Here is a 123,952-nt window from a genome sequence, read left to right as displayed (position 1 = left end):
CAAAAACTGTATAGTTAAATGCCATTTTATTGTAACTCAATAATTAGTTATAGTAAATAACAAATAGTTATTCTTTGTTAGTTATCGATTATTATAATAATAATAATTCGATTATTCTTTTCATCCGTTCATTTATTTACTGATTAGTTGAAATATTGGAAAATTACTGTTTTATTTTGAAAGGTACGGGTTTCCCGTAATGCTTAGAATAGAAACAGGGCGCGAAAGAAAGTGAATGCTGACTTCACCTCAGTTTAATCCGCTGTTAGTACGACCCCCAAAGCCATGGTTAGCAAGTCTGATTAATTGAAAACTGAAATATCGATCTAGCTAATTGGTTAATCATTATTTCTTTGCAAAGTTCACATTTATAAAATCGAAGAGAATCATGCAACACAGTTAAATAAAGTCATATTGTAGAATTAACAAAGTCATGCTATAAGAATAAACAAAACTTAAATTAATAATAAAAAATAACAAAAAGGAAAATGTACAATTAATCCACAATGATGTCATTGGTGAGATAATAATATCCTGGTAACGTTTGGATTTCATTCACTGTGAAAAACAATATCAAGCAGAGCTGTTAAATATGTAAAGTATATACTGCCACCTCCTGGCCAATATAGGCTGCTGCCTCTGCAGTTTTCGACGATAAATAGATTCGGTATTAAGTGGCATTATTATACAGAGACAGGAGGAATTACAGTCAGCAAAAGTTGTAAAAAATAAAACTATAGTGAGGTAAAATGTATAAGGTATATAAAATATCCAAGAATACACAGACGTATACACAAGCTATTAGAATATATACAGTGATATGTGACAATATAAAATGTATAATCTTGTGTACAATAAATTAGTTTAAAGACAGTATATCAGTATATGTATCAAACTATAAAAGATACATACATATCTGAGTTTTTTAAAATATGTAATTTGAACTAGTATAATTTAAGACTATCCAAAGATACGTTTCCAGTAACAAAATACCCTGAGGTTTGAGCCAATCATGACTGAAATGATTGCAATTAATGTATTTAACTATTTATTATTATTATTATTATTATTATTATTGTTGTTGTTGTTGTTGTTGTTGTTGTTGTTGTTGTTGTTGTCTAGCTATTGTTGCTGGCATTGTATTTTTTAAATTTTCACTTGTCTAATGTTCACTACAGAAGCACATTGACCGGAACAGACCAATATAATGAGATAAGTTTCACGTTGTAAGAATTTATTATTATTATTATTATTTTTAATTATTTTATGATTGATTTGCTCTAAAAGGGAAAGTACAACTATTGTTGGGAGGCAAAACTTCTGTGAAGAATATTTCTAAGACCATTTACTCACTGTTTACATTGTTATAGTAATATGTTCAATAAAGATTGTTTAAAAAAAAAGAAAAAGGAAAGTCTGAAAAAAAAATCAGCAAAAACTGTGAAGACGAAAACTCCCGTTAAAGTCCGAAGAAGGAGAATATAAATTTTATATACATTTTATGGAATAAAGCCCCCGTCTCATACTATGGAAATATATAATAATGTAACCTCCAGTAAATATATAATAATAAAAGTGCACCACACCAGTGGCGGCAGTAGGTAGTAAACCGCATGTTGAGTCAGACCGACGAGCCTCCGTCACAATAGCGCATGCGCGAGGTCAAGGTGAAGCAAGTAGCACGAAAGGAACCGGAGCAGTCCATGAACCGGAGCCGATTGGTTCCGTTGTGATCGCCCCTTTACGTTGCAGATGTTTACGTTGAAACAGTAGGTAAGTTCGTGTTCTGTTTTTTTGTCGTGTGCGTAGCTATATCTCTCCCTATGGCTTAAAACGTGATGAGATACTCGGAAATCCGAGACTCACAATTGAGCGACGCAGGTAAATAAAGAACTGAAGTTTATCAACTGAGTAGCTCACCTTTTACTTTATTTTACACCATACCATTATATATCTGTTTGAAAACGATTGTTCATCACACCATTATCTACTTTTACAGAAACTATACTGGACACAGCAAATTAACAGAGGAACGCCAGGATGATCAGTGTAAGTCATGTGGGACTGTGCCCCTCTCGTATGTAAATAGCGTTGACAAACACGCAGTAAAAACGCTATTTCGACAGAATATTTAACAAGTCCAACTACTACAAGTTGTATTATGCAGCAGTAATGAATTGTGCCTTTTATGAGGGTTATAATGTACCGATGCAATGCACGTATATTTTGCACAAACACTTGTTTTTCTGCAAACCTTAATTAACGTGTTACTTTCACGAGGTGCAAAGTCATTTAAAAGCATTGAGGTGATCCTCTAGTCTACACCACAGAAAATAACCAAGGCCCTTAGCGCCTGTTAGCTGTCCTCCAGCTGGTCAGTCCTCACAACCACACAGAGCTCAATTTTCCACATTCGAGTACAGTATGTACGAGTACTCCTCTGTAGTAGTGGTAGTAGTAGTAGTAGTACACTTTAATGTTGCTTCTCTAGGACTGTCACAACCAAAACTACTCAAACCCCTGGGTGGCAGCCATCGTCTCTTCCGCTCACACGGGAATGGATCATGCATGTTTTGTTTCTGGTATGCCAAACTAGATGAGAAGTATTGTTTTTCTAATCTTAAAGCTGGCCAGACAGCGAGTCGCCATTTTGGATGACGTCACAGCCAGTGTCTGCGTCATGGGGTCGCTTGGGCTTCAGAAGTCCGTGAAGCAATTCTTTACTCTTTAACAAACACTCACTTGTAAATTGATCAAGTTTATATTGAAAGTCACGTCCAGCCAGCTGTGGGTACATACAGTTCAGTGTGGTTTTGAACTGATACAACGTGGGACAAGTGGGACAGTCCCGGGGTGGAAGAAGTTCTTTGTTCTGCAGAATAATTACTCAAAACGTCAAAGGATTTTTCAAGGTCCTAAAAAGAGGGCAAAGAGAATCCAGTGCAATAAATACAATGGAAACATTATACCAGTGCATTTATTTAGTCAAGAAAATGAAAGTGAACCATTGTTTTCTCCAACTAAATGTTTCCAGTAATTGCTGATCCGTCATCCATGGTGGCTCAGAGTTTAGCTCATTCCTCTTAGAAAGACCCCAGTCATCCAGCAGTTTAGAAGCCAGAGCCCCACGCTCTTATGCAACACTAAAGGTTTCTTTTGCGGTCATAGACAAGACTAGTGGAATTTCTGCAACATTTTGTCAGCCTGAGCAAGAACGTTTCTTTGAGACTGCTTGTCTTAGCAAAAACAATTAACGCTGTTACTTCCAGGACAGGCTGCTGCAGCCTGCGTAGCATCAGAGGGAATTTAATGGGAATGGGAATTTAAACTCCGCCAGAGTCACTAGATTTATCTTGACTTGCAGGTGATGAAAGAATTAAGGAGGTTCTACCGGGTTATGGAAAATAAGACTGACCTCAGACTTCTGCAATAATATCATTTCAGGATTAGAGACTAATGATTTGAGTGATTGATTTTTGAGTTTAGGTATATGTTTGATTGGAAGCTAAAAATAAACACACTTGCTCCCAAACTTTGCCCAAGCTCCTTTTTGGCGAGACGGACATTTGCATGACAAATATTGCACTATTATTTGTACAGTTTTTATGTATGTACAGTATATTTATGATACTTTCACTACATGCATCTGACAGTTTGAACTCCTTAGCACTATAGTAAGCATGTACTTTTATATATTAATTTCACTTATATAAAGGAAATGTACGGGATGTTCTGACTCGTATTATTGCAAGGAGCCTTTTCAGGCAAAGATGCTGAACTGATAAATGCCAAACCGTCTACTTTGAATATTGTACAAATGCTCACTAAACACTATCTGGACTTGTGTCCAAATGAGAGAGGCCAACATTTGTATGTTTCATTTTGATTTTGTCTCCAGGTTCTCTGCAACAAGACCAGGCTGGTCAATTATCTCCCTGGACTCCACGTGTTGGTGAATCATGTAACTGGAGCCAAAGCCTTCTCTTCTGTTGGATCTTCTGTTGAGCCACAGGTGACCATCACTCCTTCCGAAATTGGTATGTCATTTATTTAGTTACTCTCTTCTTTTACATTGGAACATTATGGACATATGGACTGTTTGTTTTGAGCAGCAACACAAAGGTTGTAATGTGTTTAAAAAAGATTTTGGTGAAGACCCAATGTAAATGCATTTTTGAGAAACCTTCTTTTTAATGCTCTTTTCGCAGGGGCAGTTCTAGCTTGTTCATTGCCCTGGGCTAATTTCAGTAATACCTCCCCCACCACCTGCATATGACAATATGTCATTCATATCTAAATCCACCTCTGCTTTTCCTTTACATCTCCTTTTTAAGAACTACAGACAGTGTGTCCTCAGTGCACGGGGCCTTTTGGACCCCAAGACCAGCGATTCCAGCTGCCTGGCAATGTTGGTTTTGACTGCCATTTGCACGGACTTGCACATCAGAAGACGAACCTGCTACACAAGACGGTTCCTGATGCACTGTCAATTCAGTCGAGCAACGAAAAAGACAAGTTGTTGCTGAGCCAGTACATCAGAGAATTCTGTGTAAGTCTTAAAAATGTTAACATGTCGATATTTTTTCTGAGAACTTGGAGATTGTGAAAGGTCAATGAGGAAATTACTTCATTTACCATAAATGATGCTCATTTCTAATTTGTAAGAAGCAGAAACCACTAGTCTAGTGGTATCAATGGCGAAGGAACAGCGTATTGAGCCTGTACGCACTCTACCAGTATATCATTTTGTGTTAGGAGATGCATGTCACTGAAAGTTTGTTCCACTACATAGTGGAAAACAGAGTTAAATACTAAATACTAAATAAAACTCAAAGGAAAATTTGTAGTTTGACTGATAGCTCATTTTATCAAGAGGACATTTATAATAACATTCAAGCAGACACAGACTGTATCTACCCTCCGGTTTAATCACAAGAACAAGGTGTTCTTCGGTTACATTTATGTTTTTGTTTTCATGAATTTCTAGGTAACCATCCTTTCCATGCTCACAGTCATAGCGTAAATTACAAAGATTACTTCACTGTTGCATCAGGGGAAGTATATTTGCAAAGAACTCAACTTGCTAATAGTGACTGTGCTATTTTTACACCCACAGGAATACAATGTTCCACAGCACAGTAGCTAGGTTGTTTTCCAGAGCCCCTGCATGCTGTAGCCCATAAACTGTTGAGTTTCACCCTGTGCATAACACATTGGTGATGTCACCTATACGCCATCTAAGTTTACTAACAAATGCTCTTATGCAAATGTATCACCAACCTAGATACCTGAAAGTTAATATTTTATCCTGCAGAGGGCAGTAATACAATACAACAGTATACTGACCCTGCCAGAACCCAAAAGAAGATGACAAACGTGTCCGCACTTACTACAACTGTAGCTGACCAGCTGAATATTTGGACTATTACAGTGAATGTAGTCGGATGGTTGGTTGATGGTTGATTGATGGTCAGAGACTGGGGGTCGTTGCTGTGTCCTTATCTGTTGTTTCTGAGAAGGTAGAAGGCATTTACATCACATCTAGACCTGTTAACCTAAGCTATGTAAATTTCCATGAATCTTACTCTCTTAAGTGTGTGTGTCATCAACCTTTAGGAGTGGGTCCTAGTTGGCTTATTCCTCTGGGACTATTACATGACTTCATTTTGGCCAGCCACTTCTTTGGAGGGTAACAGTTGTCTTAAATCTCCTCCATTTGTACACAGTCCATGTCTGACTGTGGATTTGTCGGAGACATGTAATTTTGGCAAATTTTCTTAAATGTATAATGTTTCATAAGTGTGACTAGGTTTCCTTTTTCTACTTTCAAGACTAGTGTGAAGACTTGTGCAGTGAAGTGTAGAAAATTCTGAAAGGCGCGAAAGCTTCTAGGCGGCACTACATCTCTCTGTGTTTCTCTATTTCGCAGGGGAAAGATGACTCTGCATCTTCCCAGGACGTCAGTTCAGCCGAACAGGTCTTTAATTACAGCTCAACTGTAGAGTGCGCCATACAGCCTTGTCCCAAACGCTTAAGGAAAGGTACAGCACTGATGTCGGATTCTTCAAACATCATTCACAACATCCATCTTTGCCATTGTCTTTTTATTTTAGTGTATTTATTAAGAAAGACACAAAAGCATTTTTCATGTTGTCTTAGCAGTTGCGTTTTATAAAGGGACCCTGTGTTCGTTGCATTTATAATGTTTTTAATGAGTAGTGTCAGGTTATTGTGGATCAGAAGCAGTGTTTCCGTCTGATGTGTTTACTGATGATGTGATGAACAGATTTCCAGTCCATGTTTCCTGAGGCTCCGTCCTCTGGCATGATGGTCGCCACCGTGACACAAAAGACCCAGAATGACATGACGACGTGGAGCGCTAAGGTGGAGCAGGAGCGGGAGCTTTTGCAAGACAAGGTGAGTGGCTGTAGACGGCTCAGAAAGGCATATTGTGTTTGCAGAAAACATTTATCATATCAATCTAAAAAACATCAGTGTGTTTTAGTTATTTTACCTGTACACTGAATAGAGGTTTACTTGGGAGATTGTGATTGCTGAAACTGATGCGACATGATCAGCTGATGGTTTTTACGCAATTGTTAGAACTACATAAATACCCAGCCCACTCTAATTGTGCACTGGTTTTACAAAGTGTTGCAATTTATTTTCCCTATGCTGGATTAATAGCTCATATGATCTACAGTTTGTCAGCACTGGCTAAAAGGCTGCACGCAGTCGATTTTTTACATTGATCTCTACATAAGCTTAAACATGCAGCACTTTTTCTTTTTTTCTTTTTTTTTTTAACTATGTTCACAGGATGCAAAAGATACCAAATTGCACATGTAGATGTTTATGGTGAAAGGCAGTGTTTGCAATCAATGTAGGACGTACTTTTTTTTTGAAGTTCAAATGTTTGCAAAAGCGCTGTTACAGAAGAGAATGTAGTTAAATATGGGCACGTGGAAGGGAGCAAACTACTAAGTGAGTTCTTCTTCTGTTCAGTTTGTGGAGGGAGCAAAGGAGATCTGTAACGCCCTCCAGAAACAAGGATACTGGGCTGATTTCATCGACCCCTCGTCAGGCCAGCCGGTAAGATACAAAGCTCGCTCAGTACAGAATCTGAACATCAAATCTGAACACCTGTTTACATCTGTTGGCATTAAATAACAAGAAAAAGGAACGGCTACTTACATTTTTGGTGCAGAATTCAAAATTTAGATTGGTCCAACTTACCATAGTCAACCTGTAGACAGCTCTGTGTAACGGACACATTTAAACATCCATCTCGTGACTTTTAGTTTGATCTAAGCCAGAATCAGAGTGTGTCTTTGTAAGACTCTACCGAGGTGATGTGGATTACTCCCTGTTTATAGGAGCTCTCAAATTTAATTCTGAGGTCAGGGTTTCGTAGTCAGGTGCTTGGTCTCAAATGTAAAAGTAATTTTCCACTAATCTGTTCATTAAGGCTGAAAGGCTGATTTAACTGTAACTATGATGAATGTGTGTTCTTCCTCAGTTCTTTGGCTCGTACACCAACAACACGCTGTTTGAGACAGATGAAAGATACTGCCAGCTGGGCTTTCAGATCGAGGACCTGGGCTGCTGCAAAGTGATCCGACACTTCCTGTGGGGGACTCATGTTATGGTGGGGACTCTATTCACCAACGCACCGCCCAGCAGCCTCGTAACAAACAATTTGCTGGGAGACTCGGCATAAGTTTGACTGACTACAGCTGTGTAAATATTGGTGATTAATGTATTTGACTGTACTTTGATTGTACTTTGATTGTATTCTAGACTGTTAATAAAAATCTTTAAGAACAAGAACACTAAAATAAAACGTATTTCTCCAAGAGGTTTTAGTCTCCTACCACTGGATCATTGATCACTGATGTGTTTATTCTCAAGAGGGTGGATCCTATCACAGCTCTGATTGGTTGAGATGTGGGGCACACCCTGGACACGCTGCCAGTCTATGATGGGACTCGTACAGAAACGACACGACCAAGAAGAAGCCGGAGCACGTGACCAGGACATAGCAGAAGTGTGAATACATCTAGAACGCACTGAGATCACATATGTGTGCAAAATAGACGTCTCAAATACTGAAGTAGACATGTTGTGGTGAACGTGTCAGCCTGCAAACATACGACAGCGAGACTTCGCTTCCTTTGATGACATTGTCAGTCTGATTTAATCTGTCTAATGTAGAGGTGTCCAACTCCTTTTAGTTTAGTCTACTTCGATCTCAAATGGGTCAAACCATGTTTTAGTGCAATGATCATGAAAATGTTCACATTTAATAAGCATAATTTTACAAGACATTTTATGAATAACATGAAATTTCCTAGGAATATTAAGCACACTTTAAGCACATCGCTTCCATGTGGTGTTTAGTTCTGGGTCTTGTTATGTCCCCAACTCTCACTACAACAGTACGACCTGTAGGGGACAAATTAGGAACAGCAGTTACATTTATTGAAAAATTGCAGGTATTGTCTTCTATGTAATTTTTCTCACTTCCAGTGGTAGAGCTGTATAAAGTGGAAGGAACAGTAATTTTTAGGACATTTAACATTTCTTATTGTAAAAACTCGTCAGTTTAACTTATAAAGCACATTATAAAACATCAAACCTTGACCTGAACAAACTATACAGTGAAACATAATAAAACATCTCAGTTTTACAGCGTGACCAAACAGCTGATGTCAGCTACTCAGATAGATAGATAGTTTGTGTTTTAATGCATTATATATTATATTGTATCTTAAATTAGCCTCAGTGTTTTTATAATCCATGCCAAGTGTGATAGATTAGCAAGAATGCCAAATAGAAGAACTTTCAGTGTTCAGTTGAGACATAGTGTCCTGATTAGTAGCCAATATTACCACCTACTGGAATATTTATGGTAATGACACGACATGGAAAAACTCACGACAGGAAATTAAAGTGACTGTATGTTTAAACTGGTCCAAATGAGACTGATTTATCCAAAAGAAGTGAAAAATAATTAATATGGAATTAAATGGAATTAAATATACTGTTCACAGAAAGCACATGTCTGCCTACATATGCTTGGGTACTTTTGATGACGATTATTATTGGGACTGTGCAGATTTAGTTGAATTTAAGTTAGGCCCACTTCAGACTTTTCTTTATACCAATGAATTTTTAGTTTTAATTTAGTTTAATTTAGTTATAATTATATATTATATATCAATGATAGTTTTTGCTCTATGAAGATGTGGTTCATGGTAATGTGTATTTATATAAATTTAAATTTGTGAAGGAAAATAATTATATATATCTTTACAGACAAAGATTTTTGCCCCCTGCAGTACCTCCATGAACCCCCTAGGGGTCGCGAACCCCCGTTGAAGACCTATGGCCTAGAGTCATTCAGCGAAGGGTCCTCACAGGGTAAACAGAGGGCAGGTCTACGTATGTCTCACCCTTCAGGACACACAGCGTCAGTCGTAAGAGATCAATCTTTTCCTCCTCAAAATATTTTAGACAAATCTTGTGGTTGATTCATGGATGCAAAGATAAGCAGAGAGTACAGTCATGTCTTGACGTTAACCTTGGTAATGTGTCAACATGTTGTTCAGATAGTAGCTGAGAATCATTATTAAGTGTGTCTGAAGTGTTAAGATATCAGGGTGTGAAATGGATCAGTATGTTCCGGCCATAATACCACTGTCAACACACGTCAGTAGGGACTACCACTTCTGTATGTGTGTGGTTTGAGCTGTGTTTTAGTTTGTAAACTGCATTCTCTTCAAGTCTGTGGCAGGATTGGAAGAAATGACATGAGCTGCTGACATCTGGGCCTCGGGTGATAAGAACACGGCTGCATCTAGAAGGTAAGTTTTTATTTATTTATTTGCCTCAACCCCAGAACACTAACGTAGCAATTGTCCTCATGTGGTTTTCGTTGTGTTACTGCTGCTCGCTGACGTCATGGAAGGTAGGAGTGTTTCCCCACTTCAGTACCTGGTTTACATGTAATGGGTTCATTTAGTATAATGCTGAATAAATATCAGTTCAGGTGGACCGAATTTCAAGTTCGTATCTTCGTAATTTTTTTTAGGAGCTATTTCTTAAAGATTCTCCAAATTCTTTTGTAAGTTTTAGACATTTTTTATGAGTCTCCTGTGATACTTTGTTTTGTTTTTTGAGGCGTTTTATAGTCTAACATAAAATCAGTTAGTTCGTTAGTTCTTAAAATCAGAAGTTCTTCAGTACACCATGTATTTGTGTATTTATTTTGATGAGAAAGGTGAGGGTCTAAAGACAGTGAGCAGTGTCCAAAAGAAAGATCATGAAGCTACCCTTTAACTTTGTTAGAGAGATAACAGCTGTGAACTCATAGCAGACTCATGTGTGCAGCTGTTCGCACTGAGGCATGACAGGAACTGTGAGCATGTTGGTGTCTCAACATCATGAGACCTACCTCACATCACCACCACAGAGAAACGCAACGCAGAATTCGATGTAAACATGTTGGAGGCTCAAGCCTGTAATTGTTTCAAAGTATGAGCCTGGTCACCCAAACTGGACTAAAACGACCGACAACAACTCAGGGAACAAGGAACAGCGAGTAGTGGAACGGAAACAGTAGGAACACTAGGAAAAACAGGCCACATCAACATCAAGAGGCACCTTCAACAGGCATGACTCAACAAAAGGAACTCCATTGATAATTGACAATGGACAAACGGAAAGGGAGGATTACAAAAACACATGGGCTGAGGGGGTTGACGAGACACGCGTGAAACTGATGAGGTAGGAACACACGTATGATCAAAGGGGGAAAAAAGGCAGACGGGAAGGGAATCAGGACAAGGAAGAGCTTGCAAAATGAAAACAGGAAAGCCAGACAGAAAACATTCAAAACTTGATCTCATGAACAGAAAAACTCATCAACAGTCCGTGCCCTAACAGTGTCAGCAGATGGTCGGTCTGAAATGGTGAGTTCAGTAATAAGGAGAGAAACAGCAGGTGAGGAACGAGTATTTATTTAGGAATCATGACAAGGAAAATGAACAGCCTGTGGACAACTGAGTCCTTCCTTTGCATATCGTTCATGTCACTGCTGCATAATTCAGAATTCATTTGTCCATCAACAGGATGAGGTTCTGATGCTAGAATACAATGTAGATTTTCTTTTGTTATTCCCTGTTTTATTTGGGGTATTTACAACCCTTGTGTCTCTACTTGTTAGCACTTCTTCTCTTTGGATTTTTTCTTAACCTCGCTTGTTTCTTATTAACCAACGTGATTTGTGTATTTGTAGTCCAGTGACAGGGTGTGTACCTTACTGTGGCCCTTGTCCTTGGGGCTGCAGTATTCCTGTGGCCCCCACTGTGCCATTGTTTAGGCTGCCACATTCAGGTCCTACTCTGTGGCATCTGTCAGCCCAGCATTCAGTAACAAAGTGAATATTCTTCAATGAAACTACACTTCATCAGCTGCCCCATAGACTGTCTAGATAGATAGAGAGTGGTAAATTAGTCAGGTTTTAGCCTGCTCATGTAGTGTATAGGTACACTAAAGAATAATAATGATAATAATAATAATAATAATAATAATAATAATAAGATATATAACAAACAAACAAGGAAGCTTTCAAGTAAGGTAGGTAAGAAAATACAGGAAATGAGTATGCTTTAAGAAATTTATAAGAATAAGAAATTTTGAGTATTGGGTCATTTTGTTACCACTGATCCACTAATGAAGGCCGTGCTTTTTATTAAAAGACACATTTTTTCGTTGCCGTGTTTCGTGTCCATATAAAGCCAGTACATTTGAAAGTTCTTCAGAGACAAAAATGGCTAAAACAAGGCAGGAAACACACCTGAGGATGCAGGTTCTCAGCCAGGAAGGGTAGAGCTGCCACCAGATCTCAAGGAAGTGCAGATGCATTCCTTCATCTGTTGGATCCACTCTGCAGAAATACAGATGAAACAACAGCTTGGAAGACAAACAAAAATCTGGGCGTCTAAGGGTTTCTACAGCAAGAAATGACCTCATCCTGATCCACATGTGCAGGGAAAACCACCGAATGATACCACAGGAGCTCCAACAGCGGCGGTCAAACCAAACTGGTGTCCAGTGTTCCACCACTGTTTGTGGTAGACTTTTAGATCAGGGCTTAAGGTCCTACAAGGCTGTCAAGAAGGCCCTGATAGAGTTTAGCCCGGCGTCGTTGGGCCCAAGCACGCAAGAACTAGACATTCAGGAACTGGAAGATTCTGTGGTCAGATGAGTCCAGTTTCCAGCTTTATCTTCCTCCTGCTAATGTGAGAGTACACAAAAGGCCAGGCCAAGCATTATCTCAAGCATGTACAGCACCTACTGTCAAACATGGCAGTATCATGGCCAGTGTTAGTCATCTTACTGTCTGTGATGGCACATTGAACTCTGCCAAATATTGGGCCATTCTCCAAACCCACATGCTCCCTTCTACGCATGCTCTGTTCCATCGAGGTCAAAACTGAATGTTTCAACAAGATAATGCCCCTTGTCACAGTAGGACTTGGCTGTAGGAGCACAGTGTCCAGGTCTTAGAGTGGCCAGCTCAATCCCTCAATATGAGTCCCATTGAAAAATCAGTGGTGGATTATCAAAGGGTCTGTTTCAAAGCGCAAACCAAAGAATTGGTTAATTCGGTTAATTTAATCGTTAATTAAAAGTAGTAAATCGAGGAGAGTGGGACAAGATTAGCCCTCAACAGCTCGAAAGGCTCGTGGGGAACATGCCAGCCAGGATTACAGCTCTACTGCGTGCTAATGGCAGGTGTACTAAATGTTAATTTGTGATGGTTTATTTATTTTTTGTTCAGTTTTGAACACATTCTCTGTTATTTGTTGGCTTTGATACCGACAATGCAGAGAAGTGACATATTAAAACTGTCAAGAATTTAGTTGTGTTAAATAAATAAATATAATTTATATTTGTTTGTGTCTGTTTAATGCAGCCACATCTTTTGAAACAACAAAGATTTTTCCACAAATATTTCATGATGATATTTGAGATTGTGTAAAATTTTAAGGGTGTCCAAAAACTTTCTTCTACCGCTGTGTGTGTGTATTCAGACACACATATATATATATATCCAAATTTGGTGAGACAGGAACACTGCAGAATAAACACTGGCACGTTGTGCTCTTATAGCAGTAGCAAACCGTACCCTATGGCGATGTTACATTTGTTTGAACTAGCACATAGTGATACAGCGTCAAGGGACACCTCAGAGGGCGTATCGCGTGTTAATTTCCTGCCTAAGTAGGTGCTATGTTCATTTCAACTCTGAGGCCACATGAGAATGCAAGCAACGCTACCTCCTATGACACTGACAGGCCACCAGGACATCTCTAGTTCTCCAGTTCTTCAGAGATGGCCAAAAAGAAATTATGTCCTCAGCCAGGTAAATTTATTCAAGACTAAAATAATGAATGTTACCAGTTAGCATTCTCTTATGCCAGCTTTTAACATTAACTAACAGAAAGCTCATAAAGTTCAAAAGGGTTTTTGCTTTTCAAATTGCATGACCGGTACTCCGTGTTATCTTTTGTGTTTGTTGCAGAATATCATACGCAATGCTAGCTCAGAAAAGATATCATGAAGTCTACTATTGCTGTACTGTCAGACGAAGATAGCTACTCTCATGACATATGTGACACTTTTATTTTTTACAATTTGACACAACAGTAGTGTGTAACAGCCAGCTAGTTGAACGTAAGCGGAGGAAATAGTTTTGATCCCATTTCCTCAAGACTGTGATGTGAACTTTTCAAGAACTGAAGAAGCTACTTTGATTACCGCAACTTTCACAGCATGTCACACCAACCAGTAAAGGTAGTATTTTGAGAAGCCACTAAGTTGAATTTAGCTTTAAAGTTGCCCGTGAACCTGGGTCGCGGGTAAAATATAGGTTGAAACAAGTCAAAGTGGATGCAGGAAGGGCAGCGTTTTCTGCAGATTTATTCTTGCTACACTCCCCCAGTTCTCCTGAGTCATTGCTGCAGTCCAAACAAACACATGTAGGCGGAAGAAGGTTTAGTCATTACAGGACACCCTCGACAGACAGACAGCGGGTATCTGCAGGTCAAAGGGCTTACTGCTGCAAAAACAAAATCTGCATCCAGTCATGCATACCTAACCGGGAGGGGGGGTCAACGTCCAGGATCAATATGTTTGAATCTAGATTGACAGATGTGCAGAAAAAAATGATACCACACCATAATGGTGAAGCTGGAGCTTTATATTTGTACCCATCTGCACCCTGTCCTCTCCAAGTTATAAGACATAATATAGAAAATATATTAGAATAAATATTAGAAGCTTCCCAGAATCAAGTTTCATTACTTTAGTTGCTCAGTCTAAGTGCAATTTAAACATGCATTATCACACATTCTAGTCTTCATTATGTAGTTTCATCTAACTCTAACTTTCATCTAACCCAATTTGTGCAATATTTTGGCAATATTACCCTTCGGTGAATGAGGGGGTAAGACATTTACCTCTGCACAGGCCGACCTTTGATATCCATAAAAGTCCCTTGTGTAAGGCAGAGGGAAATGCTACTCCACTGTTAGCTTTAGGTTCAGTGTTGACCGGGCAGTGCGACTTTCCTGTCCTCCAGGCAGAGGTATGGTTGTGTTTGGTTGTTCTATTGAACAGGAAATGTTTCTGTCAGTTTCATTTAAACAAGTAACAGTTTTATGCATAGCATTATGCATAGTTTATCTTGGCTGCATGTTAGAATAATTCGCCTGACTTTTGTTGACTCATTTGTCTGAGATAATTTTTTCATACTTTAGGTGACAGGTTTTAACATTGCTGTAGGTCTAAAAGAAAAAAAAAGGTTTCACTATCTGCTTTAAATGTGTGTTTATAGACTCTCATGATTCTTACTCAGTGATGCCAGTAATGCGTTACTTAGTAACCACTTTTTTCAGTAATCTAAGGCGTTACTATTTCCAAACCAGTAATCAGATTAAAGGTAATTATCCGAGTGACTGTGCGTTACTATTTTTCCCATTTCCCTAAAATGAAAAAGATATATTTGGTGAGCGACGTGACTTATACAACAAGTCACGTTTTCAGCATGAGGACAACTCACAGGTAATACCACGTAGTGACACATGTAAACAACAATGGAGGGAGGCCAGAGATGCGCATTTTCAAACTGGAAATTTTATATTTTTTATACAAAATACTACCTCTGAAAGAAAGCAGCATTAATCTTCGCTGTGCACCCTGTGCTGACGATGCAGATCTATCTAGCTTCAAAAACACAACATTGAATTTAAAGAAACATTTGGAGTCACAGCACCACATGGTGATGTGAAGCAGAGAGCTGCACTTAAAGCAGGAGGTCCAACACCAGTCAAACAGCAAGAGCTGGACTTTGGTGCGGAACCAGTAAGCGTGGAAGAGTTGACAAAGTCGGCTGGACAGTCCTGTGTTGTAGAGGATCCACTTCCAATAAAGTGAATGTAACTAGTAAAGTAACTTGTAATCGGACTTAGTCACAAGAACACTGTTCTTTTTGCTGCGGTGCATCTCAGAAGTGCTGCAGACAACAAGCTCTTGATGTAGTTTACAGAACACTTTGAGCATCCAGTGATCACTGCCACAGCTGGGATGAATTTGGCAACTCCTTTTTATGACTTGTGGGAAAAATGCTGTGTCATGTAGCCACCTTGCTGGCTTGGTGGTGCTGCCTTGGTGATTTCTGTTGCAGCTGAGAATGTATCAAGTCCATCTGTTATCAACACGCTCTCATAATGTAACACAGGTATTTCACTGGACTACAGTTGGAATAAGCATTTATAGCTGTCTCAGCTATATATGAGGAGGACTCCTGTCATTCATTGACTCATTCTATTTAAAGACGTTAGTTATGAAGTGGGAAATAAATGTTGTACTCATGTTAATGTAAATGTGAGTTTTAAATGATTCCTGGGCTCTTCTCAGGTTTCTACTATGGTCAAGTTCAACATGTTAACACCAGGTGTTATTACTGAAACATGTGTGCCAGATTTGTAACTCATGTAACATTTCATATTATATTTCAGTGCTGTCAGTGACTCACACACCAATTCAGATTATAACACAGAATGATTACTTATCCTGTCTCTAGTTTCACACTGTAAAAAATGGATCCGTTTAGTTAGGCTCTGAAGTTGGTTGTTGTAACTTCGCTTGGTGACTTTGCTTCTTTGTTGCCCAAAAGACAAAATGAAGCCAGAGCAGTCTTTGGAGGAGAACGGTACTCGAAGAGTCACTTATGTAAGTACAGAACAAACAGCAGCTTCCACCAGAATGCTTTAGGTCTTTCTTTCGCTGTCTGAGGTCTTTCCCTTTCCTATTTGTTAAGCCTGCATCCTGTGATTTAGTTGTGGTGTTTGATGTACCGTACAAGAGCCAGCAGCTGGAAGACGGCTGAAAAGAAACTACACACACTCTGTGTTTCTTTCTCATTGAGGCTTCTGCCTGATACTTTAATGCTGTCTTCTTACACTTTAGGCAGAAGATGTTCACCAATGGAGGACTGGGTCCGAGGTCTCAGGTCCAGAGCATATTGATGAGGACCACAGTAAAATCAAATATCCTTCATTATTTGGGAAATACCACGAGAGCCTGCAGACCCTCAAGCCCTTCCGATGGTCCTCATCCGAGTCAGTTTCCCCGATTTCTAACACACTTTGATGATGAATGCGCTTGAATATGCACTTAAATATCTATCTATCTGTTCCTCCTCAGAACTTCACCCCACCCTTTGGACAATGCAGGCTTCCTGTCCTTCATGACCTTTGCTTGGATGACCCCTTTTATGTGGTCCATGTTCAGGAATAAACTGGACATGTCCTCTCATACCCTGTCTCCTTTGGACGTGGCTGACACGAGTGGAGAAAGGTCTGAAAACTCTTCTTGCTGATTCACATTTCTCGACTGTATGTTGATACAACCTCAATACATCTACATGTCAGTTTCCGGTAAACGAGTCACAAAACTGAGACAAAACTTCCAAAATTAAACGATGGACGTGTGGGAAATGTTTGGAATCAGTGGAACAACAAGATCTCTGTAAGTGGTGCCCAGTTTATTTATTTATTTATTTATTTATTTTCCAGGCTTCAGAGATTCTGGGCCAAAGAAGTGGAAATGAAGGGCCTAGAGAAAGCCTCTTTGGTTCGTGTGGTCGTTCGCTTTCAAAGAACCAGGCTCATTTTGTCCGTCTTAACTGGAGTCTTGGCCATGGTGGCAGCGTTCCTGGGCCCGGTGAGTAGTGTCAAAAGCTGTAGAGCTTCCTCTGTCGGTGGGAACGGCCCTCCGTGATATTTGTCCAAATATCACATTTACTGTAAATCATATTTGATTAAGAGCTGAAAGATACCACTGCAAGTTCTGTTTTAATGTATGAGGTACCATCAGCAAGATACCATTACAGTGAAGCCATTTCTTGCAAGAAGTGGTTGAATGAAAGAAGTGGTGAAGTAAGTAAAAGTTCTGTACAGCTCAGTGTATACATAGAAAAGAAGAAAAAGTCTCAGTACACCGCTTTTTTTCCATGCATAATCAAGTCTTCACAACCGTTTCTACTGGTTGAGAGAGAAATTATTACACTAGATTGACTAAGGATGGACTATTTTACTGTGATGATGAGTAAACCACACTAGTAGTAAAACTGGTTTGCATGGTCCGGTGTTAGCACTGCCTGCTGATGTGGAAAAAATACCGTTATTCGGTATGAACTGGTATACCGCCAGTTCTAAGTAAAATCTGAAATAGTAAGGTAAGTATTGGAAAAATATACAAAATAAAAGTTCACCAGGCTCTGAAATAATGGAGTAGTGCTGTAATTAAATACAGTACTGAAGTTACTTGAATAAGTTTTATGAATTTATGGCCACAGAGGTTTTGTGACTGAAAAAGAAGGGACAGAAAAAGTGGCACAAATGACCCAGAAACACACTGCGTGCGGCTAAATCCTTCAAATCTGCTACTATTGATTGAACTCATCAACTCATCCTAATCACATAATATTACTAACGATACTGTGTGAAGCTGCTTTAAAGCTTTAGTCCAAGAGTCACCTAAAGACTTGTGCTCTTTTCATTTGTCTCAAACCTCTCTTTCTCCCTGTCTCGTCAGGCTGTTCTCCTTAACATGATCTTGGTTTATGTTGAAATGTCTGAGATGTCAACGCTGTCCTACGGCATTGGGCTGGCCTTCGCTCTGTTCACCTCAGAGTGCTGCAAAGCTGTGTTAATTTCCTTGCTGTGGGCGTTAAACCTGCGCACAGCAGTCAGATTGAAAGGTGCCATCTGTTCCCTGGCCTTTGAGAAAGTCATCTCCCTTCGGACACAAGGCAACATTTCAATGGGAGAGGTAAAGGCTGTGCCTTAGATTTCTTGGGGAGTACAGTCTCTCTTGTGTTAGTTAAGGCAGTTTACTCTGGCAGTCCAGTCCCTCTGATTATTTCTCTCTCTCTGTTTGTACCTCTCTCATGTAGATGATTAATGTTTTGACCAACGATGGCCACAGATTATTTGAGGCAGTGCTGTTTGCAAGCTTCTTGTTTGCCAGCCCAGTGCTCTTAATTTTGTGTATTTTCTACTCCTGCTACATTTTGGGCTACACCGCACTGACTGGAGTCTTCATCTTCCTCATCTTTCTGCCCACACAGGTCTGTGCATGTTGCTCACAAAAGACACTTTTTTTTCCTTTTTTTTTTTACAAACAGTGCTGCTCAACCAATAAGTAGCTTCATCCATATTCAGACCTGAACTGATGCACTTTCATATATAGTAACAATGCAACACATTCATGGTGTAACTTAACATTTAGGTACATTTAGATATATTTTACAAGTAGATATGATGACATGATGACATGTCTTGGAGGCCAAAGGGAGACCTGCACAATACTAGGAAACTGGTAATGCCTGATGGGTGTATAGCTTGTGTTAACAATGACAAATGTTTGTATATCCATAGAACTCAGTGCTTTTACCTCAGGCAACAGGAATTACGAGTATTATTAGGAAATGACAGTACGTTCTGTGTTTGCCTTGATCAGTTCAGCGGCGTTGGTAACCTATATTTAAATGCATTTCCTCCTCACCTTTCTGAACTGGTTTCGTCTCTGTTTTCAGTTTTTCTTGGCCAAGCTCATTAACTTATTCAGGTGGAAGGCCATAGTGATCATGGACAGCCGTGTTCGCACAATGCATGAGATTCTCAACAGCATTAAGCTTATCAAGATGTACGCCTGGGAAGATTCTTTTGAGAAGAAGGTTGCAGGTAAGTCGGGCAGCTGCCTGTTGCCTCTTGATTCGTACCCCTTCCCCTTTGTGTAAACACAGAACCAGCATTAGCATAGTCAAGCTGCCAGAAGCACTAGAAGATGTTGACAACATTTTCTTAAGTACACTGGTGTCCCCATGCATTTGGTTTCATGTATAGCAGTGCTGCCCAATTCCGGTCCTCGGGGGCCACTGCCTTGCATGTTTTCGATGTTTCCCTCCTCCACCACACCTGATTGGACTGTGTAGGAGTGCAGGGCTCGTCCCTCTGCACAACTGGCAGATGCCAGGTTCTCAAGGCCTACAAGCGAAAAAGTGCATATAGTTTAATAATTATATGCACGTACTTTAACTAATCCTCTGGTAAAGATGCTTACTGTATGGCTGCAGGCTGAAATCTGGGTGCTCTTCGCAAAAGACAAAAACCCTTTCTTCTCTTGTAGATTTAAGAAAAAATGAAATGAAAAAACTCCGGCTGGTCAGCTACATCCAGAGCTCTAATGTCAGCTCTAGCAGCATCCTCCCCACCATCGCCATTGTTTGCACCTTACTGATACACACTTTCTTGGGCTTACCGCTAAACTCGTCTGATGTGAGTACCGTCAGCATTGTAACATGTAACATGAGTTTCATTGATTATCTTCATGTTTTGTCCACTGTTTTATCCTGCAAGGGTTCATCTGTGACTGTATGGTGTGGAGTTCTGTATATGTCTTTTATGGTGTCATTCCCTGCCATTACCAGGCCTTCAGCACTATTGCTAACTTCAACTGTATGAGGTTCTGCCTGGCTATTCTGCCCCTGAGTGTGAAGGCTCTGGCTGATGCTTCTGTGTCACTCAAGCGGTTAAGGGTAAACTCTTCTTTTTGGTTGCTCAACAGTCTTGGCAAATGCTGATTGGTAATAATGCAGCTTTTAAGGGTTGTTTTGCTCTTGCTCGTTGGTTGACCTTGGTTCATTTGCATCAATTTGCTTCTTGTGAGAAAACACTTTTCTTTCAGGGTTGTGTGGTGCAAGCAGCGCACCTGCAGGGGGGGTCGCAAAATATTTGGTTGATTAGACATTTTTATATACATGCCCCACCATGAATCCAACATATTTTAGTAAAGGGATAGCTTAATATTGAATGCAAAATGATAATATTAATTGTAGTAATAATGATAATAATAAACAGCACTAGGCCAAGTTTAATATAGAACACATATAAAAGATAGGGGGTCCCTACTTAATCTCTCTATCAGTTTGGGGATCCTCGGCCTGAAAAACGTTGAACACCCCTGCTTTAAACTGTTATTTTCTACACGTATATTCACATGTAGTGTACATGTTGTTCATATACAGAACGCTGGCACATGAACCACAGAGCAGCAATAAATACCGGTGCCGGCAGTCAATGCTGATGCTCCACCGTCGATTTGTTTATTCCCTGAAATCCAAATTTCCAATAAAATTGTGAACTGAGCCAAGGTTGAATGCAAAGTTGTAAAGTAATATAACAGTATAATATATATTCACCAAATCAGGACAAAATTATACAATTAATGATTTGAACATGTGAACCTTATGAAGTTTGTAAGGACAGTATGTTGATGTTTCAGAAAATATTGCTGGTCCAGAATCCTGAGCCCTACCTGATCCAAACGAAAGGCAGTGACTCAGCTATAGAGATGAAAAATGCTACACTTTCCTGGACCAAACCAGGCAACGAGGCAGAACCTCCGCCCCCCAGCTCACCCACAAGGTTGGAGGAGCCCAAGGTGGATGATACGTCTGAGAATTTAAAGACTGGAGACTTACCGACCTTGAGGAACATCTCCTTCACACTGCCTAAGGTGTGCTTTACCTCTGATAAGGAGAACTCTAGTTGTATGGACTCCCCTAAATGCCAGCCATTAATCACTCTGTTGTTTCCTGAAGGGCAACCTGCTTGGCGTCTGTGGGAACGTTGGAAGCGGAAAGACGTCTCTGATTTCCAGCATTTTGGAACAGGTTGGTTATCTGTTGAGTTGCCCGTCCTTATTTTCTGTGCCACTGTCTGCTTCTTGGCCATGAAAGTGATCGGGCTTCCGATCAGGCTTGATAAACTCAGAAACTTAACGTGTCCTTGCAGCTTTGCTCATCATTACTGTCTAATTTTTTATTGTGTAGATGCACCTTCACGAGGGATCCGTCACAGCTGATGGGACCTTTGCCTATGTCTCCCAGCAAGCCTGGATTTTCCACGGGACTGTTCAAGAAAATATCCTGCTGGGAGAACCTTTTGACCAGGCCAAGTAATTATTTACTCTTTAACACAGAAACACACACTTGTCTGCCCAACAAGGAATATAAAAACAAGGCCAAGACAACAGAAAAAAAAAATGTTTAACTCTGACATAGTTCTTCTTATCTCTATGAACCTGTCTGGCAAAGTAGTCAAACTAGAGCAGCAGCCACCTTACCTGTCAGACAGATGTCCAACGGCTGCCAAGGATGGACACAGGTCAGCAGTGCCACTCCTGACCTGTGTCCCAGTGTAGACATTTATAGACAGTGACTTTGGTCTCATATAAATCATGTGGGGATGTCTGCAGAGCAAAACAATTTGAATGTGCCTGTCCTACTTGGGAGTGACATAATTTGAAGATTTCTTTAGTAAGATAAGATAAGATAGGATATGTCTATATTCATCCCACAATGGATGAATGGATTGTTAACAGCAGAAGAGACATTCAGCAATCACACAGTGTACACAGGTCACATATGGGTGGACTAAAGAATAAAAATAAGAGTATAAAAAGTATAAAAAAGATGTTACAAACAAATAAGGCCGCATTCAAGTAACAAAATATAGAAAATGAGTATGCTTGTAAATATACACACATCTACAACTGGGAGGTATGCAGACAGTGTAAAATAGTAGGTATAAATATATATGCATTTACAGAACAGTGCAGTAGTGTATGAGGAGGAACATTGCACATAAAGTCAAGTATGTAAATGAAAAGTGGTTGTTTGTCCTTACAGCATGGGTTTATGATGGATTCATTATTATTGACTGTTTTTATTGTCAGCTAAATTAAATGATTAATGCACCGCAGGTATGACAGAGTTTTGGACGCGTGCAGTCTCAGGCCTGACCTGGATATCCTGCCATATCGGGATCAAACCGAGGTAGGCGCTCTCTCTTTCCCAAAATGGACAGTTCTAAAACTCCTCTGAATGATTGAAGTGTGGTGTAATTCATAAATCTCCCAACTACATCTAACAGAAGCACCATAAACACCCAGATTAACAGGGGAACTGAACAGGGACATGACTCGTCTGTCCTTCTATTGCTACACTGATGAATTAATCACTTAATATTTTATGAGTAACTACACTTATTAGTTTAAAAGTTACGTCTATTTTTTACAATTGAAATAACCACTTTGGGGGAGTTGTCTTTTTGAGGACAAATAAAATAATGCAAATCAAATTTCTTATAATTGTACAAGGTCTTTAACGTTGAGTCACAAACATTCCCTTCATATCCATAGGATTCTGTAGTGTAGGACTCAGTAAGCTTAAAAAAACTCCTGCCATAAATAAAATGTTATTCAGAACTGTTATACCCACCCCGCATTTGTCATGCACTATTTTTTATGTATTCTGTTTTAGAAGAAATTGTATTTTGACTTCACCTAATACGATGTGGTGTGTAGGAGGAAAGGAAATATAAAAGGGTCGACAAGAAACACTACAAAAAACTTTTTAAATAATAATAAAAAAAAAACTGTACATGCACATATGAGCCAGTGGGCTATTTGGTCATATAGCATTGTGCCAACCAATCACATGATGTGCATATGTATATTCCAGTCAGGAGACGCTGAATGTTTAGCAAAGGTCAATGGTAAAAAAAAAAACTCCCACAGTAATAAAAACAATAAAACAATAAAAACATGCACAGGAACAATACTAAAGTGTCCTTATGCATAGGAAAATTTAAAAAAAAAAAAAAAACTACATAAACTATGTAAAGTTATATACTTAATACAAATTTAACACTTTGTGTGTTTTGTGCCGTACTAGACCCTTTGCCTCATGGTCTCATGAGCTTTTTGCTGTTTTGCTGTGCAGATCGGAGAGCGGGGCCTGAACCTGTCAGGGGGGCAGAAGCAGAGGATCAGCCTGGCCAGAGCCGTCTATTCCAACAGGGACATCTTCCTTCTTGATGACCCGCTATCTGCTGTTGACGCCCACGTGGGGAAACACATTTTTGAAGAATGCTTGAAGAAGCAGCTCAAAGGGAAATCGATCATTCTGGTAACACACCAGCTCCAGGTAGGAAACTAAAACCCTGTGTTATTGTTCGGCAGAAACTGAATGTGAACTGAAATGTTTCAGAAAGAATACAGCTTGGGCAGACACTGTTATGATGTAGCTTCGCATAGCACAAAGAAAAAGAGTAATAAGAGGAAACACCTAACTTATTCTTTCCAAAGATTAACATGTGTCAGTTGTTTATTCAGTTAAAAGTCCACTACTTGTTAGTGTATGGGATGTTGCATGTTAGACTATATCTTGGCCAAGAGTGGCAACTGAAGGAGAATATGATCTATACTATCTTGTTGAAATGAAGTAAAAGTAAATGAGTCATCAGGAAGCCGTATCTGCTGTGTTATCTTAATCATTATTTGAGAAAGCTGTAAGCCACTCTACTGTAGATAAAAGAGTGTCCAAAGCCATGAATTCCACCGATGTGTAAATGCACGTGACTGCTGTTTACGCTGCACTGCAGAGCTCGGGACATGGTTGTCCTTGCTTTTGTCTCCTAGTATCTGGAGTTCTGTGACGACATCCTGGTTCTGGAGGACGGGGAGGCCCTGGAGAGTGGGAACCACCTGGCCCTGATGAATGCTAACGGACGCTACGCTCAGCTCATTAACAACTACCGGATGGAACAGTCTGAGGTGAGCCGCAGCACAAAATACATTGCAGCACTTTCCTTATTGTTTAACTGTCTGTTAACCCTTCACACCAACTCTTTGTCGTCATATAACAAGGGACAAAGTTCTCCATAAGCATGCATGTCTGGAGCTGTTATTGACTACACTAACACTGATTCTCTTGAGTCAGGCAGAGGAGAAAGAGGAGTCACCTCCAGAGCTTGCCCAGTTGAAAGAGGATGAGTGCAGACATCGTGCAGACAGTGGGATAGTGAACCCAGGTATGGAAACCAGAAAAGGACACAAGCTTGTAAAAGTGCCATTTTATAACCAGGAGTGTGTGAGAGGTTGATTCCTCTCACCGTATGACTCTTACGCATCATTGCTTGAGTAAGCCAAGTGGAACTAGATTTCTACATGTCTTATCTTATAAGATAAGAGATAAGATAATCCCTTTATTTATCTCACAGTGGGAAAATCATAGCGTATGCCAACTGTAATCAGCAAAATGACTGACACCTGTGCTTCCTTCCAGCGTTTGACATGTCAGATGAGGGTGACGAAGGACAGACAGCTGACCCAAAGTGTAAGTCTGCAAAATCGTTAAATTCTGATGTTGGTGTCCATGTACAGAACAGAGTAGTCAACTCTGTAAGAGCCGACCTGGGCTACCCGATCACGAGTGACCAGTTTTAGGTACATGAGTTCAGACCTGGTGTTAACATCCAAATTAGTTTTTCTTTTTCAGTCCACCATCTATAATAACGTGTATTTTTTCTGAATGAATGAGGCAAAACTCCACTGACATAGGTGTACTCCAGTGGAGTATAAGCGGCCTTTAATGCGACTCAGGACGCGTTGCGTTCACACTACAAATATAATTTGGACAAATGCGAGCCAGGCCGCATCCAAATGTGGTCAGAGATCTCGATGCATCCTGTCTTTTATGTGATCTGATCGCCTATATCGGATCTTAATGCAAGGCCTGAACAGACCGTAAGACTGGATCACTCATGGTGATCTATCTTTGCTGGTCTGTATACATTTTATTTTTTCAAAGTATTGTCCTAGTTTGGTGTGGTAATTAGCACTGATGTCTCTGATAGCAAGAAGGTTCGGGGTTCAAATCCGTCATCCAACTGCGGTTGGTTCTCTCTGGGTACTCCAGCTTCTTCCCACCCTCCAAAGACATGCTCATTAGGATTATTGGTGATTATTGGTGATTGGCGGTAGGTGTGAGCATGAATGGTTGTCTGTCTCTCTGTGTTAGCCCTGAGATAGACTGGAGACCTGTCCAGGGTGTACCCATCTTTTGCCCATTGATACCTGGAATAGGCTGCAACCCCCCTCAACCCTCCAGAGAACAAGCGGTTACAGAAAACGAATGAATGAATGAATGTTGTAGTGTACTGCAATCCAGTTCTTCAGGTTTAAGCCACGATGTATATAAATAGTTTTTCTTCATCTTAAGCTTCTGTGGAGACTGGTGATCAGCTGGTCAGTCAGGAGTCCTCCACAGAAGGCAGCGTCTCCTGGCGAGTCTACCAGCAGTACTGCAAGGCTGGAGGTATCATCCTACACACTCAGGCACAATGATTTGCATCATTTCGAGTAATAATAGACAGTCCACATTTGTACCACATGGTTGGTTAAGTTTGGGTAAATGTGTTCCTACAGGATACTTCATGACTTTCGTCACCCTGCTGAATTTTTGCCTGTTGATCGGATCATCAGCCTTCAGTAACTGGTGGCTCAGCAACTGGCTGGAACAAGGGGACGGGGTGAGAATTTCCCTCTCTCTCTTTAATCAGTTCTTATTTTGACTCTATTTTGGCCTTCTCTCCAACCCTGGCCTGCACCAACATCGTATACTGTCTTATTTTTGTCCCAGTCATCAAATAGCACATCTTCAGACCAGGGTGACATCTCAAAAAACCCAGACCTTCATTTCTACCAATTGGTTTATGGCCTGATGGTGATTGTGATGGTGACAGTTGCCGTCACCAAATGCATAGTATACACTCACATTACGCTGAAGGCCTCCAGCAAACTCCATGACAGCATGTTCAAGAAGGTACTTTGCAATGTCCTAACACCAGTAATCTACAACGTACCCTAGCAAACGTATCCGAAAGCATGTTTTTTCACTTCCCTCTTACAGATTGTTTCCAACCCAATGAGCTTCTTCGACACAACGCCGACAGGCCGCATTCTCAACCGCTTCTCTAAAGATCAAGACGAGGTGGACTCTGTGCTCCCCCTCCACATGGACCCTTTCTTACAGTTTACCCTACTCACCACGTCCACCCTCGTCATCATCTCTGCTGTGTTCCCTGTCATGCTGGTAGTGGTGGCTTTTGTGGGAGCTTTGTTTGCCCTCATTCTCTTGTGAGTTTACACCACTTAAGACTAAACGGGATCAAATTAAGAGTTACTTTGGTGCCATTTTCAAGACGTAAATAACTGCAGGTGATTGACCGTTAACCGTTGTTGAAAGTGCTGGATGGCTTTTGTGATTTGTCTGCAGTGTGTTCCAGAGGAGTATACGTTACATGAAGAAGATGGAGAACATCAGTCGCTCTCCGTGCATCTCACTTACCACCTCTACCCTGCAGGGCCTCAGCACCATCCACGCCTACAACATCAGAGAAAGCCATATAAAATTGTAAGATATCTGTGTTCCTTTACTGAAAGAGCTCTGACGTCACTCTGCGCAGTTAAACACAACGCCGCCGTATTGGCAGGAAAGTGCGCTTCTATAATGACTATTTGGTTGACAACTGCGAGCAATTATCTAATTAACCTGGGGCTGCTGTGCCCCAGGATGTCAGAATAGTCGGGGACAAGTAAAGTGGAAATACTTTTATGGGATTCTCAAATATTCTGCAAGACAGAAGACGTGGATTAATTAATATTTCCATTACAGCAAGTTAGGCTAATGTTTATAACATGGATCACAAAGGGATATTACACATTCAGCGCTAAAATTAAACATTTGGGATTAATAGTTAAAAGAATAATCTCGTGTATGTTGTGGTGCATTTAGACATTCATTTAAACTGTGTTAACGTCATAAAAGATAAGCATATAACAGACTATTTAGCTCAGTGATTAGCTTGTTACGTTATGTCGTTATGACAGCGTAGCAGTGACGAAGAGTCGCAATTTTTTGCCGACAAACTCCAAAACTGCATGTGTATCAGAGCCTGACTGTGTCACTTTCGACCCCTCCGGGCTCTTCTATAAATAGGACTAAAGAAAGTTAATGAGGTAGTTCTATATATCCGGATAACAGGTCAGAAACATGTCCCCGCTGGCTGTTTTAATGCTTAAAAAAGCACATATGGGGCATGATAAGAGTCCGTGACATGTAACCTGTCGAATTTTGACTTGTACTGGTTATCCGATGAAGATACCCAATAATCCGACTGGAATTTGGTTTTCTCTGCCATGTATATACCTAATCAGACTACAACGGAATAACGCGTGTACGCATGCTCCACAACCGCTGGGCTGACGTGTGACCCCAGAAGAAAACCTTCCAAAAAAGCTGGTTGCAGAAGTAGAAGGTAAACGGAGCTGGTAGAAAAACCGTCTGTGCGCGCACATTACGTATGAGATTAAAAAAGCTGAATTGTTATCCATCTGGTTGTTGTTTGAAATGCCGGTCTTCTGCATGAACAACACTTATTTATTATATGAATTGTCAACTCGAAAGCGGGTCGTATTACCATGGTATTAACCCACTGAAACGACACATATCGCCACCTAGTGTCCTCCAGGACAGGAGGACATGTTGTCGTCAGATATTCAATTTTCTCCGCTGCATATAAACCGGGACAAGGACTGTATTCATAAAGTCAAATATCGAACATAGCTTGATTAAGCTGTGCATGTAAATGCACTGTTGTCTATCCAGTGGAGCAGCATCATGTCATGTCAGTGTTTCTGATGCTGCTCTGCATTGTAAGCAACGTTTTATTCATCATTGTCCATACTGACTATATATATCCACATATTCATATTGGATTGTCTTCATCCACATTATAGGTTCAAGGAACTGAATGATATCAACTCCAATCAGTATTTACTGTTTCAATCTGGCACCCGTTGGCTTTCTTTCTGGCTGGACTTCATGGCTGCTGTCATGTCCTTGTCTGTGGCGCTGTTTGTAGTGCTCATCAGTAATGAGACCATCAGTCCATCCATGAAAGGCCTGGCCTTGTCCTACACCACACAGGTAAATCTGGATGGCCAGTGTTTGGTTTGTTCTTTCAAAACCATTAGCATCATGTGTACACAGTATCTTTCTATGTTTCCCAGTTGACAGGAATGCTACAGTACGTTGTGAGACAGTCAACAGAAGTGGAGGCGAGGTTCAACTCGGTGGAGCGAGTGCAGGAATACGCCACGGTTAGACTCCTCCCCTGTTACCAGTCCATCCGGCCACCCAGCCAAAAAGTTATACTGTTCAGATAATTTGTGTCTGAGATTCTTGGTGCCCTTTTGTGTCAAAGCTGCTACATGTCGTGTTTACAGGTTGGCACGTCTGAGGCCCCAAGAGACACAAAGGGCACTCAGATCCCAGAGGGCTGGCCCAAGGGGGGAGCCATCAAATTCCAGGACTATAAGATGAGGTACAGAGAGAATACACCTATTGTCCTGAACGGGCTTAATTTCGTCATCCTGGCTGGAGAGAAGCTGGGGATTGTGGGAAGGACAGGCTCCGGTAAGGCCCTGAATCCAGCAGATACTATTTATAACTTTGTTTTTCATTCAGATGGAGTACACTGTAAGTGACTCTAATGATCATACAGATGAATCCTGAATTGTCTAGACTTGTCTACTCCTCATCAAATAACAACTTTGTACTTTCTACTCTGTGCTTTGCCTCTGCAGGGAAATCCTCATTAGGTGTGGCTCTATTCAGACTAGTGGAACCAGCATCAGGAACCATCCTGATAGACGGAGTGGACATTACGACCATTGGTCTGCAGGACCTGCGCAGCAAATTGTCCATCATTCCCCAGGACCCTGTGCTTTTCTCTGGTACAGTCAGGTAACTTAAGCTACAGTCTACAAAGATTTATGTTCACACACATGCACACAGTGTTCTCACTGCCGGAGTTTGTCATTGGGGTGTTTGTCTCAAGGTACAACCTAGACCCCTTTGATAACTTCACTGATGAGGAGATCTGGACAGCGCTGGAGAAGACCTACATGAAAGACTCGGTATGTTATCATCACAACACAAATCACTTTACAGTAACAGTGAACTGCAGCTTTTTTCTCTTAGTTTGGATCATCTTGACTTTACGGACAATGCATACAACCACAGAGGCAGCTAACTGCGATATAAACCCATCAGGGATAACATTATGACCACCTTCCTAATATTGTCTAGGTCTCCCTTGATTCTCCAAAAAAGTTGTGACTCATCAAAGAATGGACATGGGCCTTCTGAGGGTGTCCTGTGGTGTCTGGTAACAGGATGTTGTTAGTGGGGGTCTTTGGGTCCTATGGGTTGAGGGGACAGGTCTCTGTGGATCAGACTTGTTGTGTGTGTGTCAGGCTGCATCCCACTGCCATCAAGGTGTGTCATTGCTGTGGTGTAGGGGTGCCTGCTCTGTTCTGGGTGGGTGGTACATGTCTAAGGAACATCCACACTAGTTGATGCCAGGTCCAAAGGTTTCCCAGCAGAACACTGAATTGTCACAAAATGGTCATTGTAATTTACTTCTCCTGTCAGTGGCCATAATGTTGTGGCTGATCAGTGTAAGTCTGAATAGAATTCTTATTACTAGAAGTTGTGCTAGTAGTAGTAATTTCTTTTTTGGGAGTTTCTTTTGGATCTGTATTCTATTCTTCTTCTTCCCCACATTTAAATAAACCAAGTTGGACTGGATTTCTGGATTCGTGTCTGTGTTAGTGCCTTAAGATGTGAATGTGTTTTCTCAGATCTTGAAGCTGGAGGGGAAGCTACAAGCGCACGTGATGCAGAATGGAGAGAACTTCTCTGTAGGCGAAAGACAACTGATGTGTATGGCTAGAGCGCTGCTCCGTAAATCCAAGGTCTGTGTACATACACCACATATAGTATGTGGCTGTGTCTGTAATGACTCTAATGCTACAACACAGTGAAATACTGTAGCTGGGACACTGATGCCACATAGTGCATCAGTATTATACTCTGCTACATTAATACGAGCCGCATGCTCGGGCTGTACGATTGCTCATCATGTTAAAATGATTCCTGTCGACCTGCAGATCATTATTTTGGATGAGGCCACAGCCTCCATCGATGCAGAGACAGATGCTCTGATCCAGAACACAATCAAAGAGTCCTTCCATGACTGCACTATGCTCACCATCGCACACCGCATCAACACCGTGGTCAACGCAGATCGCATTCTGGTCATGGAGAATGGAGAGGTAGCGAACGAACAGGAGTAATGCAAAAGATAACTCCAGCGCGAGCCTAAATCCTAATGCGTGTTCTGTCCAACAGGTGGCGGAGTTGGACGATCCAGATGTCCTGAAGCAAAGACCAGACTCTCTGTTCTCCTCACTCCTGACTGCTGCTAACACCATGAACACGTGAACCACAGAAGATCAGCTATACCCACGAGCCATTACGTTGTAATCACCGTCATGCGATAACATTTACATTGCCGTATTTAATCAGTATTGGTGCATTGTAAACTTGTGTGTGTTAAGTCCGCTGACACAAATGCACGTTCCTTCATATTTGTTTTTTTGTTTGTTTTTCATTATAGTGATCTGTCATATGTATATAAAATTCAATTATTTATTTTTTATGTCTTCGTTCTCTGCCTAATCACGCCGCTGCTTACACGTGACAAATTTGGTGCTGAAACAAAGACTAATAATAAATAACGTAAATTTGTAAGTTTGGGTCATAGTGTGTGGGATAAGCATTTTAAAGCTGTGTTAAAAGTCATTATTGGCTTTACTAGTTTTGCACGTAATAATTAGGTCTTAATATTGGACATAATAATGGCAAAGTCTGTGAACTTGAATCAGTTTATGGGCAAATTTTGCAACTGCAGAGAGAAATTGACAAGTACACTATGGGCATCTGATCCAGTCAGAGTCTTACTAGGAAGAGGGTTTTCTGCTGTGAAATCACGTTAAGGCATGGTACTCTCTCCAGCTGTGGCTATTGTATTTTATTGGTGGGGGCTCATCCCCAGCCTCTCTCAATCCCTCCTTTATCTCTCCCCACTCTCCATCCTCTCACATACTCCTCATACAAACCACGAGGGTATGCAATATACTGCATAGGACAAGATATATAATCTCCACACATTAAGATATACATAAAGGGAGGACTCTCTTTTGGAAAAGCACGTTAAGAGCTCATCTAATGAGTCACGCTCAGTCCTGCTTTTTACTGGGGGGGAGGGGGAAAGGTGCTTTATATTTCAGTTTGTCGCTGAGTTTAAAGTTCACACAGAAAAGGGAAAAAATATGAAGAAAAGGAAAAAAGGATGGGGTTAAAACAAATGACAGTCATTAGAGATTATCATAAAAATAGGGGCAAAAATAAATTAAAAAGAAAAAAAAAATGATTCATACACTCACTCTGGGAATATTATAGAAATCATTACTGTTACTCTCGAAACATGCTCGATCTGAGTCAGACTCCAGATTATACAGTTCCCCATTTATCCAGAACCAATAAAACGGAAGACCACCACACACACCAAATGTTTATTTATTCATTCATTTATTTTTTTAAATAAAACTTCCTTCTATAGACATTGACAAGATAATTTAAGTGTACCTTCAATTGAGTATTTCAGTTGTCATGTGGCTCCAGGACACACGATGGCAGCACAGGCTTGAAATCCAGCGTATGGTTACTGTTCATTGTGACTGACACATGCTCTCTAAGGAAACAAGGACGTATTTCATTTTATCTCCGGTGTTTTAAAAGTAACTTCAAGGATTAAAATTAACCCTATCCTTTGATTTGGTAATTATGCATAATATTCTTTAAAATCAATGATGCACGAATAAAATGTTGGAAACGACTGATAGATTGAGCCTCATTTATTTTGAATATGTTCAAAAGGAAAAAGATAAATAAAAAGATAGAAAGAAACAATATAGAAACAATATTTCAAATTTCAAATCTCTAACAAAAACACACGTGTTTAAAATAGTTTTTAATGTTTCAGCCTTTTGTGTTTTTAGTGTACTATTTTATATTATCTTGTTGATTTGATGTTCTTTTTTATGTAAAGTGTCTTTGAGTATTTAGAAAAGTTCTTCTTAAATAAAATGTATTATTATTATTATTATTATTATTATTATTATTTTCGAAAAGGAGCAGGAGGAAGTAAAACTTATCTAGTGGCAGCCCTTCTCTATCAGTTATTTAACTTGAATGCTTCCATATTTTACAAAAGGAAACAGTTTCAACACTTCTGTGATCTAAAAAAAAAAAAAAAAAAAAATGCAACATGGTGAGGCAGTAATTTTCTGTTCAGTGTGATACTTCCTGTTTCATCCATATGTCTGCTGAGTGTTATATTTTAATTTTTTCTAAAACCTTTCAGGTCCGAGCATTGCTTCAGATCTATCTGTAACCCGTTCCATAATTGAGCACCACACAAACACAAACACTTTTAATTCTTGTGTTCATGAGTTTGACCAGTTTTTTTAGTTGTTACCCCGTACGTCAACACATTAAGTTATATACTGTAGAACAAGTGCACATTAAAGAATATGTGATGATGAGATAGCATATATAGAGCTGATACATTAAGGGTGTATTTTCACCAGTTCAACACAGTGGTAATAATCTGTTGCAATGCAAAACTTGTTAAATAGATGTTTATCTAGCGCATGCAATTTGAAAACTGGGCTTCATCACGACACATTCACACGTTGTACCCTCGAAAACTTCTCTTTCCTCGTTAAACGGCATTCGGTTCAGCTCTGACACAAACAGGTGAGACGAATTACTGCAGCTTTTCACGAGAAATTTGATCGTTACCTCTACGCAGATAGCAAATAACAAAAAAACAAGAAGGAGAAGACAATAAACAGACATCGTCCTGTTTATGCGTGTGTTCTTAGGCAGGACTTCCCTTCTTTCCTCTGCTGCTTTATTGTCACTGGATCTGACCTCTGACCTTTGGAACAACAGCTAGAAGAGAGGAGGCCTTTGGGTGCAGTATGTTAAACATGTGTCTTTTGCTGCTTTTATCCCTTTGCTTAGGAGACGTGATTTGCTATTTGAGTGTTTCTGTTTATATTTTTAATTTATAATTATATTTTCATGTGCTGTCCAGACTGAACCACTGGAACGGTCAAGCTTTCGGTGACTGCTCACATCGGCGGCGCTGCAGAGGGAGGAATGCAGCACTGCGCGGTCTGCTCCGGGCAGATCTCCTCAGCTGCTTCACACAGTTGAACCTGTGACCTCGCAGTCACAAGCTTTCCTCCTCCTCCTCCTCCTCCTCCTTTAGGCAAAAGCTAAATAAAATATCAATGGATCAGTTATTATACTGGGCCTGTGTTTGGGAGGAAGGTGACTCACATGGTGAGCTTTATTTACCATCTGAAAGATTTGCCACTGATGTTTTTGGTAACGTGATGTTCCCTGCTTTTCATATTATCATATCCCAGGTACTGTTGTCACCACACTCACCCACCCGGATGAAATAATGATACAGGATACATCCAAACAAGGGCACCGGAAAATGGAAAAAGATATATAATGTTCTGTCGTCAGTTTTTGTCTCTTTTCACTTTATTTCTCATTTTTAGCATAACACAGATTTCCATCTCTATGTGACACATTTCTCTTTTTTTGTTTATTGATGTTTTATGTCTCTTTGTGTTCCCTTTGTCTCTCTACACCCTAAAAATGTGGATAGTTTTGACCCAGCTCCAGAGTAAATATTGGACTATCTATCCCAAATACTGGGTCGCATTTAACCACAATCCTGGCTCAATTCGACCCAATTCATATGCTGAATGTTTTTTTGTTTTTTTTTTTAATGGCTTAATTCTACCTCTTTATACTTATGATACATTACGGCAAATGTGCAAAAACAACCGACCTTTAACACCCTACTTTGATCTCCTGGTAGACGACTAAAACATTCCACTTTTGACTTTGTGATTGTCATTTATTTATGTTTCTCTTTTATCCCTTATCACAGTCGCTTTGCATTTGTAGTTTTGCATCTCTTTGGAGATGTTTGTCTGCGTCTATGTTTTTGTAAACAAACTTTCAATGGCCATGTTGTATCTGGTTGTGTGGTTGCGGTGGTTTTGCGCATCTTCATAGCCTGCTTTGGTCCACGTCTCGCTTCTTCATGCTTCTATTTTTTTTCTCTCTCTCTCTCTCTCTCTTCAAATGTTCTAGCTGGAGGAGCTTGAAGAGGGTGGGGGGCTGCCCTGATGCTTTTGTGCCCCTGGAGCCTGACAGGTCTCCTCACAAATCGCACGCACGGCCCGCACGGTCCGCTCGCACGCACGCACAGTAACATGCTGGTAAAGTCATGCTTACAACCTGGAAATACACACATGCACACACCCCACAGGACACACCACTAGACCCATAACTGTGTGTGTGTGTGTGATGATTCAAACACACACACACACACACACACACACTGTCTCTCTCCAGTGGAGGAGGAGCTAAACCTCTCCGCTCTGAGTTTGTCAGTTTCCCAAATATAGCGGACGAGGATCTGTCTGCGTCTTTGTGCCGGAGACACTTTGATTAAAAAAGCCCGAGTTTGCTGAAGCGCCGGCGGGGCCAGCGGGGGTAAGTGGAGCAAACACGTCCGTCTTTATTTATGTGTCGGGCTCTGTTTGCTGTCTGTCCTCGGGGAGGGAAGGAGGGAGGGAGGGAGAGTCGCTACACTTCATCCAGTGTCATATTCTAGCTGCGTTTGAACGCGTCTCCTGAATAGAGAGACACCCTGATCACTGACAGCGACTACTCTGTCCAGCTGACTTCAAGTGTATATTTACTCACCGCCTGGCGACGGTCATTAGTTTTTGTGTGTGTGTGTGTGTGTGTGTGTGTGTCTGTTGTCGTTTCGTGGCTTGGTGTGGTTGCATGTGAGTACGCGCTGTGTGCACGCCGTGATAACCAGAAGTGTCTTTAGAAAACTTCTTCAAAACACCAGCCTGTGTGTGTGTGTGTGTTTGTGTAGCCGCCTGTCTAGTTTCACCTCGTCCCTTTGAGTCAACTCTACTTTCACTGTACGTCCCGTCTCTCTCCGAGTGTATTCAGAATTAAAGCGTGGCATTTCTGCCACTGTTTTAAAAGGGATACCAGCAGCAGCAGCTGTGGTAAGCTAGAGCCATGAAGTCTTTCGGTTTTTCCCAGTAGGCTAGAGCACATGTGTCAAACGTAAGGCCCGCGGGCCGAAAACGACCCGCCGCAGAGTCCAATCTGGCCGGCGGGATGAATCTGCAAAGTGCAGTTTTTCCAAGAAAAGTTACGGCTGTTCTTGTGTTTCACTCAGATTTAGTGAGAGTTGTAAACATAACACAACAAGACCTAGAGCGAAACTGAAATTTCACTTCTTTTACTTTAGAAATGTAACCTGTTTTTAACAGTGCAGTTCATTAAATATTAACACTTTCATAATGTTTTTCTTTGCACTAAAACAAAAGGAGACATTTGGAGTTATAACTGTAACTGTACATAGTTTTACTACCACTACTCAGACAACTTTTGCACTGTTGCAGCTCTCTTGCAGACAGACTTGCATGTTAATACAGTCTTTTATATGTGTGTGTGTGTGTATAAATATATAGATGCTGTTATGCTATGTTGATGTCCTATTCTATTCTATTCTTTCTTATTTATAGGTTAATATGCTATTGAAGTACTGGTCCGCCCCCACTGAGATCAACCTGGGCTGAATGTGGCCCCTGAACTAAAATGAGTTCATAAACTCAATAAATACCGCAGTCTGTTTTGAGGTTTACGTTCTTAGTCACTTCAGAAATGTGTTAAGCGACCATGCTGAATGTGTACTCTGAGATGTTGGATGGAGGAAAACCATCACTGAGGCGTAGTAAAATGTTGAGTGACACCGTGAACGTCGGCTCCATGCCCTGCAGTGTATTCAGTGTGGAGGAGATGTAGTGGCTAGTTGATTAGGTACAGTGGTTAAAGCGAATGCATCCTGATGCAACAGCCCTCGGCTTCATGATGGCTGTCAATGTTCGGTTTAGTGAGGTAGTGATCTGACAGTTTTAGAGGATGTAGTTTGTGGTGCTATATTGAAACTATATTGAGTTAAACACTAAAATAAGATAGAATTGTCTATATTGCCGTCGTGTAGTCAACTGTACAGTGCAACTGGGATAACTGAACTGAACTGATGGTGCATTGTTATAAAGACACACTTAAAAAAAGAACAAATACACTAATCAGACATGAAAATATGACCACTGACATTAGAAATAAATAACATTGACCATCTTGCGACAATTCGATGTTCTACTGGGAAACTTTTGGCATTCATTCATTAGACACCTACCACCCACCTAAACCACCATAGCATTGACACTCCTTAAAGGCAGCAGGATGCACGCACAAAATAGGTTTAGAACCAACTCAGAAAACGTAAAAAACGGAACAAGGTGTTGACCTGGCCTCAAAATTCACCAAATCCCCAACTGATCAAGTATCTGTGGGAAGCCTGATCCACAGAGGCCCCTTCTCTCAACCCACAGGACCCAAAGGCCCCCACTCACAACATCCTGTTGCCGACACCACAGGACACCCTCAGAAAGCCCATGTCCTTTCTCAGATGAGTCACAGCTGTTTTGGAGGCACATGGGCGACCTACACAATCATAGATAGGAAGGTGGTCCTAATGTAATGCTTGATTTGTGTATTTGAAAGACACACTTCATAGTGTTTCTGATATGTAGCCTGGCCGACTAGATGACATGGGGTTGTTAAAATAATAAAAACATGTGTCCGCACAATACAGTTTGAAAGCACCACAAAACCACATGTCTACAAAGTGATTTGAAACAAATGCCGATTACCATCACCAAAGATTCAGTGCAGGAATGTTGCATGAGCATGTGTAAGATTTATCATTTGTCATTTTCACATGACCCACAAGATATGTCCAGCTCACACATCATGCCGATGCCTCACTTTAACGTCAGATGGCCTTTGTGATACACTTTCGAGAATGAGGAGTGTGGTGTCTTTGAGGAGCCACAGACCAATAATCCTTTCAAAACACATATGGCCACGCTTTGAAAAACAAATATTGAGAAATCACAATGTGCCTTTGTATCTCCTCAGACCCTGGCACATGTTCAAGTCCATTTTCTTTTTAAATTCCACAAGTAATAATTCAGGGTTAAATAGTAATGTTACAGTAATCAAACTCCAGTTCAAACGGCTAGGTGCTGTCATAAAATGTTTAATGACACTTTAAAGCAGACTAAATGTGGAGAAGACTGTTGAAGTCAGATGGGGCCTAGGTAACATGTTTTTGAAAAAAAATAACGGTCAAGATAGATTACTGCCAATTTATTTAAAACATTTGCCCGTTTTTGAGTTTTGAGCCACTGTCCATCCTCACATGAGGTAACAAAAGAATGATTGAGCCTATGACCCACTGATGAAATTATATGATATAAGACTTTGCATGACATTCGGGCTCAAAATCACCAACCGCCCACACATGATTCCTCTCCCTCAGTACTTATCTTTCTGCCTTACGATGTCAGACAGGTGACACTGACGTGAGGTTAAAAAACACCTGCAGTTACCTCTTACTGCCACAAGGGCTGCTAAAGAGAACAAAAATAGGACATTTTCAGGATTGACCCTTTAAACCTGTACGTACAGTGGGCAATGTAATAAACAATATCAAACCAACGTCTGGAACATCAGATTAATTCTGTGAAACTCATTGCCATTAAGCAAAGAAAAAACAAAATAAAACCAATGCTAACGTTTGGGATGTGACAATAGCCTGGCAGATTTTGTAGTCTTACATTGATTCATCATTCAAGATTCAAGATTGATTCCTTTCATTCACCAGGAAAAGAAAATATTTTAAAAAAAATAGTACACATGCTAACAAAATATTCAAATTTGAGTACAATTATTTACATATTATGTATGTGCTGTACATGAGGTTGTATGACACAGCATATACACTACATATTATCACACTAAATCTTATCTTATCTTATCTTATCTTATCTTACTTTATCTTGTCTTGTCTTGTCTTGTCTATTATCTATCTTATCTATTGAATCAGTAATAATAGCAATAACATTAATGAAAAATAATTTGTCTGTTGGACAAATGACGGCCCGTAAAGATTCAGACTGTTTCACCCTCTTTGATGTATTAATACTGCATGGCACCGACTCGCTTGCTCGGCGCGTGAGCCAAGAAAAGTTTTTTAGCTTCTGTGTTCGCCTCCAGCCCACAGCGCATACAGTATGCATTAGTGTTTCCCCTGCCGAGTCTGCCCACGTGTTCCCACATGGCCCACAGTCAAGTTTTAAAAGTCCCTTCAGGAAGTTACGGGTGACATCACCTATTCTAGTTTAATGTTGTTTTTTTTTTTAATATCCTTCCCTGTAACTGCGGTGCCACTGAGAAAGTGGATTAGCATTTAATCACTAATCTAATATTGCAACACGTATGTCAAGGAAGGGGAAAACCTGAGACATGATGTAAATGGTAAAAAGAAAAAAAAAATTGTGTGGGCTTGGGAAGAGTCTAAACCGCAGAACATCCTCCCGCTTTCAACAGTATTATAAACGCCTGATCGGTGGTTGAAATGATCAATAGATAACAGCAAACAGTCAATAGATGGAAAATATTCCCTCTGTGATTCAGGCGTTCGTCCTCATCCTTGCTCTTTGTTTTCATATTTCATTAGCGGGGCATGCGGCATGTACCATCAGCTTCAATTATCCTCCCTGTCAGTGGACCGGCAGGGCCTGTCTGCTGGCTTTAGTGATTACAGGCTTCAGGGAACAGGTAATCAGGTCATAGTTACATGTCACCCTGTCAGACTGCTGAGACCACAGGGAGCATATGGGATGAAAGAACTCCCCCCACCCCACCACCACCATCTTCAGTCGGTTATCTGTGACCAAGATATCCTGGATACTGTTTACTGTGGAGCGCATACACAGTTTTTCCATTTTCGCCGTATGAGAGTAGAGCAAAAGGAGTTTGTAGACACAGTCAGGGAGACCATTTACCTCACACAGCCGCCAGTGTGGCTCTAAACTCTTTGAAGTGTTGTATCATCTGGACCTTAACTGTTGTGGTTGAGCAGTGTAGTCTGTGGAGGCAATAGTCAATTGTTTTACATAAAAATACTCCTAAAACTCAAAGTAAACCACCTGCTAAGCACCTAGTGGGTATAGTCGAGTAATTAGCTGCTAAAGAGACAAACATTTATCTCTGGAGTTGGTGGAGACCAAAGGCAGAGCCAAAAACTTGCATTCCTTTACGGATCCAGACACATGACTCAGCCACACTGTTTGTATCATCTCGGCATAAATAATTCTGTTTGCGTAGTTCCCTCGGCTTGTTTGGTACCTCTGTATAGTTTATCTGGATAACGGCATAGTTGTAAGTTTGGAGGTTGTGTTTCTCCAACATCTACGAACCAACATTAACTCATAATATTCTTTATTGAATCACAACTTCTAAGAGACGTGGAGTGTTATTAAAACTGCGTCGTATGTTATCCGTTTGAACATATAATGGATTTTATTTAGGTTTGTGGCTCATTCGCTCTAATGCATTACACAGCGCACACAATGTTCTGATTACCGTAAATCTGATTAAGACATATGTTTGTACTGTTTGCATTTAAAGGAATATAATCTCCCTTATGTCGGCCCATTTAGAAACCCAGCCCCTGATCGTAGTTTCTGTTAAAATGTATTAGCTGTGTGAAAGCCATTAATAGAATTGTGAATATGTGGAGATGTGTAATGTACAAATGTCGATGTATTTCGATTGGGAAAAAAAAAAAATGAAACAGCCAAGTTTAGTGTTGTTTCAGGAGAGTGACGGCACGGCCGTTGTTGTAAACTTTCCGCACAGGCTCCTGAACGGCAAAAAGTTAAAGGGTAATTTATTTGTGTATAAAGCGGATTTTAGTACGTGCCAAAAAAAAAAAAAAAATGAAAGCGCTGCTTCATGAAGGACTTGGAAATTAATACTCACCCTCATCTGCTGTCTTGATCCAGATAGACTCTACTCTGTTTTCTGATGCAAAATGGCACATAGTGAAATATATTAATATATTAAAATAAGTGCCATTTGCTCAGAAAACAGTGTCCATTATACACGTATTAAATATGTGATACCAGTAGCTCGGGGATGTGGTTGAAGCAGGACTTTATTTGCATTGCCACCCAGAAAGGCTTGAACCAGTTTCCAGCCAAGGTAAATGTGCCAACCTTGCTATAAACAGTCCAATATGTCAGATGACAAAATGAAAGAGGTGAAAATAACTTTTCAGACCATAATTTATTTAGGGGGAAAAAAACACTTTTTGAACACAACTACAGTATGTATTGCAGGCTGCAGTTTTTTAAGACAGCGTTTGCCATCAGTTGCTCTGCATCTTCAAGCTTTCAATCCAGTAATGTGCCGCTCTGTTAATCTGTCATTGTGGCTCAATACCCAGTTCACTTTGCAGGTTATCCATAGAAAACTGATATCTTTCTTTTAAAGCTAAAATAGTAAGTTCAAATCTTGAATTAGACATAGGTTAGGTAAATGCTGAGTCAGCCACTGCTTTAAAAAAAAAGTGGTAAACGCTGAGGATTTCTCCCAAGAAATTACTTTGCCCTTTTAATGGACACGTGTCCTCCCCGTCAGCTAGGTTCCTTTGTGTTGTCTGTATGGAGTCCATGTGTTCACCAGTGGTATTTCCTTTCCATCCTAGTTTCTCTAATGATAGAATATTTGGAGCCTTGTGGTCACCAGAAATAGCAACACTTCTGAAGGACAGGCTTCTCTTTTTGCACCACACACTGAAGAAATAGAGGCTGCACTGTATATGTGTATGTGTGTGTGTTTTATTGAGAGGCTATTTTCAGTTCACTGTGACTGACTGACTTAGGTTTTTTCTTTTTTTCTTTTTTTTTTCTGCTCAATTACACACAGCCTGCTGTAACGGACCCAAGCTCGCGCAGGCTTCCCCACTGCGGACTAATGCATTTCTCTTTTGCTTTGAATAAGAAATGTGGTGCTGGCTGCGGTGGCGATGACTGGCTAAGCCTTAATCATGCTGTATCATAAACGGCGGAAAAGATTTAGGTTTTGCTGACGCTCGGCGCTGCAGACGCTTGTTGTGGGATTGTTTCCAGTCGGACAACATTTGGCCTGACGTGGTTGCGGAGCAGCATCGATTAATTAAGTTCTGTCTACTGCACTTAAATCTTGTTAAAAGTATCATCTTCCACCACTGATTTTATTACGCGCAAAAAATATAGTTTTGTACACGCGTCTATGAGAGCTTTGACCCATTTGAGAAGAAAAGCAGCATTGTGTTCAGTTAAAGCTAATTTTGATCAAACTCCTTTACCACTTGTCTTGATAACCAGTAAAACGTGAAGATGCTGACACTCTTCCATATTTCTTGTCTTTCAGACTCTAAGAGAAAGAATCTGTTTTATCTCTTCTGCATCTTCACTCCACGTCAGAGACTGAAGATCTTCCAGCGGTTCATACCAAACACGTCTAGGTAATGTTGGATACCTTCATCTTCTACCAGTGATTCCAGGGACAGCTGTGTTGATCTATTAATCCCCCAAATTTGAACCAGCTTTCCCGCATTTTTTTGTTTGCTCTTTGTCATGTTTCGATATTTTGAAAATGCTCCTCCATAATCCAAATGAATGAATCTGTTATTCACCGGTCACCAAAGCTGTTTTTACAGCGTGGTTAGTTTAAGTGGAGTGATTCGCTTTGTTGTACTTTTCTGCGGATGGCGTCACAGTTGAATAGCCCTGACAAACTGAAGCAACTTTCTTTTTGACGGATTTATGTTTAACTACTCTTGTTTTTACTCAATAAGTACAAGAATATATCAAACTGGGGGCTTGGCAGTAGCAAGACGGTAACCTCAAGAATGGTCAATTTTTTTCTCAGCCTAACATGTTGTAATTTGTGTGGTACGACGACATTGGAGCAACCGGTGTTCATGCTCAGTGTTGGGAGAAACGCATTACAAAAATGATGCAATTACTTTTTGTTGTAATGTAATAATTGGAATATTTTACTCGGTACAAATGTCAGTAAGGCACGTTACAATGGGTTTTAAACCCGAAATTAATTAAAATAATTAAGTTCCGTGTTTTTATACAAACTCGACGTTAGCAGAGGAGGAAAAAAAATCTGAGTCAATGTTAACTTCCTGTTAGTGCAGGAGAACAGCTGATTGGGGAGAAGATGACTGCAGAACATTACAGTTAAGTGCACTTCGAAACCAAAAGACCTCTGTAGTAGTAAAGACGGTAGTAGCTTCTAGCAACGTTAATTTCAATATGAATACACCTAAATTTACAGTTTTGAGCCTCAAGTGCCGCCATTACATTGTACTGTTAGCGTTGAGCCTAGCTTAGTCATTATGCCATTCCGCATCACCTTCTACTGGATGTATGAGCTACACTGAATGCAATAACATCTACTGAGAACGAAAAATCCACATTTCCAGCTGTTTTGGTGAAAGTAACCTAAAAGTAATGCAAACGTAATGTTTCGTGTGATGAGCTACATAATAAACTGAGCGATAGCGGTTTTCTGTGGGACCGTTTCCTGCACTGACTCATCTTATCTTGCTCACTGTTAGTCTGCAAAGGAAAGAGTTTGTCTGGTTGTACAAACTAGTCGACCCGTCGGTTTGACGACTTCACTGTCGTGCCATGGCGCTTCAAGCATCATGGCGACCAGTGAGAAAAGCAGCACAGGCGCCTCTGAGTAGAGAAGTGAGGAGCCCGAGACTAGCAGCGGTTCATACAGTGTAAAGATAAAGCCCACACTACGGTGACATGCAAAAGTCAGTCCAGAAATACAACAAATGTACTAATGCAGTGCGCACTCATCTTGTGATAGCAAGCAATATTGAGGCGTTGAGTTAAATATGAAACATGTATAATGTGTATCTACAGTATGTATGCATTGTGCTGAGTAATATCTTCTACTCTTCTTTCTTCTTCCTGTGGTTTATGGAGAGGTTCTTGACTAGACCTCTTCTCGCGGGGTCACCCCAGCGATACGGCCAGTCTTTCCAGATCAGCCAAACCTCTTAACTGGCTGCTATCTGACCACAGGGCCACACACCCACACCTGCGATGCTAAATGCGCTGCAGAGGAATCAGGAGTTACGCTCAATAAATACAGAAATCAAATAAAACAATTTCCAAATATTATCCTTGCAATCTACTTTGCTGCCATCGTTTAAATGTGCTTTTGTTGCACACGGCAAATATGTTTCCCTCGCCTCTGCCAATACAAACTGTAACGTCGGGTCAATGGCAACACGGCTTGGCGTAATTAAACTCGGTGTTGATTTGCTGGGACTGGGTTCAGACCAGAAAGTGGTTGGGGTTGCACAGAGTCCTGACACTATTCTTAACGGTGCCAACACTTCATTAATGTTGGCAGCACATGAAGGCACGCTCAGTGCAAGCTGATTTGAGGACAAGGGAATACCAGCAACTTCCACACGCTCTCTTCAGCAGTTCACAATGTTTTACTACAAGTGTTTTTTACAATATTGTAGTTTTCACCTGTGGGTTTTCAACAGGGGGTCCGTGGGGGTAATGCAGGGAGGTCGCAAAATCTTTGGTTGATTAGATATTTTTTCATTAAATTTTTTTAATTTCCCCCCCACTAATTTAAATTTCTTTAGATACACATTAACATGAATCCAACATATTTTAGTAAAGGGATAAAAGGAGGCAGAAGACGTTATCTTTCAGTCAGTACTTCACTCATTCAGTGACACGGGAGCTGTCTCAACAGTGCACCGTTTCACACAGAGAGCCACGCTAGATCTGTCAGTCTGAGCCTCCTGTACACAGCAGGACCCACCCCTGAGCCGCTGCACACATTACACGAACCCGTGTTTTATTTGAATAGTTTAATATTGAATGCAGAATGATAAAAATAATGCATATTTATAATATGCACTAGGCCAAGTTTAATATAGAGCATATATATATAGCAGGTAGGGGGTCCCTACTTAATATCTCCATCAGAGCTTATCAAGTTCTAAGCACTCGTTTTCCTGCAGTATGATGTCACTAAAACTCATATGCTACCATTTAGGGGTTGTGTTCAGACCACCCACTTCTCACTCTTCTTTTGAACAGAAGACACGGGTTGACCTTTGTGTCGGACTCTACAAGGTTGAATTTTAAAAAGTACACTAGCTTCATAGCGTCGGCAAGTGGAAATCGCACTTCACCTGAAACACGGACATGATGGATGTAGTAGCACACTTTCTGCATAGTTGTCCTGTGTGGAGTGCCACTTGTAAGCTGCACCTGTGTAGGATACGATGTGAGTATCTGTGGAAGGATTTTTAATGACTCCAGCTAAACTCTCCTACACTCTACCCTACACGCACCAACTTAAAAGTAGTCCACGATTTACCCACTAATCTCTAAAAGAGAGCAATGGCAATGTTGGAATATTCATGTATGAGTACGGGACGTTAGGCGTGGGGGGTTGTGGGTAGGAGATTGCCTTGGGGACCCTCAGGATTGAGAACTCAGATCTACTTACCATCGCTTCACAACATTAAAAGGAAGTTATTACTTTGCTGAAAGCACAGAATTTCAATAAGAGCAGGCGCCAACAACAAAAATGTTAAAGAATTCATTATAATATAATTTAGCAGATCAAAAGATTGGGCCGAGGCTACAGATGCTTCTTACTTAATGTGGAGTAATGTGGCTCTGAGAGTTCATCTGGAGTAGTGGAAATCACGTAAATGCGTGCGGTGTTGCGTTTGCACGGTGTGACTGTAGAGTGCCTTACATTCACGTTCCTTTGATATTATGCTACACATCTATCAGCTTCAAGCAACTGCTGTCAAGTCGTGGTGGTGGTGGAGGGGGGGGCATAGGAGACCATGCAGGGGGTGGAAAAATGTGGAAATCTGAAAGAATCTGTTTCATGTTGAAACAGAAAACAAACAAATAGGTATGCACCGACACCACTTCTTGTTAGTCCCAGTACAAATATATCTGGATGCTCTCCGATGTTGAGAACCAATACCAACACCACACTTGGCTTGAGTGTTTGAGAAGACTAAACCTTCCCCTGAAAAGTGAGGGCCAGGTTGTTTTTAAATGGAAACAACCTTCTCTGACACTGAGCCAAACTGCTTTTCACTTTTAACACCACTCAGTCCGATATTATCTCCAACTGACAGCGGCTGTTCATTGAGACGAGCTAACATTATGTTTCCATGGTTGTATTGGGCGTGGTAGTATTGGAGCTACAAGTACAAGCTTATGAGAGCAATACTGGATTGACACGTTATCCATATAAACATGAGCAAACACAAGGAAAAGAATAATTAAGTCGACAGTTTTGTTGGAAAGTGTCCCCACAGTATTTCATAGTTTTCTGTTACTGATGGCGTAGATTAATGTAAATGATGTGACGGCCCCCGTAGGTTCATTTACTGTTTTCCCACTTATTTCGGCTGTTTCCATGTAATTTGACATCCAGTCAGTTTTGCGTGCCAGTCACAGGCACAAATCCAAGCTGTTGTGAATTCAAATTAGAGGTGGAAAACACTTTGCATATTCAAATCAATTTGTTTATTTCTGTTCAAAAACTCATATTCACTGATAATGATGTTTGTCTCTTTGTTTTGCGTAAGCAAAGTGGTTGCAGAACCATTCAAAGGCATTTCAGTGAGCGCAGCAATAAGTGACCGTTTCTTTTCGTTTGACCATGCGTCACAACTTCCAGCGCTGCAGACAGTTAGCTAGTTGATTTGTGTACAACGCACAGAGCTGATTCAAACCGTCCAGAGGCTGTGGAATGCAATTCATTGTAACAAAAAAAAAAAAAAAAACTCAACTGAGACTACACGATGTACAACAAGCTGAAAGATTCCATTTAACCTCCTGAGACCCTGCGTCCTCATATGGGGACGTTAGGTTTGAGGTTTGTGGCAGCTCATTCTGCCCTATCAGTCTATCCTCATAACTAGATACTTGTTCAGCTGATGCATTCTACAGCCAGTCACATAACAAAAGTGGACAAGGTTCAAAACCTCATAAAATTTTACAGTTGAAACTTGTTGTTTTATAACTGAACTTTTCTAGTTTAATATGACGAGTAGCAAATTCTATCAATAGTAACAAGCTATAACTTTGCTAATTCTCAGTTGAAGATATTGGGACTTAACTGTTTACAATTCTGCTTTTGCACAGCCATGTTCAGACACGTAAATGAACAGTTTTATACTTTGCTACACATTGGCGACTTTTTATTATAATATTGAGTGAAATAATCCCCATGTCCACACGTGAGGACATAATTTTTTCCAAAAACGGTTTGCTGTTCAAAGACGATGCTTAGTTTTTCTGGTTGTTAGGTCCTATCAATCACGAATAAGGAGAAATTGAGAAATTGAAATGCGCAGCAAAGAAAAACCCAGGAGATTAAAAACAGGCACTTAACCAGTACATTGCCACTAAAGTTCAGGATCACCAGCCGACAGCTTTGCAAGGAAACATGACAATGGCAGACGGCAAAAAAAAAAAAAAACAACAAAAAATATATTGTGTCCGGATTGAACATTAAGTTTGAGAACAATTACTGTTTTTTATTTATTTATTTATTTATTTTATAAAGGAACAGAGGGTATGGGAAGCACAGCCATAGTTTACGGGGCAGCTTGTGTTTCAATCTCTTGTAGGCATGACATCAGTGTCTCTGTGTTGAGACAGGAAAATCTTAGCCCACTGCCATAAAACCAACACAATAATGAAATGACATCACAGTGGGCCAGTAATTAAATGAGCAGACTGCTGTCTTGGAGTTTTTACTAGGCTGGGAGATTGTGAATAACCCGCAGGAGAATAGGGTGTCAGTAAATGCAGCCCTGAAGCTGAACGGCCTTCTGAGTGTGAAATTCACAAATTTATTATCATGTTTTTCCATTATCTTGTCATCATGGTATGACAGACTTCACTCTTTTCTTAACTTTATGGCGAGTCGTACTTAACGGAGCTTCGCGGCGTGTTAGTTCGCTGAAAAGGCCGGGGGAGTGTGGTGGTGTGGCAGATGACAGTTTAAGCCGTCTAATCTGGCCTGGCTTTAAATGGCCCGGGCTGCTGCCACTGCTGCTGCTGCTGCTGCTGGAAGGAGGCGACTTTAATTATTACATTTCAGGCAAAAACTCATTAGCTTTGTGACCTGCAAAACAGCGGAGGCCTGCGTCAATACTCGGGCTGCCTGTACGCAGAGGCTAGCTCGTCTGACTGTTGGTGATGAATTAATCACATTGCGTGCTCCTGCCATGTCCGGCAGCAGACAACGGGCATCGCTTTAGCTCCCTCGCTCCTGACTTGACATGAAAGACATGCTCCTGTCTCAGTCAGCCACAGGAAAGGGTGAAGTGGAACATTTTAAGACAGTTTACTGGGTGTCAGGTTTTGTCATTGGATTTACAAGGAGACTCGCTCGCAGCTGTTGTGGCTTGCTGTGACGTATTTGTGTGCTTATTCAGAAATTAAGCGTTGTGCCAGAACGTCATTAGCATAAGAAAATGCTAATTTCATTCCCGCTCCTTTCAAGTAGCTGCAGCTCCATTATGTTTTAACATAACTTGTGACTGGCTTTACTTACATCAAAGAGCGCTCTTTCACAACTGGGCATGTGAGGAGGGTCGTAATATAAACAGGGAAGTGTTAAACACTTCAGCCAGTAAACAAGCCTGATCTCACTCCTCATCCCTCGGGGAACGGATCGACCACAGAGCCGGGCTGTTTACCATAGACAAGTTCCCCCAAGAACTTTTATAAAAAAAATAAAAAAACTCCATTTATCAGAACTTCAAAGAACGTCCAGGCCTGCCGAGGGAGGAGAAGCATCCTCTATCGGTCCGCCTCATTACGCCTTGAGCTAAAGAGCTTCCCTCTCCCTGCTGATGGACGCCATGCAAATAAGGTGCTCGAGAGACGAAGGATGACACCGAGCAGAACGGGAACCAGGGGAGAGCAAGGAGAAAGCTGCAGGGAAAGTAGAGATGTGAATACTTTGAGGAATGTAATCTCTGTCATCAGTTCCCAACACGTTAGCATAAAGTAATGGAACAGAAACTCTTTCATGTTCCAGCAAACAGCCACGAATCTCACCATGCTCCGAGAGCCAGAATCAGCTTCATAATAATGAACTAGAACAAAATGACGTTCACTCTTGCACATATCGGATAACACTGGTTTCTTTATTCTATTAGTTGCAGGAGGGTGTGTGTGTGTGTGAGAGGAGGTTACCTAGCGGTGCATGCTGGGAAGCAACAGCTTGAAGCCTCATTGATTCACTGTTGGAGTGAACGGAGCAGAGGTCATGGTGGGGTCAACACAATTAGAGATGGGCCCATGGTCTTTAATGAGGAGAGGCGATGAAAGGATTGCCAATTACTCTGTGCTGCTTTATACTGAAAACAACCTGGTGCTGTTAAGACCCGTCGTGATTAACCTTCAACAGCTCCAACTTTGTTTATCCGAGGAGCCATTAAATGGGAGCTATTAATTAGTGCTCACAATGTTTGAATGGTTTTTTAGAATTTTTACACGTTCAGAGTCGACCCCCTTTTTATTGGGGATTATTGGGGTTTATTGGGGTCAGCATATGCCAGTGTCAGAAGGGACCCATTATGTTCTTGTGCAGACTGGACGCTGAGCGATAAAATACAACTTTCGTGTTTAAACCATAGGTGTTCAACAGGGGGTCCACGACCCCTAGGGGGTCTGCTGGTGTGCTGTATTGGGGTCGCAAAATCTTTGGTTGATTAGACATATTTCATATCTTTTTTTGAATGATAAATTGAGGTTATATTTCAGTCAGCACTTCACTCATTCAGCGATACAGGAGCTGTCTCAACATCGCGCACTAGACCTGTCAATCTAAGTCTTCTGTACACAGTAGGCCCCCGCCCCTGTCGCTGCTGATCCAATCACGAGGCTGCATATTACACGGTGACTCTGTCCCCAAGTAAAATCCTAGACACATGCTACAGAAGAGAAGCTAACAGTGCAGCTCGCTCCCATTATGTTCACTGTCCCTGCTACATTTATCTGTGTTTAAAGGTAAAGCTATGCATGTTTATGGCAGTTGCACGGTCACTTTACTGCTGCATGTTTGGAATTTGAACCTGTACATTATTTGAATAGCTTAGCATTGAATGCAAAATGATGATAACAATAATGTATATTTATGAATAGCACTAGGCCGAGCTTAATGTAGAACACATATAGTAGGTAGGGGGTCCTTACTTAATCTCTCCATTAGTTTGGGGGTCCTTGGCCTGAAAAACATTGAAGACCCCTGATTTAAACTCTACGACGTGCAAATAGGTGCAGCTGGGCCACGCTGAGGTGTGCCATATCAGTTGGACAAATGCTCTACAGATAGGGTTGCCACGGCACCAGTCAGCGAGAGGAAAGCATTTTGTTTTTGTTCACTTCTGCTAAAAAGTCATAGCGATCAGTTCCACAAAACTCGAACTGCACTTCGCCAACACTTCTCTCAGACGTGAAAACGCGACACATCTGCTTTAGTCTTCTTCTTCTTTATTCAGGGCAGTGAGCAAACAAGTACACATTCCTCCATTAAACTAATTAAATGTTTATTTGCTACTGTGACCATAGAAATCCTGGCGTCTTGTTGCTTTAACTAGTCCTTGTGGACTGACACGGTGTTCACACTGACAGGTTTGAACACATACCTAGAGGTTGTTCTTCAGTTTAGAACAAATGGAAACAATGCTCACCATCTAAAATGCTTTATCTTGGCTGAATCAATATAAAATCCCCATGGTAATAAGCTGTGGTTTTACTGGGTTGTTCCGTAGGTGGATTCGTACCTCCACGTCTCTTTATCTTATCACGTTGCCTCTGCATTGCTCCATGTTGTCTATTTATAACAAATGTTGGTCTCGGCTGAAGAACTTATAGGTTATTTGCGGCTGAAACGCAACATTGTGACCTTTGGGAACTTCTGCTCTCTGCGTAAGTTAGTTCAAATGCAGTAAAACATTACCGCTCATCTAAATGAGAAAAAATGTTGGTGGTGGTGCATGTGTGGGTTGCAGTGGTTGCTCCCTCTGCGCCAGACAGACAGATCATGAAACAGGAAGTACTTTAGTCAACAGATCTGACAGGAAATTGGCAACGTGGAGGCGTTTTACTCAGTATGTCGTCACCATGTCATACTTAAATACTCATTTTCTTACCTGATTAGAGACGTGCGGTAAATGTTGTCAGAAGCAGAGCTGCCTGGTGTCTGTGATGATGATCACAAAATGTTACTGAGTGACTGGGATGCTGTTAGTTCTGTTAGTTTGCCAGTGTTTTGTTAAAATTGGTTTTGTTTCAGTTATTCCTAGAAAGTTTCGGTGAACTTGTGCACTTCACTTTTCATGAGAACTGTCCGTACACTCATGCGTCACAATCTTCCACTGTCGGCGGCTGGTCAGATCGCGGAGCTTTTTAAGGAATCCTCACTTAATCTGTTAATGTGATATAAAACAGGGATTCATTTTTAAAGGAGGATTATCAAGTACTAAGTTTGATACCATTCTCACAATGTGAGTCTACAACCATGAACTGGTTATCTTAGATTAGCAGAAAGACTAGAATGTAAGGGGTGGGGTTTAGTGGTGTATTTAAAATTAACTTACAAACCTTATAACTTGTTCGTTTCATATAAGTGTAGCAGCATCCATTTGTGGTTTTACAAGAATTTCCGTGCTGTTTTTTTTTCTTTCTTTTTTTCTTGGTTGGACACGTATTGGATTCTCTTTTTACTGTCTGGCTTTACCACAGTGATGACAAGATGGTTGTGGTTATCTTTGAAAAGGGCCAGTTAACCCTTTGTGTTCCTGTTTTTATCTTAGATTAAGCTACAACTCCAGCAGAATGCCTGTGTAGGGTTTCAGCTCGGTTCAGATTTATTGATGCATCGAGGGAGATTCATTTTGCAGCAGAGATCAGAGACGGAGAGGAGAAGGACAACATCAATAGAACACGATAAAATCACAATAAAAATAATAAAATGCATAAGGTGCATAATATTAAGAAATGAGAAGTAAAAACAGTGTATAAAATAAGTTCGAATAAGGGCATGCAGAGTGCAGACAAACCTATCCCAGAGACTTAAGCCTATCTATGGCGACAGGGATGAAAGAGACCCTGGCGCGCCGCGTCCTTGTTTTTGGCATCCTGAAGCAACGGCCAGATGGGAGGAGGTCAAACCCCTTAAAAAGTGTGCGGTTAGGACTGTCAATAATGAGTTCAGCCTTGTTCCTTTTATTAATTTCACGCTAGCAAATGTAAAAAGAAGTCAAGTTTGTGTTTGAGATCATTTCACAGACCCTGACTGCTTGTGTGCGACATCCCTCTGTCCAGTTGCACTATTAGAAGTAGACCTTCTGTTGTGTGGTCATGTGCTCCGAGCCCTTAGGCTCCATTTACCAAAGCGGCAATAAAAGAGATTCTGCTATCGTAGCGCCGTAACGGATACACAATCCCGCGCAGTCCAACCTTGGAAAAGTGCGTTTCATACCCTCACAAAGCGCGGTCACGCTTCGCGAAGATCCACAGGAATTGGATTTCATGGGTGAGATAAAGAGGAGGGTCTTTGGCTGCGAGGTTCGCTCCAGGGCTTAGCACGTCTTGTTAAGGATACATCGGGAGGAGGGGGTGTATTTTAAAGTTAAAGAGAGGTGTTGAAAAGGTCAGCGCAAGTATAATTTAGAAAATTAGGGTTGATTCACTGATGTTTGATCTGTGCCGGGAGGAATTTAAGTATATAAAAAAACCTGAAAAGACATATTAGATAAGTATGTATTAGTCGGGCACTGCTGTATGAAGCACGGTTTTTAATTGGGCCGCTCATTGTATTGGATTAGATGTGACTTTTCTTTTGGCTGTAATAATATTCTTGTTATTTCTGTGAGAAATGGGACCTTGAATCCTGAATGCCAAGAAAACACAAATTTACCAAATGTTTGTGGCCGTATTTCTCTCTCCGTGCGACAGTAAATCCATGCTACAGTCTGTGCAGCAACGGTGGAGACTGCTCGACATCTCTCGTGCATGTGCTTCCCAGACAACTTGTCCTGATCAATGCAGATGTAATATGTTACTCTATCTGGCCGACATGAAAATCAATAGGGCCCACAGGGATGAGCCAACAGGCTGCAGCAACCAGCACTCCTCACGTGCCCCCGGCCTCTGTCTACGACTGGGGTGTAGTAAAGTAAAAGTAAAATAAAATAAACGTTCACACACTAAAATAAAGTTCATTCTTTTTTCTATATGAGTATGGAAAAGTTATGTTCGACAAAAAAGATTAGCACATTTGAAAGTAACGATTCTAACTTTCGTATTTTTGACTAAGCGTGAATGTGAAAACTCATTTGTGGTACATATTGACAGGGCTAATGTTTTAATGTGACCAGCTTGCACAACTGCAGTTTTATTAAATTCACTCTGACAAATTGGCAGCCAGGTTCAAGAGTAATCGTTGAATTGATTTTCTAGAAAACATTTCATTTCAGTTATGACAAGACAAAGCGGTGTATTCATGAAATGAGCTCTGGCAATAAGGTGGAACTGCATAATCTCCTACAGAATAAAGCATAGAGATCAGTTTTTTTTTTTTTTTCTTACGTAAGCCACAATCATTGCATTGCATTTCATTAAAGTGACTTCACTAAATGTTAAAACGTAATGCCAAACAAGAAACGGTTCAGCTGGGAGATTAAAGATCTCACCATCTAAAGGTTAAATGTCTTTTACTGAGCCGTACTAGCTATAATATTTCATGGTGGCGTCAGTCCCATTTGTAACTTTCTGATCCTGGAAACCAAAACTCCAAGTGTTCATCGATCAAATTAAAACTCTAAAGTCAGTAATTATTACAAACCTAGAAAGGACCTGTTTCATGGACTGTCCTATGAGACCCACAGGGTGCTATAGAGTGAGTTTACACGTCACAAGAATTTAGCTGATTCAGATTCAGAAATATAACACAAATTAAACAGAATCGTCCCTCAAAAACACAGGTTGAAACCAAGACCCGCACAAACTGTTTGTGTAGTGGGAAAAGGATTTTTTTTTTTATCTTCCCTTTTAAAAAATTTGTGTCTTCCCATCAAATCATCCAGATTGTAAAACGGATAAATCCCAACAGTGACCTTTAAATCCCAAATATGCAAGGAGTCTTTGTCTGTTCCACTGTGTACTCAGAACTGATTTGTTGGGGTCAGCAGGGGTTGTGATTACATATAATTTAGCTTCAAATGACCAAGAACAAATAGAATGTAGGCTCCTAAATAATCACTTAAATGGAACGAAAACCAGAACATCCCGAGGAAGGCATCGGGAATATGGCAACTGCGGTAGATGCAATTGAAATTGACATTGGATTTATTTAGGTTCATGTTCAATATCCTCGGTTGTTTGTGGCGTTTAAGTCACTGCCACTCAATTGTATTATCTTTTAGAAGATATAGGCATTATTTAAATCAGCGAACGGCTCCAATTAATTTCCCTTGGAGATGGACAAATGCATTTGTTCCATCTCACAACCTTGTGAACTGGGTCGGCAGCGGGGGTTTCGGTGGCCCCGGCTCTGGGTTCCTCATGCTGCAATAATCCAGGGTGGGTTAGGATAAAGCCTGGCTTCGTCTCACTCTCTGCCTCCTCCCAGATCAGATGAGATTAGGGAAGAGCTAAGGAGCTCTGGGGGAAGGCAGGGCTCAGAAAAAGGCTAAAGAGAGGAGGGACGCTGCAAACGCAGGTGGACACACAGGGAAGCGGAGGCTGGTGCAGATGAGGGAGAGTTCATGGAGCCAGCGGTAGAAGGTTTGTGATGAAGCAGACGCGCCGTTTATTTCCACTCACTGCTTTGCATTCATCAGCCTGGGCTCCTGTGTTTTATTTTTGTGCATTTAACGTGAATCTGATGATCACAGGCTCGGTTTGAAAGAAGAAGCTGGAAAGACTTTGAAATGCAAATGTAATCTCAAGTGTAGTTCTTGGCTCGGACGTTCCTTCCAACCAGCAACATCTGGCAGTGAGTGGGAAGCCGGTGAAGGTTTGCGCCCTTGGTACTGGACTACGGAGTCCTGCTTCTCCTTGGTTTGTGAACGCTTGTGGTCTCTGTGTCCACGGTGCGGTTGAGCTCCTTGCTGTCAGCAGAAAAAGAGGCAGCGTGTTACTGTAACTGAACGCTGAGGAGAAAAGACTCTTTGCAAGAGTGACTCATTAATCCCAAAGGAGCTGACACATGTAACAACGTGCTATTTGAAATAGTTAAGAAAAGCGATGTTTGTGTCCCCGACAACATGTTGTGTTTACCGTTAGTCATTATCTTCATGCACTGAAGTGAGTTCCTGATATTAGCTTCAGCCTGTAGATAATCCTGACCGCGGAGGGGTCCGTGTCTCTCTGTTTAGCGATGCTCATTTTAACTTGCACTACATAATTCATGCAGGCATTTGAATCTGTCAGCGGCGCAAAAACAGAGTATGTCACTGTGCGTGCTGTGACAGCTGAATGACATTCAGATTCTGTCTGCCTCTCTGCCTTTCAGCAAGCCATGCCAAGCTGATGCTGGAGTAACGGTCACTCACAGCGGGACTATGTGTTAAGGACTGTCCGTTGAACTCTTAACTACGTGGAACCCACTGATACTCTTCTCCAGCCGTTAGTGGACGTCGCCTTGGCAATGGGGAGGAAGAAGATTCAGATCACCCGGATAGTGGACGAGAGGAACCGGCAGGTTAGTGTCTTCTACTTCTTCTTTTTCCCTTTTCTTCTTCTTGCCCGTTGTGATTGTACGATTATGTGTCGTTTTGTGTTTTTTTCCCTGTACAAATAACAGCGTATAAGGACCGTATGTGCACAAGGTGTTGGCCGCACTTTAGAAATTCCTAACTAGTACTTGCAAATACTGCGCATTTTTGCTTTAAGAAAACACAGCTGCAGTTTTGGGGATTGTTTGTTCGTGTTTAGTTTTCAAGATATCCAGTGAGTTGATGTCATCCCTGGATCCTGGTAAACACGCTCTCACAGCGTGCATTTATTCTAGCATCCCACTGGCTGGAACCGATACAGTCCTGCAGAGAGGCAAACTAGCATTTGCATGTGCGAGTGGTGTTGACGGGGTTCACGAACGCAGTTTACACCTCGCCCAAAAAAAACTTCAGGTTCCGATCTAAAGAGCTCCCTAAAGGTTCCTCCGAGCCTTTTTTTTTTTGCTTTTGAGAGTGCAGCGGTCACAGCCAGTGGCGAGGGCAGTAATTTGGGGTTAGCTGGGTTCGGACAGCACCCTATCATTAGCAGGGTGGGTCAGTGCAAGGGACACACAGTGGCCTTCTTTCCTCACGTCTCCTTACGCAGCCACACTGTTGCCCACTGGAATCCCTCTCTGTCTGTCTCCTCTATATATATCACCCCCAACAGCACAACAAATACCAGCCTGTCTGGAAAGAAGGCGCAAGCTCTGGAAATAGGGATGTGGCTGGAAAATAAATATCTAGGATGATGTTTATATTTGATGTTTGGTTGTCTTGGCCAAGCATTTTTTTTTTATATAGATAGACACTGCTTTAGTTGTCTTGTGTCCTCTATCACTGCCGTATATTTAGGTGCTCGTACTCTATTTTAGGAAGTTGGCTTGTGTCTTTATTTTATCTGTCAAGCACATCAAGAGTTTTTAGCAGTTGTTTTTTTTTTTATAACACGTTGTGAAGAATGTGGCGGTCGCATTACTATAGTGGAAAGATGCACCGCCTATCAGGAGCCGCACACAGTCTAAAAGAGGAACAGTGTGGACGTTTGTCATTTTCTTTTCACAGAAACGTATTTGCAAATCATGCTCAAAGAATAGCGAGTATAATTTCATTTCATACTTCAGTAAAGGACGTAATATTAAAACACCTGAAACAAAAGGCAGGCAGTGAATCATGGTTGACAGTTGTGGCGTTCATTTAGCCATTATTAAATCTCGTTATCGTAATGAGCATATAAGAGTTGCTACTGACCCAAATGTTTCGGCAATCTGTTCAAATGTTCTTGATTGAACTTGAACCTGGTTGCATCTGATTGCATTTAACTGGAGCGGTGATGAGCTTGGCTGAGTGCCCTACAGTGTGTGAGCTTTTCTTTACTTTTTCCATGAACTTGGTTGAGGCCTTCCCCGCCCCTCACACATTTAGAAACTAAATTAATGATGAGCTTCCCACCCGCTACGTACTCATGCAGAGCATGTAGGTGTCCAAGGGATCTGTCTGTACTACAAATTGAAAAGGCCTCAGTGCTGCCAGTGCACTGTACGTAACGGTTTTCTGAGTGAAAACATTCGAGGAAGCTGAAAGTGGGAAGCAGCTATAAGTCACCAGGCTGCACATGTTTAACTCAACATACTGTCTGGTTTTGACTTGTAGGCGGTGTTTAAGAACCAACACACTGTCCAGCAAAAACTGTTAATGTGATGAGGAAATCGGCCTTGTTTTAAAGTTGTAATGCTTAAGATTTCCACGACAGCAAGTTCAGTTTAATATTAAAAACCCTCTTTAGTTTGAATAGCCTTTATCTAGATCTTCAACAGGGGGGTCGCAAAACCTTCGATTGACTATACATTTTATGTATATATTTTTAATATCCCCCCACAAATTTAAATTTCTTTAAATACACGTTAATATATTTTAGTAAAGGGATGAAAGGAGGCAGAAGACGTTATCTGTATGTTTATGTCAGTTATGCCAGGTATGTTTACCGTAATATTTTGATGCAAAGTGCTAATAATAATAATAACGTATATTTATACGGCTGAGTTTAATATAGAACACATATAGTAGTTAGGGAGTCCCTACTTAATGTCTCATCAGTTTAGGGGTCCTTGGTCTGAAAAACATTGACGTCCCCTGATCTAGAAGCCTTACTAGACATGCTGTTTTTTTTTATAACTATAACTATAAAACTGCCCATAGTCTCTCTGAAATCCAATGGGGGAAACACTGTGTCTCCCACTTTGACCCTAGGACCTCCAGCCTCTAACGTGGTCATAACGTAATGTTCTCGTCCGGCCTGCTTGGATCTTACACCCCACTGGATTGTCTCTCCTGGCGTGGTAGACCCGGGCCTCTATTAATATTAGTCCCTGTTCATGCGCTGCCAAACACTAGGCACTACAGCGTAATAACATATACTCAATTTCTCACTTCTCACTCTTCTCATTATCACTTGTCACAGCTGTGATGCTGGGAGCGAGTTCCTCTAACTAGCAGCTCCCCCGTCAAAGCGTCCTGGCAGTCAGCAGTAGAAGCGTAGTAAAAACTACGCACTGTAAATGACAAAGTGTCGTCATATTCACCTGATCCTCAGCGTTGATGGAAAATGCTTAGGTGTGTGAGATTCTAAGTCCGCTTCTAGATAACTCATGGTGACGGAAGGAAGACAAACCCAGATGAATGCAGATGACTCACCGCAGGGAGTGAGCTACGCACCCAAAAAAAAAAGGATGAGGGAGTGTGATCCATGAGTGACCCGTGGGCTGAGTGGGATGTAAACAGCCCTTTCTAAACAATGCATTTAGCTTATTGTTTAGAGGACCGTGGTTTTGTCAGGGGTGACTCTTACCGTTTAAGATGCCTCAGTTGCATTTCTTTTGTGAAAGGTTCACTTTGAGGTGCACAAACCCCTCCCTTTACTGGTTAGCACCTTGGTCGCAGTCATTAAGGGAGGGGAAACATTACTCAGTGGCCCTCCCCACCCACATTTCCCATCCACTCAGTAATATTCCAGAAGGAGTAGATTTTCATGTTATTGCCACCCTCTTCTACTCTCACAGTGAGACCCCCCCACCCCCCTCGCCTCACCCTCTCTCCTTCCTGTGTGACATATTTTGATTCTGCTCTCTTAGAGCTCACTGTGTGTCAGTAGCCCGTCACGCCGCTGTGCTTACTGGCTCTTTATCAGTTGTTTTGATAAGAGCAGCTAAATGAAAGGAAATATTTATGATGCAAATGTGTGTCCTTATTACTGTTATTGCACCACGCAGCATGCCGACACTATTAAACATTACCAGCTCTACTACTTTTAGTTTATTTTTTGTTTTCGGAGGCATGGATAATAAATAAAAAATGGCACTGTTGTGTAATCAGGTGTTATGAGTTTCGTTCTGCCTCATTTCCTTTTTGCGAAATATGTGTCCTGCAAATATTAAGTTGTGAGATCATTTTCACCTTTCTTTACTATTTCCTCTTCACGTACAATGCTTCAGCCATATTATTGTACTGTACATCTTACTTGTATAAATAATGAATGTCTTCGTTTCAAATACTATCTCAGCATATTTGGGTAATAGAATGTAAAAAGAAAAATTATAAGAACACGCAACTTAGAATTAAGTCTAGAGTTTAGAAATGTAAACTATTGTTTGTTGGATGGTCACAGTTATCGTATCCGTGGTTGCGGCTGATCTGATTTCCGATTTCGTCTTCTCCAGGTGACTTTCATGAAGAGGAAGTTTGGCCTGATGAAGAAGGCCTATGAGCTGAGCGTTCTGTGTGACTGTGAAATCGCCCTCATCATCTTCAACGGCTCCAACAAACTGTTTCAGTACGCCAGCACCGACATGGACAAAGTCCTGCTGAAGTACACCGAGTACAACGAGCCCCACGAGAGCAGGACCAACTCTGACATTGTGGAGGTGAGTGCCAGAAAACCTGTTTTTGGTTTTGGTCTGACCGGTACCTGCATAGTATCATAGTGTCAAACAGGACGGCCTTTTTGTAGAGAGCCCTTTTTGTGGTTCATTCACCTGTTGTGAGTGCAATATGCAAATATGCAGCGCATGCAGCACCTTATTTTGCATTAACACTCATGAGATGGTAGAAAAGATAATATTTTATTGTTTTTGTCACTTGATATCACAGAAGAGCATTCAGGCACGAGGAAACAGTTTTTTGATGACCAGGCACTTTAGGTCCATTCATTTTCTGTAACCGATCGTCCTCTGGAGGGTTGTGGGTGGGAGGTGCTGTCATTGTGTGACAAGCAGGGCATATCCTGGACAGGTCCCCAGTCCATCAGAGAGACAAACAGCCATTCACACTCACACCTACAGTCAATTTAGAACCACCAGTCAACCTAACGAGCATGTCTTTGGACGGTGGGAGGACCCGGAGAGAACCCACACAGACACAGACAGAACAAAGTCTACGCGGAAAGACCCCAGTCGGAAGATGGAATCAAAACCAGAACCATTCGTGCCAACTACCACACCACTGTGCCACCGACTAGTTGTGTTTTAGAACGATGAATTATTAGAAAACAAAGACAAGTACACAAGGAAGGAAGGAAGGAAGGAAGGAAATTTTTTAGTGGGGGAGTATTCAAAATGAATTACACACGGCCAATCAACACTTTATGTGGTAATGGACAGAGGAGCAGCAGCCTTATAGTCATATGGTCCAAAAAGCAGGCACAGAAAACAGACAAGTGAGTTCTTGGCTACACTTGCCGTTAGCCAGTCCTTTTTTTCAAACCAAGAAACACAAAACTTACAGTTTTGTGGTTTGTCCCTTTGAGTTATTTGAACATCGTTTGGCTGATGTGATCCCACTTTTCCACAGACATTGAGGAAAATGGATTAGAAATGAAATAATCCACCTCGTTCATGCTAACGCCGCAATATAGCTAAAGTTCTTCTCCCTCCTCCCACTCTGGCACCAGCAGCATTTTAACTAATGACCAGCCTATTTAGAGATACTCTGTGTTTTTTTTTTTTTTTTGACCTTTTGGTACTGTTTCTACCATTGGTTTTGCCAAAACTTAAAACAAACAGTTGTAAATTATTTAGAAAAAAGAAATTTCTCATCCCATCTACACCAGCCGTCCCCCCTGGTTGTAGCACTATCCAGTTGAGGTTGTTTCCTCAGCTGAAACACGACCCAGTTTGTTCATTTGGTGGGAGCTCCCAATAACAATGAATTTATTAGCACAGTTTGACTGAAATATTGGTTCCAGATGGAGCTTTTTGTTATCTCTTCCTTTTGTGGCTATTTTATAGTTTATTTAATAGTTGAGATGAATTAACTGTTCACCCCTAAGTTTTACCTTCACAAATATAACAATGTAGCACGTTTGTTGTTGTAGTGTATTTCATTGCATTTCACATGTTTCACAAAAGCGTCCAAGAGTATTTATTACAGCATTTATTGATATGACCCTGAGATATCATGGTTAAACCCCTTATCTCCACTGGCCCTATGGATCTTTAATGGTGTTTTCTAGACTAGCATTGCTGGAAAAAATAAGTGAAAAGAAGTTTTAGTAAATGGTTAATGTTAATGTCTAGATATTTTTTAGGTTATTAATGGTTGGGAACATAAGAGTTTGGGTCTCATGAATTATTTAGTTAGAAATAGCTAAACCATCTTGTAGCATCTATAGTTTGCCCAAATCTGTAAGACTGTTCATGAAACTTTTAACACACACCTGCCGCAACTGGCCGTCTGGAGACATAGATGTTTTCAGCGTTAAGACCCAGTCGCCTACTCTCTCCGTGGGCTGCTGCAGCGTCATCCGTGTGGCGGTGGATGTCATTGTTGTGTCAGGGTCCCTGAGCAGCGCTGTCCTGTCTCTCACAGCACGTACTCATTTCCACTGCAGTTTAAAATGAATGGTCATCGTGACTCACGTTCTGACTGTTTATGTAAGCTCCTAATGTGTGTTTGGTTTCCTTAGAGCCAAACTCTCTGCTTTCATTCTCACACACACACACACACACACACACACGCAGCCGTGTTCTACCAAACGCTAACAGTTATTAGCAGTAAAGGAAGCTACACTTCCCAAACTGACTGTGTTTGTTTTCAAAATGCCTCTTTTCCTTTCCTGCAAAAGTGAGGGGCTTCACTGCTCTTGTTTATTTCAGGGGAGTCCAGCCATGTTTTCCTTAATCTGAGTCCTAGAAATGTTTAACCTTCCAAGTAAATCTCTCGTTGTTTCTCAAGGGGAATTACAGTTACAGGACTGAAAAGAAAAATAAAGCCTGAAGCCCATACAGGGTAAGGCATGAGCAGGAAAATAAATGCGAATCTGCAAATCCTCTAACCACCAGCTGCTGAATGCTGAACCTATCCTCCGTGTAAATTCAGTATGTAGACATAGTAGTGGCGCAGTAATTGTCAGTGTCAGTTTACATTGCCCATAAGGTTTTTGGAGAGTAAACCTGTGTCTATTCTTTTGTGATGAACCACAGTAGACACCTGTGAAAGCTCTGTAAGCCATTAGCCAGAATTAATTTGCCTGTTTCAGGTGTGTTTATTTGTTTATTCCCACTAATGTCACGCAGACAGACAAACTGGTTTAAACCAAATCCTGAAAAGTGAGAGGTAGCTGTTTTACTTATCGGTCAGTCAATTTGCAACATTTAAGCATGAATTTGATTATGTGTACAGTACACCAGACACCCCCCAAGTCAGGAACAAACGGCCGGAAAGCTTCTTTGGATTCATTGTCTGATGGAACAGGATTTTGTTGAAAAGTATCTCTTGCACATGGTACCTTAAAAGTTGCAGTAAAATATGGTTTATTGGTTGGCCAGTGAAACGTAATTTTATCCACATTTCAACAGTCTTGCATACAGCTGTGGTTTGCTAGTAGTTTTCAGGACAACAACATACACATTCTAGCCAGAGGAGACAGATGTTTTGTGTTTGAAATAAGCCATCTTGGTACATATAGAAACCCCTCTCTGGACAGGGTGCATGGGTTGTTAAAGTACCACTCTGCGTGCATAACAGGACACCAGCATGGTTAATCCAAACAATTTCACTTTAATGTTTCTAATATGAAACAGAACTCCCCACCAGTCTTTTAGAACAGAAGAAGGAGCTACATTGAGGAACTTCTACTAGTCCTTTTTACCAGTTTCTGCTAAGGGATGCTAACTAGCACTGATACCCTCTACACCAGTCAGGCATAATGTTGTGTAGGACTCCCTTGAGCCTCCAAAATACATGTGACTTATAAGAGAATGGACGTGGACACTTCTGAGGGTGTCCTGCAGTGTCTGGCAACACAATGTTGTTAGTGGGGGTCTTTGGGTCCTATGGGTTGAGGGGAGGGGTCCTCTGTGGATAAGGCTTGTTCTGGTGCATCCCACTGATACTTGCAGGATCTATTTAATTTGGAGACCAGGTCAACACCTTGTGCTGTTTTTCATGTTTTTTGAGTTCTTGTTTACAGGCTGCATCCCGCTGGGGATGGCTGCTGGGAGTGTCATTGCTGTGGGGTGGGGGTGTCTGGTCTGGTCTAGATACATGGTACTTGTCTACGAACACCAGGTCCACACATTTCCCGGCAGAGCGCTGAGCTGTCACAAGATGATTGATGGTTATTTACTTCCCCTGTCAGTGGTCATAATGTTGTGGCTGATTGGCGCGTACTTCTCTTTACGCTCAAGTTTCATTGTAATTCAACTGCTGTTTGCTGTCGTTTGACTCGTGGTTATGTAAGTAGCCCTGTAACTTTATCGCTCCGTGTATTACAACATGATTTTAATATGACACGTACTAGTTCTGCCTTCAGATGGAACTTGTGACCTCACTGTAACAACATGACAAATGGAGTACACAACTTGTGAAGTCAGATCTGATAGAAGATTTCCACTTCTGCAAGGCCGAGGTATCGAAGATGGTGCTTACCGTTGCTTAACAGTGTTGAAATGAAATATTATGAGCTATTTTCGTGCTTTTAACAGAGGTAGTGATGCTGTAAGTGGTTACCAACAATATATGACCATGGATGTACTCTATGGTGATTTATTGCGCAGTGATTGTCTTTTGAAGTATACCAGGCAGGTCTTCTCCATATTTCAGTCTGTAGTGGAGGTGGAAACCAGGAGTGATGCCTGCCAGCTAAAACAGTCCGCGCTGATCAGCTAATCTCACTGACAGATTACCTTTGTCATAATAATTGAGACAGGTTTGTGTCCAGCAGAATTGAGTTTCAACAACAACACGGCGGCCGTCCAAGGTATGCGGTGGAGTCATGTCAGCCCGCGGAGCTCAGACGTAAATGAAAGCCGTAACAGAAAGAAAAAGCTACACTACAATGAAACCCGACTCTGTGGCATAGAGCGCAGAGTGTTTGGTTTTTGGTTCTGTGTGATAAGAAGCTTCACTAAAATCAGTGCGTGTTCGCAGGCTTTTTAAAGTGTCTGAGCCGAGCTCTTCTCTGCCAGAGATGTGTCAGCTCACGTCTCAAGCGTCGTGCCTTCTCTATTCTTAGTCGAAAGGGCAAACGCCCAACTAGAAAAGACTCACTCCAAGAAACTAGGCCCTTACTTTATCTTTGATGCAGCCCCAACAGCAACAAGACGTCGTCCTCACATGTTAAGATTCTTAGCAGTGCAGCTCGTGCCTCATGGTGGCAGTGATCCAGATGCCTCAGGAGATCCACTAAAGCCTGCTTTGACATTTGAGATGATAGGAGACATGCAGTCAATTCAGATCCACTAGCAGACGCTTTAAGATAGTCCTCGGTGCCCAGACATGATGTAGTGGTTTAAAGCAGAGCCCGTGGAGACGCATATATCCTGTGGATCTTGTACCAAATCCTTTGAGACCCTCCTCTCCTGAGTCCCCTCATAACGTCCACCGTTGGCTTACTAAAGAAAATAAACCTTTTTCTTAGGAGGCTATAGTTGAAGAAGGACTTTAAAGCTTCATTACCATGCTGTGGGACATTTAAAGACACACATAAAACCCTGTGATATGTAATGGCTGTCTTCCCTCTCCTTTTGTTATAAGGTCAAGCAGAGTACACAACTGAATGATTGTAAACTGATTCCTAAACTTTCCATCTGCCATAGTTTGGCTCACGTCTTCTCAGTTATTAATAACGACTGCTGACTCACTGTGTCATTGCCGGAAAGGTGTACTTGGAGTCGTGTCAGCATGTACGTATATACTCTATGTATAAACTGTATAATTAGGAAGTACTTGGCTCGCAGTGCGTATACCTGCACATGACAGGTATTTTGAACGGCATAATTGCAATCAGACAGTTGTGGCTGAATGGGCGTTAGTGAGATCATCTGGTCCAAATTAGCTGCTAAATAGCGGCTCTGTGCCTCAGTTTATTTTTACATGATGGACGTGAGATTTTAGCCCTTCAGCAGAGATTAATATCTAAACACAATTTCTGACCTCCCCTGTGCACACAGAAATATTCTGCTGTTCTTTCACGTGATCCTGCGTAAGAGGTTATCCATCACAGTAATACTCTGCATTAAGCTTGTTTTCATAAAGCAGATATGTGTCTTCAAGGGCGGGGCCTTAGCTCCTAATGCAAGAAATAGACTATTAATGTCTAATTCATAGGTGTTCAACAGGGCGTCTGAGGGGGCATTTATATATGTATATATATTTAATTTTCCCCCACATACCTAAATTTCTTTAAATACATAACATTTTAGCAAAGAGATAACTAGAGACAGAAGATTTTTTAGTCAACCTTACTGTTGCACATGTTTGAAATTAAAAAAAAAAAATTATATTTGTATCTGTGTATTATTTGAACTTAATATTGAATGCAAAATTATAATAATGTATATTTATAAAAAGAACTAGGCAGAGTTCAATACAGAACACATATAGTAGGCAGGTCGTCCCTACTTAACCTCTCTAACTACTCACCAGGCATCTGATTCACTGTAACATATTTGCAGGTGTTCTGCACATTTAGGTGAATTTTCCATTGTCTTTTGTCTTTTGCCTTTTGTGTGTCAGTTCTACATTTTATGTAATTTACTAAAAAGTAATTTTGTCTAATAACAAAGCATGCACCTTACGATATTTAGACAACATTTCAAACAAAAGGTCCAAATATTAAAAAGATTAATGCCAAGGATAGGTTAAGTTTGCCCTGAACTAAACAGCAACAAGGCTTTTTAGATTGTTGTTTGGCGTTTACTGGGGTCTGAAAACAAGCAAACCTTCGACTGAACGGGGACTGAGCGCGCGCCTTCGTGAGCGGTCACCGGTTGTGAAAGTGGAGTTTCAGGCCTGTGGTGAAAATAGACGTGCAAGCGTGTGTTTAAAGCTCGGAGTAACTGCTTGTGTCTGGGAATGCAGAGGCCATGTGGTGGACAGACAGTCAGCTGGCTGGCGTGCTGGCCTGTCAGTCTGTCCTTTTCACGCTATGATGTGTAATGTAATGAGGAGCAGGAGAGATGAGATGATGGATACCAGGCAGATGATGTCATCCTCGTGGCTCGCATGATGTTGGTATGATTTAATTTTTTTTCTTCTACCCAAGTCCAGGTGCTCTAAATGAACATCCATCAATTCGTCCGTCCGTATTCTAAAACGATTATCTAAACCTGCTCTTTCTAAACCTGCTGACTCTGCCAATTATGTGCTCAGCTTCGGTTTATTTACAGTGGGAGTAAATGTTTTCAACATAATGCATCACACATGTTGAATTAAAGTATTTCAAATTGTTCCTCGTGTATTTATGTGTTATGTGTATTCCACTCATCGAGTTGTAGTATCTTTTAGCTCATTGTTTTAGCGTTACCACACAAAGCTTATCTTATTAACCTTATTCCACAACACAATAATTATCAACAACTACAAAAGCTCTCAAGACTGAGAACCCGATGCCAGGGTTGAAAATGTGCCCATAAACTGTGTCTCCCGTTTTTCACGCAAACTGGATGAAAATGTCACAGCTCTGATTAAACAGAATGAGTCTGTTTCAACCACTGACTGTACATACGATGGACAAACCCATCGTGACGTCACCCTTTGGAGTCTGAACCTCAAAATGAAGCCCAAAGTGGGCGGGGCACGCAGTCACCATGTTGGATGTGCTTTGCTCCGCCCATGAGTTGTGTGGGGGTGGAGCTAAAGCCTCCTGGACGTCGAGACCCGCCCACCCAACTCTCACTCACAGCGTGAACGCCCATAATTATGCAGAATTTTAAACCTTAATAAAACATAAACAAATGAGTTAGAAAAAAACACATCATGAATAGTGAAAAAAACTATTGAGACCTAAATAGATTTTTGCACCAGGCTGTAAACAAAGCTTTTAAACATGGAGCTTGTTCCTTTTGGAGTCAGTCAGTGAACTACAGTTTTTTTGCTCTTCCTTATGGGCTTCATCTGTCAGACCTGGAGGCTGCCACCTGTTTTCAACAAGAGTTAGAAATTATGAAACCATAAACCCATGTTCATGCAGATGTAGAGATATTATAATGGGAAGTGGCAAAGGTTTTTTTTCTTTAAAATATATCTAATCCACTGTGGTTTGAGGTTCCACTTATATCTACTATTACCTAAATCTAATTATTAAGCATTTTAAATATCCCAGAAATCTGTTAATATTAATCACACAATAAGCATAATAATAATAGTAATAATAAACAATGTTTATGCTGATTCTTACCTTAAAAGATTTAATTTTTTATTCAAAGCCAAATTTTCCTGACCAGACCTGCCTTCCTGAGGTGCTGTAGATATTTGTCTAAGCTGTGCCACCCCCAGTAATACGACCCTCTGCGGGCAGAGGAGTTTGTGCTAATGAATCTAATTTGACGGCTTATCCTCCGCGGTGCTCAGGGATACATTAACGGCCGACTCTTTGCCCAGCCGAACCCAAAAGTCGTTTCAGGCTCTCTAAAATATTTGCTTACTCCAGTACATTGTGTTTAAAAGGCTTTTGTGAGTATATATATGATTAAATTTGTTATGTATGTGGAGCTGTGTCCCTCTAGGGGAAGGCTTCCCTCAACATCAGCACGACCAGCTCTTAGTCTGTCACATGGCTTCAGACCTCATTAAGTCAAACAAACTGTACAGAGACTCAAGAGTCTGTGTGGGCAGATGATATCTGGCTCATATTCAAAATCACATTAGTAACTTAAGGAGAATAATCAGGTATGTGTTTCTTAAGAGCACTTGACAGTTTACCTTATTCAGACTCATGCTAATTGTCTTTCATATGTGCAGATATAATCTCTGTTTTATTTTTTATGTGTAGCCGATCTGAAAGTCTGAAAATCTGAATCAAACAGATGTTTCACAGGGTTTAAATGAAGCCTGACGTGCTGTATCGGCTAATGCTGTGCTGCAGCGTTTTGTTTTATGAATTCTGAGGGACACCCCGGTAATTAAATACATAAATTAATTAAACCAACATCTCAACGGTAAAAAAAGGATTCTCCTGTAAATAGTCAGATAGAAACAGCTGGTGTATCACCTTGCCTGCGAAGTCGATGGTGATATTCCTCTTAATGGAAAAAAACAACAACACATGGGTGGATAAGGAGGCTAACACCAGCAACCGCAACCAACACATTCTACTAAAGGTGTTTTAGGACAAGAAAGTGAACCCACCAGGATTTAAATGTAAATATGACCATAATGGGAGGGAAGTAACTGTGTACTCTGAGCATTCTGAGACTCAAATCTGGTTTCTAGTGTTCAGTCAGTGGTTCGTTGTCCTTCTCGCTCATCCACCACACAACACGCGGGAAGAAACCAGATCTACGCGCATCCTGTTTTTGACAGTACGCCAGCTTGAATTATTAATGTCACTTGCTCAAACTAATCACAAAAATGCTCGCTCATTTTACCCCCTTTTTTTGTTTGGAGAGTTCATGTACAATTAAACAGGATGTAAACGAGTTTACCAACACGCTAGCTAGCTTACGCCCTTGTTGTGGAGGTCAGCTTACAGGCTTGTGCCAAACAACAGGTGGAATTACTTTTTGGTTGTTTTACCGACACATGACCAATTTCAATCTCTTTCCTTCCTTTCCATTATTTCACACACAGGCCCTGAATAAGAAGGAGCACAGAGGCTGTGACAGCCCCGATGGGGAGGCTTCCTACACCCTCACCCCCAACACTGAGGAGAAATATAAGAAGATTAATGAGGAGTTTGACAATATGATGAAGACTCATAAAATTGTAAGTCGTGTTCTGATTTGGTGTTTTTCATCAGCTCCCATATTCCTCAAATACAGTTACAGTACTCGTTGCGTACGTCCAGTAGGGGCTGAACAGAGGTCACAGCTTAATATATTTAGACATTTGTTCAGGGACTGTGACTCACCGGTTTCTCCCACCCACGTTTTCTCTGTAGGGGCTTTACCTGAAACCCCTTTACTCATGTATCGGTTTCCCCGCCGGTCTTATAACCTGTGTATTTTAATTAACTGAATCTTTATGTTCCCACTGCACAAAATAAGGGTTTAATGCCAATGTAGAGATAACATATTAGACTGATTGCAGTGTGACAAGTTGTCTGGATGTAGATCAAGCACATATTCATTGTATTTTTCCGTCCCCAGTCCACAGTCCATCCACAGCAGCACTTCATGCATGCAGCACCAGGTAGCATGGCATACGGCCCCGCAGGGGGGGCCACCTCCCAGGCTCTAGCCGCAGCCACGGCGGCTCTGGCTGATAGCGGGATACTGTCCTCACCTCACACGCACCTCCACAGAAACCCTCCACAGAGACCTCCCAGCACTGGAAACACAGGTAGGTGTGCTGGGTGTGCATTGCCTTAATGTTCTAGGGAAAGGCGATGGGATTTTTCCATTTGTCTTTGGTAAGTAAAACTGCTCGCCGGGCTGAAAGTACCAACATTAAGAACGTTGTGCGCGGATTTTGGGATGGATGGACCTGCTGTCCAAACAAACAGCAACAGTGTTCAAATTAAACCGACGCAGCAGTGTTTTTGAGAAGCAGGAGAAAAAGCATAAATAATCATCAAGTTCTTATCTATGATGATGCTTTGTATATCTATAAGTAGTGTGTGTTCTTGCTTGTACTTGACAAAAGGCAATTTGGCTACGTTCAACGTTCGAAGGAACGTGGGAAAAAGGACGAGCTGCTGGCAGTGGTGCCATTTAAAATATTTCTAATAAAGTAAAAACACAGAAAGGACGCACAAACCAGAGCTGAATGTACGGCGTACGCTTAAATGATTAATGAACATACACTAAAAGCTCCTAACAAACAGCGCATGTGTGTGTGCTCATGCTCAGGTGGCCTGCAGGGAGGTTCTGATTTGACTCAGCAAAATGGATCTGGACCAGCTGGTATGTACCTTACAGCAGACAGTATACAAAAACACCTCCCTACACCTTTTTTTTTTTTTTTTTTTTTTTTTGAGAGATTACATACGCAGATCAGCCACAACATTATGACCACCAACGGGAGAAATAAATAACATTCGCCATCTTGTGACAACACAACGTCCTACTGGGAAACTTGCATTCGTGTGCATTCATGTCACCACCCACCTACACCAGACCCCATAGCGATGACACTCCTCGATGGTAGCAGCCATCCCCAGCAGGACGCAGCCCGACACAGGCACCACACACACACAAAAACGGTCCGACTCAACTCCTGTCCTCTTCGTGCTTTCCTTCTCAGAAACACTGCCATTACGTAACGTCAAGAGAGAGATAAGATCAATTATTCATTATTATCTCCTGTATAATATATAGCTGTACTTTCTCCATTCTGCATTCAGAGCTTAGCGGTGGACAGGTTGAATTAAGGGAGCGGGGAACGTAGCACTATAATACACCACTCTGTTGTCAAGCACCAGATATTTCATAAAAAGAAAATCTCCCCTGCAAAGTATTTACTTTTTACAGTGATGAGACACACACACACACACACACACACACACACACACACACTGCACAGTCAGTCCTTGTGTTGGAAGTTTCCTCACCATGACATTTGCGCACGCCTGTGTGCAGTGAACGGGTTTGTGGGTTCACCTGGTGGAAGCAGCTTGGGGAAGATCATAGCAGCGAAATCTCCTCCGCCCCATCCACATCCTGGGAACAGCCTCCCCGCCAGCCGCAAGACAGACCTGCGTGTGGTCATCCCTCACTCCAAAGGGATGATGCAAACACTGGTAAGACTCTGTTTGGTTTGAAAATTTGTGATTTCAACAAATTCCCTCGCAAAAGATAAATAATGATGATTTATACTCGAAGCTGCAGATGTTGATTTCGGGACCGTATGGAGCGCTGGTAAAGTCCATGACGGACAGCGGAATTAGAAATTGTTCTCTAGCATCTCAAGGACATCTATGTAAACACGTTGACTTTCGGGGCCTGCGTCCTATTAAGAACAACAACAGTACATGATGTTTTCCGAGCCTGAGGGATGCTGGGCTCAGACGTGGACATGGGTAAATAAATAAAGCATCTTCTCAGAACAATTGTTGAGACACAGTCTGGAGCAGAGGCCTGGTCTTTCTGCAGATGGTTCATGGTCCATCGCTGCTCCTTTAAAGTTGAGAAGACTTCCAATTCAGTACTGGCACAAATAACGGCAGAAAATCCACGGCTAGTTTAGAAAAGCATTTAATTCACTGAAAATGTTGACAGCGCCACAGCCACGAAACCACACAGACAGACGCTTCTAATAATCGTTGCACCAGATTTAATGAGGACGCTTATAAAGAGAAATGATGTCTTAACGTTTTGGAACCGAACTGGCTTTTCATACAATAAGACTGATGATGTTTTGAGTGGGCTGCCAACTCGTATGCTTCATTGGAAATGGGGAATCTTGAGTTTGATTTAAACCCAGTAAGACGAGGTTCAAATAATATCGAATTACCTTCTTGTCACGTCTCAGATTGTGGCGCAAATACTCAAAGTCTAAAACTAAGAAACTGCACAGTACAAGAAGTTCCAGTGATTAGCTGCATGAAATCCAACTCATGGTTCACGGTTGAGGTCATGGTTTGGTAAAGTGACTCCGAGGACTGAGACTGTTTCTCTTTCTTCAGCTTCTACGTCCAGCAGCTGGGCTCGGTCATTGAAGTTATTGATTTGGCCTCAGCTCTCCTACTGTTGCCCTTTCCCTCCCACGCGGGGCTCAAACATGATGTAACGGTTGGCGAACAAAGAAAACTGAGACTTTTTTTTTCTCGGTCTATTTCATGGTGACCAGGCCGCTGCATTACTCTGCTGGCTGAGGCATACAGGGGATTTTAACAGGTTTTCTGTTGAACAGTAGTTTTAGTAGCCAGGTTTACATGGAGACTTTTTTCTCATTGCGAGTGAAGGTTTCAGGACAGCTGTTTACATGTGAGGTGATCTATTCCGATCTGATGTTTTAAATGTACCTCTACTTTTAATCGAGCCGTTTTACAGACGCGTTACATGTGCAGATCGATGAAACCTTCACGTGACTGATCAAAGATGGAGGTCTCCCGTCTAGTCGGCTCAGTAGTTGCTATTGTCTTCACACTTTTAGTGTTGTAGCTTGATTTGGAAAGGTTGTGCGGTCGTATCGAGCCTTTTAGTAGCCGGTCTTCAAGGTTTTTCAGCGGTTCAGAATTTGTTCCACCCTTCGGTCTATCTCGGCTTCAATTAGTTTTTGATGGACCTTTTTAAACAGTTTAATATTTTTATATATATTTTTTCTGCCGTCTAAGCGTGCGATAAGGTCTAGTTCTTTCAGAGTTGTTATTAAAAACAGATCAGTTGAGGAAACGTCACTCGAACGTCACTGCATATTTACGTCAAGGCCGAGCGTGCACAGGCAGATCAGAGCCTGACTTCATTCCAATTCACCGATCGGTCGATCGGTTCGGGAAAGGGAATAGTCTACCCCTGTGAAACCTAATTTTGGGCCCGTTTATTCCGATTGAGGTGTTCATATGGAGCATTTTCATACGGTTTGGGCTTCTAAACCGATTGTAATCAGAATATCAGAAGTGTTTCACAAAAGGAACCAGTTCTAGGTAAATGTGAGTAGGTGTTGAGACATTCTCAGAACGGATTACATAACGCATTGTGGTAAAAAAGAAAATTAAGACTTATTGGCATTAGTCTTTAATGAAATACTATCCAATCCAATTTATTTACAAAGCATACTTCCAAATACACACCAATGTGTTGTACAGTAAAACAGACACAGTTTAAATATCATGAAAACGTTAAAAAAACATAAATACTAATATGACTACATTTCCGGTGAAGTCAACACCCACTTGAGACATTCAGTGTCATCATTTTATTATTTTTGAAGCGGTTGTTGGTGATGGCTTTTGCAGCTTGAAGAGGGACCGAGCCGCTCAGATGCTCTGCATGCCTTCTTGTCTCTGCTTTTTCATTCACTGTAGTAAAAGATGCTGCGGTCTGGATGGAAACATCTTGGTTGGATCATTTTGAAACTGCTTCTTCACTTCCTCATCTAAGCATGTGTGTACATGTGTGCTCTCATGTGTGTGTTTGTGCAAACAAAGATAGCCTCTTATGATTCAGCAAAGCAGTTTACATCCAGAACTGAGCAGGCGAGAAATTCTTCTGACAAGCGAGGGAAACAGGAAGGAAACGTCACGGTGTTCCAAGGAATGACATGTCCGTGTCGGTTTCAGACGTGTATTGATTCATCAGCCCACTGTTTGAGTGTGTGTGTGCTTGTGTGTGTGTGTGTGTGTGTGTGTGTGTGTGTGTGTGTGTGTGTGTGTGTGTGTGTGTGTGTGCAGTCGTAAATGACCTCGGTCTATGTGATATCACTGCTGATTTTGTCATGTTATTCTGAGAGGAATATTTTAAAACTTTTAAGTTATAAAGTTTAAATTAACTTAAGACATGTACTCATTAGAAATGAATTGACTTACTGCTGGAGATGTTGCAGTGGGTTGGATTAATTATGGTATTATTACCAGTTAAAATGAATCTAATCTCAGCACATATCTGAAGCTGGTAATTTAGAGCATAGATTTATACTAGAACTTTTTTTTTTTAACTGTGTGGTGACTTTGCAATAAAATGGAATTACAGGGGATTTTGAAACTAACCGCAGTCACTGTGGGTGGATTGATTGCTGGTAGACTTCTGTCATACAAAACACTGAGTTTTCCTGACAAGTTCAGGTGCGCTCTTTGGGAACTGGGTGCATTATGGGGAATGAAAAAAAAATATGTAAATGATGATTTCTATTATGAATATTTATAATAAGTTTAACTTTTTATTAAAAATGAAACGGTCTTGCCTCCTGTTGAAAGAACCTGTGCAGAAAGTTTGCTTATACTGACATCATGTGGTTAAAATAGAGCATTGCAGGTCCAGCTAAAAGCATCAGTATAACTGCAGTTTACGCAGAGGAAAGCAATAAATGCAGAGATGACTTTTTGAATAAACTTGACTATTTATTTATTTGTTTGTTTGTTTGTTTGTTTGTTTGTTTGTTTGTTTGTTTCAGAGCAACCAGAGGCTGAGCAGCAGTCAGTCCAGTCAGCCTCTCTCCACACCAGTCGTCTCCATCACGACACCCAGTCTGCATCAGAGTGTGGTCTACTCCAGCATCGGCTCTGCATACAACAATGGTACCTGATCGTCTCTAGTGTTTGTGCTGTGTTCTCTCGTTGTTAACAGAAAGGCACAGAAAGTTTGTCTTATATGATTTAATGGTTGGCTGCAAAAGGAAAATGGCACAAAAAAAATTCACAAGGTTATAAAACAAAAACTGTGAGTACCAGAGCCTTCTAGGTGTTTCCCCGGGTTGCGTGTAATGCAACATGGCCTTCGTGGTCAGAGCCGACCGGTTAGTGTGTGACGCATGGCTCGTCATACACCAACATGCGTTCACTACATTACAGTGCTACATGATGCCTCCTTGAAAAATATGCAACTCAGGATTTGCTATTTACAAAACAGAGCGGTACTTTCTGCTGACATGGCGAAGGAATATTCGACAAGGGGAAAAAAAGCTGTTTTTCCAAAGAAAATGAGAAGAAGACAGATTGAAGTTGGCAGCATAGCCGTTGATCAGATGAAACAAAAATAGATGTTCTCGGGCCAGATGCAGACAAGCGTGTGTGGTGTGGACCTGGCTGGGAACACCACAGAGACTGTGTGGTGACGACTGTGAAACATGGAGGAGGGAGTGTACCGACATGAATCAGCACGAGAACAGAATGTGTAGCAGGGATGACATTTACAGATGCACTCTCAATTCAAGTTTGAATCCCCCCCAAAATTGAGTAAAAGGAGCACATCCAGCCTCAAGAAGCTCTTAAGAGAGGTACTTGATCCAAAACACACTGCAGCAGCCACACAGTAATTAGAGAAGAACAAAGCTGTGAGGAGTGCGTACACAATGTCCCCTGAGTCGAAACCAACAGAAAATCTTTTTCATTAATTCCTGTTAAAGTGGAAAACAGCGTAACACGTCGCCCTCAGCAAAAAGCCACTAACATCTCTACAGTTTTGTGCATTTATACTAAGCCGTATCCAAAAATTTAATGAAACAAACTCTCTCTGTGTTGTGTTGTATATAAAAAACAAACCAGTGTTATATTGCAGTATTGCTATATACCAGAATTTGCTATGTGCTATAGATACACTGTATAATGACAGTGGGATGTCTTTTTTTTATCAGGTTTATGGACAATGTGCACATACATTAAACAGTGTCAAAGACATGAGTAGATGTGTGCATCAGACTTAACAGAAATGCTGTTATGAAATTTACATCTGTAAATAAAAATACAAAACAACATCCAACACAGACCCACAGGAACATAAAAACGCACAAACACAGCAAGACAATGTGCTCCTAATGTACTGTGTGAAGTAAAAAAGTGCCTAGTAATTTCAGATCCACATTCAATATCAACGGTGGTAAATCAGAAATTACAGGGTATATTTAAATAGTATTTAAATATTAGCATTAATCATTTATATTAATGAGGTCTTTGTCACCTCCTATTATGGTCATTTCTCAGGAACAGCAATGATGTTCCTGGTTCAGTTTAATTATCTAAAAGTGTCAGGAACAAAGCAAATCCCAAAAAACATAGTTTATATCTCATTATTGACTTAATTAATAACTAATTCATTAATAACATTTTTAATTTATATATGTATTACTTACTGAAAACCTACATATAAAAGACAATAGTTTTACTTGACATTCATTTTTTGTTTTTTTATTATTATTTTTTCATATTGACCCGCTGACTTGAATACTTTTTTTTTCTTTTTTAATCCAAGTCATCTCAGTTACATCTAGAAGAGCTTCTGTACATTATGATGACAAAAATGACTGATGGCAGTATAGTTACAGGTGTCACTCTCAATGGGAGCAAAGTTCCACGGTAGTTTCTCAGAACTTTAAAGTGAAGTTGGATCCAGAAAGGCTGATACTGACTGAGTGTATCGTTCTAATGCCTTTTGAGTGACATCGTGCTACATGTCACCTCTCTCTTCGTCAGATTACTCCCTGAGCAGCGCCGACCTGTCAGGCTTCAGCTCTGCTGCAGGCCCCTCTCTGAGCTCTATGTCAGCATGGGAGCAACACCAGCTGAGCTCCTTGGGGTAAGTACCTCACACAGTTAGCCTTTCTCTCTTCATGACTCACGCTTCACTGTTTGTTCACGCAGTTTGGTTTGTGAACGTAGTTTATTCGGGTTAGGGTAGAAACCATTTGACGCCTCAGACTAATATTGTGTCTTGGTAGTGAAGAGAGCTGCTGATTACTTGATTATAAAACTGGACAGGACGTATCCTGAGAGGGTCAATCGAGGTCTTGACGTCGTTGTCAGTGGTGAGAGGCAACAGGTCAACCATTTGCATCCATAGAGCCAATTTAGACTCACCAAAAATGCTGTGGGAGAAAACCCACCCAGCACAGGCAAAGAGGGAACAACCAGTGGAAAGAAATGTCCTAGACGTCTGGAAGTCCAAACCCTGAACCGTCTGGCAAAACCACGGCACCACTGTGCTGCTTGCACCTTTTGTCTAGTTTAGTCTGAGTGCTTTACAGATGATGATAAAAAAAAAGAACGTAAAGCCACCTGAGAGGAAATGCGCAGGAGAAATGGTGAAAATCATGTTAAAAAACATCAAACTGTTTTACCTGGAAGTAGAAACATAATCAATGAGAAGGAACAGAGCGTTTAAAAATATGGATACAACACAAATAAACTGTTTTAACAATTACTGGTAATTAAATAAAATGACTATTTTGCCATAAAACCCTCGAATCGAGATCCAGACAAACAAGGTGGAATTCGAATGTTACTAGTTTTAAAACCATTTACATTTACTTTCATAATACAAGTAAATGTCTTATGAGCAACATATACCAGAATTAAATAAAGTAAAAATGTAACTACATTCTGTTTATATAAATATTCCTGTATTGACGTGCAAATAGCTTTTTTATTACAATTACTTTTCTTTAGCTGATTAATGCACATTTGGGTGGTTTAACTATTTAAATTAAGTCCATGTTTTTAACTATATTTTCTCCATGTAACTCCAACTATCAAATGAATAGAGTTTAAAGTACAATATTTGTCTCCCAGATGTAGTGCAGTAAGAGTATAAAATGGAAATACTTCATGGTTTATGGTTTAGCAGAGTGGATGTGTAAATGCGCTCACTCACTTGCCATTTCTGTCTGGAAGCTACTTAGTTTGACCACCAGGTGGAGCCATCACTCTGCTGTCACAGGGTCCAACCAGCTCTTCCTCTCTCTGTCTCTGTCCATAGGTCATTAAGCTCCAACCTCTCCATCAGCGCCAACCACAACGTCAACGTCAAAGCCGAGCCCATCTCTCCACCCCGCGACCACCTCAGCCAATCCGGGTACATGACCCATCCTCATGCCCCACCTCATCCGCACTCCTCCGTCTCCTCGTCCATCCAAGCAGAGATGGGGAGGTCCCCCGCAGACAGCGTCAGCTCTTCCTGCAGCTCCCACGAGGGCAGCAGTGACCGGGAGGAGCAGCACCAGCAGCACCAGCAGCAGCAGCAGCGGCGGCGGCAGGACTTCCACTCGCTCCCCGTGAGTCGGTCGGAGGGCAGGGAGAGTCCCACCATGAAGCGAATGAGAATGGACAGCTGGGTGACATAGATCCTGGCGTCACATGACGACACGGCAACAGGGCAAACACAGGAAGGACACTGTTATGCAAATTACATGTGGATTTTATCGTTGTGTTCTGTTTATGTTTAATTACCTTTGTTTTTTTGTTTTTTTTTTGTTGTTTCTTTCTGTCAGATTTTAAAGAGGAGTTGAGTTACATTAGCCTGAACACTTTGTATCAGAGAAACACGTCACACTGTCAGAAAATATTGAGTCGTACTTCGTAAAATCACACTTTAAAAAAAAAAAAGAAAAAGAAAAGAAAGACATCATCCCAGGCTGACAATGTGGGTCCAACTTCAGTACAGTCGGTTGTTTTCTCACCCAGTGGGACGCAGTTCTGAACACACAAGAATGAAAAACCATGACGGGCCAAGTCTTATGAGTTCGTGATGAGGACATGCGAACCCCCGCCCCCTCCCACTGGGTGCCAAACAATTCATTTCTGATCTTCTCAGGGTTTGAAACATTCATTGAGTCCAACATGAAAGCAATACCCCTCATCATCATCATCATCATCATCATCATCGTCATCATCATCTCTTCTAACACTTATTTATATCAGCCAAAGCAGTATACTGTTTTTATGTTGTTGGGTGTGTTTTTATATTGTGCACAGAATAATTCAGATTCAAAACTGAAAGCCATGAACACTTGTTCCGTATGTACTACCGAATTTTTTTTTTCTTCTTGTTTTGTATATAGTATCTTTAATATATATCACTTTTGGTGTAACTGTAAAGCATTGTCAGTGTGTGTTTTTTTTCTTCCTGGGTGAATTATGACACCTCCACCAGAGTATATATATATGTGGATGATTGCCATGCGTGCTAGGCACTGTCCTTTCTGTTCTCATCAAGTGAGTTTTGTGACTAAGCTGCACTCTTGAAAATGTAGCGAAAGTTAAACCTGCTCACAAAGCGTTGTTAATGAACTAAGCAAGTAGAACTCGTTTGAATTTTGTTTACAAAGACGTGGCATAAGCAAAGTACGTAATTGCATTTGATGGCCTCAGCGGGACTAAATCTAGCTGAACTGATAAGGGTGAGAGGTGAGAATGCGTAAGATCAAAAGGGACAATGATAGAAAGACACAAACCTAAAACAGAACGCAGGCTTGAGAACACGTGCACAAAGTTGCATTGTGTTTTAAAGATTAAACTAAGCATGCAAAGAGAAATGATATGGATTAATAATTCAACTGACTTTTTACCCACCCTTTTAGTGTATTGTCCATAAAATTTGCACGTATAAAACCAATTCCTAAATCTCAACCCTCCATAGATGCAGATGGTTGAGTTAAATGTTGATCTACTCACTGAATGCATCTGGGAGCTGGTGGATACACTGAAATGTATTGAGACCCCCAGAGATTTGAATTTACTGAACAATTAAAGCTGAGAGCACGGGTAACTACAAAGTCGCACATGTGGTGAGGAGTGCAAAAGCAGCAAAGCAGTAAACCACAGCCTTTCCACTGAATGACGGCGTATGGGAAACGAATCAGCCATGAGTGCGAAGTGAACAACCGAAACAAAAAGAGGTCAGTGAAAGTTTCAAGACATTCCTGGTGTAGCTTTTTTTTTAACGGTGAATACTTTGGTTTAAGTCTAAAAGCAACGCTGAGTTATGAGAAAGGCACTGTGGTACATCTGATACTAGATACAGTAGGCGTCAGGTTTCAGATGTACCAGATTGATGACATGCCCATAAATGAGAGAACTTCTAGCTTCAAGGGGATGCAGTAACAACACAAAAGCATAGAGAATGAAAATCTGGCGAGAAGCAATTAAGCTCATCAAAGCCTGATAGCATCACTATGCACTGTTTTCAGAGTTGTTTAGAACTTTAGATTACAGCACCCTGCTAAACAAAGACAGGAACTATGTTCACTGGAGATAAATGCTATCAGTATAAACCAGACCATGCTACACCCTGTGTGTTATATGACAGAGAACTGAAACAAGAAGGATCCCACCGGAACGGGAGGTATGAAGTTGTGAATGAAATGGAGGACGTTGGGTATTCAGAACAGGAGGATGTGTGAGGCCTGTGGTGTGGTACCTATAACTGTATATCATTACTACTGAATATAGCAGAAGAAGAAGAAAAAAACACAATTGGTAGATGGATCTTATCACATTAATCATATGACAATATGTGCATGCTTGTAGAGAAAGGAGCAGCAGAATTAAGGTAGTTTGGAACAGAGAAAAATCCAAACAGGCCAAGGCCTCAGTCACTTAGTACACTGTGGTGATGGATAAATTGAGGGTTGCTGGATTAAACATGCCAAGGTTAATGGGCATGATAAAAGCAAAAAGCTGTTTGAGGAAAAGGATTAGGTTGATGTGTGCCACAATGAGTCCAGCAAATAAAAAAAAAAAATAAATAAAAAAAGTCATTTATTTTAGGTGCATGACGGACGTGTCAGCAGGGTTAATTGACTTATGCCTATCTTGAACACATCTCAGTCAGAGTAAAATTAGATTTCTACGGCTTGATGTAGCTTTTCCTTTTAGACAAAGGTGTACCACAGTGCACAGCTGCAGCTGTGGTGTTGCTCAAGATGTTGAAAAGATGAAGTCAAACCACTCAGGGCATGGTGTTAATGCCCTGAGTGGTTTGACTATCTATCACGCCAGTGACATTATTATCACTTCTGTCACGGTGGTCGCATTAGACAAGCTCCCGGAAAAACACGGATTTCTATTTAAAGAATAAAAGTTTTTAAATAGTCTAATGGAGCAATTTGCTATTTACAAACACTACGTATAACTAATATGTTATTAAAATTGATGTACAAAATACCTACTTCTGAGACTTGGGGTGCTAGAAGCCTAAAAAGTCTATAAGCCTACATGTTTGTTTGTTTTTTTAAACAGATCTAGAGTACAAATTTCGCCGCAGCCTTAACATGGACGTAAACTTCAGTTAGTATGAATTTTAGATCCTCGCTAAGTCTGTGCTAAAATGAATTTCAAGTTATTTATTTATTATTTATTTATTTATTTATTTATTTATCAATCATTTTCAATCTTTTCGTGTCCGGATCTTCACTGCGCGGCCTCACCGGAAAAGCTTTTATTGTGAAAACCTCCCATCTGCGGTTTCGTCGCGTGTTACTGATAGTTGTTGGTAAAAAGGCAGAGTAGGAAGTCTGACAGAGACGCGGACTACCGTCGATGTTAGGACTTGTTGCTGTTTGTGTTTCTGACCACAATGTTTGGCAGCAATGAGGTGAATGAGAAACACGCGTCGAAGGGTCCCAGCAGCAGGAGACGGTAAATGTTACTTTGTTTCTGTCTTTTCTAGACGGGGAGCGCAAAGTTACCTGAGAGGGTCTGTCGAGGTGAGGCTGTCCAGGTGACTCATGGTCCTGCCCGGAAACGGTTTCCCAGGTGCACTGGTGTCAAGTCCCGCGTGGACTCTCCTGGTTACACGGTGGGGATGAAACGTTTTCGCGGTGTTGATGGAGGTTAAGGGAGGACTCCGCTCAAACATTTTTTTTTTCATTTTCTCACTTACAACCTCGGTGTTACTCATTTTAAAAAAAGAAAAAAGAAACTTCTTGGCTGCTAGTTAGACTTTGATATCAAGCAGTTTTTTTCAAATCGCAATGCAGCGTCCTCTTGGAAGAGGTGAGGAGTAGACTCTCATATATATATTTTTTACAAGACAGATGCTTCTTGTTCCTTATAGTGCTACATGGCGATGAAAAGATTTGCCATTGATCGAATAAATCATTTCACTCACTTCGGTGGAGTGTCTCTGCAGGGCGACCTGCTGCAGCTGTAGGAAATCCAAACAGACAGACAGACATTCACCCAGGGTCATGTTTATATTATTGACAGCTATTTAAACGTGCAGCAATTATTATTAAAAAGCCTGGAAAACCTACAAATTTTATTTTACTGAAATTACACTTGGCCAGTGTTGGTTCTTCGGTGAGTCTTGCCACATATCAGAGTGCGAGAACCACAAACTGTGAAATAGTTACAGGAAACTGTTTCTCGTCTTGTTCTGACAAGACGAGGCTGTGATGCTGTTACTCAACGCTACCCACTGGTTGTAGGGGAGAGAACAAGATAAAAGGCTGTAAAATAGTACATTGCTACTCCGCCTGATACTACATCTCGCTGAAAACAAATCTGTTAACGTGGGAACAGCGTGCACGGGACGTAAATCTCATTCCAACCTATTAAAATGAAATCGGACGAGTGTTTCGTGGTCGTATCTGTTTTAAATTCAGTGCTGCAGGTCTCTGAATTCAGAGGCTCCGGTCTGCAAAAGTGCTTTCGTGTTTAACAACGGATTAACCCAGTATCATTTTAAAACGCCGTCATCCGTTATCTGTGTTCTCTCTGGCTTTTTCAGTGCCTCTGTTGTTTCAAACATTGGTGACCTCATTTGACAGCGAGAGTACATGGTTTCTTCTTGCATGTGGCTGCCTGCTGAAACGCACACAATGAGACTGTCTGAGACTCACTGTACAAGGAATCTCCTCGATCAGATGTTCTCAGGCTCAAACATGTTGCCTCTCAGACCTTGTTACTCAGGTCTGCGCACTGGCATCAATCACGCTGCCATGAATGCAGACTTATAAAAAAAAAATAGAAATGGCTTGCGTTTACAAATGGAGCGTTCATTCACCAGCCATAAAGCGGCTGTATTTTTACAGTAAATTTGTTGTTCCACATTAAACACAATATCAGTTTGCAGATCTTCTGTTGTGGCCTGGCTGTATTCCAGTGTTCAGCCTTGAAAGCCGTCTTTTTTTTTTTTTTTTTTAATCCATGTCTGCACGTGCATGTGTTTCTGCCTGTCTTCAAGTCTTTTAATGTATTCAGCTTAGATGCTTGCATGGCACAGTATAAGTCTGGACTTGAACTTTCTGTGAAGGTCATCCAGGTCATGGCACTGTGAATCCGAAACTGAAGAAGCCACTTGGAGAAGTTGTGAAATTTCTACAAGACGACTGAACTAGTCCAGCTGCTTTTGTTTCAGCTTTGCTTTTTGGAAAGAGTTTTAGTTTTTTGTGTTTACATTTGTTGGCTGTTGATCACTGTTCAGGCTGTCATGCTTCCAAATGATTTTCAACAAAAGCTACTATTCCATTTTGTGCCAAATGTACTCTTCATCATTTCCCTCTTGTATTTTCCATCATCACTGTGGACTCGCAGTCGTGGTTGCTTGTTGCTTACCTGCTTGTCATCATGGAGACTAAACCTGTTTTTCAAACGTTTTCACTTAATGTGTTTTGCACAGATAAGGGACTGACAGTAAGGTTAGGGACGTTTACAGGACAAGGCCGTCTCCAGGATTGATGGACGGCCTCGGCAACTCCTTGAACTGCCTTGCGCTGCGGCCTTCGTGTGTTCTGTTCTGGCAGCTGGAATGTACAGTAAAAAGTACGGTCGCATCACATTTGAGGCTGGTGTGATCCTAGTCCGATTTGTCTGATATGTCCAACCTAATTTGATTTACTGGTAATCGCCCCATTTAAGTCCTTGGCCGTCCCGTTTATGTTTCTTGTGTGCTTACGTCAAGGTCCTGCTTGTGAGCGTGAGACTGTTTAAGTGGTTTTGCAACTTCATCTGATACATGCAATTATATACTTGCGTTGTAGACGAATCTCGGGGTCAGTGTCTGTTGCCACTTTAGACGGAGTGTACCGTGGATGTCCGTGAGGCTGTCAGTCATCCGCGTCATTGTTTATCAGTTAAAAAAAAAGGTGTAAATGAAACTAGCAAGGAGTTGGGATTGAATAGGAGCATCTATGGATGTGCCCACCTGAAACTGACATGACCGTTTACAGCTAGTCAGTCACCTGTAGTTGGAGGAAACGGATGTGATCCTGTTTTCCTCCCCTAGTGAACGGTCATCTAACAACTCATATTCAGCCAAAGTGTGAAACTTCCTGGAAACATATATCAAAGGTGTGTTTCAAATCCATGACAGATTAGATCTCTGTCCACCTCCCTGTCCAGAAAAAAAAAGGGTTTTCCAATTTGACAAACGTGTCTTTCTTTGCTCCTTTTACAAATAATCTTGTCTCCTCTGGCTAAAAATGTGGACTTTGTTGCCCTCAAAGTCCTTTGTCCTTCAGGTGTAGGTGGGCAGCTGAATCCAGATCTAAAGAGCTACCTCCCCTGTGCTGAGCCATGAATTTCATTTATGAATGGACTGTTTTGTTACCTCAGTGTACACTCCTCTCTGCACTGAACTGCATAAACCAACTTTCTGCATCAATGTTACTGAATAGGACAGGAATGTTGTGTTTATTGTAAGTTTCTCTAATATTCCAGCAGTGTAAGGAGTGATAGTGTGTCTCCTCTGAGCTCATGGGGACATGTTTGTTTTTTTTTGTTTTTTTTTTTGTGCTCCTATTGTGCTGTCTGCAAATCCTACTGGCTCGTTAAGATTATTAGGGCAGTTCAGGGTTAATTATTTATGTATATGGTTTTTGTTTGAAGATCACAGAGTAAAGGTCTACTGGTATTATGCCAGGATACTGGTTAAATGTTGGCATACGCGTAAATGTCTTTTACCCAACTTTTATATGGTCTGTGTGGGCGTACACCACCATGTATTTCTTTTGTTGGGATGTTGTGATATCTGAGCCTTGACCCTGAGGCAGATTGCCACCCCACCCCATACTTTTGTTTCTGTTTTTTTGCTGGAGACACAGACTGTTTGTTTTCTCCAGAATTACACAGAAATGTAGCGACATTATCTTCTGTTTGATGTGTTTCTGCCACTTTGATGAATGATTGGTGTGGCAGTTTCCTCTCCAACTTTTCTTCCGCTTTGATCCTTGTCAGCTCCTGAGGGAATTATTCTCCTCATTATATATACACTTCATTTCTTCTGGCAAACACTCCACTGTACCAGCTTGCCTGTTTGTTTTATTTTTGCTGTTTGAATGATGAAGGCTGCTGTTCCTTCACTTGGTCTTAGACTAACTTAGCAGGTGTTTAGAAGAGGTCCAGCTACACCTGGACTCACAAGAAGTAAAAATGCAGTCATTTGCTTGACTGCTGCGTCTAAATGCACGGGTTCACCTAAGCCACGGGTCTAAACGTGTTTGTTTATCATTTCATTCCATTTCAGCGAACAGTTGATTTAATATTGTTGATTTTAATCTAGGTTCGTTTCAGACTAAACAATCAAAAGAAAGTTCTGGCACACCCTCGACACTACAGTTTTGTGGGAAAAACAGTCTGATTTTAGGAAACGATTGAATCGAAAATGGTGTGTGAGCTGAGAATTGGGTCACGGCGCTCATTATTGTTCTGTGGTTCACATGCCAGTGTTGTGTATATGAACAACATCCTCAGTTTGAGCAAGCATCGACCTACCTCTGTTAGGTGTGGAGCAGTGAGCACATTGCACACTCTTCCAAAGACGCATAGTTTCACTGTCTGGTTACATAATTACGAGGCAGTTGTTATTGGGCGTTTGCTAATGAACCACACAGGGGAGCAATTGGCCTGAGACCACCCTCGCTAACCGTCCTCAGCTCTGCTAATTTGTTTTTGGATCACAGTGCGATTGAAGTGTTCGCAGTAGCTCAAATGGACCAACCTTTGGAGCAAGTGCTCCAGGTTTTAGAACAGAAACCTAGACGTAAAAGCACCCTCAGCTGTGGTGTAGGTATGTCTGATGGCCTACATGCATGCACTTGTTATTTTCCCACAGTGTTTTTTGTTGTTAAATACAATTGTAATTCAATTAATCCAGAATTTATGCAGAATAATGCCAATGTCTGAAAAATTAAGCAAAAATGAATTCTTCATTTTTAAAACATCACATTATTGAGCCAAGATCTAAACAGTAAGCTGTTAGATTAGATGTGAATCAAGTAAGAAACAAATAAGAGACTGTATGTACTGTACGTACATAAACATGGATGAGACAAGTTAATAGTAAGACTACAAAAAGTCTCTCACAGTGAGTTAGATAGTTGTTGAAAGTGAGCAGTCATTTCCCTGCTCAGACACTAATCATTGATTATTATTACTGTTATGTAAATTGTGTTATAAACATTTTAAATTGCATCATTTTGTACAGTAATGTGCTGGCCTCTTGTTTCCCATTCAACCTACCGCAGTGTTAATCATCTGTTAATTATGCAGAATTATACGTTCAACACTGAATATCGGTATGACAATACACCGCTTCAGTTCTTTGTTTTGTAGATTCTGCAAGATGTTGGGCAAGGTCCCAGCACAGTCTTCTCACGTTGACACCATTTCTGCAGATTCGTCATCTGCACATTCATGCTTTGATCATGCTTTGATTATCGTTTTCATGAGGTGACACGCGTGACAAAGCATTTGAAATGGTCTTTTGTTGAAGCAAAGGGTGTGAAGCAGGTTTACGTTCAAACCTTGGACTGAACCTTTATATTGTCTCGTACTTACACGTCATGCTGCTGCCTTAAATTGCTCCCCCAGGACAAATAAAGTTTTCTCAATTTTTAATCTGAACTCTAACATGCCTCTTGGATGATCTCATATTAAGTAGCCATCCAGAATAACAGGTGTGAACACACCCAAGACGCATTTGACATAGCATCACGCAGATCACACACACTGGCAGACTGCCATTGCACCTCATGTTATGAGTCTCGACAATCCACATGGCCTAGGAGTTATCCACTCCTACCTGAATAAACAATCCTCCAACCTGCCTTAGATTCTCAAACTGTTGTGTAACATCCACAGTGCAACAGTACAGCAGCAAGACACAAGGTAGTTATAATGCATCAGCTAGGTCTCTCCCAGACAAATATTTCAAAGTAGATTGGTGTTTCAAGATGTGCCGTTCAAGCTCTTTTGAAAATGCACAAAGAAACAGGCAATGTTGAGGATCGTAGACTCAGTGGTCAGTGGCCAAGAAAAAACACATCAAACTTATTTCCCTTCGAGACTGGAAGATGTGCAGCAGTGCCACCAGCTCAGATACCAGTGGGACCCAGGTACACTCATCTGGATGTCTGGAGAAGTCTGTCCAGAAGTGGTCTTCGTGGAAGAGTTGCAGCCAAAAATCCACACAGTTGACATGGAAACAAGGCCAAGAGACTCATCTACAGTATGCAGAGAAATGGCAGCAGGTGTTCTGGACTGATGAGTCGAAATTTGAAATATCTGCCTGTAGCAGAAGGCAGTTTGTTCACCGAAGGGCTGGAGAGTGCTACAATTATGTGAGTGTTTGCAGACAACAGTTTGGGACTGCATTTCTGCGAATGGAGTTGGTGATTTGCAAGATTAATGGTCCTCAGTGCTGAGAAATACAGGCAGATACGTATCCATCATGCATCAGGGAGGCGAATAATTGGCCCTAAATTTATTCTGCAGTATGACAAAGACCCCAAACGTACAGCCAAGTTCATTAAGAGCTATGCTCTGCGTAAAGAAGAACAATAAGTCCTGGAACTGATGGCATGGCCCCCACAGAGTCCTGATCTCAACATGAAGAGACAGAAGGATTTGAAGTAGTCTACATCCACAGAAGATCTGTGGTTAGATCTCCAAGATGTTTGGAACAACCTACTAGTCCAGTTCCTTCAAAAACTGTGTGCAAGTACCTAGAAGAAGGCAAAGGGTGGTCACACTAAATATTGATTTGATTAGATTTCTCCTCTGTTCATTCACTGCATTTTGTTAATTTATGAAATTAAGCTATTAACGCTTCTAGTTTTGAAAGCATTCTTAGTTTACAGCATTTTTTTCCCCGCATCTGGCTACAACGTTTGCACAGTACTCTACATCTTATATCTGTTCTCTTCCCTTTCTTTTGTGTCTCTACACGGCTGACCTAAGGCACATGGGTCCCTCTGTATGAGCTTGGTTATGCTCAAGGAGTTAAGGAAGCCACCTATGTCAAAGTGGAAAAACCTTCTCTAAACAGAGGAGGTGGACTGAGATTTAATTTACCATCTATTTATAATTCAGTTTTGACTTCTGTCCCCAAGAAGTTTCAACAACATTCACACTTTGGAATTCTCACTTTGGAATAAACTCTGTGGGTGTTATCCACAGAGTTTATTCCTATTTAAACCTCAATTTCCCACTAGTTTATCTGAACTGAAGAAGCTATTCGGATGAGTGGCGAAACGTCTTCAAGAAATTCTACAAGTCCAGCTGAACTTATTCAACGCTTTTTTGGGTTGTGCTCAAGGTTTCTTCCTTGAGAAACCTTTCTTCTTGTTTAAAGGGAATTTTTCCTTGCCACCGTCACCTTCAGACTTGCTCTGGAGGTTTCTGGCGTCTTGAGACAATTTGTATTGTTATTTGATGCAAAATAACAATAACAATTGAAATTGAATGACCACCTCTGAAAACACTCAAGTACTGCAAAGGATGTCTGTCCGTTAGTAACAGTTGAAGTGCCGTCGGGCCTGTCGTGTCCATCCTCCTTTTCCTCCACATGTTATGACACATGTATCTCCCAAAGCTTCAGTGATCCATTTCCTAATGTGTATATTTGGGTCAGTGTAGAAAATGTTGAATCCAAGCTTCTGTTTTGGATCAGTGACACTCTTTTTGTCGCGTTCTGCTATCAGTGCCTGACATTATGTGTCACATTTTGAAAAACGTGGACTGTCACCATTAAATGACGGAAAGTTACATCTGTCCTAATCTCTGTGAGTTTTCTCAACAACAATGACTCGCATCATGCTTCTTGATCTTTCACTTCCCCCTATCAACTGACTAGGACCAGGACATTAACACAAAGAAATGGGTGAAGCAAGAGGATCATGGGGACAAGGTGCTTTACAGAATCAGGTTTGGTCAGAGGTGCTGGCCAGGTGCCACTGCTGTTTGTGTTGACACAATCATTCAGAGAGATGGCAGCTTAAAGTATTAATGACACATCACTATGCTTTTTCTGCTTTGTATTCCTTCTTTGTTATTTTTTTTTCCTCGAAACACCACATCATTGCGGTGTGTTACCCGCGAATAAATTACAGTTGACTAGACCAAATCCATGCTCCCACGTGCAAAGGGCCAAGCTTCACATATATTGTGGTTGCAGTTCTAAAAGGAGATTAGCCCTCAAAATGACCTTTAGTCAAACAGATGGATTGAAATTTATGGGCATTTTCTGTCTGTGGATTGTGTCCGCTTCATAGCAGAATTGATTTAATCCACCTCCATTATTACAGAGAACATTTTAGTTCCTTAACCTTTCTGTTAATTTAACATTTAGCATATCTCTAAACCAGTTTTTCTCCATGTGAGACGTCTTGGATGAGTTTAACATCTAGTCCAGTGTGTCCGCATGAAGGACCAATAAAGTTTTCAACTTATTTTAATTGTAAATGATGAGGAGTTTGCATGTTCTGTATAAACAAGGTGATGATGAAAGAGGAAGGAACCATGATAATTTTTCCTCTGTAACTGTTTTCGAATAAATTGAGTGTTTCGAAACAAGCTTTACTTGGGTGATGTGAAAAAGCTGGGCAACATAATTAATCCAACTTTAAGGTTCCACTTATCAGCATTAGCTTCTTATCGCAGGTCACCGCCTTGAACTGGCACTTCAAAGCTAATGCATGGTTAACTTCATCAGTTTTAAATACCTGAAAGGGATATTTTTCAAGATTTTATTACTCTTATCAATGTCTCTGCTGAGCACAGAGAACCAGTCGTGAGCTTGGTCCGGTGGTAACTCCCTTCATATAGACGGTGAATGTAGATAACTTAGATCTTGGCCTGAGTTTGAAGCAGAACTTGTTCTTCAAAAGACCAGTTTCTTTATTTCTAGAAATTTATTTCGCTTTTCTTTCTTCTCTTCTTTTGGGATTTTTTTTTGGCAGTTTTGACGCCGTAGGCTGTGTTACTGCCCTCCTTAGGGTAACACACATCAGACTTTAATACCAGCCATATATATTCAGCATAATAACAGTACATGCTATAAACGTAATTTTTGAGAACTAATCATGCTGCACAACATTTCATTTAGGGATTTATGGTTTTTATTTGCGCTCATTTGTCATAATATTTAGACTGATTGTGGGTGGGGCTGTTGCTGTGTCTGTGTGTTTGTGTGCTCTGCTCATGCTGTGTGCTTAACACAAGCCCGTGATACAACAAAAAAACGTACGTCCCAAAGTGTCAACTGATGTTGTGTTACATCTGAACAACAAACTTAAACACAACCAAATTCAGAAATGTGCTGCAAATATAGAAAACGAACTCATTCTGAATGTTTCCAGGGGTCGGTAAAAGTAACAGACTGCTGTTGCCATGGTGATTCATTAAGTTAATAAACTCAAAAGGCCTAATGAGTGTTAGAATAAAAGTTAACTTAAAGATCCCGCAATTTTTTTAGTTGTCTTTACGTTCTATGGCGAGATTCATATGTCACTTCAGATTTGTGCAGACATTTCCTTGTATGACTTGAATATATAAGCAAAACGTTGATGTTGAGTTGTTGTGCAAACTTTGGTACAGTGGCCACACTCAAGACTTTTTACAGTCTATGGTCGGACTGACGACGGGAGCCATGTTGCTGCCTCTGCTGCTTGCAGCTTGAGTCCAGCCAACTTGTTGTCCTGTTTCTGTAGGTCTTTCTTCATCTTACCGTTCAGCCAAATTATGTTCCCAGATTGCATCAGTCTAACCAACCGTACTGTTGTAACAGTTTCACTTTACCTTTTCAGTAGACAGGCGCCTTTTGTCTCTTAAAGCGGAGGCTCTCGGACTGGTAGTTGTGTGTTAGGTGTCACTGGCCGTTTTAATCTTTAATGTCATTTTTAATCTCACAGCTACAAGAGCTTTTTCCAACCAACATGCATTTTAGTAAAATAGAATAAAATATACACTATATTTACATATGAGCTTAATCATCGTGCTCTAGCCTGTTTTCATTGTGGTTTGTTGTGGGTGGCATTTGTGTCCTCCTTCCTTCTTTGCCTTTTGTTCCTCAATATGAGAACTATTGTTAAATGGATGATTTCTCAGTAAAGATCAACTCATTTGTAAAGGTGCCTGGTGTTACACGTTGAGCAAACAATGTAAATGGTTTGCCCGTGTTATACTACGGGCAGTGTGAGGTAAGATTTACATGGAAATGCAATCCTCTTTTTAATGGCTGTGAAGATCAGTTTTACTGCATGTGGTAGGAATTCATATTATAAGTTGGAGTCGGCATCGCAGGACTGTAGTGGAAACATTTTCTAGGTAGTTTGTGACCCTGATGAAGGCAGTTTTTTTTATTAAGGTTTAAAATTCCACACAATTTAGGGTGTTCCTGCTTTGAGAGAGACAGGTGGTAGCCTGAGCTAACTGGTAGCAGAAAGTTGAGTGGGCGGGTCTCAACGCCCAGGATGCTTTAGCTCCGCCCCAACACACTTGGAATATCCTAGTGTTGGCAGAATAGCTCATCCAACATTATTATTTTTTTACCTCAAATGCCTTGGTCAATGCCTTCTTTTTTTGTTTATCACCCCTCCACCAAAGAGCACCTTGAAGGTTTTTTTTTTCTTATCCACCAAAAGACACTCTTCTTTTTTAGCTAGTTTTGTAGCATGGAGCTCACTGAAGCAGCTTGATCAGTCATAGCCACAGATGTGTGACAATGATTGACTCTTTCTCTCTCTTTCTCTCTCTTTCTCTCTCTTTCTCCATTCTCCATAGCTGTCAGTGATGTCCAGATCTTAGCGACAGACTGAACCTCCATCCCATAATGGACTCCAAGAAAACGGGCATGCTGCGGCATCTCCGCCACAAGATGCTACCGCATCTTCGGCGAAGCAAGATGAGCAAACTCGACGGCCAGATGGATCACTCCAGTGACCATCGAATTAGTTCCTCCGTTCCCGACGTCAGAGACATGAAGCAGGAATATCCTCGTGGCTCCTCCGTGGCTCGGCTCCAGCAGAACGTTTCCAGCTACAGCAACCCCTCCACTCCACTTGTTAGGTCAGCCAGACGCCAGGGAGGAGCTGGGAGTGGCCTGAACACAGGACTAGGTGGTAGTAGTGGTGAAACTAGGAGGAGTGAACCCAGACTGAATGTGCCTGCGGACTGCATAGACTGGGCTTCCTCTCAGGAGTCATTCAGCAGTCTCTGTGGAGAGGAGAGGAGCTCTGCAGACACATACTACAGATCTGTTCAAGGCATGGAGCCCGAGGAGTTGGCAATGCCCGAGACAATGCACATCTACAACCCAGATGTCCCCTCTTTGGACACTTCCCAGGACAGCTCACAGGTACATAAACCGCTTTTGAAAACTAAATAAAACAGATCGAACATCCTAACATGAGCCGGTGTTATCACATAACAAAGGTTCAAGCATCTGGGCTGGTAGCATTCAGAGGGAACAAGGATTCTAGTTATTGGCTCTTAATTTGCCATAAAGCTTCCTTGTTACATTTAACACATTTGTACAGCCAGTAACAGTGACCATACAATAGGTCTGCATGTTCCCTGTAACATACGGGTAAAAACAAATTCACCTGTTTGTTGAACATTGGCGGGGATGAGGTGTCGCTGTATTTGCTCAGGATGTGCAAAGTTTAACTTGGAAGCGCTGGGTATAATGGGAAGTCCATCTAAAATCAATAGTTTACAGCAGCATTGTGTAAGCTTTGTCTGCGTGTGTTTTCGTACTGCAAAACTGTCAGATTCAAGGCAACCACCTTTGGCATTAGGTTTTGAATGATGCTCTTTTTATTTCTGAGCATGAGAGAAAACATTTCACATTGTATAAGACCGTCTTGAATATCCTATCCAGCAACGTTCACAGCCAGTCTTTGTTCTCTTAATTATCACTGGCAAAGTAATGTAATTGTGTGAGGAGGCATAACACCAGGAAGGAACCGGCTTTATAAGATTCCCAAACCATAGTCCGGTTTCCCACAGTTTTTTTTTTTTGTTCCTGGACTAAGAAATTTAGAAAAGTTGACATATATCAAAGATTAGAATTTTCACTTAATTTGGTTGTTTAAGATCATATTGGAATCTATAATGACATATATTTTAAAACATTCAAAGAAAAGACATTACAGTAAAGTGGTGCTCTTCAAATACATAAAAAATGTCAACATTTTTTATGTATTTTAATTTTTTTTTTTTTTTGTTACAAATAGTGCCTGTTTTTATCAATTAGCATCAAACCCTTAACCCAGGAACTAAATTAAACAGCGTGACTTCTTTGTGTCTTGTCATTCATCATTCAGCACAACTGAACTGGTTGCGTTGTTTGTCTAAAGTTCTGACTAGTGCACATCCCCCAGCTGTAGTAGTTCATCATAATCAAGGATTGAAGCTGCCTTAATACGTTTTATAAAATAATATTCTGTGTAATAATTATACTTTTAGTAAAACTGCGAGTATGTTAAAGAGGACCCATTATGCTCTTCCAGCTTTTCAGACGTATAAATACGTTAAAAATGTTGGATACTTGATCCAGAGGACGTGGAAGTGTCATATCATGAGGTGGGCGTGGAAATAATCCCCGGGGGCAGTAGCTTGAAGCAGCTCTGCACCACTCAGACTTGGAGAGATCTTTCAAAAGTCTAATTTTGTTACATCACAACTTCAGGGTAAGCTCCATTTATGGCAACTCACCTGACTCTCGTCTCCGTGCCCAGTGATGTTGCCGCCCACCCCGCTCTGCCACGGATTAGACGGTGCAGACTACAGAGCTATCACTCTGTGCAGTGTTGTCATCGAAATGGCTAACACTGAGTGTTTTTTTTGTTTGTTTTTGGGGAGGTGCAAACATTTCTTATCTTGCAAAAGTTGGAGGTTCGGGTTGTGTGTTGTTGTTGCCTGGGTCAGGTACTGGTTCCAAGACGTACGGTTGTGTCTATGAAGTGGCCATTTTTTTAATATGCTAAAATTGAAACAAGCTGGTTACTGGGTGAGAGGACTTCCTTGCACGTGAGACGAGGCGTGTCACTGTGCAGCGGGGGGAGCAGGCCCCTCGATGCGTTGACCAATCTGAACAGAGTGGGTGTGGTGGGGGTAAGGTGTGTGTTTGCTGAATCCAAGCGTTTCAGAGGGAAGCAGGAAAGAGGGAGAACAGAGGAGACAGTACACAGACACCTTGTATGCAATAATTATGGAGCTTTTTTATTCATCGAATCCTTCAGTAGTGCCCCACTGGGATCCAACACCATATTAAAAGCCCCTGAATGAGCATAATAGGTCCTCTTTAAGTATTCATTTTGCAGCAGCACTTGTTTATTTACAGTGAACATTTGAAATGCTCTTCCCAAAACAGCACATCTGACACCATTTTCACTAAATCAAATGAAATATCCTCAAACATACTCCCTTACAGCCCATTGATTGATGTATGAACCCTCCACGTCATCACTCACAGGATTACAAGAGCAGTTTTGAAGCTCAGTGTAGTGACTCTCTGTGACCTCACTCCTATCTAGTTCAAAAAAGGCGTGTGAGTGGTGGAGGGGGAGTGATGCCTAGATAGACATTTGAATAGCTGATATAATTTAAACAAGTGAGATATCCAAAAATGAAATGCAGCCCAGGAGGTTCCTGCTCTTGTTAACTCTCAAGTCTTGTCGGAGTCTTGTTTTTGGAGCAGTCACATAAAAGTCACTGACTTTACCGTCTTGAATGTAGTTTATAAACTCAGCTGTGCACCGAATTCTCCTTCATTGCTGGTATAACGTTCAGTTTACATCGAAACTACATAAGGAAAGGTTGTGTTATCATATTGAAAGATATTGTGGTTCCGTTAAAATGTTCCTTGTTATGTAACGTAGCCTACAGACCAAAAAGCAAATTGGAAACAGATTTTGTTACAAAACAATTCAATAGTACTAGAAACCACAGCCTCCACACTTGAATCAATTGCTCTCCGTTGAAGCAAATGCTGAACGCTATAACCTTCCCAAAGCTAAGATTAGGTGCAGGGCTGTTGTATTGGAATGCATTTTGTTTTCACTAGTGAACTGGCAGCTCAGTGTATTTGCCAAGGGGCCTCAGGCACATACGATGAAATATGCCTAGTTTTGTTTTTACCACATAAATATTGTAAATTGGATTTTTCTTGATAAAGCTATGAAGATAACATTCCTTCTTTTTATAAAATAAAACAAGACCAGTATTTGAGGGCAAAATGCACAGTCACAGTTGTCATCCTAAACTCTGAAAATGTGCTGTTTAGTTAAGGCTTAGCAGTTTGAATATGACTATAAATGAGCAAGAAAGAGAGTAGGAAAGCACATTTGTTTTTTGTTTTCATTATTAAGTTACTTGGGTTCACTCTGTTCAGTCCCCAGGGCACAGGAATTTTTAATAAATGCTCAGAGGATTTGTGCATGTGGTAGAAATACCAAAGAGCAATCAGCTCCTGACCCTTTAGCTGATCAGCACACTGAAACTTTTCATCATCTGGGACTTAACTTGCTTTCAGAGCCGTCTCCGTATCGTATCATGTGATTGAAAAGTATTTTCTTTTTTTCTCCGCAGCATGATAACTACGACCACAACGGTCACATGGTAAATGACGGAGACAGACAAAATGTAAGTTCTGCTTTCCAGCTGGTTCGTTTGTAAGGTGGTAGTCTGTTGTTAGTGTGGTGATGGAAAGGTGAAGGTAAGTGGTTTGAGCTCTATCTCTGCCGTAGGCTGTGGCTGTGACAGTGTTTAGAGACATGTTTTCTCATTTATTACACTGTGTTCACCATTGCTGACACACACTCATGTCAAAATTTAATTCCAGATTATTTTGCCTCCCGTGATGGGACGGTAGTGTGTGTCGTTCTGGCTTTTGTGATCAGTTAGGATTGGGACGCTGAGCCGGGTGATGCCAGGCAACTGAGGTTTACTCTCTAAAAGATGCCTGGTTTGGTAGAGAGGCTTAAATGGAGATTAAATAATTGCACGGACATGAAGCACAGAACGACCTGGAACACAACTACAAAGAGCCCTCAGTGGAGTGTGCTTTTAAGGGAAGAGGCAGCAGATATGTGGCTAAAAGAGTAAAACATTACAAATCTAGTAATAGTACATGTAAAGAATTCTGCCTGTGAATCACAAGTGATTACGGAATTAGTGAAACATGATCAAAGCGTAGTGCTACCTCACAAACCACTACTGATGACAACATTGGGCGTTGACAGATTAATCACAGGATGAAATGAGATAAGGGAAAACATTAATTAACATTTTATTAAGTTGGTTCATTTTGTAAAAATAAAAATGGGTTTTCAAGTCATAATAACCATCCCTACTGTAGATTGTTCATATTCAGACTTTTTAGGTGTGGTACAAATGTTCTACCCTTTTGTGTAAATATAAAACCTGAGTGAGTGTTTTGGTCTCTGTATCCAGTGTGAAATGGGCAACGAAACGGTGAGCGTGTCGGAGAACATCCGAGATCCTCCCAGGTCCTTCCTGCTCACCATCAACCTGAAGGAAGGACGCAACCTGGTCATCCGGGACCGCTGTGGTAAGGACCTTCCTTTAACACAGCTACTGGTAAAGCCCAGCTTAAAACCAGTGAGGCTGGGACTCCTCTTATTGTATGAGCTTTACCACCTGTGTCAATAGTAATGAATGGAGACTTGCTAGACACCAAACAAGACCGTTTAACATACATAAATAATGAATCTGTACATCAGCTTGCTCTCTGTGTAGCGCTTGCAGCAGCTTCTGAGTGGAAACCAACCTCTCTATAGACATTTTTTTTTCATGTAGGTGTGGATACTAAGATATGAAAAAAACAACAGAACATGTTGTGTCATTGTGCAAACAACTCTAAATCAATAGGCGCAACATGATCGCTTCATTGTCAGAATAAGGAAACTGAGTTAATGCGGAAGCAAATAACACCTTAGTTGGGAAACACAGCCGAATGTGGAAGTGTTTAGTTCTTTGTCATAAACTACCTTACCTTCTCATCCTCTCATCCTTTCATCCTCAGCTTATGATACCTATGTGGACTCTAGTGTATATATGTGTGTATATATATATATATACACACATATATATACACATATATCTATCACATCACTGTGTGATCTGGTTGACATCATTTTATTGTGGTTTACCTCTCAGAAAGGATATTGCAGTTTGCAACCTACGTCATGTCCCATGTCCCGCTGACTAAGTGCTACTAGTGTTTTTAAACTTTTTTCATTCTCGTGTGGTCTCCTTTCGTCGTCTCATTTCAGCAAATCTACCCACGTTCACAGGTGCCTGTGCCCAAAAGAGCAAAACGTCAGTGTCATCTGTATTCATAGTTGTCATGTTTTTTTTTTTGTTGTTTTTTTTCCCGTGTGTATCCTGTGTGCCCTGTCCTCTGGTTTGTGTGTTTAACTTTGACTCATTAAATACATCCAAGAATGTCTAGAGTCAATATGGTAATCTATCATCAAACGGATCACTCGGTGTCAGGTTAGCAGGGAAGCTCCGGCAGCAGCATGGGCAGGATTCTTCACAGCATATTAAAACATGTTAGAACCACACCCAGCATTCAGCACGACTAGAGTTTCACACGTGGCATGTTATTTGGATTACATGTTCCATTCTCCTGTCGGCTGGTGTATTCACACAACATGTCTCTGGGCGAAGATAATAGAGAAAACGGAGGTCGGGATCAAGGAACAGAAGGATCTGGTTTGACCACATTATCGTTAACATTGAATGGTCTTTTAAAAGCGGCGCATGAGCTACCTTTTTATTTCTTTGTGTTTGATCAGACTCTGTACACAGCGTTCCTAGCATGTGTGGACATTTGGTTTGTTGTGTAATGGAGCTATAATGTAAGGCTTGATCAAATAATATGGATGTAGAGACGTGTAAGCTGATCTATGATCAGTCCACAGAGTAGTTGGTAGAGTACTGCCCTCACATGGTTGATTGATAGAATCACCAAAAGTCATAGATTGTACTTCCTTAATGCTGAAGAAAAAAATGAAAAAAAACTGTAAATCACATAAATTATAGTTCACGTCAAAGTAAGAATCCCTGTATTCCAACCCCCGCACAGTCACACATAGAGAAAGTTTTCAGTTGCAGTCATGTTTCACGATAGAAGCTGACATCTCATTGGTGATAGATTCAGGAAGTTGTGGTCCCATCGGTTGGGGAGAGGAAAAAAAAAAAAACCCACATCCTTCATATATGTGTGATGAATCTATGAGCAGCCCCGACCTTCCTTTTACTGGAAACCTTTCCCTAGTTAAGTACATCAATAAATTTGCTTTGGAAATTAGACACGGGACCGTTTAGCTGGTCTTTAACACAGTCAGAACTGTGTTTTGAAGATGCTCTGGAATTTTTCGTTTGTTACTGCATATGTTCAGTTTCAGTTCAGCATATTTAGCTCCCTGCTAATTTTCAGGCTGTTTCATCCTCTTATCTCCAACACAAGACATCTGAAAACTTGCCTGATGAGTCTGATAAATAAATAAATAACATATTTCTTTTTGTGGTTGTCACTTCCAGGCACCAGCGACCCTTATGTGAAATTCAAAATGGACGGAAAAACATTCTACAAAAGCAAAGTGGTTTATAAAAACCTTAATCCGACGTGGAACGAGACCTTTTCTTTACCGGTGAAGGATCTGAATCAGAAACTTTATATAAAGGTAACGTCTCTGTCAGGACATATAAGTTGGAGCGTCTTATAAAACTTTGTTTTTCATTTGTTAGTAGAGTTTAGTATTTGCTTTTGGGGAATTACCACAACTGTCCCTTAGTCATCAATAAGGGAAGTGTAATTTGCATGTGAGAGTTTGGCTGCTTCAACGTTGAGGTCAGTGCATCAGTGTGTGTCCTCTTCTCATGCAGCGTCTCATCTGGGAATTCTCTTGATAAATGTTTGTGTCGTAGTCCAAATTAGTAGTTCAGGCAAGCAGCTAATATTACCTACCTTAACTGTCTATGTAATGCTCGTTGTGCTTGTTTGACGTGACACAGGTGTACGACCGCGACCTGACAACTGATGACTTCATGGGTTCAGCCAGCGTCCTCCTGAGCAATCTGGAGATTGACAAGTGAGATAATGCTAATGATAGATGCATTTAGTCAAAATTCATGTCCTTCCTTTTTTTTTGCGTGACTATGGTTAAAGTGCGTGTGCAAAGGCTCTGTTGGACATATAATGGAGATGGCGTTTTTAAATAACTTTAAACACATTTCTTGCTTCTCATATAGTTGCCAGATTGTGTCGTTTGCACTGTGAACAACCTTACATTGTGGTGTGCATGGTTTTGCTAATTTGTGTAGTCTTCCTTAAACCTAAAATGATGTACACAGTGCCGTGTGCAGAAGACCAACACATTTCTTAACCACCCAATTCATATGCAGCCACATACAGTAGGCTATACAATGAGTTAACAATGCATGGTAGAAACCACAGATATGCAGTCTCAGAATGAGTTGCGAGAAAGGAAATATTCTGTGAAACTTGTATTGCACATACAACTGTCAGTATGATTATTTGGTAAATGTTGTTATTAATCTTTTATGACCTCATATAAACACATTTAACTACATCCTCAAAAAGGGACACAATAGTTAACAGCATAAAACATTTACAGGGCTGCTCTGTCATATTGCTTTTTAATAATGATTCAACTTTGTGTATCTTTTAACTGTCATTGTACCTGCTCCCACAGTGTCCATTAAGCACACATCACATATCTAGACCAGCTCACCTCTGTTCAGTTGATGTTGCGCTGCCAAATAACACCGTGTTTGGTCTGAACGAACTCGGCCTCCGAGTGAACTCCTCAGTGGCACATCACTGCCCATCTCTCACTGACATCTGTTTAACGTGAATTGAAGCTGGTGCTCTCTTTGTTTCAGGGTCAATGAGCTGTCGTTGCCCTTGAACGACCCAAACAGCCTGGGGGAGGACATGGGCAACGTGCTGGTGGACATGAGTCTGTCACTCAGAAATAGAGACAGTAAAAGAGGAAACGTATGACAAGCTCCCATATGTAGCTGCTGCATGTTTGCACTGGATTTGTTGTATAATTGTGTGGTCTGTCAGCCGCCTACTAACCACAGTGTCACTCTGTTTTGCACCTAACATGCATGCTACTGGCAGCAGAAGTGGCCCCATGCACGAAAACGAAGTAGTAGGGTAAGGCATGACAGATGGAACTTACCATAATTAGCCATAATTTAAGATTTCCTAAGTTTATAATTATACAGGTATCTGCCAAATAAAAAAAAGAAAGGCATCAGTGCATTAAGGATAAAAATGGGGACAGTCTGGTCCCTAAAATAATAAATCACATGGAAACCTCTGTCGTGCTCAGGTTTCATATTCTCCATTTCCTTTTGGCATATATCTGTTGGTGAACCGAATCATTTATTTCTGTTGCCACAAGAGGGCAGCACATGAATAGTCAGTGGTCACTTTATTAGATAAACCCGAGTGGCGCTGAGCAGATCCACCTGTCTCCAAAACGGCATACAGTACATTTTGAAATACAAACTGAAGTTAAAATAAAAGTTTAAAAAAGAGGAGTTTCTATGTAATATTGGCTCACTTTTTTATTTCCAGTATGAAAACACAGACAATCTGCTCAATTCATGCTTTTTTGCTTATCATCCACTGTTTGTACTCACTACACTGCGTGAATCTGTTGGGCTCCAGATGCTTGCTGATTGCATGCATTAAGCAGAACAACTTTTTCTGAATCTTTATTTATTGCATATCATCCAAATGACTCTGGGAAGTTGTTTGCATTCCTTAACAGATGTACCTAATAAAATGGCCTCTGCTTCCTTGGATAGTTGTAGTCTGCCAAGTGCATGTGTGCCATGTTAATAGAAACCTTGTCAAACGTTCCAACAGTGTCATGTTAGTCTGCCTTAATTGAATTAGGGGTTGAATTGAGCTTTGCGCTTTCATGTAAGCTCCGCTTATCATTGTCAAATATGATATCCTCTTATATGCACAAGAGAGATATGCTCCTCTGCTCTCTAGCTACTGCAGGCTTTTCCCTGGGTTTCTCAGTGAAATCCTTTCATTTAAGAGCAGACATCATGCTGTTTCACTCCGCTTTCTTCCAAGGAAACGTGCTTGGTTGTGATGTCCAACGTATGTAGTAGTATGATAAATTGTAAATAGTATGTTGCATACTGTAGATGACTGAAGTAATCCCACTTTTCTGTTCACTCTGCTGGTTTGTCTTTTGTTTCTGGGCACTTTTCTCTCCATTTGATTCGTTTGTGCTTTAGTTAAAATGAATAATGTTGAGTTCGATTGTGCTCATTTTTCTGTGTGTGTGTGTCTCTACCTCAGTTAGCAGGGAGTCCTCAAAGCTTTCGTTTGTCAGAAACGCTGAAAAAGAGTCAGCTGTGGACCTCCGTTGTGACAGTGACTCTGGTTGAGGGTCGGGATCTGCCCCTGGACTCTCAGGGAGGGCAGTTATTCGTTCGCTTCAGACTGGGAGAGCAGCAGTACAAGAGCAAGGTACATGATGAATGACTCGTGCTTTCATCACTTCCAATCCCTCCATCTGTCTTGATTTGTCCTTATTCCTGAATCCTCTACTCCTTTTTTATTTTTTTATTTTTTTATCCATCCTAAGTCTTAATGCTTTTTTTCTCATTACCGCACTCCCCCTTCCCAAACCCCCTTTAGTTATTTTACCACCCTGCCCCTTTTAAATTCTACTCCTATTTCTTATTTTTAATTTTACCTATGAGACCCAGACTTTTCCGTGAAATGCCCCTTGAATAAAGCCGATATATAAGACTGTATAAGGCACTGTTAATGTTTTTACTTGCGGTTAATACAACGTGATCTCCTCAGAAGTGCAAATGTCATTCTCTCATAATCTCTGATGTGATTACAGATCACGTAAAAAGCCAGTCCTAGAGAAAAGAAAGCCAAGAGGGGAGATTTCTAGTGTGTAATGTAAAATGCTCAATCTGCGGCTCATCCTGGCAGCTGGATGATGTCTAGCGCTGATGCTCACTTTCATGCGCTGCTGGCTATGTCTCTACTGTCACTGGAGATTATTTTGCTATTGTGCAACACCATCCATTCCACATCAAAGCAGCATCTTTATGAGCAACACAGCTCTTTTTCCTTTTCTTTTTCTTATATGCGCGTTCAAAGTGACAGTAATTACTGACTTTGCCTTTGTTTGTGATGGGAATTTCTGGAAAAGTAGTTCTGGACAATGCTGCACGTGATTAATATTTTTTTAAATATAACAGCCGTGAAGATCCACCTGGTTTTACCACATTGTTGTTTTCTCACTGTTATCTAAATTTGAATGGCCATGGCTTTTCGCATGTTTGTGAATATAAAATAATTCCTTTGATGTTTCTCTTTCTGCCTGATTCAGAATCACTGCAAAGTGCCCAATCCTCAGTGGAGAGAGAGGTTCACCCTCAACCGGTTCTTGGACAGTCCAGACATCCTGGAGGTGGAGCTCTGCTCAAAGGAAGGAAGGCGGTCTGAGGAGTGCTTGCAGACGTGAGTCTTTGTTCAGCTCTTTGAATCTCTCTGTTTGAATGTTCTTCACCTATAAAGCCAGCTTACATTTCATAAATCTAACACCTTGTCATATCAGGCTTTAAACTGCATCTTAGGCGATCTGATCACAAGTGGACAGCATTAGGTACACATGTGTACAAACACTAGCTCTGAGGATACATTGACATGTGGTCACTCAGACATTCATTCAACAGTGTGTAATTATATGATCCTCCCACACCGTTAATCCTCTACTACTGTAATACTTCAGATGCTCAAAGAAAGAAAACAAGGGTGACTTGTACCGTTTGCAGAGTCATTGGCCACCTGAAGAGAAGTCACTAAGTGCTGCCTTAGTGTTCAAATGAAGAACAGAACTTTCAGTCATTTGTCACATAAAGTATTTGATGTGCTGTATGTGTCTTGCTGCAGTAATATCGTATCGGTTGCATGAATGACTGATGCTTGAATGAATGAATGTCTGTATGTATGACTGAAACGTGGCTGCGTTTGTGTGTATGTGCAGGTGGGAAGTGAACCTTTCCAGGGTCCCCTTCAATCAGAGGCAGCTGTTCACACACTCAGTGTCTCAGGGGAGGGGACGCTTGGTCTTCCTGGTTACCCTGAACAAGAGCAGCGGCGTCTCTATCTCCGACCTTTGTGCCGCACCACTTGATGAACCTCAAGAACGACGGAACCAACTGGACAACTACGTCAGTATCTCTACTTTGCGCTTTTATCTGTGTTTTTTTTGTTGATAGTTTTACAATTTACATGTATCTCTACACACTCATTAGGGACCTCATGTGTTATCTAGTCTGCTGTAGAAGTCTGCATCATGGACTAACGAGTTGTCACAACTGAATCACATAATATCTGAGCTTAATACACAAATCTCCCATTCTACATCATGACAAAAGTGGTGTACTGGGTTCAGATCTGGTTATTGGGAATACCACTCAAGTCCACTGATCTGAAATTCATTGTCATGCTTATGAAGCTACTTGAGATGACATTAACTTTGCGATAGGATTTATTTTTAGGCTTTTAATTTGCACGGCCTACAACGATACTCCCAGTATGTTCCATTCAGACCATAATGGGTGGTCTTATGAGTGCAGCAAAACAAAAGTGTTGACACAAGGCAGGTCCATGGCTGTAGCCTCAGTGTAAAAGAGGACTTATATGACCAGGCTGTGTTTCCAGGCTTCGACTACCTAGTTTTGTTTTTTTGTTTCTTTTGAGCCTGTTTGGTTGTGTTGGTTGTTTGGTTGCTTTTAATCACAAGACACAACGACAACCTCTGTTTATCTTGTCCATTTTGTTTTACTGGATTATTTTCTTAATGGCAAAACAAAGCCCCCGTTAGTGTTCTACAGACTTTATCCTTGACTCTGAATAAGAAAAGAAAACCTCTGCCCAAGCTTTAATATAAAGTCAAGGAAATGATAAACAAGATAAACATCAATATCTGTAAAACAAACACTACATCTCACCTTAATGATTTTCCTTAATAAAACCTAATTTTTATTGAGGGTTTTATTGAGGAGGGACAAAAAACGGTTGTTATTCCAAAGGCTTTTGCAGCGCTTTCTGTTTTCTGTGGGCCAAGAGATGGCAGTATCTGCCTGGTGATGTGCACAGGGGCCACAAAAAGGCTTTTTTCCAACACAGTGTTTTTAACACCAGCTAGGCAGTCCTGTAGAGAGTTCACATTCAGAATACTGACGTCTGGGAGTGTGACCTAAAGACACAGCAGAGTGTGTAGCGGGGGTTTAGTGGTGAAGAGAGGTACCATCATTTATAAAAACAAGGTTGTCCTGAAAGTGCCAGCATGTATCTGGTAAACTAAACTTGACATAAAGACAGGAGGATGAAATAAATACTTGTAACACCAGTCTGTTACAGTTTTCCTTGAGTCTGTCATTCTTCCTTTCAGCTTCTAAATGTTAGATGTGCAACCTGTAGTTTCTGTTCACCCCAGTAAACTGACAGTGGCTTGATTTTTGGCTCGAGCGTTAATGTGTTAGTTGTGTGGCAATGTACGACTGCTTGAAAACCATTTCTCAATTTCCACCTCAAACCTTTCATTCTTTCCAGTATAGCTCCATCCAATCTGATTAAGATTATTGCAAAAAAAGATAATGGAACACGAAACAAACAACATGATACAGTGATTAGATTATTTCCCAAGATTTCTTAAATATTTCAACAAGATTGATAGTGTTGTGTAGTTTCTCTTGAGTTGTATGCACTCCCATTCTTCCAAACCTCATTTTTCTTGTCTGCTTACTGTGCCCTCAGCATTTGAAAAGATCCCTCAACAACCTCCGTGATGTGGGATTCCTTCAAGTGAAAGTTGTCAAGGCCGTAGATCTGCTGGCTGCCGATTTGAATGGTACCTTTGCACATATGGATCATATATTGCGGTTGCACTTGAAACTGTAACAGGAACCCTGCATTGAAGTGTGGTGTGTTGTGTTCTTCAGGCAAGAGTGACCCTTTCTGTGTGCTGGAACTGGGGAACGACAGACTGCAGACGCACACCATCTATAAGAGCCTCAACCCAGAGTGGAATAAAGTCTTCACGTTGTCAGTCTGAGACTTTCTCTAATGATCTTACTGTTTGCACTGGTTTGCACGCATCTGACCTCCTTGTTTGCTTCTGCAGCCCCGTCAAAGACATTCACGACGTTCTGGTGGTGACCATCTTCGATGATGATGGAGACAAGGCGCCAGACTTCCTGGGAAAAGTCGCCATTCCCCTGCTCTCGGTACACACTACCTCACTAAGAGTCCGTCATGATCTCAATAGACTAAGCTATTTACACTCTGTGTCTAAATTAAAGTGAAGAGGGCAATAACACTCCAGGGGCTTGGAGGCTTGCTAAGATGTAATCCGCCGTGACTGATGGTCACGTTCATGGCTGAGTTCAGCACCTGATGCCCTTTCTGTCCCGCAGATCCGCAGGGGACAACAGATCACCTTACCGCTGAAGAAAGAGGACTTAGGTGGGCTGTCGAAGGGAACCATCACTCTGCAGCTGGAGGTTATTTTTAACCCCGTAAGTAACGGTTCACCCTGCAATGAGGGCACAGTGGCTGTAAAACTGATTCTGTCTGCTTCTCAATGCTTTATTACTCTTTTATCAGATCAGAGCGAGTGTAAGAACCTTCCAGCCCAGAGAGCGGCGGTACATGGAGGATAACCCCAAATTTTCCAAGAAGGTTTGGCACAACTTTGATACGTTTACTGTGCTGTATAATCCAGCGTTTGGAAATCATAATTATTCCTGATAATAAAAGAACACGTGGCCAAAGCACATTAATTATATGTGTTTAGTTGATTTACTGAAGCTGAAATGATTTGGCAGCAAATTGTTTAGGCGATAGAAAGGAAATCACAACTATTTAGATTGATTTTTAAAGCAAAAGTGCCAAGTATTCTGTAGTTCAAGCCCTTTCATTTAGAAATACTTGCTGCTTTATTCAAAAGGTAGTTTGGGGGTTTTATAAATGTTGGGAAATTGAAGTTCAGATTTTCACTGAATCGTTAAATCAAGAAAATTACTGCCACATTTATCAGTAAGAAAAATGCAAGGAAGCCTGAGGCTGACGCTCTCTGACCACATTTCTATGACATTTGATTAACTGAAACTTAAAAAAGACGGAGGAGGAAAGAGTGACGACACGTTGTGTTCAGATCTTAAAAATAAAAATATAACTGCGCTTAAAAAGAACTTTTCTCTGGAAAGCAAAAAAACAACCTTCCTTCGCCTGAATTAGTTGCACCGAGTTTTAATTGAGCCCAACTGTGGCTGAATTCTTGTTCACTGTTCTGCTACATTAGTTTGATATACAGTGTGCAAGACAGGGTGCGAGACAGGGTGCCTGACTGTCTGTACTTCCCACAAAGACTCATTGTTGTCAGACAATACATTGCTCACTAAAGCCAAAATTGGCTTACACAGGGAGGACTTGGGTTGTAATGCGCAGGTTTTCAGTCAGTTTAAATGTTGAAAGTCTCGTTTGACGAAATCAGGTCAGATTACTGACATTTTTTGCCCTCTGACCACAAACATACCAGCCCCTCTCACTGTTATGCTAGCTAAGTGGATGTTTCGTGTTTGGTATGAGTGGAATGTCCGTTTTATTAACCCATACGCATTGAACACATCGTTAGCTCAGTGTTCTATTGTCTTTATGTGTAATGTGTTTATTGTTTGTATGTTGCAGGCTCTGGCCAGGAACGTGATGCGCGTTCAGGCGCTGTACAGGGCTATCATGTCGACTCTGCATTACATCAAAAGCTGCTTCCAGTGGGAGAGTGTTCAGAGGAGCCTGCTAGCCTTCCTGGTGAAGTGTTTTAACTACTTATCAACACACTATCTGCATTTGCCTGTTTTCCCTCCCAAGGCTGTGGAAGACAACCGCAGTCTGGCCAACCCCTATTTGAACTCTCCCAGAGAGAATCTTAATCAATGCAGCGTTGGGCTCAGCAGAAACACAGGCTTGGCTCTGACTCTGTATATCGGAGTGGATGCTTTTAGTGTTCAGTGTCTCCTGGATGCAGAGTTAAGCCTCAGCTGGAGAGAGTAGAGTCCCAGTGGAGTTAAGATGGTCTATTTTTGTTCTGGTTCTCCGACTACTCATTAACCCTCTGTCCAGTCTCTGCTCGGTTTGATTTAGACCCCATTATGCAAACAGAAGTTCAATTAAAAGCCTCTTCAGAGATAAGACTGATTCTCTGCCCTGACATTGTCGAACACGAGTGTAAAGCAAGTGTGAAGACAGAAACACAGCAGTGGCCTTTCAGCCCTTGTCTTTAAACTGCAAAGCAAAGTGGTGCTGATCTTTTCGTCATTATTCTCTCACAGACCTGACTCGATAAAAATGGCATACAGCAACTAGTTCATTAACTATGCAGGAAATCAAGGTCATTGAAAGTTCCTTTTGTTTTTACAGCCCCCGTCCTGTAGATGGCACTAAAGTTTTGCTCAGCATTTAAGCGCTTTCTCGCCAGACTGATGAAGAGATACTGTACGCTGGCCAGTAGTACAGCTTGTTCAGTTTCTTGTGAAAAAAATGGGAGCTGCAACATGGAGCTGTTATGTAAAAAACAAAAAACAATATCCACCCTCTGTGTTCTAGCTTTGAGTCACATTTAGTTCTGACCAGGACAGGGACCTGGGTCACTGAACCAGAATTAGAAGCTAGCTAGAATAGCGGGAAGCTAGAATCCTGTCAGTCCGCTCACATGTACCATATAGGCTGTTAATTATTAAGGATAATATTGTGGTATTATCTGTCAGCTCACACACGAACACACACACACACACACGAACACTGAAGTAGAAATAATACAAGCAAGAACAAGCGCACAACGTACACACTCACGTCCTCCCACCGCATCTCAGCCTTTGAAAGACAGTACCATCTGTACTCCTGTTTTCACACCAATGCTCGCTGCCTTTTCAAGCCTCACTGAGAAGAAATAACTGCCTAATACCACCACATACGTAAGCATAATGAATCAAAGCCTCAGTCTCCGTGACAGGATACAGTGACGAGCTACCTGCACCATCTGCCGTTTGTCAGACAGAGAGCGATACAGCGCGCTTCAAATGTGTCTTCGTAGGCACCGGTTATCTCAGCGAGAAGCCTCAACACCGGCAGTATTTGTTTTGTGTAGTGAACTATAAAAGATCTCCTACTGTTACCCTTCTTTGCGCTTTTTTTTTTCTTCTTGAAAAAGCAGATGCTGTTTACCTTTTCTAACATCAGTACCGTGAATCAGAATAACAGGGTAGTTTGCTTGTTGCCACATTCCCCAGTTTTCCCATTCTCATCCCTCACCCGACACAAATGTAGCTTCTAAAAGTGGTCACATGAAACAAAATAAAAATAAAACATAATACAAATCTGAGCTCATTGCTATTTTCTTATCATTCTCTCATGTGAAGAAGTTATTTTAAGCTCTTGGATCTTAAACATCTGAGAATAATTTGCAGTGTAATACCAAACTGCCTGGGTCTGGTCCTTTGAATGACTTCTGAAAAGGAGATGACTTCTGATGTGTTGACCAGTTTTGGACACACTATAAACAGAGATACATAAACTGTGTATCATTGTCCAAAATTTATGGATTTTGAAACATAGCAACAGTACAGTGTAGCCTCACCCCCTTCTTTCCAGTAGTCAAATCTTTTCATCCATGTAGCACTACACTACTTAGATCCTAGTGGTAATAATGTAAAATTTTAATTATTAAGAAAACATTAAAGCAATTCGTGTAATTTTTTTTATAGAAGATTTTTCATTTACACCTGGACATGTAAATTCAGAAACATTAAACAGGGTTTCACTGCTGCAGCCTTAGTGGTCTTATTAGTCTCCTCATGGTTTAGCAACATCTCCCCGTAATTGTTGTTTGTGGCTGCAGTGGGCGCGGTGTTCATTCACATGCTCTCTCCTTAAAACAATAATAAATGATGCAAAGTGATTCCCGTGCCGCGCTGACCCCTCACCATGAATATATGTGAGGAAATCCTGCTGCTTTCTGTCAATATCCTGCCTTCCACTTCAGTAGCTCTTGCAGCATTCGGTCACTTTTGTTTTTTTTGTTTTTTTTTTATAAATAATTTTCTATAATGTGGACTGTATTCCCAGAGCCCCTTTTTGCTGCTGAAGACTGTGAAATGCCTCTTAAGTTGAAATGGGCTGCAATTATCACACTCTTTATGGGCTGAGTATAGATTTCCACCAAAGCGTGACTTGGCTTTCCCCGTGTCCCACCTCTCCTAGTCATTACAAAGTCCTCGCTAGTAAAACATAACCCTTCCAGTGAGGAATTGGTTTCGCCTCCTCTCCCATGACCTGTTTTGGCTTGTGATAACACAGATAAGAGCGTGCTTGGCTTTTTGCACATTAAAACTGATGGTGGTGGTAGTGGTGGTGGTGGAGGAGGAGGAGGGGGCCGGCGCTGCCATCTTTTATGTCAGTTGGTGCCTCAGAGGAGAGTGATGTCTTTACCAGATGTTCACTTCTATTTTTATTAGCATATAAAAACCTGTAAACCCTTCCCGTTGCCCTTTTGGCTCGCTGCCGTTTTGGCTGGCGATGCCGTCCTGACAGGATTATTTTATAGTTCTATTTAGCAGTGCAACTGAGACATCACGGGCCGTAATTCTTTACCCTCTTATCCCCCCCTTTTTTTTTTTATCTGGGCTCCACTCAGGTGGAATGTGCATCATCGGTGTCATTATCGATGTTAATAACCTATTCACACACAGACTCCCTGTGGCTGTAGTGAATCGGCCAGCTTTAATGTACACAAGATGACAGAGTCGGAGCAATTAGACTTATGTGGGTAATGTCAGTGCACATGCAGGGGGTGGAGGAAGAGTCGGTCCAGCTGAGCGGCGTGGTCACACCGCACAGCGTATATACAATAACTCTACAGAGGAGCAAGGCTTTGATAGCAGCAGGGTGGCCTTCATCAGCTTGACCACTAGCAGATCTTTAGCTAACAGGAATTCAGAAACGATTGAAAATGTCTTTAGATGTGACTTAATGAAGGGCAGTTTGTTTTATCCTGTCGCCCCCCTTCGTGTTGACCTTACATTATATGTGACCTGGACACTCTCCCTGCAGGTATTTCTGCTGACAGTGTGGTACTGGGAGTTTTACATGCTGCCTTTCTTCCTGGTTCTGCTGATCTCGTGGAACTACCTCCAGATCCGCTCTGGACGCGTCAGCCAGGACGTGGTGAGTGAGGTGTCTTCATCAGTCCCGTCCATCTTCTCCCACCTCTGAGTGACCTGTTGGCTTCTATTCACTCTCCTCATGTCTTTATTTTGTGTGAAAAACATCCACCTAAACCACGTTTTGTTCTCGTAATTAAAAGCTGGTATGTTTCCATAGAAACCCGCTGTACATGGCTGCATAATACATAATAAGAAAATAACAGATAATACATAAGCATAGAAAACTCTCTGAATAGACTAATGTAACAGACCATTATAGCCTAAGCTAATTTACAGTGCTTGTCCTTTACTAAAGCGCCTTGCTCCTTTTTCCCCAGTCCGCTTCTAGTTTTTGTCCTGAGTCCTGCCTCTGATTCACTGTAATTGGTCTGTAGCTCTGTTCTTGTTATGACCGGCCACATTAGAAAAAAAAAACTTTTTAGCTCACTACTCTAAAAAGGTCACAAAGCACTGTGCTCCCCCTCCAATTAGTGAATACAGTAATGGTAGTTAAACACATAGACTATAGGTTATGGCAAATTATATTCACCAAGTTCTGCTCATAATTATGTTGTGAAGTCAGTGAAATAATATATGCGTCAAATTGCAGTGGCTTCATTTATTATTGTCATTATCAATTCATTATTAACTTCTTTAGATTAAAAATAAAAGTCTTAATATTACATTCGAATATCATTCAAGACATGGTTGATAAAGTAAAAATAAAAAGAAAGGTCAAATTTAATTAATTTTTATAGCTAGAATTCATTTTCAAAGCCTGTATAGACACATTTTTGTAATCAATAATAGTAATTAAAAAAAAACAATAAACTCTAAAGCTAATCTCCTTTGCGAGAGTTCACTTTAAGAAAACAAGTTTGCGACTTTGATTAAATTTTCTTTTAAATGTTGCTTAACTCGTACTAGTTCACAGATCATCCCTTTGAGTCCCGCACACTTCAACAAAACTGATGGAAAATGATTCACACACAAAAACAATCCAAAATGGTCTAAATTAAAATGATTTCAAACTTTTAATGAAGGACCTCATTTGTCAGCTATTTGTGTCACGATGAACATTTATACAAAAACATCAGAAGCATGTTTTGAACACTACACTGACATTTTAACATGTTACCAAGAGTAAGATTCGCATGATGAACGTACATTAATTATTTACTATTCTCATCTCCTGTGGGAAATGTCTCGTTAGCTGCTAACTGCTCAACGAGCTAGATGCTAACTTTAGCTGTCAGCTGTTTGGAACTTATCAGGTTATCGTGCTTTGTTACGTTTTTTGCATACATATATTTGTTGTTTCTGCAGCAGAGCTAAAAATAACACTTAAAATAACACTGGTCATGTAGCGCGAAGAAAAATGAATGAATACTCAATATTTCCATGTGAGCCTGTGGGAAAAAAAGCCTCGGTCATCTGTCCCTCAGTGCTGACTATTTTCGGAGGCTAATCTCAGGATCACTGCTGAGCCACTGGAGGTGATAAAGTGTCGGAGAATCCTTAAGAATCTCGCCTTTCAAATGTTTTTCTTTTCTTTTTCTTTTCTCCTTTCAGGACAGCATGGATTTGGCAGATGAGGATGAAGATGATGAGAAGGTACGTACCTGTGCAGGTTGTTTATTTTTCTAGTCCACGGCTGACTCGTGTACGCTGATGAATAGAAAAGAGTTTAGCTTTATATTTGATGTTGACAGAGGTTATCTCTCTGATCTATGGGGTCTGTGCTGCTAAGCTCTTTATTCACTACTAAGTCTTCTAATGCATTTTGATTCCTGCCAGCCACTAGTTGCATTTTTTTTTTTTTTTGTAAACCTGTGCTTACCAAAAGACATTTGTGCCTAATGAAGACCTCACCAACCCGCTTCCACTTGTCACAACACATTCATATGTAAATAGAGGGGTGGGGAAAAAGGTTCTGCTGCTTTTGGAAAGTCCCTGAGCTTAACACACCATATAATACCATCAATATGGAACTAATGACAGCACTTAGACATGCACATTCAAAGCTCGTTCAGAAAGTTTGCGTTGAAAATGTTAAAATGCTTTTAGCCAAAGGAATATTTCTTCAGAATGACAGCAGTTTATTGTAGACGGTTTGAATTGCCTCCGTCGGCCTGATGAAAAATGTCTTCTCATGGTGGCTGCAGTGGGAACATGAGCCTGAAATGACTGAAGTGGTTTAGTCTAATGATGGATATTTGACTGAGGTGAAACCAGATTTGTCATGCATGTAGACAGAGTCCCTGTGTGTCTGGAGTATCTTTAGTCGTCGTGAACAGTCCTCCAATAACCACCGCTGCCCCCACACCACCATCCACACAGACCCCAGCTCCTCCTTTCAGGCCTGTAACCCTTCTTTAGTCTCCATACGTTTTATATAGACGTGTGGCCATGACTCTGTCTGAAGCCTGGCTCTTAAGAGTCCGGTCTCTTCAGTTTACCATTCTTCACTACGATCTTGACCAGCCTGAGAACGGTACTTCGTCTCATTTCATAAAGCTGTGTCCAGTCCCGTTCTGAAAAGCTTTTTGTTTTTGTTCCTTTTTCATATTTTTTTTGGCATTTGCGTTCACATTTTTTAGGTGCTCTTCTTGCAGCGATCAAAAACTTGAGGTCTTGTGAATGTTGCCGACATCGTGTGAACGACCAAACAAAGCTGAACAGTCTCAGTTAGTAAAATTGACTAGTAGATGAACAACAAAGGCTGAGGGGTAACTAATCAGCACTAATATAAACTAAGTGTGATATATAATACTGAACACCATCTACAATAGATTGCTCTTTTTTTCCACAAACATACATTACAGAAAATATACAGCCACATGGAACCAGGAAAAAAAAAAAAAACTGTATCTGTATCCAGAAGCCAAAGCTTATATGATGCCATGATCACTTTTCGGATATAACTTTTAACGTGTTGCAGTGTAAAAGTTGCACAGGAAGCTTCAGTCTTTAATATTTATTCAATAAATGATTCAGTAAACTCTGACCTGAATCCTTTCATCCTTTTCTGTTAAAAACAACTCTCAGCTGTTAAAAGCAATTTAATGAACTGCTGGTCTGTCGATCTGTATTCAAGGAGCAATCATTTTAAACCGCTTCAAACTCTCATTCATGCAATGAAGACGCTACAATTTTTATATGCTTTGCTTTTATCATGCTAGAAATACAACATAGTTGATATTATTATTTTAATCACTACGTATCTAAATTACAATATGGACAATAATAATAATAAATAGGAAAATAAGTTTTATCATAGGAATTTCCCATGTTTTATTTTATTTCATTGTTTGCTTCTATAGGAGTCTGAGAGGAAAGGGCTAATAGAGAAAATCCACATGGTCCAAGAAACCATCATCACCCTCCAAAACCTGCTGGATGAGATCGCCTGTTTTGGGGAGAGGATTAAAAAGTAAGAAGTAAAAAGAGTCGTCATTATTTGCAGCTTGTTACTGTCGAGTGTTCATCTTCTGTTCAAGTGAAGGAGTCGTACATCTATGAAAAGGGATTTTAATCGTGTCATTTTATTGAATTGTAATATAACCCAAGAATATTTATATTGTCCTTTCAATCTACTATTATTAAAGAACAAGTCTGTTACATTCATTATTATTATTGTTATTACAGTAGTTTATTATTTATACTAACAGTTCATTAGGTTTTAACTAATATTCCTGTCACTGATGTTTCTGATCTGAATTCATCAGCACTTTCAACTGGTCTGTGCCGTTCCTGTCGGGCCTGGCTCTGCTGATCTTTGTCACTGTTGCCGTCCTCACATACTACATACCTGTACGCTACATAGTTTTAATATGGGGTGAGTTTCAGACATGTTTATTATTATTATTGATTTCCAGTGTCTTCATTTCTGCAGGGACGTCCCTCTTAAATTGTCATTGTCACTGACTGCCTTGAAAAAAGAAAGTTTCTCTACATTTATTTAATTTCTTTGTCAGTGTCTTTATATTAGATTTATGAGGTCACAGAGTTATTTGCAAATGTGTTTTCTTTCTGCTCCAGTTGCCTCTTATAATGTTAGTGTTGTTTGAAATGAGGCGTATCTCAGCGATTAAAGTCTTACTGGATTAAAAAAGAAAAAAAAAATATTGGCTGATTGACTAGAGAGTAAAAGTGAAAGTAAAACAATGAAAAAAAGAAAGCAAAAAAAAAAAAAGGCACACATGCGGGACGCTCAAAGCAGTGTTTCTTGGACGGCGTGAGTCTCCCCTGCAAGTATTTGTTTGTGTGGAAACAAAAGAGCGCTGCCACGGGAGACTACTGTTAATGATATGTTGGTGTGAATTTCTGTTTTAGGTATCAATAAATTCACCAAGAAATTACGGAACCCGTACAGCATTGACAACAATGAAGTGCTTGACTTCCTGTCGAGGGTGCCTTCAGATGTGCAGAAGGTAAGCTCTGCTGGATCAGCCGACCAGGAAGCCCAAAATCCCAGAGCCCGCTAGCTTTGCATCCCACTACAACAACTCCCAGGCATTCTACACTCTTGCCTGTATAATTAGCTTCATCTGTATAATTATGTAGCCCTGTATAATTTTTGTTGTGTTTTGGTCACGATACATCCCTGGTGGGGGTCTGCCGCTTAGCAGCTTTGCAGCACAGGCTGTTCCCAGGCTCCACGAACTCACCAAGACTTTTACTGGAGAGATAAGCATGTACTGTTCACCAGAACTCATTTTTCATCTTCTTCCTTCATCTGGTCTTCACGCTGACCTCTCTTCTTCCCTTGTTCCCACTCTCGTCTCTGCTTCCTCTCTCTCTCTCTTTTTTTTCCACTGCTGTCGTGTCTCCTCCTCACCCTCTCTGTCTCTCTAAGCTGTTTGACCCCATTTGTCTCCTCTTTCTCCTTGTTTGATGCCCTTGGGCCGCTGAGTTGAGTAACGGCTACTCTCCCTAGTCTCTCTGCTGCCCTGTTATTTTTTTGGGAGTGATTACCGTCGGCATCCCGCTCGCTAGTAGTGGTAGTGATCGTACTTCACCCTGCTCCTCCTCAGTGAACATGCTATTTGTTTTGCAGTAACAACTCTGAAAAGCACAGCGTCTCTTATTGTGTTTATTTTTGGTGGTTATCCTTTAAACTGTCGTTTATTACTGGAAATAAATATCACTCTATATTATATGAAATTGCCATCTTGCAGCAAGAGAAACAAATTCCATTGTTTTGGATTCAATCCCTGTGTCAATATATCATATAGCATTTACTCTCAGGCAAACGTTGATTTTTTTTTTTTTTTTTTGTACGTTCAACCTTTTTTAAATGAGCTTAATATCGGTTGCGCGTGTTCTGATTCTTCCAGGTTCAGTACAGTGAGCTGAGATGCAACAGAAAGAGGAAAATCCTGTAGAATTCACTGAAGAAGGAAGACAGTACGCGCGTTGGACTCGATGCTGCTGCCGCTGCATGTGGGCTTCTTATCTGACAACACTTTCCTGTGGACGGGAGAACTGCTGGAGCTCTGCGAAGTTTCACTCCGTGTTGGTTTCAGGGTGCAGAGGAGGTACGAATCTCAGCTGCCTGCGTCAACGCACAGCTCGGCCAAAGAAGCTCTCACGTCACCACACACTTAACCGATGTTTTCTACCGATGCATTTCTCCGGCAGCTTGTGCTGTCGTTTCTAAAGACTGTAGGTGAATTCTTCTGTGCACATTTTGCTTTTTAAGATTATCAATCAGAAGCTGCTTTGTTTTATATTCTTGACTCCAGGCTGTGTCACCCTGGAATCAAATGAAATATCAGTTTGTATTATGCTGAATGTATTTGTCTAGTATGCAACATGCATGTGTATATTTTTATGTAATTGTAACATGACACTTATGAAGACATTTATTCCAAAATGGATTATTTTCCATTTAACAAACCTTCTTGTTACTGGGGTAAAAGTAAATTTCGTTTTGTTTTACTACTGATATTAATGTGTCGGTAAGATGTAACTGTAATAACAAGGTACTTGTGGTTTTAAATATTAACAATTTCAGGTTTTCAATAGAGAACATTTTCTGTGTCTCTGTTCAGGTTAGCAGTAATATTGCCTTTAAACTGATAAAGGACTATGGGCATACACCCCAATATATTTCAACATCCCAATACAGACGTTGTTTTAAACATGCAATATGAGTGCCTGTATTTATGTTTTAGATTGTTTTCCATCATCCTGTATGGGAGGATGCACCTACTCTGTTAAACTTTACATTTCTGGTGTGTGTTGTACACACCTGACTGTATTTATTATTAACAATCACTGATGAAGACAATGAGTCATTCATTTCTAACAGCAATAAATGCGCACACCAACACTGCCTCTGTCTCAGCTTCCGTGCTTCGTCTTTTTTGAATCTTCCTGCGCGCAGCATTCATCTTCTCCCTGCTGCAGGATTGTGGGCGTCTTAACAGCACTGTTTCCGAGCCCCCTCTCTTCATTAGGCTTTCATGAAGCGAGGCGAGGCTGTGCGAGACCTCACCGGCACCCGGGTTCCCCGCTGTGTTGATGGCCCTTGGGCGTCGCCACGAGCGGGAGGACCTCGGCGACCTCCTCTCAGCTGCTGTGACGAGACGCCTGCAGCCCACAGCCTATCAAGCGCAGCAGCTAGACAAACCTCCGGTACCGGGCTGCACGGCGCTCGGGAGGAGGATTTGAAAACCAGCCACGAGCAACAACAGCCGCGCTAATTTAGGGATTGGAGAATTGGAATAGTTAAGATGTTGCTGTTTAGAGTAATACCCTGGGATTTATGGCTTTTAAGTCAGAGCGCGTGGGCTGCAGCGTCTTAAATGAGAAATGAGACAAATTAGAAAAAGAAAAAAAATCTACAAGAATCCTGTTTCTCTGTGTCCAATTATATGAATGTGTTTGATAAACTGACTGATGATTAACGTTGGATTGTTTGATATGTGTGTTATAACTAACTACTCCATGCAATACACAAATAACATCGCACACAGTGCCACACAATATATGCAATCATTTGATGATTTGTCCAATTGTCTTGAGGACGGAGGGTGTGGAGAATGTGGCAGTCGATGACCCGTATATCTCTTCATCTAGTTATAATGTTGACTTAGGTATTCAATATTAATAACCTGCTGTCAAGGACACTGGAAGGACATCTCAATTTGACACTTATAGGCTCAGCATGAATATGTATAGGCGGTCGAGATGCTCCAAAATTACCAAGTAAAATCACGGTTCACACGTGGGGACTAATGTGATGTGGCACATGCATTATGATGAGCCACAAATACGGCGGCCGATCGGTCTCAAAAGACTTGTTATAACTCGGGAGCCGGACCGGAGAACATTCAGCCGCGAGTGTGTGTGCGGAGAGGGGCACTGCACCCGGAGCTTTGTAGGGGCTGTGAGTGTGCATTATTATCCATAAAGGCTTTACTAACTCATTAACAACTATACTGAGCATGGAGGTTTTGTGTGTGTGTGTCTGTGTGTGTGTTTTGGGGATGCGATTGTGGGGCTCTGATGGGCAACACGGTGTTTAAAAGCTTCCCAACATTAAAACCTTGCCAGGCAGCAAACTGCAGAGCAGCAGGGAGCTGACTCCACACCGACGGTAAGCCCAGCTGGTCAGCCGGTGGCTCGCTTTGTGTTTCCTTCTGCGGCACTTCACCTTCAAACTCTGGCTGCATGTGGACACTGTGCAGGCTTGAGTGTGGTCACATACTATTTCTTATGAATAACCCATATGGAACACCTTCACATGGGTGTTGTGTCGAGGGCACTAACCTGCAGAATGGTTGGATCTGCTAACTCTTCAGCCAGGTCTTCCCGTTCCCAAAAAATCTCCACTCATCACAAGAGATGTATAATTATCACATAATTGTTGTGATAATGAGGATCGTTCTCGTTACCGTCGCTGCTGTTGACCTCTCTCCAGGAGTCGTTAGGCTGTTAATGTGTGCTGATGAAGTAGGACCTACTGTTCAGACCGGACCAGGTTAGAATGAAGAGTCTGATACGGCCTAGATTTTAATTGGACAAATTCTATCTGTTAAATTGTCTCTAATTTCAGAGAAAATAAACCACCATTCTTTTTTTTTGTTGTTTTTAGACAATTTGGGAAATCTGCTTATTTGTTTTTAGTCGCGGATCTCACTTTGATGCCAATTAAAGGACGTTTCCAGTTTATTCAAACCGTCTGTATCTCCGTTGCTGCCGTTGTTGTAGCTCTATGCGTAACGGCAACTTTGAACTCGGTGGCGTACACAGCGACATACACTGGAGCAATTAGTGAGCGCTCCCTGCTGCTTTCTTCGCTACTTACTGACTATTATGCTTCAAAAATGAAGTCACGTGATGCAGAGCAGTCTGCAATGAAGGGTGAAAAGGCCCACGGCCCAACTGAAAACGTGAAAAAAGTTTCAGTTTTGTCACAGCGAAGTTGCCAGACTGTGAATATAGACCCCAGTGAAAGAAATCAAAAAAGAAACTGCAGCATCATCACCATTTTTGAGTATTCACCATTACTTTTCGACGGGCTGTCCGTGACCCTTAGGGGTCCGCGGAGGTACTGCATGGGGGTCGCAAAATCTTTGGTTGATTAGACATTTTATTTGAATTTTCCCCCACAAATTTAAATTTCTTTAATTTCGCATTAACATGAATCCAACATATTTTAGTAAAGGGATAAGGGATAGCTTAATACTGAATGCAAATTGATAATGTGTATTTATAAATAGCACTTTAATATAGCACACATGTCGTAGGTAGGGGGGCCCTTACTTAATCTCTCCCTCAGTTTGGGGTCCTGAAAAACATCATTGCAGACCCCTGATCTTGAGTAACTGCAAGAAATATTTGGTTCCATTTAAACTGAGCCATGTCAGCTGTTTCCCATTGATTTGCTTTGTTCTGCTGAACCAAGCTAACGTATCTCTATTGCTAATGAACAGAGGGATTTAATATTCCAAGTATTTGCAGGAGAACAAATGTTGAACAAATGTTGCACAAAATGTCTCGTTCTGCAGACATCTCACTTTCTAAACTAAAAACTCGCAACAGAGTCTTATGGGGTTATTAATTGTTTCATTATTATTTCATCATTTGTCATTTGAAAGCAGTTTTTCGGCCTTTAGTTGTGATTTATTTATTTCTCCTTTTTTTTTTTAATCCTCTCTCAATAGCCATTAGTTGTCTGTAATAATGAGCTTGATTTTGACCATGTGGACACACACACACACACACACACACACACACACACACACACACACACACACACACACACACACACCTCCCTCCACAGTGTTAATCCCCAGAGAGTCTGGGTCCAGGTAAATCACAGGCACAGTGTGTTCTAGCTGTGCTGCTGCCCAGAGGCTGTGGGCCGACTGAGCTGTCCCGGAGCAGGCCGACATCAAAGTCCTTGATCCAGAAGAGCCCGGGGCTACGAACAGCCAACAGCTCTGATTGACAGAGGAGTTGCAGAATGATTTCCTGAAACCAATGCGAGGATGTGAAGTCGGCCATGTGTCTGTGTTTGCCGACTTCTTTTGCTACAGACAGGCTTCCTCGCCCTTAAACTCATCTAGAATCACAGAGTGTCAGGTATGAATGTGTTAAAAGGCCCTCGGTACATACTGACCTACATAGTGAAGGTATGGGAGTCAGCACACCTCATTTTGCTCTTCAAGAAAAAAAAAAATGGAACAATTACAGGCTTTTGTGTTTGTTGCCAAATTTAAATCTGATGTGTTTATTTTTGTCTATAGCTTTTGCTCTAGGCAACAGGAGCCTAGATCAGAACCCACTGATCTTCAGGATGCGTGTGATGCACCCATTTCTTTGTGTAATTGCGTGAAATCACGTCTGTGTTTGACTATTACAGTAAAAATCAACTTGCAAAAGTGTATACTGACATTTGTTTCCTGCAAAAACACCCAAAACGTCTCTCCTGTGATACTCAGTCCTAAAAGTATGTATTCCTTTAAAAATGAGCACGTCTCAAAGAGTTTCAGCTTTAAAAGGGACAAAAACAGCTTTGCATTTAATACTGACTATTTCCAGCTCTGGATAAATACACGCCTGGTCCTCTTGTGTAGCTCTGATGTTATGTCTTCTAAATGTTTTAATCACTTGAACATAATGCAAACAATTTATATAATGAATTAAGAATGATCTGAAAGTGTATGAAGTGTATTTCCATGCAGCTGAACTGTCACTATTTAGAATAATTCAGTCTGAATAGAACAGAATAATCCATTATTGTAAATCTCATACTTAAAATGAAAGTCAGTGAGACTAGATTGGAGATTTTTTTTCCATGTGTCAATATACTGTACGTGAGAGCTGAGTTACATGAACCTTTCAGTGGATAAAAAGCTAAGACAAAAACCTTCAACTTGAAATTTTATTCAAAATTGAAAATTTCATATCAGGTTTCACAGATTCATTGACTTTATTTTTTTATTCATAACTGTATTTAGCATCGATAGAGCAGGTTGACCCTCTGGATGTCCCAGTAGGACATGCCCTGCCTCTGTCCAATCTGGACGTTGGGGTTGGGGATGGGGGTGATGGAGTCTCTTCCGTACTGGATGGAGAAGGCAGTTCTTCCATAGTGCATGATGGAGGAGTAGTCGTAGGGAGTGTTGAGGTTGTTGGTGGCCTGTTTGTGGAAGTTGTAGGCCATCTGCGGGTTGATGTTCTGCCAGTTGATCCTGACGTAGTAGTCGCGGTCACTTCTGGTCTGCTCGTGCTGGAAGCCCAGAGCGTGGTTGGTCTCGTGCTGGATGATGCCGTGGAGGAGGCAGCCCTGCCTGTTGAGAGAGAGCACCTGTCTGCCCCCCTGTTTGCCCAGAGCCGAGAAACATCCTCCTTTGTTCTCGATGCTGATGAAGTCGTACTGGTTCTGATAGGGGACGAAGCGGATGCAGGTGCTGCTGTGGAAGGACCTCAAGGCATATTCGATGGTCTGCCTCTCAGAGCCGCTGAACTCACGGCTCACAGTGTAGGGGATTGTCACCAAGCCATTGGAGCCTTTCTTCCACAGACAGCTTTGAGCCCAACACGTCATGGCGTTTCTGGTTCTGGGAGCCAGCAGGTCTCCTTCCAGCAGGATCTCATTGGTGTTGTTGTTGGAGGTCAGAATCCCGGTGGTGATGTCCACAGTGTCTGGGACTTCTTCTTGGTCTCCTCCCTCCTGCAGAGGTTGTGCCTGAGAGAGGCCAAGCAGGAGCAGCAGCAGCAGGCTGGCAGAGGGAGTCATCTTCAGGGTCAGTGTGGAGGCTGTGGAGCTTCTGTGAACAGCTTTCTGTGGAGAGACTCCTTGAAGCTTGATGTCTGACTCAGTTCAGTCCAGAGTCTTTATATTCTCCTCTGCAGGTGTGTCTGCAGGAGGATTATGGGCTGGGGTCCACACTGCTAGGCCTAAATACACCACTGAAGGGAGGACTCCATGGACAAACCTACTTTTTAAACATAGCGTGTAATCCCCCAAAGATTTTCTTTGTCCATTTTGTCCTATTTGTGTAACCCATTGCTCCTTTGCCACACTAACATCAGCTGGTTTCATTTCTCTTTGCTTTACACACGGCCCCTTTTCACAACCTTCACCAAATTGTGTATGTTCAAATGAAAATTGTGTGACCCAAATACTGTTTCTTCACTCTCTGATGACCTGCTTAATTGAAATCCCCTGTGCGCCTTTTATGACAAGCTGTTGAAGTTGTAGGAAAAGCTGCGTGTCCCTCTGTGAGGATGATAGACGGCCTATTGAAACTCTTGCATATGTAGAAGATGGTAATAGGCTCCTGTGGGACATGTTGCCGTGGCCGAGGCCGAGGCAGCTCTCTAGTCAAAAAATTAATACTAAATTGTATGAAGCAGTCCAAGTCATCGCGCAAACACATCATGGCTGGCTCTCCACTGGGGACAGTCACATTTGTTTACTGAATCATGCATGCACATTTATTACCCGCTCCCATTGAATTAGTTTTCCTTTAGTTTAATGCTTCATCTCTGGGTTTTGAGCTTTGGATTTTCTACTTTTCTTTCATGTGTTCTTCATTTCAGAAGGAATGCCAAATAGATGGTTTTCATTTCAGTTCAGATATAACCAGCCCTTGAAAATTTTTCAAAACATAATGAGGAATTGTGGTTTCTTGGTATTTAACATTGTACCCAGGATGCAGCATCTCCTCTTGTGCCATGAAAATATGGATTCCAATTTGTCCATTTTAATTATCACATATAAACCTACTTTACTGCCCTTGAATCCTGGTCTCATATAAAGTGTAAAGATGAATTGTGAAAAGAATGTGTGTTTCTCCCCCGTTCCCTCTCAATCTCATCAGCCACCGTGATTAAGGTTTGGCATTGGGGATTGTGCTGTCTTTTTGGAGAGATATTTCAGCTGCATTTCTGACACTCTGAAAGGAGAGGGAGATAAAGGAGGCGTCGGGGAAAAAACTCCTTCCCGTTGTGTGAGTCCTAGAGAGGGCCTTGAACCCTGCCATTCACGCCTTTCTCTCCATCAGCTGAGTCTAATTGCCAGAGAGGACAGGAGACCCCAGCCCTGATCGTTCCTTATCCTCTTTAGCGCTTTCAGGCGAGTGAAAGGCGAGCTTCTGCTTTTGATCTTTTCTCTGATTCGCTTTTTCTTCTCTGTCATCCCTACCATCCTCTCCTCAGGAGTGACACCAGATCCTTTCACTGCCTGCCCTCGTCTCCATCTGCCCAAAATAATGACCAAGGCCCAGGCATTATTAAACAGAGGTGGAGAAGGGAGGTCAGCACTGGGAGTGGGAGAGGGGACTCCACACTTGCCTAAGGAGGGGTGCCCCTATTCCAAATCTACTCCGTACCCTCTCTGTGCTCCCCTAGATTCATCCCTTACAGTTTCCGTGGCCTTAGCCTGGAGAAAGCCCATTCTTTAGCAGACCACGGACGTGAAGGCTCGTCCTTTCCCAGAGGCGCTGCTACAATAAGACCCCAGGCTGCTTGAGACAATGAAGCCTGTGTGATCTCTCAGCCAGACTCGGGATGAGACGATGCCTTGCTTGCCAGTCCCATGGGAGGGTAAGCTCAGTGGTCATTGTTGACAGCTAATAGACAGCATCTTTCCACTGGCAGGCCCCCCCGCAGACTGTGTCATTTTAAGTTGCTTAATAACAACACTCAGACTCCACCGACGGAGGAATTCTATCGAGAACAGCAGTTTGTTTGCAGATGAAAATCATTCCCCTCACAAATCTCAAAAGCTAACACTGGGGGGTGATTGGATGAATGCAGTCAGCGAGCACAGACAGCATTCAGCGGGGGGAAATTCAATATAACTTTTGAAAGGAGACCAGAATTAGAATCACTCCATTCAGCGGGAACAATGAAATTACAGCCATTTTTTCTTTTTCTCAAACCTGAGCAGAGGAACACTGACGGCCGATAATAGAGACGGACACGCTGATGCACGAGGTGCGGGACAATGCGAGACATCAGGCCGATCGGAAGACTTCCACGCATCGCTACGCGGCTGCAAACGTGAAGCTGCTGCAAATGCAGATCCTGAGTGATTCGGTTTCAGATACGCGACGGACTCTCGCTAAACACATTTACACAATCACATGCACTTGTGTATATTTTATACATGTGTGCATACTTTATGTAGTTTTCAATTCACGAGCTGGAATGTTTTACTGAAGCTGCTGTGAGGGACGCAAACGAACATGAGGACACTCGTCCTTGGTTTACTCTTCACACCGTTCGTCATTAATGGCCGAGCTGAAAAGGACTCATAACTAATCAGAAGGCCAAATACTAAAAGTGGCCATGGGCAAACTGTTTTCCAATCAGTCGGATATGATGAATCGACGTTGCTCGGCAGCGCTAAGGTCACATAAAGGTTTAATGTAAATCGCATTCCTCCATTTTTCCTCCATTCTGCATGCGAACAATTATAAATTCTACATCAATTTCCACTTCTGTAAGTATTCGAAGACGGGCTAAACCCTCTCTGTAGTGCGAGTACGGAGGGGTTATGCCTTTCACTTGCATGAAATTAACAATGTAGCACGAAAATACTTTGTCACAGGTGAAAGTCAAGGATTTAACATCTTCAGTATTAATAACAAGATGTACTTAAAAGCCAACATTAAAAATTCTTATATTCATCAGATCAGTTTGATGGATTAAATAAAATATTTCCCTCCCAACTATAATATTACTACTACAGAATTTAAAGGAAAATGCTCCACCCCTACTTGAACTACCGGCTACGTTTAAAGGCTGTTAGATTCTCATACAATTATACTGC

The 123,952-nt window shown here is 41.2% G+C and overlaps 5 protein-coding genes across 12 annotated transcripts; 4 read left to right on the top strand and 1 right to left on the bottom strand.

Annotated features, from left to right (window-relative positions):
• Positions 1-1,628: 1,628 nt before the first annotated feature.
• On the top strand, positions 1,629-7,859 carry mmadhcb (metabolism of cobalamin associated Db). Of its 2 annotated transcripts, none has more exons than XM_047579774.1 (8): positions 1,629-1,773; positions 2,000-2,049; positions 3,899-4,037; positions 4,335-4,549; positions 5,930-6,041; positions 6,287-6,417; positions 7,006-7,092; positions 7,520-7,859. In XM_047579774.1, exons 2-8 carry the CDS (start codon positions 2,041-2,043, stop codon positions 7,718-7,720), a joined length of 894 nt encoding a protein of 297 aa, XP_047435730.1. In that variant the 5' UTR covers positions 1,629-1,773; positions 2,000-2,040; the 3' UTR covers positions 7,721-7,859. The 2 variants fall into 2 exon arrangements, with proteins under 2 accessions (XP_047435730.1, XP_047435731.1); XM_047579775.1 differs by having other exon boundaries at positions 1,772-1,881.
• Positions 7,860-9,406: 1,547 nt separating this feature from the next.
• On the top strand, positions 9,407-31,042 carry abcc12 (ATP-binding cassette, sub-family C (CFTR/MRP), member 12). 4 transcript variants are annotated; one of them, XM_047581531.1, is made up of 32 exons: positions 9,407-9,479; positions 9,787-9,866; positions 16,247-16,302; positions 16,540-16,691; positions 16,777-16,929; positions 17,148-17,295; positions 18,169-18,405; positions 18,530-18,703; positions 19,172-19,319; positions 19,765-19,913; positions 20,066-20,173; positions 20,920-21,153; positions 21,239-21,310; positions 21,470-21,594; positions 22,402-22,474; positions 23,423-23,626; positions 24,121-24,255; positions 24,422-24,512; positions 24,767-24,817; positions 25,703-25,798; positions 25,909-26,012; positions 26,123-26,305; positions 26,393-26,619; positions 26,759-26,896; positions 28,282-28,471; positions 28,555-28,644; positions 28,771-28,960; positions 29,131-29,290; positions 29,385-29,463; positions 30,190-30,303; positions 30,499-30,663; positions 30,740-31,042. In XM_047581531.1, exons 3-32 carry the CDS (start codon positions 16,252-16,254, stop codon positions 30,830-30,832), a joined length of 4,134 nt encoding a protein of 1,377 aa, XP_047437487.1. In that variant the 5' UTR covers positions 9,407-9,479; positions 9,787-9,866; positions 16,247-16,251; the 3' UTR covers positions 30,833-31,042. The 4 variants fall into 4 exon arrangements, with proteins under 4 accessions (XP_047437487.1, XP_047437490.1, XP_047437486.1 ...); XM_047581534.1 differs by lacking the exons at positions 9,407-9,479; positions 9,787-9,866 and adding an exon at positions 10,954-10,973; XM_047581530.1 differs by lacking the exons at positions 9,407-9,479; positions 9,787-9,866 and adding an exon at positions 13,320-13,432.
• A 3,861-nt stretch (positions 31,043-34,903) lies between these two features.
• LOC125005883 (myocyte-specific enhancer factor 2A-like) lies at positions 34,904-78,210 on the top strand. 3 transcript variants are annotated; one of them, XM_047581525.1, is made up of 11 exons: positions 34,904-35,041; positions 41,906-41,999; positions 55,109-55,297; positions 59,027-59,230; positions 68,376-68,510; positions 68,894-69,086; positions 69,596-69,649; positions 70,325-70,485; positions 73,797-73,920; positions 75,811-75,913; positions 77,093-78,210. In XM_047581525.1, the coding sequence occupies exons 3-11, from the start codon at positions 55,244-55,246 to the stop codon at positions 77,454-77,456; spliced, it is 1,392 nt and encodes a 463-aa protein (XP_047437481.1). In that variant the 5' UTR covers positions 34,904-35,041; positions 41,906-41,999; positions 55,109-55,243; the 3' UTR covers positions 77,457-78,210. The 3 variants fall into 3 exon arrangements, with proteins under 3 accessions (XP_047437481.1, XP_047437483.1, XP_047437482.1); XM_047581527.1 differs by lacking the exon at positions 69,596-69,649; XM_047581526.1 differs by lacking the exons at positions 34,904-35,041; positions 41,906-41,999 and adding an exon at positions 54,235-54,378.
• Positions 78,211-80,598: 2,388 nt separating this feature from the next.
• Positions 80,599-115,993, top strand: LOC125005642 (multiple C2 and transmembrane domain-containing protein 2-like). Of its 2 annotated transcripts, XM_047581114.1 has the most exons (23): positions 80,599-80,751; positions 91,117-91,690; positions 94,927-94,980; positions 95,791-95,908; positions 97,909-98,051; positions 98,383-98,459; positions 99,274-99,388; positions 99,521-99,553; positions 100,724-100,894; positions 101,778-101,908; positions 102,435-102,621; positions 104,213-104,306; positions 104,398-104,500; positions 104,580-104,682; positions 104,872-104,973; positions 105,062-105,136; positions 106,145-106,264; positions 109,562-109,675; positions 111,226-111,267; positions 112,977-113,086; positions 113,382-113,491; positions 113,989-114,086; positions 114,993-115,993. In XM_047581114.1, the coding sequence occupies exons 2-23, from the start codon at positions 91,166-91,168 to the stop codon at positions 115,038-115,040; spliced, it is 2,673 nt and encodes an 890-aa protein (XP_047437070.1). In that variant the 5' UTR covers positions 80,599-80,751; positions 91,117-91,165; the 3' UTR covers positions 115,041-115,993. The 2 variants fall into 2 exon arrangements, with proteins under 2 accessions (XP_047437070.1, XP_047437071.1); XM_047581115.1 differs by lacking the exon at positions 99,521-99,553.
• A 4,045-nt stretch (positions 115,994-120,038) lies between these two features.
• LOC125005462 (high choriolytic enzyme 1-like) lies at positions 120,039-120,992 on the bottom strand. Its single transcript, XM_047580816.1, has one exon. It carries the CDS (start codon positions 120,908-120,910, stop codon positions 120,125-120,127), a length of 786 nt encoding a protein of 261 aa, XP_047436772.1. The 5' UTR covers positions 120,911-120,992; the 3' UTR covers positions 120,039-120,124.
• Positions 120,993-123,952: the final 2,960 nt, after the last annotated feature.

Source organism: Mugil cephalus, chromosome 3 (genome assembly GCF_022458985.1).
Source record: "Mugil cephalus isolate CIBA_MC_2020 chromosome 3, CIBA_Mcephalus_1.1, whole genome shotgun sequence".
In the NCBI taxonomy this organism is placed as follows: Eukaryota; Metazoa; Chordata; class Actinopteri; order Mugiliformes; family Mugilidae; genus Mugil; species Mugil cephalus.
This window is presented reverse-complemented; position numbering and strand designations above follow the sequence as displayed.

What these genes read in the sequence shown, in the direction of transcription:
- LOC125005642 (XM_047581114.1), top strand. Translation starts at nt 91,166, where the DNA reads ATGGACTCCAAGAAAACGGGCATGCTGCGGCATCTCCGCCACAAGATG. An exon ending in GAGACAGTAAAAGAGGAAAC is followed by an intron (nt 99,389 to 99,520) that starts GTATGACAAGCT and finishes TACTGGCAGCAG; the next exon opens with AAGTGGCCCCATGCACGAAA. An exon ending in GCTGGCTGCCGATTTGAATG is followed by an intron (nt 104,307 to 104,397) that starts GTACCTTTGCAC and finishes TGTGTTCTTCAG; the next exon opens with GCAAGAGTGACCCTTTCTGT.
- LOC125005462 (XM_047580816.1), bottom strand. Translation starts at nt 120,910, where the DNA reads ATGACTCCCTCTGCCAGCCTGCTGCTGCTGCTCCTGCTTGGCCTCTCT.
- abcc12 (XM_047581530.1), top strand. Translation starts at nt 13,402, where the DNA reads ATGGCCAAAAAGAAATTATGTCCTCAGCCAG. An exon ending in TGTCACTCAAGCGGTTAAGG is followed by an intron (nt 20,174 to 20,919) that starts GTAAACTCTTCT and finishes TTGATGTTTCAG; the next exon opens with AAAATATTGCTGGTCCAGAA. An exon ending in CCTTGTCCTACACCACACAG is followed by an intron (nt 28,472 to 28,554) that starts GTAAATCTGGAT and finishes TATGTTTCCCAG; the next exon opens with TTGACAGGAATGCTACAGTA.
- LOC125005883 (XM_047581525.1), top strand. Translation starts at nt 55,244, where the DNA reads ATGGGGAGGAAGAAGATTCAGATCACCCGGATAGTGGACGAGAGGAAC. An exon ending in CCAACTCTGACATTGTGGAG is followed by an intron (nt 59,231 to 68,375) that starts GTGAGTGCCAGA and finishes TTTCACACACAG; the next exon opens with GCCCTGAATAAGAAGGAGCA. An exon ending in AAGGGATGATGCAAACACTG is followed by an intron (nt 70,486 to 73,796) that starts GTAAGACTCTGT and finishes TGTTTGTTTCAG; the next exon opens with AGCAACCAGAGGCTGAGCAG.
- mmadhcb (XM_047579774.1), top strand. An exon ending in CATCACTCCTTCCGAAATTG is followed by an intron (nt 4,038 to 4,334) that starts GTATGTCATTTA and finishes CTCCTTTTTAAG; the next exon opens with AACTACAGACAGTGTGTCCT. An exon ending in ACCCCTCGTCAGGCCAGCCG is followed by an intron (nt 7,093 to 7,519) that starts GTAAGATACAAA and finishes GTTCTTCCTCAG; the next exon opens with TTCTTTGGCTCGTACACCAA.